This window comes from Sus scrofa, chromosome 2 (assembly GCF_054392235.1).
Source record: "Sus scrofa isolate SSC_HxYL_T2T_F1_AM1 chromosome 2, Sscrofa_HxYL_maternal_Yorkshire_Landrace_v2.0, whole genome shotgun sequence".
Lineage (NCBI taxonomy): Eukaryota > Metazoa > Chordata > Mammalia > Artiodactyla > Suidae > Sus > Sus scrofa.
Window position 1 is genome coordinate 4,795,063 of NC_139384.1, and position 135,335 is coordinate 4,930,397.

The window sequence follows — 135,335 nt, forward strand, 5'->3', positions numbered from 1 at the left end:
TTCTTCCCCAGCACTGTGAAATCCCCTCACAGAAGCCGTTTCCTGTATGCTAGGCCCTGAATTTCCGAAGCAGCCAGGGGAACCTCCTCTAGTCCCAGCTCATGGCCAGTAAAAGAGGATCTGTCATTTTCAAATGTATCCCTACTCCATTTACTTTCAGAAAGGACTGGGGCGGCGGGGTGCGAGCTGAGTGAGGGACCTGGGGTGGTAAACGTGATAAATGGAGCAGGGGGCCCTCGCACCCGCCTCCGCGGGCAAAGGTGCTTCAGTCACAGTCACGGGGCTGCCTCCTGCGCGGGGGCGGGCGGACGGGGCGGCATCCACAAAGCCAGCAGGCCGCAGCACTCACCTTTGGCCAGTGTTCAGGGAGGCTGCGGGGATGCCGCCCCGCTCGCCCCAAGGTTCGAGGCCCCGGCGTCCTCAGCACCACGGACAGGGAAACTGAGGCTGCAGAAGCCGTCACAGGGCTGGGCCGGCTGTGCGGCCTTGAACCAGTCGCCTCTTCTCCCTTTTTGACCTGGGAACAATAATTTCTCAGGCTCCAGCTAGGACAGGGCGTGGTCGCGCCTCCCAGGGAGCTAAACCGGCGCTGTTAAATGTTATAAAAACACACATATGGAGCTGCAGAAGGAGGTGCCTCGCCCCAAGGTCACGCGGAGAGAGAAGCCAGCCTCCTGGCACCAGCTTCCTGCCTGTCCCCCCCCCCCGCCAGGCCCCCGCCTCTGATGTCTTGCAGGTTTCAAGGGGTTCAAGCACAGTTGCAGCCTCCAAAGTCAAGCTCGGGCTCCTCTGAGGCTCAGGGCCACCCCGCCTGCCCGCCCTCGGGGAGCCCCCACACCACGTTAGCTTTCTCCATCCCCGGCACCCCGGGTCCCGCTCCACGCCCCGCCCCCCGCAAGGCCCCGCCTCCCGCGGCCGCCGCACCCGGGTCGGGGTGGGGGCGGGGGCGGTGTGCTGCCGCCGCAGCCAATGGGGAGGCGGCGTGGCGAGGGCGGAGGCGGTTGTGATGCGCTGGGCCGGCGGGCGGCGGCCAATCAGCGGCGAGCCCGAGGGCGGGCTGTGACGCGGCCGGCGGTCCTCGTGCGGCGGCGGTATAGGAGCGAGCGCCACGGCGAGCAGGTCCAGCCGAGAGCTACCGCCGTCCGCCGCTCGCTGCCTCCGCACCGCCGCCGCCCCCGGCCTGCCCGTCAGCAAGCGGGTGAGCGGCCTCCACGCTCGGCCTCCGGGAGGGGGCCGTCCGGCCGGACCCTGAGCCTCGCCCTCTCTCGCTGCGGCCGACCGCGCCTCCTCGGCCGCCTGCCCGGCATGAAGACCAAGTTCTGCAACGGGGGCGAGGCGGAGCCCTCGCCGCTCGGGCTGCTGCTGAGCTGCGGCAGCGGCAGCGCGGCCCCCGCGCCCGGCGTGGGGCAGCAGCGCGACGCCGCCAGTGACCCGGAGCCCAAGCAGCTGGGTGGGCGGCAGCCGCCGCTCGCGCTGCCCCCGCCGCCGCCGCCGCCGCTGCCGCTGCCCCCGCCGCCGCCGCCGCCGGCGGACGAGCAGCCCGAGCCCCGGACGCGGCGCAGGGCCTATCTGTGGTGCAAGGAGTTCCTGCCCGGCGCCTGGCGGGGCCTCCGCGAGGACCAGTTCCACATCAGTGTCATCAGGTCGGTGGCGGCCGCGCGCGGGGCGGGCGGGCGGGCGGGCTGCGCGGCTGCGGTCAGGTGACGCTGGCCGGGGGCGGGGCGGGAGGCCGGGCCGGGCATGGGGGCGCGGGCCGGGCGGGGGGCAGCGCGGCCCTCGAAAGGCACCTTTCCCGAGCCCTTGTGAAATCCGAGCCCAGTCCCGCTCAACGGGCCCCGCGGCCACCAAGACCCTCCGGAAGGCAGGCTGTTGAAAAAATACCGGTTTCGTGGGAAAACGGGTCTCTTTTCAGGAGGACAATACTGATGGATCACAAAGTACTTTTTGTAGAGAGCCTGAAAATATGTGCATCAAGTGTTTTTGCGGTTTAGGGCCCTGAATGAAGGAGGGATGTTGTGGCAGGCTTAAAAAAATATGCCTTGGTAACTTTGACTTCTGGTTGCTCAAGTCCATGATTTGAATTTCTTTTTTTTTTCCCACTGAAAGAGACATTTGTTGGTGGTGAAGGGGTGACCTTCGCTCCTTCCCCACTGACACTGTTCAGACGTGTAGGTGTGTTACTAGCCAAAATTAGGATGTGTGGCTCCAGAAGTTACTAGGAGTAAGGTAGAAAAATCACCCCCCCCCTCGTTTAGGCTTAAAAAATCAATCATAAGTTTAAATTACAAAAAAAAGTAGGTGTGTACATATTCAGATTTCTTAAGGAAAACATAAACTTGATTTTTGTGGTACTGCACCTGTGACATCACCCCTCACCATGTAGGAGCCTTCCTTCCATTCAGCCCTTCAAATATGTGTTGTCTTTTTCTGCTCGTTTTCTTCTAATGGCCTGACCAGGTTGAGTGCAGTGTCGAGGCGCTGGCTGACTGCCACTGATAATCCTCAGATGCTGTTTTAGTCATTTGATTCCTTTTTCTGTGCCCAGCCTTTCTCCGGAGCTGCAACTGCAGCAAAATTAACTGGGCTTCATTTTATTTTTGTGCCTCTGGCCTCTTATAGGTATGCTTAGGAGCAGTGGAGGTCAAAGGTAGAAAGAAAGAAGCCCTCGGTGTTCTGATAATCCCTGAATTGCCTAAGGAAACTTTTTTTTTTTTATGAAATTCTCTCCCAAACTACCGTGTTTAGTTAGGCCTGAAAGTCCTCAGTGACATCATCCATCTGTAAAATAGAAAACCTCGAGGGCAGTGACTTGCCTGCGGTCATTGCTCTGAAAATGTTGAGACGGGAAGTTCCCATTTGGGTGCAGTGGTAACGAATCCGACGAGGAACCATGAGGTTGCGGGTCCGATTCCTGGCCTCGCTCCATGGGTTAAAGATCTGGCGGTGCCGTGAGCTGCGGTGTAGGTCTCAGACGAAACTCGAATCCTGCATTGCTGTGGCTGTGGTGTAGGCCAGCAGGTGTAGCTCCGATTTCAACACCTAGTTTGGGAACCTCCGTATGCCAGGGGTGCGGCCCTAAAAGGCAAAAAGAAAAGAAAAAAGAAAGAAAACGTTGGGACACCCTGGATCCAGTCACGAGATGTTTTTGTGGCCATTTCTGGGGCGTGTCACTTGTCAGATAACCTCTAAGTCTTGCTCAAATCCGACAGCCTAAAAGCACTTTCAGTGAAGAAACTCGTCAGTAGTCACTCCAGGAAAGAAATAGAAGCTTTTATTCAAGCCAGTCTGAGGTGGTAACCAGGAGACAGTGTCCAGAGAGCTCTCGGACTGTTTGGACGCGGTAGAGGAGGCGGTCAGGGTGATGGGAGGCGTGTCTGTGGCCAAGCTCACGTCTGGCCAGGACGTCGCTGCTGGTCACGAGGTACCAACATCTTAGCTGATGGACTTCGTGGCCGAGAGTGGGAAGGTGCAAGAAGCCAGGTTCGTAAAAACTTTCTCCTGAAAATGTCTCCGTGAGGGCCAGTCCCGTCAGTTCTCTGAGGGCACAGAGTGCCCGGCCCTGCTCCTTGCCCCGCAGTCCTTTCAGGTTGTGCTGAGGTCAGCAGCCGCAGAGGCTGATGATGTGGTTGGCCCTCGCAGAACTGGAGGGTGGGCAAGACTCTGTCCTCTCCAGTCCCTTCCCTTCCCGTCTTACTTTCGACCAAGGTTTGGGAGGCACTGGGTGACCAATTGGTCCCCCCCAGGTTAGGGGGGCGTTTGCGGATAGGCCGCTCTGTGCTGTTAGTGGACGAGGCCCTGTTAACAGCAGCCCAGAGCCTCGACTTCCTAGTCTGTTCTGGGCCAGGAGGAGTCCCCCTGGTCGCTTTTCCCCATACCTAGAGCTACCCTGTGAGAGTCGTTGATCTTACGGAACTGTTTATTTGGTTAACGATTCCAAGTTGCCTCATCCTCAGTTTTATTGGAGGCTCAGTCACACGTTTGGTAATACAAGAAACAAATCTTGTGCAGCGGGCGGGGTAGCAGTGATATTAATAAGGCCGTAGGAAGTATTTAAGCCGAGAACTCCCATGAGTTGTGGCCCAGCATTGCCTCAGATTGTCTGGGCCGCTCGCTGTCTCTAAGGGAAATGCTATATTGGCTTTGCATGTAAAGTTCAGCAGAGGTGTTTGCAGGTGCAGGGCGAGGGGTGGGTCGTTAGAATTCCTGACAGGATTGACAAAGGAACATTGTCTGGTAAGGAGTTACATGGCTGGCACCAGAAGAAGAGCAGTTGATCGTGGTTGAGCCGGTATCTGCCCCTGGGGAGGTCTGGTTAACGCACGCGCAGCACAGACGCGCAGGACATACCAGCGGGGAGGCGGGAGGCCAGACGGGGCAGAGGAAGGCTGTGTTTTTCTTGTCTTGCCTTCAACTGTGAATTTTCATTCCATCAAGGATGGTTTCTGTCTTTTCTCCAGGAATTAGTGGTCTTGGGAGACAGAGCTTTCCTTTCGGTTTCGGAGGGCCTTTTCAGACAGTGCTGTGTGGCGTGGTCCCTTGCCTGCCGGTCCTGTGTTCTGGAATAGACTGTAGTTATGGAGTGAGTTTAATAAGAAGAAAAGAGGTGATTTAGGATGTGGGAAGGGGGGTGATGCTTGGTTTAAAAAAAAAGGCAAAAGAGGTAGTTCACAGCGGGGAAAGAGAGAGACTGGCTTGAAATTCCGTGGCCCACCGTAGGCGGGCACGTTAACAGGTGCCACTTGTCACGTGCTGCTGACACTCCCTGATCCGTTGCCCAGCCCCAGCTTTTCTCTGCCTGATCCTGACTGAGACCTCACCGCCTCAGCTTAGTCCGTCCCGTCGGCCCCACGTGGAACCCTTTGGCTCCTCTCCCCCTGGAATAACTCGTCCTGCTTTTTTCTTTGAGTGTGAACAGCCGCCGCCTGGGGCCCCAGGCTTATTTCTCACTCTCTGCGTTCTCTGAGAGCCCCCTCCTCAGCACCCGGGGGCCACGAGCCTGGCCTGCTGTCCTTGCCTAGATCCCCCCGGATGTCCTCGAGCCCCCCCTCCCCCCGAGCCACGGATTTCTCATCCATCGAGACGCCTTTGTTGAAAAGTTTGCCGAGGCTCCTGTAGCTGGAGGATAAGATGTGAACCTGTGTGTGTGCTCATACTTGGGTCCCGGCCGACTCTTTACCAAAGTGGTTCCTTTTTTTTTTGTTATCGTTTTAAAATCACGCCTTCCCCCTAAGCAGCAGCGACTGGCAGTGAGCTGGTTACACTTGACCTTGCGCTTCTCGAATGAGCTTTGTGTTTTCGGTCTCCAGGCCTTTCTTTGCTCCTGCACTCTGCCTGGCAGCCTGGCGTCTGCTTTTAAGATACTCCTTCAAAGCCAGAATTAATCTCTTCCTCATTCAGGTTTCCTCCGTAGCCCTTCACACACGCCTGCCTTTATGTCACAGCATTTTCGGCGCTGGTGTGTGCTTACTCGGTCAGCTCTGGAGACTGAATTCCCGGAGGGCGCGGCAGCTCTAGTCTTTGCGTTCCAGCCCTCGGCGCAGCCACTGGGTTTTAGCTTAAATTGGCTTCTTTGCTCTCCTCCCTACGTGGTGACAGGGGTCTTTGTTAGCAGACGACTGGTTGCCCGAGTCCCTCCAGCTCTGAGTGGTATGGGGAAAGATCAAAATTATCATAAAATGAAAATTGTCACGAGTGACAGTTATAATCATCGTCACTGATAAATGTCACCTGAAAATTTTGTCCAGGCGTAGGCATCACAGCTTAAAACTAGTTTCTCTCTCTAGCCACGGAATCAACATGTGTTATGATCACTCGCATTACAGATTTTTTTTTTTTCTTGCCAAACCCAAAGCATATGGAAGTTCCCAGGCCAGGGATTGAACCTGCACCACAGCAGTGACAATGCCGGATCCTTAACCCGAGGGGCCACCAGGGAACTCCGTCTCATTACAGATGATAAAACAGCCACAAAGAGTTGTCAGATGAACTTTTTTAAGTCTTGCGGGAGGTGCATAAGATCATGAAGTTTGATGACAGAAAGGTTTGAGACTGCAGTTTCACGTCCACCCCCTACCAGACCCACTGCCAGTTGAGAACTGATGGGGTGGATGGTACCTGGGCCCTTCCAATAGGGTCATTTCAACATCAGAATACAGAGAGGCCCTTGAAAAGACTGGCAGAGTCCTCACTTATATTTGCAGAATTACACAGTAAAAGAACAGGAAGAATTGTGCTTGGTGGTGCCATTGTGAAGGTTTTTAGAAAAATTAGGCCAAAACTCCCTACTCGTTTTCCTTTTTTTTTAAATATACATGTCTGCACCCGTGGCGTATGGAAGTTCCCAGGCCAGGGATTGAATCCAAGCCACAGCTGTAACCAGTGCTGCTGCTGTGGCAATACTGGATCTTTTTAACCCACTGCACTGGGCCAGGGGTTGAACCCGTGCCTCCACAGCAACCTGAGCCACTGCAGTCAGATTCTTTTTTTTTTTTTGTCTTTTTGCTATTTCTTGGGCCGCTTCTGCGGCATATGGAGGTTCCCAGGCTAGGGGTCGAATCGGAGCCGTAGCCACCAGCCTACGCCAGAGCCACAGCAACGCGGGATCCACGCTGCGTCTGCAACCTACACCACAGCTCACGGCAACGCCGGATTGTTAACCCACTGAGCAAGGGCAGGGACCGAACCCGCAACCTCGTGGTTCCTAGTCAGATTCGTTAACGACTGCGCCACAGCGGGAACTCCTGCAGTCAGATTCTTAACCCACTGCCCCGTGATGGGAACCCCTTGATGTCTTTTTAAGGTACATCGTTACATATATCACCTCGATTATGTTATGGTTAAAAGCACAATTGTTTCATTTTTCAAGACCAAGTTTCATTTACACTTTGTTTTTACTACTTACTGTGAAAATTTGGTCCCTTAAGTGGCCTTACTTCTTAAAAAAATAAAATTTTTTTAGGGCAGTTTTAGATTCATAGGCAAATTGAGTAGAGAGGAGGGAGAGTTCCCCATCTACCCCCTCCCCAGCCCGCCCCCAGCCTGCCTCACGCCTGCCGTCCTCCTCCGCCCGTGGTGGACTTGTTCCAGTCCACGCACCCGCACTGACACGTCATTGTCCTCCAAAGTCCGCCGTGTGCATTTGGGGTCACGCTTGGTGTACCGTCTGTGGGTTTGGACGACTGTGTAGTGGCGTGTCGTACCCACTGTTGTAGGGTCCCCCAGACCCCCCTGTCCTCCGCCCGTTTAGCCCTCCCTCCCTGCAACCCCTCCTCTGTTTAGTGTCACCATAGTTTTGCCTTTTCTAGAATGTCACGTGGTTGACATTACACCGTGTATAGCCTTTCCAGTTTGCCTTCCTTCGCTGAATAATACGCATTTATTTTCCCTGTGTCTTTTTATGGCCTGATGGCATGTTTTGTTTTAGTGCTGAATAATATAATACTCCATCATTTGGATGGGCCACCGTTTTATTGAACTATTTACCTACTGAAGGGTCTCTTGCTCGCGTCCAGGTTTTGACACTTAGGAATACAGCTGATACAGACATCCGTGTGCAGGTGTTTGTGTGGACGTACGTTTTCAGTTCATTTGGCGGCTGTGAGCTCCGTGTAAAGCAGCCCCCGTCACGCCGCGCACTGTGCCTGGTGCCGATAAGCACGGTTGCTGGGTGGCATGGTAAGAGCGTGCTCAGTTTTGTAGGAAGCTGCCGGACTGTCCTCTGAAGGGACCGCACCCTCTTGCATCCCCGCCAACAGTGAACAAGCGTTCCCGTGGCTCCGCATCCCCGCCAGCATTGGGTGGTGTCAGGGTTCTGGATTTCAGCCGTTCTGGTAGGTGTGTGCTGGTATCTTGGTTTTTCTTTTTCTTTTTCTTTTTTTTTATGGCCTCACCCACAGCACAGGGAAGGTCCCAGGGCAGGGATCAAATCTGAGTCGCAGCTGTGACTTGCGCCACAGCTGTGCCAGTGCTGGGTCCTTAGCCCCCTGTGCCGCAGTGGGAACTCCAGTGTCTTGCTTCCGTTTATGATTCTCTAACATTAGACAAGTGATGCTCAGCATCTTTTCACATGCTTACTTGTCCTTTGTGTATCTTCTTTGGTCCGGAGTTCATTTAGGTTTTTTGCCCGTTTTAATCAGGTTGTTTTCTTGTTGACTTTTAAGAGTTCTTTGAGAATTTGGGATAGTAGTGATGGTGTCTTTTGCAGAGCAGAATTTTTATTTTTTTTAATGGCTGTACCTGTGTCATTCACACTATAGGTCAGGTAGGGAGAATTGACATCCTGACAGTATTGAGTCTTCCTCTTCTCAGGCGTGGACTGTCTGTCCATTGACTTAGTTCTGCTTTGACATCTTTTGACCAGAACTTGGTGGTTTTCCTTGTGTAGACTTTGTACATACTTTGTTTGGTTTATACCTTAATTTAATTTTGGGGGGTGCTAATGTAAATGATATTTTTTTTCTCTGCTTTTTGGGCCACACCCAAGGCATATGAAAGTTCCCAGGCTAGGGGTTGAATTGGAGCTGCAACTGCCGGCCTACACCACAGCCAAAGCAACACCAGATCCGAGCCGCATCTTCAAACCACACCACAGCTCACGGCAAGCGGGATCCTTAACCCAGTGAGTGAGGCCAGGGATAGAGCCTGCAACCTCATGGTTCCTAGTTGGATTTGTTTCCGCTGAGCCGTGACGAGAACTCCCTGCAGTAATATGTTTTTAATCTCAATTTCTTCTTGTTCATTGCTGGTGTATAGGAAAACGCCTGGCTTTTGTACCTTACCCTTGTGTTATATAACCTTGCTGTAATTGCTTATTAATTCCAGGAGTTTCGTTCAGCTCTGACCCTGATGCCCATGTCCTCCTCCCTGGTTTGCCTCTCCGCAGGAGCCCTGGCGGCCAGCCCAGACTCCCTCTGTGATGTGCCCACCCTCTGTCCGCTGGCAGGAATCTGGTTCTGCCCAGGGACAGCCTTCACCTTTAGCTTTTCCAGAAGCCCCTTTTGCACCACAAACCAGCAGTTACGCATCTCACTGGGCCTAGTCCTTTATAGGCTGTCACAGTCCAGGAGCTGGTGGTGGGAGGTCAGTGTGGGCTTAAAGGGATGTGGGCACTTTGAGGAGGAAGTGGGAGCATCCTTGCACTCTGAAAGGTGGAAGGACCTTTCCGGGGGGAGGCGCAGGCAGAGGCCTGCCGTGGTCCGAGGGTGCAAAGGGTGGTGGCTTGAAATGGGTGGTGGTTTTGTTTTTGGGTTTTTTTTTTGTTTTTTTTTTTGCTTTTTGCTTTTTAGGCCCAAACTCATGACATATGGGAGTTCCCAGGCTGCGGGTTGAATCTGAGCTTCAGCTGCCGGCCTACACCACACCCAGAGCAGCTCAGGCTACGAGCTGCGTCTGCGGCCCACAGCACAGGTCATGCCGACGCCAGATCCCTGACCCACTGAAAGAGGCCAGGGATCGAACCTTCATCTTCCTGGATACTAGTCGGATTCGTTTCTGCCGTGCCACAAAGGGAGCTCCGAAATGGGTATTTTAGAAATAGTTTCTGGGGGACATTTGGCAATATCGGGACACTTTTGATTGTCACAATTTGTGGTAGAGGGCAAGGATACTGCCCAGCATCCTGCAACGCACAGGACAAGCCCCCCCTTTCCTCGACCTACACGTCAGCAGTGCGGAGGTCGAGCAGCCTTGGAGCAGGGGTCTGAAGGCCGAGCTTTTCCCCGCCCGCCCACACTCCCTCAGGATTCACCTTGGCTTTGCTCTTGGGGATGATAAGAAGCAACGGACACCACCCCACGTCGTGGTCACAGACCCCAGTAGATACCGTTACACTCTTTTACAGAGTAATCTGCCCAAGGCCGAGCGGCGTCTGCAGAGCCAGCAGCCCACCTGGGGCTGAGCCTGTTCTTTTAAGTCGCCTCCAGGCCTGGTGTTCAGAGAGCTGGGAGCTAAAACATCTCTTCCTGGTTATTGGGTATGGATGCTCTCGTTTCCTGAAGTGTTATGTTGTTGTTTTTCCCTGAGCCAGGGGTGGTTTCAAGCGGAGTTTTCCATGGTAAACAGAAACTTTGCAAAAATATACTTTTTATCTTGTTTATGCTGTAAATTCGTAGTTGTTTTGATATTGTGCTGTCGTCTGTTTTCTGTGTGTACAGCCTTGTGAACTTGAAGAGTAATTTTTTTTGCTAAGATAGTGTTACGGTGTTATTTTTCTCCCAGTCCTCTTGCCTATACACACACACACACACACACACGTTTTTGTCTTTTTAGGGCCGCACCTGCAGCATGTGGAGGTTGCCAGGCTAAGGGTCAAATTGGAGCTATAGCCACCAGCCTACGCCACAGCTCACAGCCACGTGGAATCCGAGCCTCGTCTGCGACCTTCATCACAGCTCGTGATCCTTAACCCACTGAGCAAGGCCAGGAATCGAACCTGCAACTTCATGGTTCCTAGTCGGGTTCGTTAACCACTGAGCCATGACGGAAACTCCCCGCTTGCCTTTCGATGATGCCCTTGCAGCCCTGAGGGCAGCCCCGAGCCTTATGGAGACAGAGTCCTTTGTGTGCTGGGCTCTGGGCTGTTGCTTGTAGCAGTTCTCAGAGGTTTCATGACTTTGGTTTTCTGCAAGACAGCCTGCTAGTTCCAGACTAGAACCTTCCCATCTCAGTTTAGCAGTTGGAAACCTTTATGTTGAAGGTTTCTCATCTCAGTTCGATGTGGCTCCTTTGCCAAATGATTGACAATGTAGAGATGTCTCTGATGGGTTGAATGGATGAGCAGCATGTGCATAGAATGAAATATCATTAGCTTGAAGAAAAAGAAAATTCTGATATGTTATAACGTGGCTGAAGGAGAGGGACGTTATGCTAAGTGAACTAAGCCAGTCATGAAAAAACAAATATTGTCTTGGATGATTCAGAGACAGAGTAGCCTGGGGGTGCCAGGGGCTAGAGGGTGGGGACTGGCAAGTTGGTTTCTGCTTTAAGGGAGTCAGAGCTCTGGAGGTGGTGGCTGCACAGCAGTGTGAATGCACTTAGTGTCACTCAGCTGCACCCTGAAAAAGGTCTGAGATGGCAAATTGTGTGTTATGTGCGTTGTTTCCTAATGCTTATTTTTGGCTGTACTCTTGGCATGTGGAAGTTCTGGGGCCAGGGACCAAACCCATGCCTCAGCAGCAACAACTGGAGCCGTGGCAGAGACAATGCCAAATCCTTAACCCGCTGAGCCAACAGGGAACTCCTATTTTACCTCCGGTTAAAAATTGGAAAAATAGGAGTTCCTGTTGTGGCGCAGTGGTTCACGAATCCGACTAGGAACCATGAGGTTGCGGGTTTGATCCCTGGCCTTGCGCAGTGGGTTAAGGATCCGGCATTGCCGTGAGCTGTGGGGTAGGTCACAGATGCAGCTTGGATCTGGCGTGGCTGTGGCTGTGGTGTAGGCTGGCAGCTACAGTTCCAACTTGACCCCTAGCCTGGGAACTTCCCTTTGCCACAGGAGCAGCCCTAAAAAGAAAAAAAACCCATACACACACACACACACACACACATTTATATCTATGTAACATCTAAATTTTTGGCTTAGGAATGGTGTAGTTGGAGACCTTGGCGCTGCACCAGGCTGTGTAGTGTGAATTTTCCCTGCCTAGAATGCGATAGAGTAAGACACCTCGTCGAGCTCTAGTAGCCTAAAGTAGCATAAAGGATATAGGCCACTTGTAAAGCTCCTTAAATGCATGTTGCTAAAGTAAAAACTGTATTACACAGTAAACAACTGTCTAGTAAAGTGATTTTTCTCCAAAACTTTAAGAAATTGTTTCCATGAGGGAGTTCCCACTGTGGCACAGCAGGTTAAGGATCTGGCGTTGCCACAGCTGTGGCGTAGGTTGCAGCTGCGGCTCAGATTCGATCCCTGGCCCTGGAACATCCATATGCTGTGGGTGCGGCCAAAAAAAAAAAAAAAAAAAATGTTTCCGTGGGACAAAGAGAGTTGACACACTAGCTCTCTTGTCAGCATTTACCTTATCACTTGTAGTTACAATCGCCAGCTCCTTCCTGTCATAAACTGAGTGCTTGAGCTCAGGGTGTGACATTCCCTTGCGCCTGAGAGCTGCACAGTGTAGACCAGCGCCCTGCTGCTGTGTTAAAGTGACTCGCTCAGTGCCTCGAGAAAAGTCACATCCGCCGGGCGCTTGGGCCCTATGCTTGACTCGGACTTGACCTCCTTGGGTACACGGGGTGTACCTTCAGTCCAGGAGAACTTTTTCTTTTTGGTCGCACCAGCGGCACGTGGCTGCTTAACCCCGAGCCGTTCAGAGCAACCAGCCTCGAGGAATGCTTGTCCCAGCCTGTGGGAGGCACTGCGTGTTTTCCGCAGGGTGGGCGAGGCGGCTGGAAGGGTTTGTGCCCGTAAGTGCCCCAGAGCCCGGGGCCGTCCTGCCCCGTGATGAGGGCTGGGCTGGGCTGGGCTGTCCTGCCCTGAGCACTGAACCTGGCCGGCCGTCGGCAGGATGGTTTTCACAGTTGCTGCAGCCACAGCCGCCTGCCCCCGGCTTCCTGACATCCCAGTGGGGCTCTTCTTGCTCCCTGAAAAGCCAAAAAAAAAAAGAGGATCTTGATTAATTTTGTGCCTGACTTTACTAGGTTTGGGGGTTTGCGGGTTTCCCTGGGCACAGCTAACGTGTCAGCTTCCCCGAGGCGTGTTTTGTTCTCACGCACTCGACGTCGGTTGGAAAGGGTTGTGCTGCGGGCTCTGGAGCAGCGGGGCTGATGGAGAGCCGAGGGAGGGAAAAGCGAGTTGGCCAGCTCTAGAACCGTCTGTAAAGTCGACGGTTGTCACGGTCCCCAAGAAGGAAATTAGTCGCTCTCCTCACAGGTTGATATCAGTGAAAAACCCTTCGGCTTTTTAATGGGCTCCATCAGGAAATTCAGGGCTGAAGGTGAGGCCCGGGCTGAGGAGTCCTGACCCGTGCCCGGGGTGTATCTGTTACGTGGCTAGAGGAAGAAAATTAGCAGGAAAGGGGTCAGTTCACTGGAGTCCGATGTAGGAAAAATTTCCCTGTTGTTTTACGAGACAGTGTGAAAATAAGGTGAAGCAAGATGGCTTTGAGAACGAAGGACATACCGGGCATGCCTTGCAAGCGGGTCACGTCCAAGTTCCGCCGGGTGTGGGTCCGTCTGAGCTCCGGGTGCCCTGCCGGGGTGTTTCATGTTCGGAAGCGGGACCCCAGACCAGCGGGGGGCTCAGCTCACGACCAGATACATCCCGTTTGCTGCAGGAACAGAGGAGGGTCCAGAGAGTCTTTCGATTTTTCCGCAAGATGACTTTATTTGTTAACCGCTGAGGACCCTGTCGTGAGGATGCTAGCGCACACCCGCGCGGTGACTGGGCAGTTCAGTCCAGTGGGAAGAAAGAAGGGTGGTTTCTGTTCATCTTGTGGAAAGGCATCTTTGATGAGGTAATCAGTCTGTTGGTTTTAAAATGCAAACATTGCAAGAGGGTGTCTTTCTCCCGCTTCTGGCCCCCAGCGCCTCTCCCTGGAAGCCAGCACTGTTCCCTGTGCTTCAGCACCCTTTCAGAGAGATGTGACACGTACGTGAGTGTGTCTGGGTGTGCTCACTGCTTCAGGCCATGCCGAGAGCCGCGCCGTGCCAGGCCCTGTGCTCGGGGCTCGGAATGCGTACCTTCCCTCCCTCTTCAATACTTAGGACCGGGCAAAAGCAGCACTGTAGCTTAGAGACGGTTTTATATCGGTATTTACTGAGCTGCCTTTTTCTTTGGAAAACCTAGATGGTGTTGTCTTTTAATTGAAATGTCATTTTTCATCTCTTCAGGACAGTTGAAATGCCAGCACTTCTGCTTTCCTAAGTTAATCCCTGTACTAAAAGATTCCATTCAGTAAGTGCCAACTGCTGCCAGGTACTGCATTGGCCGTGCTTTTCTCGGTTAACCTGGGCAGCCAGCCTCTGGGAGGGGTCGTCTTAACCCGGGGGGCCCAGACAGGTTGGAGCTTGCCAGAAGTTCAGGTGGTCATGAGTGGTGACGCCTCTCCAGCTCCAACACAGCGTGGTGGTGATGCCAGCTCTCTGCTCAGGTGTGCGCTTGAGTTTTGGCAGAGATTACGTGCACCTGTCTGTGCTTCTGCCCGGGGTTCTCTACGGCAGCCCCTGTCGCTTGTTAGGTGGCTTGTTAGGTACGGCAGAAGGATGATGTCTGGCAGAGGCTTCAGACGACTGGGAGCGCAGTGCTGAGGTGTCGAGTCCTGTCTTTTAGGGGCGTCATAATGAGGTCCGGGCCAGGAATGCTCCGCCAGCCAGGAGCCTCTGCCACCCGCGTCCTGTCACAGTCCGGGGCCGAGTCACGTGGAGAAGGCAAGGGTCCCCCCAGGTGTCTGACCTCTTCAGGGGCCCTGTTGTACTAGGGAGGGCCGCAAGCAGGCCTGGTTTGCGGATGGTGAGTCAGGATGCTTAGGATCCTGCGGGGTCCGTCCGTTGGCCGGGCATTCCACTCACGCCTGAAGTGATGGTCGGGCACTTTGCTGCTTTGCCCTGCCCGAGGCGGTGGAGAACTTCATTTTGTCCTCATCGGCTCGGGGTTTTCCTGCCTCCCGGCACAGCAGTGGGATGCAGCCTTCGAGCACTTGGAAGCTGCCCGGTACAGAGGTGTTCACAACGACCAGAGCGTAACTTTAAACCTTTGGAACAGTATGGACGTGAGCCAGTCTGTAGGAGGAGTGCAAAGGGCACCAGGCCTTGGCCCACCTTCCCTCCCCTGGCTCTCTTCTGGAATGTTCTTCGTGGCGGTTCTTCCAGCCTGGGTGCCTGGATTGGGGAGGGCGCCTGGAGGGGACGGGTGTGGGCTGCCCGAGAGAGGGAGCGTCCGACTGGCCTCAGCCGGGGGTGGGGGGCGGGAGAGACAGAGTGGAAGCAGGTGCCGGCGGCATCCGGCGCCTCGGAGCAGAGCTACCGGTGGGAGCGGAGGCCCGAAGCCCTGTCACCTTCCTCCTTCCCGAGCCCTGGGGACGCTGCTGCTTCTCCCAGTGCTAGAACCAGATTTTGTGGGCTTGTTTCTTCGCAAGTGTTCGGGGCTTGGGAGCAGCGTTCAGTCAGACGGCGCACTGTCCGCGCGGGGCCGAGGAGGCTGGGCAGACGGGCGAGTCCGCGAAGGGTCCGCTTCGGGCGGGCCGCTGCCTCGGGGGTGGGAAGGGAGAAGGAGCGCGCGCTTGCGGCGTCCCCGAGCGGCCGCTGCTGTCCTCAGGCGGAGACCCGCCGCCGCGGGCGCCCCGTCCTCCTCCCCGGCTCCCGGCCGCCACGCCCGCGCGTCCCCCGCTCTAGGACTTGTGCCTCCGGGACGGTTCGCCCAGGCGTCTCTGCGGGCGGCCGCCTCGTGGGTGGCGCCTGTCCTCCCTCCACGGGGACGCCGCTTGGGTCCGCCCCGCTCGGGGCCGGTGCGGACATCCGCACACAGCGTCCTGGGCACGCACGGCCTCAGCCCTCTTGCGTTTGCGTCGGGCCGTGGACTTGAGTTGCCGAGTCCTGCGGTTACTCGGTGCTCACGTTTTGAGGCTGGTGCTGATCTTCTGAGGCCTGTGCCAGGATCTGCACGGACCCCTGTTGTGTTTGAGGGATGTTGGGGAGGATTAGGGTTGCGCCGACGCATTGTGTCCTTTCACCCGGGCCTTTTTCTGCCTTTGCTGCCAGCGGTCTTGGTTGGTTGGTTTTCTTTTTAGGGCCGCTCGTGCCACACGTGGGCGTCCCAGCCAGGGCCTGCATCGCAGCTGCCGCTGGCCTGTGCCGACTATGTGAGCTGTGCTGCAGCTTGCGGCAGTGCCTGATCCTTACCCCACTGAGCCAGGCCAGAGGTCGAACCTGCATCCTCTGGATGCTAGTTGGGCTCTTAACCGGCTGAGCCACGACGGGAATTCCCCAGCTGAGTTTTGAGGGGTTTATTGTAGCTGATGCTGGTGATTGTACATTAGATGCCGTAAAGTTTTGTGTGAAATAAGACCTTTGTATTTAAAATTGTAAACATTTATAAAGTAGTGAGTAATCAAATTTAAAAGAGAATAAAATAACTTGATTAAACCTGAAGAGTTTGTCAGATTGGCCTCACGTTTCCTCCTTGGCCCAGAGGTGTCTACCATTTTGGTTTTTTGGTTTTTTGGTTTTGTCTTTTTGCCTTTTCCGGGGCTACTTTTGTGGCATATGGAGGTTCCCAGGCTAGGGGTCAAATCAGAGCTGTAGCCACTGGCCTACGCCAGGGCCACAGCAACGCGGGATCCCAGCTGCACCTACAACTTACACCACAGCTCACGACAACGCCGGATCCTTAACCCACTGAACAAGGCCAGGGATCGAACCCGCAACTTCATGGTTCCTAGTTGGATTCGTTAACCACTGCGCCACGACGGGAACTCCCGCTACCATTTTGAAATTGTGTTAAAATTCTCTTGGTTTCCTTCTGAACTAAGATTCTGATTTTTAGAACACAATTTTGAAATCTTTTATAACCTGTGCGTTTGGTGTAAAGGCTGAAGCAGGAGAGCATTTTTTGTGACAGGTGGACTCGTAGTAAGAGCATAGTTCACATATAGAAGGGTTGACAGGACTGTGCGTTTTAGGACATTTTGTTTCGTATTTAACTGTACGGAGCCAGTCATCATCCAGGCTTCTGGTTTAAGAAGGCTTTTCACACCCGGAAGGCCTGATGGTATTTTCTGGTGTAAGGACTTTGAGGGGACGTAGCACAGCCACAGCAACGCAGGAGCTGAGCTGCTTTTGTGACCTACACCACAGCTCACGGCAACGCCAGATCCTTAACCCACTGAGCAAGGACAGGGACCGAACCCGCAACCTCATGGTTCCTAGTCAGATTCCTTAACCACTGCGCCACGACGGGAACTCCTCAAAGGATTCTTAATTGTAAGTTAACCCTTGATAAGCTGTAGAGCAGGAGAAATTGAAATGGTGGTTTTCGTACCTGATGGACAGATAGCTATAAAAGCAGCTCTTTGTTCTGCCTGTCATGTCACTGGTGTTGTTGAGAGACCTGAGGGCTGGCGGTTAGGGGCGCAGACTCAGCAGGGTCCCCAGGGCGCTGCTTAGACTTCCCGCCAACGGTGCCCCCTGCTCTTCTCAGTTTCCTACCTGTCACGTAGGAAGTCAGTGTGCTATTTTCTTTTTTGTTTGCTGTTTTGCTTACGTGAGTCTCTCTTGCCTCCTGGATGTGGTGACTGACGAGTCCGTCTCTTACAAAGCTCTTCTGCCACGTGATACAAAGTTAGAAGCTTCGGATCTCTCCCGAATCTGTGCGTGTTCCTGGGCTCGACTTGACAAATCGTATGGCCATTTGGCTGTTGCATTTCTGCCACCATTTCTGTGGCATATCTTCCCACCGTTTCTTCCTCCGGGTCATAATATTTGGCGCATTAGTAACTGGCTTCTTTTTCCAGGAGGTGTCTCCCATCTGGGGTCATCTGCGACGATGACATTGTTTCATTGATTTTGGTTGTCACTGAAAAGAATCGATGGTTAACTTCCTCTCGAGCGAATTGAGCAAGCGGCTAGCTACAGATAGTACGGGAGGTGCAAGGTTTCCAGGTTGTGGGCTCGTTTCTGGCCACGCTGGCCTGCCTGCCTTCTTTAGGAGGCCGGGGCAAACTTGGGATTGAGTCACGCAGCTTAGAACAGTAGCTCATCTGTGTGCGTCGCTGTGGCCGGAGCTCTCAGGACTGTGTGACAGGAAGGAAAACGAGGGCTTTTAAGTGAGGTCGTGCCAGTCCTGTTGCTTGGTAACGAAAAGCCTGCCCTGGTGATGGCTGGCATGGCAGGGCCCTCCTGATGTGCTGTGCGTGGGAGGCGCTGCCCAGAGCAGAGGAGAAGGCCAGGCCCTGGGGTCCCTCTAGCTCTGTACCTCCCCTGCCTCAAGGCGTCCTTCAGGGGAAACCGAGCCTTGGTCTCCTTGTCTGCCTCTTCTTTTTCTTTTTGTTTTCTCTTTTTGGCTGCGGCATGCAGTGGCTTTATGTGGGATCTCAGTTCCTAGACCAGGGATCGAACCCAGGCCACGGTGGTGAAAGTGCCAAATCCTCACTACTAGACCACCAGGGAGCTCCCTGTCTGTCCTTCCGTAACTGGGGTGACGACCGACTTGCCCTTTGGGAAAAATAGGTCCTTATTCTTGCAGACGGTCCCAGATGCTATGATTGTGTTTCCTTTAAATAAGCTATTTCTTTCTTTTCTTATTTATTTATTTTTGCTTTTTAGGGCCACACCCGTGGCATATGGAGGTTCCTAGGCTAGGGGTCAAATCAGCTGCAGCTGCCAGCCTACGTCACAGCAACGCAAGATCTGAGCTGCATCTGTGACCTACACCACAGCTCACAGCAATGCAGATCCTTAACCCGCTGAGCGAGGCCAGGGATTGAACACACATCCTCATGGATATTAGTCGGCTCTGTTACTGCTGAGCCACAACGGGAACTCCTGAAAACTGTTCTTAAAAATAGCTTTTATGTACATCTGTGACATGTTTTCTGTGGAAGCACATTCAAGTTTAATTGTTTAAGAAAAAAATGGTCGCACAGGAAAAAAGTCATTTTTCTTTTTTCTTTCTTTCTTATTTTTTTTTTTTAAAGAAGAAACCGTGTTTAGGGAGTCGTGGCATAGCAGGTTAAGGCTCTGACATCATTGAGTGGCTCAGGTCATCGCTGTGGCACGGGTTTGATCCCTGGCCCAGGGGTTTCCCTGTGCTGCAGGTGTGACCAAAAAACAAAAATCCAATGCTTTTATTCAGATTCAGTGCACATATCAGATAAGTCACAGATTCCAATGGTAGGAGTGAGTAGGTTTTAGTATGTGGGTGTAACATATCCTCAGGTACCTCTGAAACTAACACCACATTGTAAATCAAAAGAAAAACAAACCCATATCCAGAGACATGTGCAGCCACCACCGCAATCAATTTTAGAACTTTTCATCACCTTGAAAGGGAGCCGTGTCTCCTTCAGCACCCTTCTGCCCGCGCCAAGGCACCCGCTCCATAGAATTCCTCGTTCTGGACATTTAATAGGAATGGAATCATATAATCATATAATAGCTGGTCTTTGGGGCTGGCTTCTCTCGCTGATCATGTTTTTAAGGTTCATCCATGTTACAGCGTGTGTCAGGACTTCACTCCTTTTTTAAAGGCTTTATGCCATGTAAAATGTACATGGCATGAAATTCACCATTTTCACGTGTGCAGCTCAGTGGCGTCACGTCAGCTTGCATTGCTGTCCGACCACCGCAACCATGAATGTTTTCTTCTTCCTAAACTGACCCTCTGTGCCCCTTGGACCCTGACTCCCCATCCCTGCTGGCAGCCCTGTTTGGAGTTCATCAGCTCAGTCCGAATCTGTCTTGGTGATGTTGTGTGTGTTTCCTGGATGAGGTCTGTCCTTTGATGTGCAGCCCTGCCGACACCTTGATTTTAGCCCAATGAGACCTTTTTTCAGACATCTGAACTCCACGACCGTAAGATACTAAATTTGTGTTGTTTTAAGCCGCTAAGTTTGTGGTCATGTGTGAACAGCAGCCGTAGCAACAGAGACGTTTGTTTTACGCAGGTTAGTGCGGGCTGGTCCTGATAGGAGGCTCTGTAACTGCCTGCGGTGCCCCAGCACCCGCTCTGTGCCGGCTGTGGCCCTCGGTGCTCTCCTGTTTTGTCTCTCGTCTCTCTGAGCATCAGAGGAAAAGCAAGACTGGAGCCAGACGCCTGCCTTTGCTCCTGGCTCAGCCCTTCCTTGCTGTGGGCCTCATCTCCTCCTCTCAGATGGAGGCGATACCAGCATCCCCCCTGTAGGTTGTTGGGAGGAAGACGTGATCTAATCCTTGTCCAGTACTCAGAACATTGCAGCCTGATGGCTCCGTGACCCTGCGCTCTTACAGTGACTTGATGAGGTATGGCTGTTTGAGAGGAGTGAGTTTTGGAGGGTCAGAGAGGTTTAGCAGTGGACCCAAGATCACACAGGGATTCGAATCCCTGGCTCTGAAGCCTGTGGTTTTTCTCTTCGCCGATGCCCTCCCCCGGAAGGTGGGACTGTCCGTTGGGAGGCTGCAGTCTAATCAGAGAGCCAAGGCTCACCCACCAGCCTGTTAGAGAAGAGCGCAGGACAGTCAGTTCTCAAATGTAGGCGGGGAGGCTGGAGAAGTGAGCGGGGTGTGCTGCTGGTCGGTGCTACGCTCGGGCTCTCCATTGAGCACCTGCCGTCTGGGGCCTCTGGGCCTTGAGAATTGAAGTCAGACAATAGCCAGGCCTTCAAGGAGCTGGCAGGGAAGGCAGCAAAAGTGTCTTGAGGAGTTGAACTTGGAACTGGGCTTTAAACAGTAGGTAGTTTTTATTTTTATTTTTTTCTTGTATTTTTTCATTTTTGGCTGCCCTAGGGCACATGAAGTTCCAAGGCCAGGGATCAGATCCGAGCCACAGTTGTGACCTAAGCCACATCTGCAGCAATGCCGGGTCCTTAACTCACTGTGCCCAGCCAGGATCCAGTCTGTGTTCCAGAGCTCCCAAGATGCCACAGTGGGAACCCAGCAGGTAGGGGTTTTTTGTTTGTTTGTTTTTTAGTTTTTTGGGTTTTTTTTTTTCTTTTTTAGGGCCGTACCTGCGGCACATAGAAGCTCCCAGGCTAGGGGATGAATCGGAGCTGCAGCTGCCGCACCATGCCACAGCCACAGCCATGCGTGGGATCTGAGCTGCATCTGCCTCCTACACCACAGCTCCTGGCAGTGCCGGATCCTTAACCCACTGAGTGAGGCCAGGGATCGAACGCACATCCTCATGGATACCAGTCGGCTTTGTTACCACTAAGGCACAATGGGAGCTCCTACCAGGAGGTAGTTTTTATTTTTATTTTATTATTATTATTATTTTTGTCTTTTTAGCTATTTCTTGGGCCGCTCCCGCAGCATATGGAGGTTCCCAGGCTAGGGGTCGAATTGGAGCTGTAGCCACCGGCCTACACCAGAGCCACAGCAACTCGGGATCCGAGCCGCATCTGCAACCTACACCACAGCTCACGGCAATGCTGGATCGTTAACCCACTGAGCAAGGGCAGGCACCGAACCTGCAACCTCATGGTTCCTAGTCGGATTCGTTAACCACTGCGCCACGACGGGAACTCCTGGGAGGTAGTTTTTAGACAGTAGGAGGCTGAGGAGTTTGCACACTGGAAGGAGAGGAGTAGGTGGGTGGTGACAGGCCGTATGGGCTAGTATTGGGTTTAGCTGTGTATAACCGCGGGCCCCAGAGCAGCAGTGGCTTAAACAACATGGAAGTGTATTTCCCTCTGGCATCAAAGAGGTTCTGGAACTAGCCATGCCCGGTGGGCCCTGGGCTTCATGGGGGTGCAGGCTCCTTTCAACTCTGCCATTCCTGGGAGGTGACCCTTACTGTCCTGATCTGCAAAGCGGCTGAAGCTCTGGCCGCATGCGCCAGTGGGGATTCCTCAAGAAAATGGACACAACACTGGGTACTTCAGCAGACATAGAGAATTTAATGTAGGGAATTGGGTGAACAGGATGAGAACCGAAGAAGCGAAAAGGGAATGAAAAGGATTAAAATAAGAAATAAGCATGCGGGAAGCAGCTTCTGGAGCCAGGGAGCAAGTTTTGGGGTGATCAGAACCTGGGAACTGAGAGGAAGAGCCCAGAGTCGGGACCCTGACCTCCGATGGGAGGGCTCTGCGTGGCCGGTGCTGGGGCCCCCGCCTCTGAGGTGGTACCCCGGAGGGCACCATGAGGCTGGTGCTGGGGTTGCCCAGAGAAGCGAGGGCTAGAACGGTCGGGTTGCTACTGCATCGTGAGGAACTGTGCCTGCCCCCAGCCTCCTTCCAGAACCAAATGTTGGGGCTGTGTCCGGGCAGAGTCCCCGCCCAGCATGCATACGTGGATGTGGGGCTCAGGCGGTAGCTTCACCCCGACACCCCATTGTCTCGGCTGGGCAGCAGGATGGGGGCTGGGAAGGAGGCAAGCTCATGAGCATGAGTGCGTTGATTTCCCAGAAGTCATGCGCACGCGGCCTTTAAGTTTCATTTGCCGGCTCTTGGTCGCACAGGCCCGGCCCGCTGTCAGGGCGGCTGGTGAAGCTGGCCTTGACACGAGGCCCGTTGCCACCTGAGCACAGCCCAGCCTCTAAGCGAGGAAAGGTGGCGAGTGCGTCTGCTGGGGGCAGGACTCGGACAGTTTCTGTGCCACCGTCAATGCGGCAGCACTAACAGCCTCCAGACAAGAAGTCCTCCCTCTTATCCTCCTTCCCCACACGAGGTGAACTTTCTCTCGGGCTCTGTCTTGGCTGTGCTTGTCACCGCGTGCTCAGAATCCCTGTGTGATTGGCATGTGATGAGATAGTCCAGCCTCACCTTTGGGAGCAGAGCTTCACTGAACTAGACTCTTTGTGTCTGTGGCTGGTGGGGAGTGTCATTCTAGAAAGCTGTGGTCCGGTTTGCTGATAACTTTTCTCCAAGAGCTGCATGTGCCGCGCTCTGATATCGATGCGTCTGCTGGGCACGCGTGGACGTGGGGTTTGCCGAAGCCTCTGGTTCAGACGCTGCCCCGTGACTTTGAATTCTGTCTCGGCTCTCTGTCTGCTTTCTCCGTTGGAGCACACGGTTCACGGTGGCAGCGGCGAGAGCAGGGTTCAGCTTTGTGTCCCCCCAGCTTCCAGCCGGCCTTGCTTGGGTACTGGTTCCTCGGGGCTTACGGACGCGACACGGATAGGACTTGCGGCGTCTGCCGCAGGCGGGCCCTTGTCTGTGATCCCAGCTGAACGGTGTTTGGTGCTCCCTCTTCTGGCTCCGGTCCCTGCGCTCACAGACTCGCCTCTGGACCGCATCATTTCCAACGCAGGCAGGTGGTTTGTCTGCGAGGCTGGGCTTTCCTGTTCCAATGTCCCCTGCAGCTTATTCCTTGACTTTGGCCCAGTGGAAGGCTTAGGGCCTTGACGCCTCCCATTTCCTCTGAAAGCTCCTTTGTGAAGGTTGCAAGTTTTTAAAAGGCTCTCAGTCCAAACTGTCTGAGAAAGGGCGGGTCTTAGAACTGTACTTTACGTGGAAGGCCTAAGTTTTGCCCCAGGGTTTTAACCTGGCAGTGATGGGACTGGAATGGGAATTTGGGTGGAGGCTGAATGTGGGCCGGGGAAGGCAGTAGAGGTTCCGCCACCCCCGGGGCTGAAGGGGGTCCCGCGCTCCCTGTCCTTTCCCGAGGCAGGTGCCACCAGCGGGCAGCACGCGTGCATTCAGAGAAACGCCGCCACGGCTGCGCCGGAGCAGAGTGGGGCTGGCCTGTTTCCGTGGGACTCGGGGCGCTGAGCTGACAGCTGCGGCGTTAATCATTGACGCTGCAGGTGTCCCGCCCGAGCCAGGAAGGGACGGCTCAGACGAGCGCAGTCCTCGTGGGCTGGATGCCGGCTGCGCGTGGCGGCTCTCCGGGAAGTGAGGCCTGCTCCCTGGACCGCACAGAACCTAACCCCGCTCTTGTCTCCCGCAGAGGTGGCCTCAGTAACATGCTGTTCCAGTGCTCCCTACCCGACACTCTGGCCACCGTTGGTGACGAGCCTCGGAAAGTGCTCCTGCGGCTGTACGGGGCGATTTTAAAGATGGTGAGTTCCTGGGCTGCTTGGGGACGGGAGGGACACAGCTCTGCTCCTCTTCCCTGAGTTACCTGGGCGGGGGGATTTCAATGAAAATGTTAGTGGTTTGCGAGAGCTATTGAAGTATGTTGCTGTTATTTTAACTGGGCTGCCCACCATGGGGTTTTGTTTCTATTCTAAGTGAATTCTCTTTACTCATTATTTGTTAGTAAACTAGTACAAATATTCCCAGTTTTATGTCCAGAGAAAGTACAAGGTTGGTTAAATCTTCAATTGTGCTTGATGATGCTTGAGTTTTCCACACTTTGAACTTTTCAACTCAGACTTAGGTTGTAAAATTCTAATGTGGAGAAGCTGTTGTTCTTATAGTATAGTCAGAAAGGACTCACAGAGTAATCCCAGTGGAAAAGTGTGATCTCAATGAAGCTGAATTTATTAACTACCTCCCTTTGAGATTTCTTTAAAACTTTGAATTTGTTAGACTCATAATGTTTCTAAATTTTTATATCACTTAATGAGCAAATCTAACGTCCACTTAAAAGGCCTTATTTGTTGAATTGGCGTAACCCGTTATAGGATATCCCAAATGTCCGGATTAAAAAAAAGCTATTCATACCAGGCATTTATCATTTTACAGCCCCCACATATAAAGGTGTATCTATTTCTATGGTGGAATTGTGATATCCATTTAAATCTTCTTTGGGCCTGTCTTTTATCTGCATGAAATGGAGAATAGTTTTGTTAGTTTTTAAGAAGATGAGTGTTTTTCAGCTCAATCCGAAAAGCAGGCCATGCCAATTCGATGACATGTTTAGAAATGTTAAAGTTAAAGCGGCACTCCGGAGGCCGTCACGCGGCTGAGCCCTTCACTGGCCCTTCCCGGCGGCCCTGCCGAGCCGGGAGGGTGCTCAGGCTCTGAGCGTCAGAGACAAGCCGGGTGTCCGAGGCTGCTTAGTGACGAGGCCCGAGTGTTGCCTGGCAGCCGCCCGACCCCTGGCTGGCAGTGCCCATGCAGAGCAGGGTCTGTGTTGACCATGCAGCTCAGTTTTTGACTTAGTCAGGTTGCCGTTTCAGAGCAGTTCTTGAAGTACCCAATGATTACCCTTTGGGGACTTTGAATGAAATCAGTCTTTAGCCATTTTTTCCCCTGAGGACTTGCTGCAACCCCGAAGTCCCATTTCTGCTCATTTATTTTGTGTGCTTCCATAGAAGCAGCACTTTTGAAATACTTTAATGACCAGCTGCTGGAATTGGTAGAAGACTGTGGCTTCAGTCTGATCTCTGAGCCTCTTGCTTCTGTTCAGAGCCTTCAAGCGTGCACCGTGCCCTCCTCCCGAGCCAGGCCTCGAGCCGCAGCGAGGCGCCAGGGCCGGGGAAAGGCTTTGGTCTGTGCGGTCCAGGATGCCGCTCACCAGCCACGTGTGGCCGACAGATGCTGCAGATGTGGCTAGTGCCCCCGAGGAACGGAGTTTTAAATTTTAATTAATTTAAATGGAAGTAGTTGCATGTTGCTGGCGGCTCCGGCATTGGCCAGCGTGGCTCCAGAACGTGCCGACTACAGCGCGGCCTGCCACGCCAGAGCTTTCTCTCCCCCAGGGCTTACTTACCACCAGCAGTTCGTATTTTGCCCCTTCAGAAACCGTGGCAGTCTAGAATTATTAACCTTACAGTGCTTAAGTGCGATAGAAATGTCCGGAAACAGCATTCGTTTTAACAGTACTCTGTCCCTGTTTTTAAGGGGGGAAGAAGACTCTCGGGTAACTCCCTGGAAAAATGGAAGCCACTTAACGTGGAATTAACTTCTACCAAACTCACAGGCCAGAGTGTGTTTTACACGCAGTGCTCATCTCTGGGGGCACGCTGCATGTCGCTTCTCGATTCTATTTTTACTAAGCTGTTAGTTTCCATTCCTGAAACGACATCTGCTGATGAAGGTGGAAGCTGGGCCTGAAAGCACGTGGGTAGAAAGGGAAACAGGGCGCCCTCGAGGCGGATGATGAGGCAGCGCCCGACTGGCGCGTTGACCTCTTAGCCAGTGAGCTCAGCTCTGCTGGAGAAAGGCGGGCCCTTCGCTTCACGAGGGCTCAGTCTTTTCCACGTCGTGAATGACTCAGTTGAGAGAGTCCCTAGTTCAGGTGCCCCTTTTTGTTCACGTTGGAACTTCCGAAAGCTGAGGAACCATCAGCCCCGAGGAGGTATGGGTCCCGGGTCTTCAGGGTTCAGCAGGGGCCCTGCTGCCACTTAGCATTTCACACGTTACTGGTCCTTGTAAAGTGCTGGCCACTTGCCCGCTTTGCAGCACGAGGACGGGAACAAATGCAGAAACTGTGGCAAAGGGCTTCCTTTTCAGAGAGAAGGAAAGCAAGAGGCTGAGACCGAGGAACGGCAGAGACGCGGGCCAGGCGGCAGCGCCGTGGCTTAAAGCCGAGCTCTCACGATGCCCTGCCGGGGATTCGCCACAAACCCAAGTGCCTCTTCAGATATTTTCCGCTCGGATTTTGAAGTAGCTCTTGTATATTTCGCTGCTGGGACCTGAGTGCAGTCATACTGCTGGTCAGCGCTTTGCCAGGAACCTGGCCTGTGACGGATGAGGGGTATTTCTCATCTCCGAGGGCCTTGAGGGTCCCATCCCGACAGAAAGATGGCCAGAGTTGACAGTAACTTGTCCGGATTTGCACTAAGTGAGAGATGAAGCTGGGCCACTGTGGAGCCCAAATAACTCTCACTACTCTGATCAGTATATGGGGTCAAGATGGAAACATCACACAACTCAGATGTCAGGCTTTCCTTATTTTTTCTCTGCCCCAGAGGAAAGCACACACGCGTCCTCCACACGCATGTGCCTTTGTGCAAGTATAACCGGTGTTTCCTCAGTCAGCCGTCTAACTGCAGTTGTCTCGTCCTTCCAGGTGGGTTAGAATAGGCTCCGTCCCCGAAGCATGTTCACCCGACGACTGCCCAGAACGGTCGGCTCGGGGATACCCCCGGATGTTTAGCCCTTTGGCTTCCCGACTCGATGGAAGGGTTGAGTTTAGTGTGTCCCTTCTTTCCCTTTCTCCTCCTTGTTTTCAGCTTTTGAGTTTTTCGCCTCTGTAAGAGTCAAATATTAAGTAGAAACATTTGATTTACACTCATTTACAAGTAACTTGGTTTAAAATAATCAGAGGCTTCTTGACGTTCCCATTTTTCTTTACCTTGGTGTTGTGAGATGCCTCACTTGCTTTATCCCCACAGCAGCCCTGAGACGCTGCTGCCTGGGGGCAGTCCTCTAAGGGTTAAGTAGCAGGAAGCCGAGGGAGAACCTTCTGGCTGGGTTTAAGGCCCACAGTTCTGTCCCACAAACAGCCATCTCTTTGGGCCCCTGTTTCTATGTAAGACGAGGCGTAAGCAGACTTCCAGCTGTGCCCCGGAGGTTTTGTTGAGGATAATTTGTGATCATTTTAGGGGGCCTCTGAAAAGTCCTGCACTGGACAAGGGGAAGAATGGGTCCTTTTGAGAATAAAATAAAACACAGCTTCGAGAAAACAGCCATACAGTACCATTTTCAGGAAATGATTAAACATAAAAATATCGGTCTGATGTGAAAACATTGCACGTCAGGATAATTCCGTGTCTGTTTCACACAGGCTGCCTTTAACTCGACTGAGGAGGGTGTGTAGACGATGAAACCGAATTCCACTGTGCAGTTATCCGTAACTAGAGTAGGCAGGCTGTCCCGGCGGAAGCCGTGAGAAGTCCTGGTTTAGCCTTTGCCAGTGTGGAAAGAGGTGTAATTGCTAGAAGAGAGCTCGCAACGATAAAGTCAGCGATAAATGTAACTTGGTTTTTTTCCTTTCTGGGACTGGGAAGGAACATGAGCCTGCATCGTGTCCAGTAGCAGCCTTTTCCCAGAAGCAAGTTTGGCTGATTACAAATAACCAGTTTGCTTATTTATCATGAATTGTGGAAGACACAAGTGTCAGTACGTATTGTTCCCTCCGTGTAACCCGTGCCAGCTGGCGGACGTCTCAGGATGCCTTGGCCCTCTTCTGTCAGCGCAGTGACCGTGCTGAGCCAGTCCTTTCTGTGCATGATGGAGAGATGTGGCCTCACCGCGCGCAGCAGCCTCACAGGCACGCGTGTCTATACCACACCCACGACCTCTCGGGTGTTGTCTGGGAAAAACTCGTTTTTGTTCTTGGAGTAATCAAAGGCTAATATTAGTGCTTGCCAGAGTACTAACTGTCATAGAATTGAAGGCATCAAGGCACAGCGCAGATGTGTCCTAGTTACTCAGAGAAGTGCAATCTGGGACACGGTCTTTTGGAATCCAGAGACCCCAATGTCATCTTACCCCCGTTTCATTGAAAATTCAGTCGGTAATCCATGGAGCAGCCCCCAGGTAGCTACGGAGACATTGACGGCTCACGGCACTTCCCCCTGGAGCTGAGCCCTGCTCTGTCCCCGGAGGCTGAGCTCGTGTCCCCGCTAATCGGACACAGTGGGTTCAATATTTTTTTCTCAATGTATTAGGGTCATCCTGAGTTTAAGTTGTTTTGTTTACTCTGCTTAAAAAAAAAAAAAAAAAAAAAACCCTCGTACTTTAAGTCCGGCGTGATCCCATTCATTTCCAAGGCAGTCACAGCCTCCCTCTCAGATGTGACACGTGTTTCCAGTATTATGTGTTCCCACTTGGTCTCATAACCTAGTATTTCTTCAGTGAAAACTCTCCAAAGATAGCTGCCAAATTACTGGCCAGAGCACTGCCATACCTGCTTTGGTGCCTTCTCCTGATAACTAAACAAACCACAGACTCCTGGGCCTAATTTTGACAGATGCAAAATGTCTTTGTCTCGCTGGTCTCAAGTGTTTGGGATGTGTAAGCATGAGGCCAGTCCAGATTTCTGGTCCCTGGAACGCCAGTGCGACCTCAGCCCGCCCTCTTGGGAGGGAATGTCACTGTGTTGGGTGGCGTGAGGGGCGTTGGGGTGATGTGCCACTTTAGTTGTATGTGCATGTGTTCTCTGCTGCAGGCTTGCCCATGCGATCGTGCCTGGAGCACTCTGGTTTCCAGGTGACAGACACGATTCACGGTATAGTATGAGTCCTCTGAAGTCGGCGCATTCTCTACAGCTTTAATTTCTTTCTTTTAGTTCTTGGTTTCCAGAAATGTTTTTTAAAAAGAAAGTTGCAATGCTTTTGTTAAGTCGCACCAGCTACAACTTGTGCCTTTGCCTAAAGAGGCACAGTGATGAAGGTTTCAGAATGTCACGTACTGCATACACGACTCTGGGGATTTTCATGTTCTTAAATTTTTTGGTCCAAGACAAATCAGACCCCTTTCTTCTGTTTCCTCAGTAGAAAATGACACTTAGTCATTTTAGAGGTTTATGGGTCTCAACTTGAAAAGTCACTTGAAATATTTAGCTGCTGCTTTCTTCATCATGGCGAGTCTGGAGTCGCTGGAGACTCAGGTTCCTGGAGAGATGGATGCTTTTCCTTGGCTGGATCTCAGATGCCCTAGAAGGAGGGTGTAGCTAACATTCAGATTATTCTCTCTGAATCACTCATCTATTGATCCCAAAGCACTTTCTTTTTCTTCTTTTGGCCTCGGCAGACAGAGTTCCTGGGCCAGGGATCAGACCCGAGCAGCAGCTGGGACCTATGCCGCAGCTTCGGCAAACGCCAGATCCTTCACCCACTGTGTCAGGCCGGGGACCGAACTGCATCTCAGTGCTCCAGGGACGCCGCTGATCGTGTCACGCTACAGCGGGAACTCCCAGAGCACTTTTAAAAGGCTGCAACTGATTTACTCTTTCATTTTATATTGAGCCTTTAAAGGAGACAATCGCTGAATATCCCACTACCACTTTAGCCTGTTTCCTGCCTCACCATCAATGAAGACATGGATTATAATAAACACCTAAGATTCTCTTGAAAACCAGGCCCAAAATAGGAAGAACAGAGCAAGGAAAATGGGAAGGAGCCAGTGGCAATATTTTTTTTAATCAATGGGTGTCTTTTTTTGTTCTTTATTTTTGTTGCATCGTTGTATTGTACCATTCACTTATTTATTTAACTGTACAATTCAATGATTTTTAGTATATTCGTAGAGCTGGATGTCTTCTTAAGCATATCATGCATTCTGACTTCTTAGGTCTTGAAGTTTAAGTGTTCTATTTTTGAAAAGTTTTGGAGTTCCTGTCATGGCTCAGTGGACACGAATCTGACCAGCATCCATGAGGATGTAGGTTCGATCCCTGGCCTCGCTCAGTGGCTTAAGGATCCTGCGTTTCCGTGAACTGTGGCATAGGTCGCAGACACGGCTCAGATCCCGCGTGGCTGTGGCTCTGGTGTAGGCCGGCAGCTGCAGGTCTGCTGTGACCCCTAGCCTGGGAACCTCCATGTGCCACAGGTGTGGCCCTGAAAAGCCAAAAAGTAAAAAACAATTAAAAAACCAAAGAAAATAAAAAAGTTTTACCGCGCACAGAGACGTGGAGCACAGGAGTGTAATGAACCCGGGGCGCCCAGAGGCCGTCTTTCTCATGTTGACCCTCCTTCCTTCTCCAGGCTGCTTCTGCGGCAGGTTCCAGACATCCTAGGATTTCTTCCGTAAAGATTTCAGTTCGTCCCTGTGTGAGGTGATTAACAAAACACATGACCACAATAATGTTCACATAACAAAATTGAATCATTAGGAGTTCCCACTGTGGCTCAGTGGATTAAGAACCTGTTGTGGTCTCCATGAGGATGTGGGTTTGATCTCTGGCCTCACTCAGTGGGTTAAGGATCCTGTGTTGCCACAAGAAGTGGGCATAGGCCGCAGACCTAGCTCCTATCTGGCTCCTGTGTGGCTGTGGTGTAGGCCTGCAGCTGAGGCTCCAATTCGACCCCTAGCCCGGGAACTTCCGTATGCCACACGTATGGCCGTAAAAAAGAAAAATAATAATGATTTAAAATTAAGTAACTGGGTTAGTGTTGAAATTCCTAATAAATGTTTAAAAAAAGCTTGATTTTTTTTTAACTTATTGAAAGCTAGTTTTTATTACTCTACAAGTTGGTGGTTTCGAAGTCATGTTAAATATTTGTACAGTCCATTTTAATATTGGCTTCAAGTAAATTTGTCTCTGAAATGAAATCCCACAGGTTCCAAGTTATATTTTGCTTCCTTTCCTCCTGGACAGCAAAGTCCTCTGACCTCTTTTTTGGCCATGTGAGTTTCTTGTTGACTTAACCTCTGCAGGAAACCCCGCCTCTCACCTTTTCCTGAATGTTCAGTCGGCTTGGTTTGAGATCTCCCGGTCTTACTGCTCTTACCCACGGGGTTGAGGGAGCTTGAACATTCTGTACTGAGGAAACAGAACCGGGGCCGCCGTGGCAGAAGTCCGCCTTGCCCTCACGACGGTGCTCTTGTGGGATAAGTAGCGAAGCCCCTGGGGCTGGGATGGAGTGGGCAGGGGTGGGGAAATTCGTTATAAAACTTATTTCCACTTGGAAATTTTTTGTAAAATGTATTTGCACCCGATGGTGCTAACACGTTCAGAAGGAACGGCCTTGGGAACGAAGCCAGCGTGACTTGGATGAGGTGACTTGCTTTCGAGAGCACCGTTAGACAAGGGAGAGGGACTTCTGTTGGCTGAATAACCCATCAGCTGTATCTGCCTGAGAAGATACAGTTCAAGCAATAACAGCATAGGAATAACCATTGTCATTTAGGATTTTGTTCAGGTCAAATCCCGTTACAAGAAGTTGCAGTGAGACATCCAAATTCCTTCTTTGTCTTTTCCTACAAAGTATCACTATATAATATATCAGATTATAGGACTTTTTTGGTTCTTAACTCTCTTTGGGGAGAAAAAGCACAAGGACTTAACTATTTGGGGGCATTTCAGCCCCTTTTGGCCTCCTAATCAACATGGTAGCCAGCTCTTCACTCCTGGGAACACGGAGGTGAGTTCGTCCGTAGCTGGTCTCCACCGCCCTGTTGCTCCTTGAGCCAGCCTGCCCTGAGCTCCACGGTGCGGGAGTGTATAATTTAGTCGTGCCGTCTGAAAAGTAGAGTGAGCTCATCGCTTTGGGGGAAGACCAACAATAAATAAATAAATACATAAAAAATAAATGAAAAGCTTCATCAGGAGCTTGTAGGCCACCGAGGAGAGGCCCCAACTAAAGGCCTAAAGTCAGGGTGCCTTCAGGAGCGTAGCTGGGAGTCAAGCAAGGAGGAAAGCTCTCATGGCGCCTAGTTCCTCCTCCCTGGGGTTATCGCGGTGGCTCTCAGGCCATCAGCAAAAGTCTCAAAGTGTTTCTGTGGTATTTTCATTTTTGTAGCTTTCATTGTATCGGGATTTAACCTGTAACATCTTCCATCAGAGAAATGCAGGTTACACAAATGAAAAGGTCGGGTAGCCCCCATTTGTACTCGCTGTACTTTGTACAAAGTGTACTTAACTGTGCGTTAAAGATATTATTGAATAGCTTGTGTACAAGTGCAAGTCTTTTTGCAGACGCTTCACATAAACATGCATATTTATTTTGTTTACTTTCCCATGGAGTCACCCAGAACATGTACTGTTTTCACAGAACATGCGTCAGAATGTCTGTGGAAGGGTAGTTCCGTGTCCTGGATGCGAGCTTTTTGATTGGTGCTAGAGTAGCTGGTGTTGCTTAACGTGGCATTTTCCCCCTGTCCACGCTTTTTTCTACCCTTGGGACAGGCTGTTTTTGATAAAGCTGTGGAATATGGAAAGGTACGTTTTCGTGGGATGTTAAAGAATTTTTGCCTTAAAATTTTTAAAGAGCTTCCTTTATGGACTTCTGTGTCTGACTTAAGCAGATGTAGTTTAATTTTTCTAGGGGTGATATTTGAGAATAAAATTTTGACGTGACATGTAAAATTTGACTTGCTTTTCACTATCCCCTGATTAGAGATACCATGACAGTTTTTAAAGCACTTGGGGTGGGGGGTTGCTTTTAAAAGATAAGCTCGGCCATGAAGAAAGGACGTAGCCAGAGCGGCTTAGGGTGGTTCATGGTCCGGGCGTGTTAGTGGCAGAGTCCTGGTTACCAGTGATGTGCAATTTCATTGAGGAAAGTGATGTAGACGCATCTCTTAATACGTTAACACATGAAATTGGTCGAGGCCGTTATTGCATTTGCTCGGTCCTCTTCTTGGTGGAGGAAGAACCCACAGGGAGCTGGGGGCAGCCTGACGAGCGGGTCCGGCAGTGAGTGCGGCGAGGTGCAGGCTCGGCCATGCAGACCCTGCCCGCCCGGGGGGCGTCCCCTCTCCCACCCGGTGCTGCCCACGGCCTGTGCGCGTGCCCTGCCCTGCAGGAGGAGAGCCTGCCTGGGGCTGCTGCAGCCCCGAGGGCCCCGCCTGGCTCGATTGGCCTGGCCTGGCGTCCTGAGAAGAGCGCTCTGCATCGACTTTCCTCCAACAATGAAATTGTGAAACGGTTCTCGGGATGGTGGCGAGACACACGGCTGCTTGGCCTCATCAGCACAGCCCCTTTCTTGTAAAGAAACGCAGCGCTTCCTCGGGTGTTGGTGCTAGTGCTGGACACTGGTGGTGCCTTTAGATCGTACCGGTGGCATCAGTGGGCTGAGAACCCTCGTTAAAGACCTGTGATGCTTTGTAAGCCCTGACTGTTGTGATGGTTGCAGAGGTGGTGTCTGCTCAGTGTTCCCCATCTCACCGGAAGTGTTTGCTTTTTCTCATCCATAGAGGTCCTGTAATAAGGAGGGATCCGAACAAGCTCAGAAAGAAAATGAATTTCAAGTAAGTAATTCAGTCCATCCTGCACCCCTCTGAGGTTGAAGCTGGGGTTAGCCGACCCCGCCCCCGGCGCCCCTTCCTGCCCCCGTAGAGCCTGGTGTGTCTGGCCCGGAGGACGGGCTCTTGGGCTGTTGGGAGCCACCTCAGTGAGACCCAGCAAGCGACGGGGCTCCCTGTCCTCCCGGGAGTGCAGGGAGTGGACGTCTGGTGCCTCTAGGGCAGTCTAAACAGTGTTTGGGTTGCCAAGAGACAGTGGCTTGCAGTGCCCTTTGTGCATGATAGTCTCGTGTCGCAGTGACCTGGCCTTCCTTCTGCGCCGTGACCGTCACTGCCCACGTGTCCCCTTGGCCGCCCTTCCCCGGGGGCTGGTGGGAGTGATTTTTCCTCTGCAAGGTACCCACGTCCTAAGGGCTTCTTCCTGAACCGTGAGATTGGGGTTTCAGCAGCCCCGCTCTGAAATGCACGGCGTCGGGAGCGCTCGGGGGCCAGAGCGCCTGCTGACCACCTGTCCCCTCGTGGAGGCTCAGTGGTGGGGAGTCTGGAGCGGTGGCCGCCACACGCCAGGCAGCCGAGGCCTCTTCAGACGCAGGCTCACATCTGAGCGGGGAGGGGTGTCGCGCACACACGTATAAACGGAGGCACACACCTAAGTGGAGTGGTTCTACTAAGTGTGTAAGCACGCAGCAGATGTTCGAAAGAGGTGAGGTTAAAAAGAGCATGCTGGCGTTTCTCCTCACGTCGTGAGTGTTGCGCCCTGGCCCTGCCCTGGAGCCCGTGCTCTAGAGCCCCCGGAATTTGCTGTCTGCGTGGCCCTGACGGAGCCCTTGGTGGGAAGTGACTGACCAGCCGTCTTCAGCCCCCCCAGGCGGTTCGTGTGCAGCCCTCGGACATCCTGGCGGTTGAAACTGTTGGGACACCAAATCCATGACATGCGACGTTCCCCAGGACGGGGATCGAATCTGCCGTGACCGCAGCGGGAGCTCCCCCCTGGTCTTCTTTCTAGGCTCATTCTCCGAATGTCCTCAGTACTCGGTGTCCCCACGATTTGGCCCCAGGCTTTATCCCCACCCTCCACCCCCCACCTGGACCAGACCTTGTCCTAGTGTTTCTCCTGGAGGCCAAGCGCTCGCGGTTGTTCCTCCGGCCCACACTCCTGCTTGGGAGAAAGGCCAGCTGCCACCTGTCTCCTGGGGGGGTCTCACCAGGTCCAGGACTCAACCCCCACACCGCCCACCAGCAAGGTCTCACTCTGTCCTCCTTTCCTAACCGGGAAGCCAGGGGTCGTCTCTGACACCCCCACGCCCACACCACAAGTCTGGGGTGGTTTCCTCTGAACCCTGCCTTGGATCGTGTGCTTTCTCTCCACCTGGACTAGCCACCTAGTCTGAGCTGCCACCAGCTCCTCTCCAGGCTCCCGCGTCCACTCTTGTTCCCCACAAACCACTCCCTTCATTGTTGCCAGAGCCATGCTCCCCTGGCCGTGCCAGCCCCCAGTCCTTTGGTGGTGGTCCCTCTGCCTGGGCCCAAGTTAGGTGGGTTCTGTCCTGCTGGATCCCCAGGGCCTGACCCTGCGGAGGCCCCAGCCGCATCTCCCACCATCCTGCCCTAAACTGTGGGGTTCCGTTCCTGCCCCAGGGCCTTTGCACATGCTGCTGCTGCTTCTGGCTGCAGTGCTGCCTTCTTCACCCAGTTCCCACCCCCCACTCCTACTTAGAACTGCCGTCTCAGCTGGGAGGTTCCTGCCGCAGGGAGTCCCGTCCTGCCCTTTGAGCTGGCTTTGCTCTTCAACTCCCTGCCCCTGGCACCCTCTCCTCTTCTCTGCCCGCTCCATGGCTGTCAGTTTTCAGCATTACGTGCTCAGAGTCTGCTGGTCATGGGAGAGTCTTAACTCAGGCGGAGACCTGGCTGCCTCCTGCTGTTCCCCTCCGGCTCTGATGCCTGGAGTAAAGTGGGTGCGGGGTAGGGTCACTGCAGGTGGCTGTTGCTCTGGGATGGCCTGCCCCTTGGTGCTGGGACACACACTCCACGTCCCTTCCTCTCGTGGGTCCAAGACGCCCTCGCCTCAGGTGACATGTGGGTGGCCGCCGGCTGGGGTCCAGCAGTCATAGGCGCTGTCGTCTTGTTTGGGATCCTTTTGGGTCAGAGCGGGGAAGGGGGTTGTCTTCTCTGAGCCTCTTTGAGTGGCTGGTCTCTGTCCCCTCTGGAGGCCTGTGTCCCAGGGCCCCCCTCCCCACAGCCCCCCGGGGGAGATTCTCTCCATCACCCCGGTGCTTCAGGGCCACTGGCGGGTTTGGGGTCTTCCTGCTCCTTCCTCGGTCCTGCTTCCAAACCAGTTCCCCTCTGTTGAAAGGCCCAGTTCCAGCCCCTCACCCCTCCTGGGAGCCCCTGGTTTTGGGTGGGTTCCGAATCTGGCTCACTCCTTGAACGCGGCCGCCTCCTGCCCTCTCTGGGCCTGGGCCCCTGCAGCCCGGCCTCCCAGCCCAGGCCTGGCTCTGCTTCCCTCTGTGGTGCCGAGGGCCTGCGCTCCCCGCGGGGCTCGCCTCCCGGCTTCCCTCCTCTGACTCCCTCCCCACCCTAGATGTGGATGGAACCTCTTTCTTTTTTTTTTTTTTTTTTTAATATTCTGAGGCTTTTATTTAAATTGAAGCGTAGTTGGTTTGCACTGGTGTGTTGCTTTCTGCTGCACAGCATCGTGATTCAGTTACATGTATAGATAACGTTCTTTTTAAAAAAAAAAAAAATACATTCTTTTTTGTTATGGTTTGGAGCCTCATTCTTTGGTGGCTGCTATTTTCTCGTCCCTCGTCCTTCCGCTGCCTGGCCCTCCCCTCACGCTCCAGACTCCAGCTCTTCTCCCTCCCCGGGTGGGTCACTTTCCTCCCTGCCGGCCTCCCCCTTGTTGGCAAGGCTGCCTGAGCACACAGGCTGCGTCCTCACTTGCCAGTCTCTCTTTTTGGAAAAAAGTTTGGAAATACCGGTCAGTACAAGAATAATGTATTACGCACCTTTATTCCCGCCACACAGAATGAGTAACTTATTTTGTCATATTGCTTGCTTTCAGTCTTTTTAGCATGCATTTATTTGTTTTTAACTTTTTTTTGGAAACTAATTATAGACTTAGAGGAAAATTGCCAAAATAGTACAGGCGGTTCCTGTGCACCAGCTTCCCTGGGGGCTGACATATTCCACAGCCGAAGGACGGGGATTGGACCTGGGAGACCAGCTCTGGGGCAGGTGCACCCCACGAGTGTGGATCCCTCACGGTCTCTGCGAGGGGGCGGGCCCTTTCTCCTGTCCCGACCAGGGTTTAGCCAGGACCCAGCATCGCATCGGTGGTGTTTCTCCTTAGCCTTTATCCGTCTGTGCTTTCCCTGTCTCGGTGCTTGTGACCAGCCCTGGGCAGCCATTTGGTCCAACGTCCTCAGAGTCCAGGCTGGCTCATCTTTTCTCATGATTGGAATGAGGTTATGCGTTTTTGGCAAGAGAAATGCAGTTATGTCCTCCTAAGAAGTTCGTAATCTCGGAGTTCCTGTCGTGGTGCAGTGGTTAACGAATCCGACTAGGAACCATGAGGTTGCAGGTTCGATCCCTGGCCTCGCTCAGAGGGTTAAGGATCTGGCGTTGCCGTGAGCTGTGGCATAAGTTGCAGACGCGGCTCGGATCCTGAGTGGCTGTGGCTGTGGTGTAGGCCAGCAGCTGTAGCTCCGATTCAACCCCTAGCCTGGGAACCTCCATGTGCTGCGGGTGTGGCCCTAAAAAGCAAAAAAACCAAAAACCACACAGATGAAGTGAAAAGTCAGTCTAACGCCTTCACACACCTCCCGCTCCCAGTCCCCTCCCCCTCTTCTGCTCGCTCTGCACTGGCCCCAGTCTGACGCCTGTCCCCACTGCTCCCTCAGCCATCCTTGGTTTTGTCACCCCTGACTTCTGTGTTGCTAAATCCAGCGGCCACTTTCCTTCGACCCCTGTTCATCGTCTCCGCAGCCCCTGACACAGGACACGCTCTCCTGTCCTGAGGGCAGGTGTCCTCACCTCCCCTGCCCCTCCTGCTGCCCCCTGGGCATTAGGTGCTTGTGGGTGAGGTGTAAACCTCCGTTGGAGCATCAGATGTCAGCTTTTTGTTGCTTTTTAAAATGAAATAGAGTAGAAAACATTAGAACGCCTTGCACAGTTGTGAGCATGTTAGGTTTTGGGGGTGTGGAGGTGCCCAGGACGTGTGTTTCTCGCCGCAGGCTATAAGTGCTGGGACCTCTCGGGCTCCATGCTGCTTCCTCCCCTTCGGCCAGTTCGTTGGCTTTAACACGGGCCGTGCACTGAGGACTTGGTGTCCAGCTCAGACCTCCTGGGAAGCCCAGGCCCCCAGCAGCCCCACTGGCCTCTCCAGGCTAGTTGGTCCTCTTCCTTGACTGCTCTGCTCTGCACATCGGCGCCCCTAGGCCTTGCTCTGCACCCCTCAGGGCCCGTGTTTCTGCTTGCAGGTGGCCGCCCAGTCATGGAGCCCTTTGCCCCCCCATTCCCGCAGGTGCCCCCATCTGCCCACAGCCCTATTCTGTTCCAGCTGCTTCTCTCCCTGGAACGTGGCTGCCACGCAGGCAGCGGCCGGGTGTGTCTTATTGTTTCCCTGTGGCTCACACGCTGCTGGGCCCAGAGCACACATCTGGTGACTGGGACGTGGGTTATGCGTGGATGCTTCTGAAGCCGACGGAACAGCTTCAGGTTGAGGTTGCTCTTCTCCCCTGAGAAAGCGGGGCGGGCTGAGGCTGGATGGCCAGGCCCGGGCCCCTGCCTCCTGCCCCAGGCTCGCTTTCCTTGGCGCAGAGACCTCTGGCCCCTGCTGTCCTTCGTGACCTCCCCGTCTCTCTCGCGTGTCACTTGGCATTCTCTGTCATTTTCTTCCTCTCCGAATTCTTCGCTCTGCTCACCAGCCCCCCCGAACTGTCACATCCCCGAGGAGCACAGGTGCTTCTTGCTCGCCGTGCTCAGAGCACTGCTGCAGGGCAGGACCAAGTCAAGTCTCTGCCCCTCTCGCCGCCCTCCTAGCGGCGGGCTGACCCAGCGCCCAGGGTCGGGGACAGCGCGGGTTCCGTCCCAGTGCCCGTGACAGTGCCACGGGGGCAGTCAGCGCCCAGCACTGAGTGGACCCTGAAGTCACACAGAGGGCTTTGGGGCTGCGTGTAAAACAGACACTCCCAACTTACGGGGCTGTTGGGGATCAGGTACACGCGTGTGTCTTACATAGTGCCAGCCCCGAGCCCTTCAGCTTAGTCACTGCGTGGAAGTAAGTTGAAAAACCAGGAGTTCTCTTGTGGCACAGTGGGTTAAGGGTCCAGTGTTGTCCACTGCAGCAGCTTGGATTGCTGCTGTGGTGCAGGTTCGATCCCTGACCTGGGAATGTCCACACGCTGTGGGTGCTGCCCCAAAAAGGGTCAAAAAACCAAATTTAAATTCCAACAAAATCCTGGCCACCTGGGACAGAGGGAGTCCTGAACCTGCTCTTCGGGCACGGTCGGGGGTGGCCTGGAAATTTGAGGAGGGAGGCTCTATCCAGGGCAAGGGCTGCCAAGGGCCCTGGCGTGGGCCCGAGCCCAGCGCCCTCTTGTCCACGGTGCCAGCCTCCGCTCGCTCGTGCGGGCGGCAACAGAGTTTGAGAGACACTTTTCAGAGCTTCGGGTTCACTCCCCGGGGTGTCTCTGAGGCTGGACCTGAGGTAAATGGGGCCAGCCCTGACCCTGCCTCCAGCACAGGTTTGCTGTGAGGTCAGGTGAGAGGGTGGAAACATCTCGCCAGCTCAGTAGAGCTGTTAGGGGTTTGCTGTCATTCTCTAAGGGTTTAAGACATAAAACCCGTCTGATGGCAAATCCTCCTCTAAAACCCGTCAGCGCGATAGATCGATGCTGTGTCTGGATGGTTATTATCTTGGTCTGTTCAGGCTGCCAGGAGAATCTCCCCGGGGGCGGGGTGCAGCCAACAGACACTTCTTCCTCACAGCTCTGGAGGCTGGAGGTCCAGGGTCAGGTGCCCACACGCCTGGGGCTTGGGGACGGCCCCCCTTGGCCTGCAGGTGCCGCCGTCCCGTGGTGCCCTCGCACGGCAGAGAAAGGGGGCGAGCGCGCGCACCTGGGCTTGGTGCCTGGCATCGTGGGTACAAAACCGCGAGCTAGGGGGTAGCGGTCGAGCCCCACGCGGTGGTGCCGGTCAGCTGGTAGCGGCGGGGATTACACAGCACGGTGGCTGGTTACCGGCACACCCTTTCTCCCCCCAGATGTAGCAGTGACTGAACGTTTTTTAATGTGGCCCCATATCCTTTGGAAGTGGCTTTTCGTTTTTCTTTTCTGTTTTCTTCTCATGGGCTTTAGAATCTTGTCCCTCGCCGCCTAATGCGTCTGTCCTCTTGAGCCTCCCAGTCCGTTTTTGGTCCCAGGAGTGGGTTTCCAGTGCCCTGTTTTGCTTTGAACAGTGCTTCTCTGAGATCCCGTTCCCCACAGCACCCCCCCCCCCAACAAGGGGTGAACGAGAATCACTTGAAAGCGTCGCCAGACCGTTCCCGCTGCCCTTCTGACTCGTCAGCAGCTCCAGCTGTAGGAGCTCGGGGGGCAGGACCCCTCCCCGTTCCTCCACCCCAGCAGGTGGAGACCTTTAAGCTCTAACTGGCTACTTCAGGGAAGAGGACGAGGGCGTAGATTTGAACTGAGTCGAAAAGATGGGTTTTGAGCAGAATGATCCGGATCCCACAGTAGCCAGAGAGGGAGGGAAGGCACCTTGAGTGCTCTGTGCAGGGTGCACGTTGGAACGAAACCCCGGCCCCAGGTCTGAATCGCTGACCCCTGTGCGCAGTGGCCCCCAGACCAGTTTCATAGCCGAGGGCGCTTTTTTGGCCCGTTTGCTTTCACTGGGCACTGTTGACCGAAGTTGACCGAAAAGCAGCTGAGCCGCCATCGGCATGGCTGGAATTGTTGTGGCCTTTGATGAGACGGCAGGGGTGAGGCTTATGTAAGTTTTAAAATAAATGGAAGCCATCAAATATTGATACTGTTCTATTTTTGGAACCAGTAACCTAAATTCCTCTTGAATTTAAAATCTCATCAATAGAGGGTGATGCTTGCCAGCATGGATCCTGCAAGTTACAAATCTGTTTCTTCGTGTTTGAAGTGGGGACGACGGTGACAGTGACAATGCCTGTCTTAGCGTTGCCGGGGCAGTGGAGGAGGCAGCCCGCGCGGGAGGGCTTTGGCGCCTGGCACAGGGCCACGCTCGGTAAATGTCTGGTGTGCTGCGGTCTGTTTCAGGGCGCCGAGGCCATGGTTCTGGAGAGCGTCATGTTTGCCATCCTGGCAGAGAGGTCGCTGGGGCCGAAGCTCTTTGGCATCTTCCCCCAAGGCCGCCTGGAGCAGTTCATCCCGGTAAGACGAGGGGGAGGCCGGTTGGGTGACGGGCACTGCAGGAGGAGGGCGGAGTCCTTGTCTCGTCCCCGACGAGCCCGAGGTGCTTTGGTCCAAAGCAGTAAATGTGACTTGTGTTACCACAGAAATAAAGAAAAGCACAGGTTCTATTGAATTTGTATCAGCACCTCCGTCTTTCCTGCAAGGATATATTCACCCGCATCAAAAGCACACGCCTCCCCTTGTTTGACCAAGCTTGGCATTCACTGCAGTTCTTACAGATGGGAGGTGTGTGGTGCCCTGCGTGGCCAGGAGACGGTGAGCATTTTTGAGCAGTAAAGTCTGTTTTAATTAAGGTGGGCACGCTGTTGTTTTAGACGTAATGCTATGGCCACTCGATAAGCTGCAGCACAGAGTAGACAACCTTTGTGTGTGCTGGGAAGCCAAAAACAACGACGTGTTTTCATGGTGGCCTGAGCCGGACCCAGACCCTCGCCAGGCCTGCTTGCGAACCTGACACCGCCTCCTGCCCTGAAACCTCCTCTCACCCCTTCCTCTCAGCTCCTGCCTTCGTTACAGCCCCAGCGCTCTGCCGAGTCTCTGGTCTTTGACTTTTGGGGGCCATGGCTGTTCTGTCCCTTGTCTCACGGTCCCCCCCGACTTTAAAGGCTCCCCTGCTCCCGTGTGCCCATCAGGCTCCTCCCAGATGCCAAGGCCCCCACCCCCTCTTTCCAGGAGTCACGCTGCCTTCCCTTCCTGTGGGGCCTTGTTTGCAGTTCTATGTGCATAGCCCCCGCCCAGCAGCCCCTCTAAAGAGCTCCTTGTGGGACCCCTCTGGGCCTGGTGACCCCCTCCTCTGGGTGGAGGCGTTGAGCCTTGCTGGCCTGTGTTTCCGGAAGGGCTCCCCCGCTGACCCCGGGAGCTCCTTGTGGACCAGGGGCTGCTGCCTCATGGGGTGTCTTGGCCACAAGAGGCCTCAGTGTGCAGGGCCACCCCGTGCCGCAGTGCAGGTGGTGTGGAGCTCAAGGACAGCTGGCTGGCGGGTGCTCCGCTTGTCAGGCCTGCCTCCAGCCAGGGCCGGGGGAGGGGTGCCCTCGCCTGGTTCACATGCAGCACCATGTGTGCCAGCTGCCAGCCTGGGGGTGTTTAAACGAATGCGCATTACCTTCCTGTGCTAGAGGGTACTTCCGTCTCCTCCCTGACACCTGGCTGTAGTTTTATTTATAATTTGCCCACTGAAGACAGTAATATCTGCAAGTTCCCACTGTGGCTTGTCTCTGTTGCATTGTCTGATCCCCAGCCTGGTGCAGTGGTTAAGGATCCGGCGTTGCCATGGCTGTGACTCAGCCGCAGATGCGGCTTGGATGCGGCCCTTGGCCTAGGAACTTCCATGTGCTGCTGGAGTGGCTGGAAAGAGGCGGGGGAAAGACAGCTCTCTCTAGCTTGAGACGCAATGAGATAGTAAAGCATTAGAAGGAATTCTTGAAATACGAAACGCTTTATGTGGTTGAAAGGGGCAGCACGGCTCCATTTTGAAGACACAGTCAAACCTAATGGCGGAAGACTGCAGTGGCTTCATACCAGTGTTTTCTCTCTTTTCTTTTTATGGCCGCACCCACAGCATGTGGAAGTTCCTGGGCCAGGGACTGAATCTGAGCCACAGCTGTGGCAGTGCTGGATCCTTAACCCGCTGTGCCTGGCCGGGGACAGAGCCCCCACCTCAGCAGCGACCTGAGACGCTGCAGTCAGATCTTTAGCCCACTGTGCCGCAGCAGGAGCTTCCAACACCATACCATTTCTAGACAGCCAAGGAAAAACACACATTACGGATTGTTTAATAAATAAAGGCACATGTGGTAAAACTTGTCTTTTTAGAGAAGGCAGGGGACCTGCGAAGACAGCTGCGAATAACGGGAGTGTCTCAAGGAGAAACGAAGCTGGCATCAGGACACGCAGGTTGTCGGTCTGTGGAATCGATACTGTTCTGGTTTTAAACTCAGAACTCTGGTTCTGTACTCACATTTACCACATAGTAAGGATTTTTTAAAAGTTCTTTCCAAGTACTAGGTTGAACCATATGAAACTGCCAGCGTTCACCTGTTTTTGCCCCCCAGAAATGGCGATTTTGGAGTTCCTGTCCTGGTGCAGCAGAAACGAATCCAAGTAGGAACCATGAGGTTGCGGGTTCGATCCCTGGCCTCGCTCAGTGGGTTAAGGATCCGGCGTTGCCGTGAGCTGTGGTGTAGGATCCCAGAGACGCAACTCGGATCCCACGCTGCTGTGGCTGTGGCGTAGGCTGGCATCTTTAGCTCCAACTGGACCCCTAGCTTGGGTACCTCCACATGCCGCAGGTGCAGCCCTAAAAAGCAAAAAAGCAAAAAAAAAAAAAAAAAGTGATTTCCTTTGGCTCAGCCTGGTACCGTATGTTCTTTCCAGGTTTATGCTTCACCTCTGCATGGGATGGGCTGAATTCCAGGGTCCCGTGTGAGCGTGTCCCTCAGCGGGCACGGGGAGCAGAGTGGTGTCTCATGGCTCTTTTGCAGGAACAGGAACTTGGATGCCAGGATGTGTTCGCCTTTGAGCATCTTAGCTTTACATTTTCCACGTCGCCCAACTGGTTGTGGCATTTTTTCCAGTGCCAAGTGAAAGCTGTGTGAGCTGCCTTGAGTCCTCCATGTCCCACTGCTAGGTGCCAAGTTCCCCGTCCTCGCTGAGACGCACTCACTGGATACCTGGCAGGGTCCAGGGCTGAGCCTTATGCTTCCAGGGAGCTCTTAGCTTTAGTCACAAGGCCCCTGCCGTTTGTCAAGACTCCCCTGGCTGGGTGCAAGCCTGGGGCCTTCTGCGGCGTCTGCTCTAGTTCCAAGCGCCCTGTCAAGGACTCAAGGTCATGGTTTCCGGTTGTTCAGAATACGGGAAACGCGCAGAGGTATGCGCGTGCCTTGGCCACGTAGGTTTAGAATGAGTGTGCAAGGCAGCCTTTGAGCTGTGGTTTCTCTAGCCTGGGGACACTCACTCCTGACCTCTCTGCTATACCTGTGGGTTTTCAGGAAAATAGGTCTTTGGGTTTCCGTGGGGATGTGGCCATTTGGAAGAGATAATAGGAGCACCCGCGGGGAGCTGAAAGGACAGTCGGGCCAGGTGCGGCCTCAGCTGCGTTCCGGGAGCCGGAGGAGGCCGGCCAGGTGCCCATCCGCTCCAGCCTTGCCTTCAGCTCTGCTGCGCCCGGGCTGGGTGCTGGGGCCGCCCCGAGGGTGGGTGGGAGAGGCGAGCAAGTGGCCTGGGCACCTTGGAAGCCCGCTCTGCACGTCACCCCTGTCCAGGGGGAGTGGCCAGCTGGTCGGTGAGCTGGACGCAGGTCACATTGGAAGCTCTGACCACCCGGCACTTTGAGCCTGGGGCACCGGCCCCCTTTGGGTGTGGGCAGCGTGATCCGAGGGCAGAACCACGGATGGTGGGATCATACGTGAGCAAGACCTTCCACAGGCAAAGGGTGCCAGCGACGTGGGCTTTGAGGAGGCCTGTCCCTCCCTGGGGAGGGCTGTCCCCGGGCACAGTGCCCACTGTGAAGGGATTTTGTGTGCAGACGAGATGTAGATGCCCTGCAGAGACACTTCTGACTCTGGGTTGTGTGCTCTCACTTCGAGGTTCTCTGGAGAAATGGCATTTTCTGACTCCCCTTTTTATTCCAGAGCCGGCGGCTAGAAACCGAGGAGCTGAGTCTGCCGGATATTTCTGCAGAAATAGCCGAGAAAATGGCGCGGTTTCATGGCATGAAGATGCCATTCAATAAGGAACCAAAGTGGCTTTTTGGAACAATGGAAAAGTAAGTGGTCCCGTCACGGCTCTGCCGTGTCCCCGCGGCTCCCGGGCTCCCGAGCTGCTCTCGCCGGCTGCCAGGCCGCCTGCCCCTGGCCTCGGTGCCAGGCCGGCCATCAGCGGGTACGTCTCAGGAGGACACCCTTCCTGCGTGGGAAAGTGACTCCCTGAAGCCGGAGAGGAGACGGCGGCCGCAGGGCGGGTTGGCCGGCCGGGGGGGATGCTGAGCCCGGCCCCTCCCTCCCTCCCCACCCCGTCCGGGCGGGAGGCCTGCGGGTTGCACGAGAGCCCCCAGAACAAGCCTCGGGGAACCAATCGCCGATCCTTTGCGTCTGCCTTTTTCGCAAGGTACCTGAACCAAGTACTGAGGACTAAGTTTCCCGGGGAGTCCAAAGCCAAGCCGCTCCGCAGGCTCCTCAGTTACAATCTGCCATTGGAGCTGGAACGCCTGCGGTGAGTGCTCTGCTCCATGTCCTGACTCAGTGGGGACATCCGTCCCGAAACGCACGTCTGGTCCACGTCACCACGCCTGCCGCTCCCGAACTTGCGACGCTCTGCCGCAGGCCTGGGGTTTTACGTTGGTTTGGGGGGCGAGTTTGAACAGATGGATTCTGGCGTCTGGCTTACCGTTTAGCAGGAACGGCGTCGCCGCTCCTGTGGCCACCCATGACGGCCTCACGGAGGAGGTGCGCTTCCGGGGGGACCAGTGACTGGGGCGGTAGGTTTGGGTTTTTTGGAAGCAAAAACCGGGAACCGCGGGGCAGGCTGGGGAGCGTGAGCGGATGCGGGGCTCGGTGGGGCCCAGGCGCGGGGTGGAGTAGGAAGCTGGGCTGCGGTTTCTGGGTAGAGGCCCCAGCGATGTCTGCACGGGGCGTGGCGGCAGGCTTCTCGAATTCAGAGTTCATCCATCGCCCGGGTGTTGCTGTCTCCAGCTCGAATCACTCGCGTCGTTGAGCGTCTGCTGTGCCGGCTTCGGGATGGCGCTGAGGAGGTGTGGCCAAGATATTCCTCAAGGAGGGTCTCTTGTTAGGAGGGAGAGAACAAGCAAAAAAACATCAAGCTGGGAAGAGAGCTATGAAAAAAAAGGAAAAAAGGTCCCATCATGGCTCAGCAGTAACGAACCCAGCGAGCATCCATGAGGGTGCGGGTTCGATCCCTGGCCTTGCTCAGTGGGTTAAGGATCTGGTGTTGCTGTGAGCTGTGGTGTAGGTTGCAGATGTGGCTCGGATCCTGCGTGACTGTGGCTGTGGTGTAGGCTGGCAGCTGTAGCTCCGATTGGACGCCTAGCCTGGGAACCTCCATAGGCTGCAGGTGCGGCCCTAAAAACAAACAAAAAAAAAAAAGCTCTGAAGGAAACCGGAGGTCAAAACAGACCGACCCGGAGGGCTCTGCCTGGGGTCCGCGGTCAGATGCACCGAGGAGGCCCCGGCGGGGGGAGCGTGCAGAGGTCCTGCCTCGGGAGGAGGCGGGAAGGTCTGGCGAGTAACAAACAGCCTTCCTTTTCCAGGTCCTTACTTGAATCCACTCCATCGCCAGTCGTGTTTTGTCACAACGACTGTCAGGAAGGTAAGGATTGCTGCCCGTCACGCGGACCCTGGGGCTTGTGTGTCGGCTGGGAGGCTGCCTCCCCTCCCGTGTGTGTGGTGAACGCCACGTGCCGTGAGGACGGGGCGGGACGGTGGCCCTGAGGCACCGCCGTGCTGGAAGCGTCGCAGGGCTGTGGGAAAGGACGAGGTCGAGTTTCACGCAGAACCACAGAAACGCCTCCAGGACACGTTCCGAGGAAGAAGTTTTAGGGAAGTGTAGGTTAGCACCCCGTTTCTGAAAGAGAAAATACCTGAGAATATTCGCTAAACCAGGGGCTGGGATAAAGGCAGCCACGCCTTTGTTCAGTGTTTCACAAGTGTGAGCGTGTCCGTCGGAAACAGCGCCAAGGAGCGAGTTGGGTGCGCGCTTCAGCCGCACGTCCGCGAAAACGGATGCAGAGAAACAGCGTGGGCCCTGTCCAAGGAAGACACGCGAATTCATGTAGCGTGGTCATGTTTTTAAGTCTGGATGTGTTTAAAAATAAAAATCCGCCCACGCCGATGCTGTGTGGCGCCGGCTGTGCCTTGTTCTTGCCCGCCCGGCACGGCTGGCTAAGGGCCGCCCTCAGCCCGTTCCAGGCTCTGCAGGTGGTTTTTTCTTTGAGGACAGGCTTGTCATCAACAAGATGTTAAGTTTGAGCCAAAATACCTTTTCCTACTTGACTGACCATCGCTGGGCAGGTCAGGCCAGGCAGGGTGCAGCCAGGTCAGTCGGAGCCTCGTGTGTTCGCAGGTGACGGTGACCTGTGACCGAGATGTGGCGCCTTGGGTGGGGCGGGGGGGGGGGTGGTCTCTGAACCTGCACCTGCAGAGCCAGCCTGGTGGCCAGCGCACTCAGCATCTACCCTTCAGGGACACACGTCGTAGGAACGCTGCTGGTGGGCTCCTGCTTGGGGAGAACCAGCCAAGGGCAAAGCAGTCGGGGGCCGGGGGTGGTGCTCGGAGCCTGTGGTAGCAGAGGACCCAGGACACAGCTGCCCAGCCGCCTCGGGGTGCCGGGGCCAGAGGGCTCCAAGCACCGGACAGGCCTTTGCCTTCCTGCCCCGTGTGAGGAAGGGGGAGCACAGCCCAGACGGCTGGGGTCCTGCTCTCGTTCCCTGCAGCCCAGGGCCTCCTGCTCTTGGGCTGCTGGGAACAGGGGCCTCGGGCCTGGCCGCCTGGGGTAGCGCGGCTCCTGCGCCCTGTCCCCTGCGCCCGCGTTCCGTGACGCGGGGCCATGTAGTCGGGATCCCCGAGAGGGTCAGAACCACCCTCGGCCCTGTGCTCTGAGGACCTGCCCTTTCGAGGACGTCAAGGTCACGTCATCCAAACCCTCTTACAGGCAATATCCTGCTGCTGGAAGGCAGGGAGAACTCCGAGAAGCAGAAACTCATGCTCATCGACTTCGAGTACAGCAGCTACAACTACAGGTAACGCCCAGCGTCCTCTTGGGACTCGGCTGTGGAACCAGGAGGAAACAGGCAACAGGGCCATTCCAGGTTGGAAGGTTCGTCCCTGGAAACCAGTGCTTTGTGTCCCAGTGGCCGCGGTGGCCACGTGGAGTGCACAGCCCGTTCTCAGCCTCGTTAGTGTGGGGCAGGGACGGGAGTCACCAGAATCCAGAATCTGGCCTTTGGTTGGTTTCACAGAAGCCTTGTGACGGTGGGTGGCCCTGAGCAGTGGCTCCAGACAGTGGGTCGGGGCGCTTTGGTGGCCGGTGGCTGCCCAGTTGGCGGTCCGGCTCGGGCCCGTCCTTCGGTGAGCGGGAGCTCGGGCAGGGCTGCGGCCTCATCCTCTGGGCCTCTTCCGCTTTCCCAGGGGATTCGACATTGGGAACCATTTCTGCGAATGGATGTACGACTATAACTACGAGAAGTACCCTTTCTTCAGAGCCAACATGCTGAAGTACCCGTCCAGGAAGCAGCAGGTAGGAGGCCCGCTCAGGCTCGCGGTGCTCCGAGTCGTCACGCGCACGCTCCTCGCGCTTAGGAGTCGGTCACGATGGCACTCTTGAAGGGGCCCCTTGAAAATTGTGGGTGGGAGTTCCCATCGTGGCGCAGCGGAAACGAATCCGACTAGGAACCATGAGGTTGCAGGTTCGATCCCTGGCCTCGCTCGGCGGGTTAAGGATCCGGCGTTGCCGTGAGCTGTGGTGTAGGTCGCAGACGCGGCTTAGATCTGACGTTGCTGTGGCCGTGGCGTAGGCCGGCGGCTTCGGCTCCCGTTCAACCCCTAGCCTGGGAACCTCCACACGCCGCGGGTGTGGCCCTAAGAAAGACACGCACACACAGATTGTGGGGTGGTTAAGCAGAGCCTGTTGCTTTAAACTGTGATTCGGGGGCGAGATGCAGACTAGGAGTTTGAGTCCAGCTTTTGAGTTCCCTGCGCCGGAGGTGACCTCTGTCCGGTCACAGGAGCACAGCCTCCTTGTACTACTTCCTTCTCGGTTTTTCCCCAAAGCCCAAGCTCCCCCTGCTCCCTGGCCTCCTTTTGGGGATCCCTTTCCTCTGTTTCACTCTGTGCAGACAGACGTCGTCTTGTGGGCACCGCAGTTCAGTAGCTGTTGCCGCGTAACACCCGGTTTCCCGCCCTGAGCTGCGGCAGTCTCCCCCGAGGACCCCCTCCAGGCCTTGGGTTGAGGATAAGGAGGCAGCGATGCAGAAGCAGGTGGGGAGGAGGATGCCATCGGGCCCCTCGAACCCGTGCCGGGCAGCAGCTCTTCCCCGGGAAGCCCCGCCTGAGCGGAAGCGCTCTCAGGGGTCTGGTGGAGGACGGGGTGCAGTCAGGTGCTGCTCTGCTCCCTCGGGAGGTGTTCGGGGAGGCCCCACGGGGAGGGTGCCCAGCAGGCGGCCACACGGGCAGCCGTCCAAGCATCGCTGGGCTGGGTTGCGCTGCGCTTTTCAGGCCACATTTGCAGGCTGACCCGATGACCTTGGGTGTGTCCAGAGCAGAGTGACCAGGAAGGTCCTGGACCTCGAGGTTGTGCCGTATGAGCAGGAAGGGAGGGGACGGGGGCTGTCGAGTCTGGGAGGAGAACAGCCAGTAAGGAGGCACCTTTCGTTTGGGGGCAGGCCGGGCTCTGAGCCCCCCAGCACTGCAGCGATGTGAGTTGAAGGAGCTCCCACCCCCACTGCTGAGAGGTTTACGGCGCACACATAGGTATAGGTCTTCACCAGATGCCCTGTCTGCATCTCCTGGGGTGATCTCATGCTCTTCTCTCTCTCGAACCCATTAGTGAGATGTTTTAAAATGTTAAAGCCCTCCCGGAATTCCTGAAATAAGCTGTTTGAATGAGTTAAGTTACTTTGTAAAGCTCTCTTGGACCCAGTTAGGCATTTTCCTGTTTTAGGGGTTTTACGTCTGTGCACATACATGAAACAGGACCTTAATGTTCATTTTAAAAATTATTCAGGGAGTTCCCATTGTGGCTCAGCTGGTTAAGAACCCCACTAGTATCCATGAGGATGTGGGTTCCAACCCTGGCCCTGCTCAGCGGGTTAAGGATCTGGTGTTGCCGTGAGCTGTGGCGTAGGCTGGCAGCTGCAGCTCCGGTTCGACCCCTACTGTGGGAACTTCCATATGCCACAGGTGTGGCCATGAAAAGATTAATTAATTAAGATAATTCATACCTGCTTTGGAATAAAAATTATATTAGTCTTTCAAAATGGGTTGATTGTCCCTTTTTATTTTCTGGAACAAATTTAGATAAACATGATTTCAAAGTTTGGTGGACTGTGCCCATAAAACCACTGGGCCTAGAACTTTTTGGGAGGGAAAATCACAATTACCACCTTCTTAGGGTTTTAGTCTATTCAGACTTCTTATCCTCATCTGCCAACTTCAGCATTTAGTGTTTACAAATGAGCCTGCCTAGGTTTTAAAAATGAACCTGCCTGGAAGTTCTCACTGTGGTGCAGCGGGATTGGTGGTGTCTCTGCAGCACGAGACACAGGTTCATTCCCCAGCCTGGCACAGTGGCTTAAGGATCCGGCATGGCCATAGCTGTGGCGTCACTTGCAACTGTGGCTTGCATCTGATCCCTGGCCCAGGAACTCCATATGCCCTGGACAGCCAAAAAAGAAAACAAAAGACAGGAATTCCCACTGTGGTGCAGTGGAAATGAACCAGACTAGCATCCATGAGGATGCAGGTTCGATCCCTGGCCTCACTCCGGGGGTTAAGGATCCCACATTGCAGTGAGCTGTGGGTGTAGGTTGCAGACGCGGCTCCGAAGCTGTGGCTGTGGTGTAGGTGGCAGCTGTAGCTCAGATTTGAACCCTAACCTGGGAACTTCCCTATGCTTCAGGTGCGGCCCTGAAGAAGAAAAAACAGGAAAAAACTAACCTGCTTAGAATTGCATCCCGGGTCTGCCCCTGCTGCTTGTAACCGCCAGTGTCCTCATCTGCAGAAACTATGTTGTTGTGGGAAGTGAGTTGCTGCGCAGATACGGAAGCTCAGAGTCGTGCCTGTTAGCTGGCATTTAATAGGTGTCAGCAACATGTTTTTTGCACCAGGTTTACTTCAGAGTCTGAGGCCCCCTGGCGAGGACAGTGCTTGAACGCGCATGATGCTTTCTGCTGGTGGAGGGCTGTGGTACCTGGACGCCGATTTTAGAGCCGATTGGGGGGCGGGGGCAGGATGTGTGGGCATTCCAGCCAGGTGACCAGTTCACGAGGGTTCTTGCAGGGAAGAACGGCCGGTGGCTGTTTTCTGTCTATGGACGCAGACAGGCCGTGGTTGGTTGGGTTCTCTCGCCTGTTGGCGTCATTGAAGGAATGAACAAAGCATGTCATGGACCTTTGTTCCCATGCAGACCCGGGCGCAGCCTGGTAGACCCGTGGGGCCAACTGTCCCTCCAAACTAGAACTAGACGTCACCCGTGTATGGACATGGGCGTAGGACCCTTCCCAGCACCTTAGAGGGGGGCGGCCCTTTGCAGTGGCAGGTCCAGCTTCCGGATCCAGGCACCTGGCAGAGCAGCGCGGCGGGCTCCTCCGACCCGGCACGCTGGGCATGTGGGCTTCGTGACGGCGCTGACGTGGTCTGTTTTTCACCATCACTGATCCTAACGGCATTACTTTTCTCTTAAGCTCCATTTTATTTCCAATTACTTGGCCGCATTCCAACACGAGTCTGAAGACCCCAGCGACGAGGAGAGGTCCGCGATCGAAGAAGGCATGTTGCTTGAGGTCAACAGGTGAGTGTTTCTTTTGTTGGTTCCTCACCTCTCTTGAGAGGTACATGGGCTGCCTCCTTGCAGACGGGAGTGTTGTGGGAGCGTCCCCGTGAGCATGCAGCTCGAGGCCCAGACCGTTCGGAGCTCGTCCCCACGGCTGGGTGTGTTCGCACCCTTCAGATGGTGCACCCAGCAGGTAAGGAGACCGGGTCTGTGCCCAGGGTCAGGACGCCTGGGCAGAGCTCGGAACTGTCGTCCACGCCTCGGTCTCTGCTGTCGGGCCGCTGCCACCAGAGCCCCGTGTACTCTGGTCCCTCGTGCTGCTGGGCGCCATTGAATAACGTTTCTCCGAGAAAATCATTAGAAATCGTGTGTATTGCTTCTGAGCCTTGGCTGCTGCTTTTTTTTTTTTTTTTTTTTGGCTTTTTAGGGCCGCACGCACAGCATATGGAAGTTCTAGGGGTCGAATTGGAGCTGCAGCTGCTGGCCTACACCACGGCCACAGCACCTCGAGATGGAGCTGCCGTCTGTGACCTACTTCCGTGCTCACGGCAGTGCCAGATTCCTAACCCACTGAGCGAGGCCAGGGATTAAACCCATGTCCTCGTGGTTACTAGTTGGATTCATTACCACAGAGCCACAACGGGAACTCCTTGAGTCTTGCTCTTAACGGTTTTCTCAACAGCTCTCCAAGGAGGGCTGAGGAGTTTCCGGGGCCGCAGAGCCTGGACCACGGTGTATTCCCACTCACGCATCTCTTTAGTCGGGAGGCCCAAGCCATCCCTGTCCTAGGGGTCTCCTGCGGGATTATTTGGTGACAGGGACTGTGTGCCTGTGGCACCTCCCTCCCACAGGTGCCCTCCTCGTGGTCTTCAGAGGCGTCCACACTGCCCTCTCTGGGCGCGTCCACCCTAGCGGCCCGGAGCTTCCATTCCCGAACATAGAAAGGCAGAGGTGGAGGTGACCCAGACCGGAAGGGTGGCACGGAGATCCAGTGGGTCAGGGGTGGACGAAACCAGGGCTTCATGTGCATTTGCGCGAAGCCGCCCCCTCCTCCCGGCGCCGTCCGTGGAGAGAAGGGGGAAGGGAGGCAGGTGGCCACAGGCCGGCGCTCTGCTCTTCCTGCTGCTGACCGGCTGTGGTCGGGGCCATGAGGCTGGGCTCTGCCTGTGTGGCCCGAGCTGCACCAGCGTGGCCACCGAGCCCTCCGTGCAGGTCCTGCGAAGGTCGCTGGCAGCGGGGGAAGAGGACAGCTGAGAGTCAGCCCGCTGAGCCGGCCGAGGCAGGCGGTGTGCGGATGAGGTTGGAGGTCCGTCTGGCAGGAAGCCACGACCTTGGTCCCCCGCCTGGTCCCCCGCGTCTCACGTGCGTTTCCTGCTTTTGTAATTACAGGTTTGCCCTTGCGTCCCATTTCTTCTGGGGACTTTGGTCCATCGTACAGGCCAAGATTTCATCCATTGAATTTGGGTACATGGTATGTTTGGGGGGTGGTTTTTCTCTTCTACTTCCAGGGAAACCAGAAAACACCTGCTTCCGTGTCTGAATGCTCGGCAGAAGTTCCCCTCCGAGCCCCTGAACTGGGGTCCAGGACAGGGGGCTCTCTGGGAAGCTGAGGAAGAAAGAGGCTGCCAGTCTCAGCCCGTGGTGCTGATGCCGCCTGCCTTAGAAGTGGCCCTCAGACCCCAGGGCCGGCGGCTCCGCCGCCTCTGCTTCTGACAAGTGCTCTGTGGTCCTGGGGCTCCCGAGGGGGATGCAGACACCAGACCCTTGAGGTCCAGCCCTGACCGCGGGCGGGTCCCGGCTGTTAGATGCCGTTTGTTGCAGCAAGCTCGGACCAAACCAGGGTGTCTTTTTACTGTAACCTCAGAACTGTCCTTGACACAGACACTGCATTTAACTTTGGTTACACCCTCTGCTGCTCCATATGGAGTGGGGGGGAGTGTCCCCGGGCGGGGGCACACAGAAGCGTAGCGGGCACCTTGCTTTGGGGCAGAGGTGGGAAGCAAGTGGGTGATTTTACAGCCCCTCCCCGAGTCCTCTGTGAGGACTGCAGCTTCTAGGCAGAAGGCTTGGTAACACACAGACGCTCTTAGGCAAAGGAAGGGGAAATCCGGAATCTTAACGGAGGCTTGGAATCGTGGTCAGAGGTTACTGTAAGACAAAGTAGACTTCAGAGAAGGAGTGCTGGAGTTCCCTGGGGGCCTAGTGGTTGAGGACGCGCTGTTATCACTGCCCCTGGCCTGGGAACTTCCACATGCCGCGGGTGTGGCCAAAAAAGAGCAGAGAGAAAAGTAAAGGAGTCCCACCCAAGGTAAGGAACGGCGTTTCCTCCGAACAAAGGCATCGGGTCACCTGAGGATAAAGCACCCTACGTGTGTGTGCACCTGTCCTGCTTCTAAAGACCGTGGCTCAGCGGTGAACGAACCTGACTAGCATCCATGAGGTTGTGGATTCGATCCCTGGCCTTGCTCAGTGGGTTAAGGATCCGGTGTCACCGCAAGCTGTGGTGTAGGTCGCAGAGGCAGCTCGGATCCTGTGTGGCTGTGGCTCTGGCGTAGGCTGGCTGGTGGCTACAGCTCCCATTGGACCCCTGGCCTGGGAACCTCCTATGTCGCCGGTACAGCCCTCAAAAGACAAAAAGGCACAATAAATAAAGACAGAGCAGAAACTGACGAAGCCAGAAGGCAGGGGCCGTCCACCTGGTAGATTGGCTCACTCCTCTCGGTACCAGATCCTGCAGCAGTGAGGCTGGGAGTCTGAACGGCACCCCGGCCAGCTGAGCTGAGGACCTTCACGGAGCCCCGGCAGCTGCAGGAAAGATAACACTTCAGAGAAGGCAGAGCATCTGTCGGCACGGGCCCTTGTGCTGGGCTGTGAGACAGGCCTCAGACATAAAGGGACCAAAATACTGCAGAGTAAGTTCTCTGGCCACAGTGCCATTTAACTGGAAATCCATTAGCAGCAACAGCAGAAAAATCTAGAGAATTCTCAGTTATTTGGAAACTAAACAGGATACTTGGAAATAAACCCTGGATCAAAGAAGAAATTAAAAGGACAATTAGAAACTGTCTTGCACGTAGTCGTAATGAAAACGCAACACCCCAGGATTTGTGGGGTGCAGTTAGGGCAGCATTTGGAGACGTGTGGTTTAAACCTTCGTATTGGCTAAGAAGAAAGTTCTCAAACCAGACACAAGCTTCTACTTTGAGAAGCTAGAAGGAGAAAAATCAACTAAGCCCGGAGTAAACAGAAGCAGAATAAAGAGTGGAAATGACTGAAGTAGAAAATGGACAAAAATTAGCAAAAATCAGCGATACCGCAAGTATTCCTCAACTGGCTCCTCTGAGCACGAGGAAATGGAGGGGACAGGCATCCCCAAAGCCGGGTGCAGACAGAGGCTGTCACTGCAGCGTCATCAGTGTCGACAGAGAGGCTGGGAGCAGCTTCGGGCCAGCGGATTTGACGACGTGCACGCGATGTGTGAATTTCTTGGAAGATCAGATGACCAAAACTGGCCTAAGAAGTGTACTTAGAAACCAGAGTCGTAGTCAAAAACCTGTAAACTTCCAATCCTGGTGAATCTCCTCAAACATTTAAGGTATCAGCTCTCTCTGGGAACTTTTAGGAAGTGAAGGGGGAGGGGTCCCTTCTCAGCTCCTTTGCTGACTCGAGCCTCTCCCCGACGCCAAAAGCGGACAAGCGTTTCAAGGAAGTGGCTGCTCAGTGCCCTTCATGACCAGCACACACAAACCATCATCAAAACCGCAGAAGGAGTTCCCGTCGTGGCGCAGCAGAAACAAATCCGACTAGGAACCATGAGGCTGCGGGTTCAATCCCTGGCCTTGCTCAGTGGGTTAAGGACCCAGTGTTGCCATGAGCTGTGGTGTAGGTCAGACGCGGCTCGGATCTGGCGTTGCTGTGGCTCTGGCGTAGGCCGTCAGCTGTAGCTCCGATTAGATTCTTAGCCTGGGAACTTCCATATGCCGCGGGTGCAGCCCTGAAAAGCATTTGACAGACTTCAGCCCCCGTTCAGGGTCAAAGGCCTCAGCACACTAGCAAGAGAGGTGAACTTCCTCACTCAGGTCAAGGGCATGTGCAGCCACCAGGACCGTCGATGGGAAAGGACTGAGCGCTCTTCCCACCTCTGCCCTCCACAGGGAAAGATGGGCGGGGCTGCACGCACTTCACCGCCACAGGCCACGGGGCGCCTCGCCAGTGCAGGAAGGCCAGAGGAAGACAAAATGCAAAAACACCCGAAAGGAGGAAGAAAAACCGACATGACGTCATAGGTAACGTGGTCATGTACATGAAAAAACATAAAGGAATCAATACAAAAGCTGTTTAAACTACCGAACGAGGGCATTCCCGTCGTGGCTCAGCAGAAACGAATCCGACTAGGAACCATGAGGTTGTAGGTTTGATTCCTGGCCTTGCTCAGTGGATTAAGGATCTGGCGTTGCCGTGAGCTGTGGTGTAGGGCAGCAGCTGTAGCTTCGATTAGACCCCTAGCCTGGGAACCTCCAGAGCCTCAAGTGTGGCTCTAAAAAGCACACACAAAAAAAATAAAAGTAAAAAATAGACTACTGAATGAGTTCAGGTCACAGGCTGCAAAGTCAAGACACAAAACCCAATCGCATTTCTATGTCCTAGAAATTATTATAAAGGAGAAAAATGTACTCAGGTTTTCGATGGCGTAACAAACGAAGTACTTAGAGATAAAAACGTTTAAATGTGCAGGGTTGCACTGCTGGCTGTGAAACGTTGCTGCAAGAACCCATTAGAGATACTGTGTATGTGGACCTGGAAGACCTGCTGGCAAGATGTCCACTCTCCCAAGCTGACCCACCGTCTCCTCGCCCCTCAGCATCCACACAGGCTTTTGGTAGAAATTAACAAGCTGTTTCTAAGACCCATGTGAAAATGCAGAGACCCTGGAATTAACCAAAACACTGAAACTAACTTGGAACAAAGTTGGAAGACTTAAGACTTGAGCAAGGAATTAAGACCAGGTAGTATTGGTATTAAGATGGACATAAATAGAACAGAACAAAGGGCCGCAAATAGCCTCCTACATACGTAGGCAACTGGTATGCCAGAGAACAGAAAATACAGTACTTATTTGCACTTAATCAAAAGTCAAAACTTTGGTTCTTTGAAAGACACTATTAAGAAAATGAAACGACAAACCACAGACTGGGAGAAAATACTGCAAATTTCTGTCTGACAAAGGACTTGTATTTAACACGTATAAAGAGCTCATAACTTAGCAAAAAACCAAACAACCTACTTTATAAATGGACAGAAATCTGGACACTATGTGGAAGAGAAACATGGCCAGCGAGCTTCTTTTCATCTGCTTGGTGTCATAAGTCATAAAAGAAATGCCAGCCGAAGCCTCCTTGAGATACTCTGTACACCGAGACGACAGCTGAAACTTTAAAAACTTCCAGTACCGGAGTTCCCGTCGTGGCGCAGTGGTTAACGAATCCGACTAGGAACCATGAGGTTGCGGGTTCGGTCCCTGCCCTTGCTCAGTGGGTTAACGATCCGGCGTTGCCGTGAGCTGTGGTGTAGGTTGCAGACGCGGCTCGGATCCCGCGTTGCTGTGGCTCTGGCGTAGGCCGGTGGCTACAGCTCCGATTCGACCCCTAGCCTGGGAACCTCCATATGCCGCGGGAGCGGCCCAAGAAATAGCAACAACAACAACAACAACAAAAGACAAAAAAAAAAAAAAATAAAAATAAAAATAAAAACTTCCAGTACCGAATGTTGGCAAGAACACGGACCCGCCGAGCTCACCTGCCACGCACCCTGCCGGCGGGAATGTGAGGGAGACTCACGTGGCGTGGCGCCCAGCAGTCCCTCTCTGTTACTGACCCGAGAGACGAACGTATGTCCACTCCACGCCTTGTTTTCAGATGCTCACAGCAGCTTTATTTTTCGTAGCCCCGAGCTGGAACCCGTCTCCCTGCCAGCTGGCAGGTGAGTGGACAGCGCACAGCGTGGGAACCCTGCCCCGGGAGATGGCCCCGCAGCCCGACACGCCCACGCAGCGTGGATGTGTCCCAGATGCAAGGCGGACTCGGAGGGGGCGTGTGGGGCCACCGCCTCTGCGTGACAGCGTTCTGGGGCCGTCTGTGGCGGGCCTGACCGCAGAGGCCCCAGAGAGATCGGAGGCCCATGGGCCGCTGCTGGCAACCCGGACGTGTGGGCTTGTGCGCACTGCACATTTAAAATGCGTTCACGTTTGCAGAATGTACACGCTCCGCCACGTTCATTTCTCGTGTGAGTGGCGCTGCCGTCTTGGCGGTAGCGTGGCCCACACCGGAGGCGTCCCTGGGAAATCACGTTCCCCACACTGATGGGGCTTCTTCCCTCCCTTTAGTCTTTAGTCACCGTGCAGCAGGAGACCCCAGAAGACAGGTGGCATTTCTTTCTTTCGTCCTTGCCCCAGGGACCCTGTGCTTTGAAAGAAGAGCCTTTGTCTTGTCCGTCAGTGCCTGTAGGTTCAAGGTGGAGGAGCCGGTGCAGCTTGGCAGGGCCCGCTCTGCAGCAGGAGTCCCGTCTCCCATCTGGGTTGCAGGGCCAGGTGGCCCAGCTGACTGCGTCGGGTTGACCAGGGCACCTGGGCGGGTGGACGGGGCTGGCGGCAGGGCAGGGCTGTCCTTGGAGCAGCGCGGCTCCTGGACGGCCCTGTGCTGGGGAAGGGGGGAGCCCTTGTTGAGGCCGCTGTTCCTTCTGTCTCCTAGGAGTACGCCCAAGCCAGGTTCGAGGCCTATTTCGACCAGAAGAGGAAGCTGGGGGTGTGACCTGGGAGGCCTCGTGCCCCTCCCCCCTGGACTGCGTGGGGGCGGCTGAGCCTGCGGGGTCGCTCTGTGCTCCGACTACTGCACCTGCGGCAAGAAGGCTCGGACGTCTCGCCGCCCACACAGATGTGTGCGCGACCAAGCCTGTATTAAATGAAGTAACAATTATTTCCTGTCTTGTGTGCGGCTTCACTAGGACCCTGGCACGAATCGGGAAGCAGAGTCAGAGCACACTAGTGCAGTAGTGCAACAGCTCAGACTCCTCACCCAGAGGAGGCGCTCCTGGGTCGGGCAGACCTGGCAGACGGCAGGAGCGGAGTCGTGCTGCAGGTGCCTCGTCTGCTTGAGGACCGTTCAAGGACTTGAACGAACGTGCAGGCGAACGCCACTGACCAGGCTCTCCGGGTGTAGACGCCGCTCGCCCCCGCAGGCAGGCGGCGAGGGGCACACAGACTGACGCTGCTCCGCGGCCTTCCGGGGTCCCCCGCAGCTGCTCGCTCTCCTCGGTCGGGGGCGGATGCAGACCGCCGGCGGTGCGGGCGCCACTGCCGCCTGCGCGGGAGGGATGGACGCGGCTCTTCAGCGCTTGTCTCTCTGTTCCGTTATGCGGGCGACTCGCCTCAGCTGGACGCAAGCCCTGCCTGCCCTCCAGCGGGATGTGCTCTATAACCCCGCCTTCGAGGCAGGCAGCGCCCTGGGGCGCGTGGACTCCTGCCCCTGTGCCACCTGCATTCCTTCCGCTTTGTCCTGCTCTCTGCAGCCTCCCCTCCACCTCTGCTCAGCCCGGAGCAGGGGGTCCTGTGACAGCGCTGGCGGCCCGCCCCGGGACATCAGCCCGCCCCAGGGCCCCTCAGAAGCCTCCCGCTGCCCCTGGCGCTGGGGCCCTGGTGTGCCCGGCAGCCCTGGTGGCCAGCTGTCGCTGCCCTCGCCACTCCCTGAGGTCCCGCACGTGGTCATATGGCAAACGGCAGCCTGGATGTGGACTGTGGGGTCTGGGTGGGGGGTAACTGTGAAATCCATGTTCCGTGAATGCTCTCCTTTCCTTTTTTTTACTTATTTGAATTGTTTTCTGTGCATACATTTCTGCTACCACAGACTGTACTATATAAACAATAAAAAAATAAAAGCCCATCCTTGCTGTCACCCTTGGCTGTGTCCTGAATCCAGGGCGGGCTCCAGTTACCTTAAGTGCCCGCGGGGCATCGGGTCGTCTGGGAGGAACCCCGAAGCGCTTCGCCAGTCTCGCCGTCCCAGCGTGAAACTAGCACTAAACGTTCCTGCAGCCTGTGCGAGATCTCGCTCAGAGCTGAGCTCCCTGGAGCCCCCGCTGTGGTGCAGCAGGATTGGCGGCGTCTTGGGAGCACTGGGACTTGGGTTTGGTCTGGCACAGTGGGTTAAGGATCCGGTGTTGCCACAGCTGCGGCCCAGATCTGATCCCTGGCCAGGGAACTCCATGCGCCACAGGGCAGGCAAAAATGGAAAAGAAACAAAAAACAAAAAACTAAGCTTCCAGCCCATAAGGCCGGCGTGTTCACCAGTCCAGCCCTTGCCCTCTGCCACCACCTCCCTCCACCGTCAGCTCAAAGTTGCCACCCAGGCCTTGGTAGACCCCTCCGGCCACAATGGCACCATCCCTGATGCCCCCCTACTCCCCCAGCCACGTCCTTCCTGGCCGTCACCTTCCTTCTCTGGGGAATTCTGGGATTCCGGTCGCTTCATTCAGTTGTCCTGTCCCGGCAAGCTTGCGGGAGCAGGGAGCAGGCCTGGCCTCCCTGCAGGGGACCCCCTAGCCTGTGACTCCTGACCTCCTCCACACCCTAGAGGCACCCCCTTCAGTGCCTTGGGTGATCTGGGCCTTTGGCAGCCCGCCTCTCCAGTGGGGCTGCCAGCCGTGTGTGTCACAGCCGGGGCAGGGCCAGCCAGTGTCTCCCCAGGGCCATACCTGCCTCTCCACATGCCACACTACACCTGCCCAGGGCTCCTGTCACCTGCCCCGTTCTGCGCAGCTCTGCTCCCAGGACGGTACAGCTTGGGGTCCTGGGCTTAGTCCACATCCGTGCGCAGCCCTCCTGAGCATCAGGTGCAGCTCCCTCGGTTCGAACCAGAGGCTGCTGTCCACGTTTCTCAGCCACGTCTGCCAGGCACGCGGGGTTGCTGCCAGGCCCTCGTACCCCAAACATCATAGCTTGATGTCTCAGGGCCCTGAGCAGGGCGGTCCCAGCCCCGAGGGACAGGCTCCCCCAGCAGCTGGCCAGATGAGAGCCGCAGTGATGGGGCCAGGCCCCTGTGCCCACTGCATCTCTCCCTCAAGGCGGCCTTTGTTCCCGGGGCCTCCAGCTGAAAGAACCACTTGGCAGCTCCTCAGTGGGCGAGAGTGAGGCCTCTGGGAAGCTCTGGCCCTGCCTCCCAGCCGGGGGTGGGACCCACGCCAGAGACCCTCAGGCCACCCTCCCCAGTGGCAGGAGGCCGGGCCTGCAGTGCAGCTCAGCCCTTTGCCTGACCCTCGGAGCCCGGGGCAAACCCAGGCTGCCCTGCACAGCCTCGTTCCTTCTCTGCAGGAAGGTGGCCTCGGGTCTGACACTGCCCCATGTGGGGCGCCGGGTCCCAGGCTGCTCTCTGCTCCAGCGCCGCACCCTCCACACCCAGAGTATCCTAGACATCATTCTACAGCCAGTCTGCACACCCCCCAGGATGGGGAGCTCAGCCCCCGGCCCAGCCTGGGAAGACACTTTCATTTTCAGCTAGACTGTTTGGGAAACGTCCTCCTTGGTCCCAGTTGCAGCCCCCCCACGCCAGGAGGCTGGGGTTACTGCAGGTGTGCTCCCGGGTCCTCTTCTTAAAGCCCCAGATCCTAGGCTGGCACCTCCCACCTCCCCACACGCATACCAACTCCAGCTGCAAAGGGAGATGGGCACAGAGGCTGGCATGGTGTCTGGCAGACCAAACAGGCACCCCGGGGCAGGACCAGCCCGCGCCCAGAGCCCAGGCTCCACCACACCCAGCCGCCCCACCACTGGCCTTCCCGACAGGACAAGACACAGTTCCTGGGCCTTCCTCCTCTTTTATTTCCTTCCCGCGCAGCAGGTGAGCGCAGGCTCAGGGGTGCTCTGCATCCTCCACAGCGAAGGTGAAGGGGCTCAGCTTGTAGCCGGTGCCCGCGTAGAACTTGTTCTGGAACTCCACCCTGGGGGTGAGCAGAGAGTGCTGGTGAGAGGAAGCCCCCCCCCCCCCCCGCCCCCCAGGCCGCCGGCACCCCCGGGCGGGCTGCTCACCAATGCAGCCGCAGCGCGTGCAGGAAGGCCGAGAGTCCCTCCATCACCAGCAGGATGGCCACGGTCATCACGGCGAAGGCGGCAAAGATGGGGACCAGCACCACGGCCACCACACCCATCTCGTCACTCAGGCCCAGGCCCACGCGCATCACCATGGCCCACAGCACCTCTGACAGCTCTGCGGGGGTGGGGGGAGGCGGCTGTGGGGACCCGGGCGATGGCCGCCCCACGCAGCCATCTCAGCACCCTGAGGCCCTCCCTTCCCGGGTGCTGGCCGGGGGCCTCCCCCGATGTCACCCCTTTTATAGACAGGGATCCTGAGGCCCAGAGAAGTGACCTGCCCAGGCCACCCATTCAGCAGGTGGGTGGGTGGATGTGTGTGTGTGTCTGTCCATCTGTCTGTCTAGGCAAGACCCAGGACCACGCCTGTGCCCGGCCCGCCCCCCATGCAGGGTCACTCACGGGCGTGGGCCAGGCTCAGGGCCCAGAGGCGCAGGTAGGAGGCCGTGTTGGAGATGCAGCCCAGGCAGAACTCGATGGTGTGTATGGCCTGGTGCATGAACACCTCGGACGCGACAAACTGGGGGGGTAGGTGGCAGTGAGGGGCGGGGCCGGCCGGGCCAGCAGCCACCCCCCACTCAGGAAGGCACCGCCACACCCACCTCAGCCTCCTCGCGGTCCCCCGGGCACTCTGCCTTCTCCTCATCCAAGCCCTGGCTGGACACGGACACAGACGCATCCAGAAGCCCAGTCTTGTCCTCGTCCTGGAGATGGGAACCGCAGCATCAGCAGACCCCTAGCCCCACGTGGGGCTCACAGCCACCCTGCCTCCCGGACAGAGCCCCCCCGCCGCACCCCCCCCCACGGCCCCCCCCCCGACCTCTACCAGCTGTCGCCTCCGCGCGTGACGGCGGTGCTGCTGCCGCAGGAACAGAGGCGTGCCGAGCAGCAGGATGGGCACCATGGCCAGAGCCAGGACCACCAGCACGGACTGCACCACCTCCTGCCAGGAGGGCACGAGAGTCAGGGCACCCCTGCCAGCTGCACGCCAGCTCAGGTCACGTGATTCGCAGGGGCCCAGGAGCCCACAGCCCACTCCTCCCCCAGGGCCCCTCGCTAAGCAGGAGCATCGCCCCACACAGACCCTTCTCTTGGAGAAGGTGCCCCAGGCTTCCAGCAGCCACGGTGTGCCACCCCTGCTGGGAGCCTGACACGGTCCCTCGACTCGGGCCACCGTCCCACTCCCGTCTCAGATGAGGCTCCTGCAGCTGGGGGGCCCAGTGACCGGGGGACCCCGTGGGGGGCATGAGCCTGCATCCCGGCCCCAGCCGACCTGCCCGGAGAAAAGCGGCCTGTTGGTGGCGCTGCGGGAGAAGAGGAACATGTTGATGAAGTGGATGAGGACGCTGGGGGCCGAGGCGGCGTCGGCGGCCGTGAACCGCAGCCACTTGTAGATGATCAGGAAGACGAGGTAGCCGAACAGCGCCAGCAGGAAGACCAGCTCGGGGACGGTCTCCAGCAGCAGCCGGTGCCACTGGCCAAAGTGCCTGCGGCGGGAGCGGGCCGGTCACCAGGCCGCCCTGGCCCCTGCCCCGCCCCGCGCCCCCGGACCCCGGCCCTCACATGTGGTTGAAGACCCCCAGGGCCACCCCGAAGGTCATGTGGGTGACCCCCAGGAGGACAGACATCTTCATCTTGAAGGAGTTGAGGAAGCTCAGGTGGTTGGCGGCCAGGCTCCAGACCTGGGGTTGACGGGAGGAGCAGGTGTCACGAGCGGGCCTCCCCACCCCGCCGCCCTCGCGGGCCTCTCTGCCCACCCCCGCCAAGGCCTCAGCTCCGTCTGTCCCCTGCCCGAGGGGCGGCGGGGGGAACGGTTACAGCACACACTGGTCCAGACAGCCTGGGCCCCAACCCCCGTTCTTCCCGGCAGGGCGACCTTGGGCATGGAACCTCAGCTTCCTCACCCCTAAAATGGGGCCAGTGCTGCTGTGCACCCCATGGAGCTGTCATGAGGACCGGATATAAAATCATTACAACAAGGGCTCAGAACGGTGTCCGGCCCAGAAAGGGCTACAGAATGCTGCCCCTACTAGGACACCCTTCTCTGCTTTTCGAGTGGCTGCCGTGTGGCCTCCGCCAGGCAGACTCCAGTCTATAAGCGCCTGTGCCTCCGGCACCCGGAACTGGGCCTGGCACTGGGGGAGAGCTGGGTAAGCCCTGGACCTGCACCCCCGCCTGCATCACCCCCGGCATCACCCCAGGTGAACGGCGAGGACTCACCGGGTCAATGCCAAAGGGGTAGGGTCCCAGGAAGACGCCAGTGACATTGGGGTCCAGGGTGAGCAGCGGGTGCTCAGCCAGGAAGGTATCGCTGTAACAAGAGCAGGTGGGCTGGTCAGGGGTCTGGAGACTTCGGGACTTGGCAGGGGAGGGGCTGCAGCTGGGCCTCACCTCCAGCCAGACTGGTTGGCCATGGCTGCGACACTCCAGCCCGAAGGGAAGATGGCTGTGGCGCGGCTGAAACACTCATTGTAGATGAAGCCGGTGTAGACAGAGAACAGGCCCATGAGCAGGAGGAGGTAGCGGCCACCAAAGAAGGTCCTCCAGATCTGGGGGCGTAGGCACCGTGAGAGCCGACCTGGCCCCACCCCTGCCAGGCACCTCCCCACCCCAGCCCCCCTCCTCACCTCGTTCTGCGCTGTCTTCACAGCCGGCCGGTTCTCGGCCAGCACCATGGCCAGGGCGAAGAGGAACATAAGCAGCCCGTGGCCCACGTCTCCAAACATGACAGCGAAGAGGAAGGGGAAGGTGATGATGGTGTAGGGTGCTGCGGGCAGAGGAGCCATGGGGTCAGCCAGGACCCCATCCTTGTAGAGGGCACCACAGAGGCCCCCAACCGCCAGGGCTCCAGGACCCCAGGAGATGCAAAGGTGTTGTGTTCACCAGGCAGGGGTACCGGACCCCTCATCTGCATTCAAGAGCCAGCCACTTACTAGCTGTGCAACCTCGGGCTAGTGTCTTAACCTCTCTGAACCTCCATTTCCCCATCTGTAAAAGAGGTAACAATACCACCACTTTATAGGGCAATTATAAATAAAGGAGTTTATCACAGACAGAATCTGGCAGATTATAAACAATATAAACTGAGCAGTTCTAGCTATTGTTATTTACAAGAAGAACTTTAAGCAGAAGCAGAAAGAGCCCAGTGGCCATCCTGGCCCGCACATGGTAAGTTCCAGAAGGCCCAAGTGGGTCACTTAACCTCTGGGGTCTCAGTGTCCCTTTAGTAAAATAGGAAAACTTGGAGTTCCCATCGTGGCTCAGTAGTTAATGAATCCGACTGGGAACCATGAGGTTGCGGGTTTGATTCCTGGCCTCGCTCAGGGGGTTAAGGGTCCGGTGTTGCCCTGAGCTGTGGTGTAGGTCACAGACACAGCTCGGATCCCGCGTTGCTGTGGCTCTGGTATAAGGCAGGCGGCTACACCTCCGATTGGACCCCTAGCCTGGGAACCTCCATATGCCGCAGGTGCAGCCCTAAAAAGACAAAAGAAATAGGAAAACTTTCACAGGTGTTAGGATTCCAACACACATCCCTGCTGTGGGTGGAATTGTAGTCCCCCCCCGCCAAAAAAAAAAATGTATGTGAAAGTCCTGACCCCCAGTACCTTAAAAATGACCTTACTTGGAGATACGATCTCTACAGATGTTGACAGGTGAAAGTGAGCTCATTTTCAATATGACTGGTGTTCTTATAAAAAGGGGAAATCTGGATATAGACGCACACACTGGAAGAAAGCCCCATGAACATGAAGACGGCTGCTGTCTACAAACCAAGGAGAAAGGCCTGGAACAGGTTCTCCCTCCAGCCCTCACTAAGAACCAACACCTTCATCTCAGACGCAGCCTCCGGGACCATGAGACCATAAACGCCTGCTGTTTAAGCCACTGCACCTGTGGTGCTTTGCTGCAGTAGCTCTCATAAACAAAAACCTCCCCCAAACTACTGCCGGGACAGCTGATGCCACATCATCAACCGTGGGTGTCTGGTGATCATGCCTGTTCTACCTGGACAGGCCTCCGCCAATGCAGAGGAACGACGGGAAGATGAAATGCAGCGAGGGCCCACAACCAAACTCTCAGATGCCGGTCCTGAAGAGTCAGCTGGCCTCAGAGGACCAGATTCCATCATGGCCTGCCTGGACCACCTTGGGACCCCAAACCCTGCCTCTCATCCACTGGCTGGGGCAGGATGCCTCCCTGGCCTAGACGATCCCCCGCCCCCCTGCCAAAGGGGCTTCATCATGGTTCACCCCGTACCCATCTTTGGGCTCATACAGAGATGTCCTGCAGCCTCCACCCAGTGACCCTGGGACAGGTACCGGCAAATGGGAGGGGACGGTCACTGCCCAGCTCCAGCCTGTTGTGAATGGGCACCTCGTTGCCAAATCTCTCACTTTTTGCCAAGTCTTGAAAAAAGGCAGATGTTTGCAAAAACACCAACTTTCAACACTGGCACCTGCCACCGTCACTGACGCTCTGCCCAGATGGCCACAGCTCCCTCTGCAGCTCTGTGCACCCCTCTGGCCTGTGCCCTGCTGAGGGGAGCCCCAGTGGGCCTCACCAGGCCAGTGAGCACCCAGGCCGATGTGTCTCGAGCTGTCTCACTGCCCAGCCTCAGGGGCTGGCTGATAACTAAGGGTGTTAGGTTTGGAAGTCCTGCCTTTTAGCCTTGACACAGACACACTGAAAGGGCCCTGATGCTCCAGAGCTCCCCACGGGCTCAGGCTGACGCCAGACTTCGCCCAGGACTGGCTCTGCTCGGCGCTCCCTGCCCTGCCTGCGCCCCCATCCCTCGGGGTCCCTCACTGGTTTCTCCCAAGAGCACCTCCCGCAATAGACCACTTCCAGCAGAGGTCCCATCTCGGGGTCTGCTTCTGGGAGAAATCTGACCTAGGGCTGCACCCATTCAAACCTCTGAAAAAACACAACGTGGCCACACAAAACACATCAGTAGGCTGACTTTGGCCTTGGGGACCTGCCTGTGGTTGGCAACCTTTGGCAATTGTTAACCTTTCCAGCACTGCTCCCATGGGTACCCTTGCCCCCATTTTAGAGATGAGGAAACTGAGGCTCAGAGATGCTAAGAAACTTATCCAGGTGAGTGAGCAGGACCCCCAACCCAGGCCTTTCCTACTGCAAAGCTGCTATTCTCTGCACAGCTCTGCCGGCTCCCTGTTAAAAGGGTGGGGTGGGGGAGCGCTGGGGATGAACACGAAGCCCCCACCCTGGGCCTCCGAGAGCGAGATGGGGAGTGCGTCTCCCATCTCCGGAGGGCGGGACAAGCCCAGTGTGGACACAGCCCTCTCAGGCTTCCACCCAAGGCAGAGTGGGGCCTCTGGTGGCGCTCACCGGGGTTGACTTCCTGGTAGCGGCCCACGCCGTAGGCGTCCACGATGCCCTGGAAGCTGGCCGTGAAGCGGTTGGTACGGACGAGCGTGGGGGGCATGTCCCGGCAGGGGATACGGTGCACGACGGCGCTCACACCCGCCTCGCTCTGGGGCATCCGACCGAAGGACAGAGATAGACAGATGAGACTGAGGGCAGGGGTTTTTCAGGGACCCTCGGAATCCCAGCCAGGGCCACCTGGAGATGAGGAGCACTGTGGAGACTCCCTGGGGGGGCAGCCAGGGGACCCGGGGCAGCCCCTCCTCCCCCTGTGAAACAGGATGACCCACCCCGCCTGCCCCAGCTCAGGGGGATTAAGGGAGAGCCAGAGACTGGAGCCAAGGCCTGGCCTTGATGGTGCCAGGCACGGGCATGTGTTGTGAGGAAACGGAAGTGTGCCACTTCCCAACCAGGTGGCCCAGGAGAGGGAGCCCCATTGCCACAGCTGACCCCCGCAGGCAGGGTCAGCAGGCCCATTTCACAGATGAGCCTGCGGCGCCCTCCAATCAGCCCAAGGTTGCAGGGCCGAGTGCCTGCAGAACCTGGATTTGAACCTGGTTTCTAATCAATGCCCAGTGCAACCTCCAAGGTGTGACAGCCCATCTCAGGGCCTCTGGGAAGTCGGGGCAGGGAGAGGGCATGCTGGGTCTGGGGCCATCATGGTGGACTTCCTGGAGGAGGGTGAGCCCTGGCAAAGGCCTGGCCTTGATGGTGCCAGGCACGGGCATGTGTTGTGAGGAAACCAGCCCCTGCCTGGTAGCAGGGGGGGGCGGAGACCCCCACGCTCACCGAGCTGTCCTGCAATGCCTGCTGCACGGTGGGCAGGTCGCGCGTGGCGCACCAGGCCTCTGCGATGAGGCACTTGTGCGTGGTGCTCACGCTGCATTGGTTGAGGGCCAGGTACACGGCCTTCATCTTGCGGATCTGCACCTGCCAGGGCGGCAGCAGCTTCTGCACCCGGCCCAGCACCTGGCTCAGGAAGCGCTCTGTCTCCCCCAGGACCTGAGGCCAGAGCAGTGGTCAGGAGCAGGGTGGGAGGTGGAGGGGGAATGGGTGGGGGGCGGGGTGTCAGGAGGAGCAGGGTGGCGGGGGGAGGGCCGGGGGGGGGTGTCAGGAGGAGTGGGGTGGGAGGTGGGGGGGGTGTGTCAGGAGGAGCAGGGTGGCGGGGGGGAGGGGTGAGGGCGGGGTGTCAGGAGGAGTGGGGTGGGAGGTCGAGGGGGGAGGGGTGAGGGCGGGGTGTCAGGAGGAGTGGGGTGGGAGGTCGAGGGGGGATGGGTGGGGATGGGGTGTCAGGAGGAGCCGGGTGGCGGAAGGCGGGGGTCCAGCCAGGCCACGTGCCCACCTCCTGCAGCTCATGGCTCTGCTGCTGCAGCTGCTGCAGGGCCCCGAGGCGGGCCTCCTCCTGCTCCGCGAAGGGGAAGACGTGGCAGTGGAAGCTGGTGGGGGGAGGAGGGTGAAGTGAGGTGGCGCGGGGGTGGGGGCGGGGTCCAGGCCCTTCGGAGGCCGAGTCGACAGTGTGGACAGTGTGGCAAAGGGAAAGCTCGGCGGAAGTGACAGGCAGGGCCCGGGGCACGAGGGCAGCAGGGACCGGCCCCCCGCGGGGCTCACCAGTCCGTGATCTTGCGGATCTTCTGCCCGATCTGCTCGCCCCAGTAGGAGATGAGGAAGGTCGTCCAGGTGGCGGGCTCACCCTGCCGGAGTGGGGACCAGCTCAGCCTGCGGTCCTGGCTCCGCCCGGGAGGCGCCCCGGCCTGAGCGCCCCCGCCCCGCTCACCGTCACCGGGTCCTCCAGCTGCTGCTCCGTCTCCCTGAAGCTGGCGATGAGGAAGCCGCGGCAGGCCCTCCAGAGCAGGCGCTCCAGGGCGGCGGCCTTGTGAGGTTCCACGGCACCTGCCACGAAGCTGCGGGGCCAGGCGGGGCTGGACAGGGCTGCCCCCACCTCCTCTGGACACCCCCCCCCCGAGACAGCCCCTCAGCCGGGCCCTGCCCAGGAGGGCCAACCAGGCACACTGCCCCCACCCCCCACAGAGAAGGCAGAAGCCCACCAGGCAGGGCCAGGAGAGGAAGATCCCTCTGAGGGTGAGGTGAGGAAAATGCCAGGCCAGGGTGGGGGCGGGCAAGCACTGGACTAGGAGTCCGAGCTGGGCCTGGCATCACCCCTGTGCTGGCGGGAAGAGAGCGAAGCTCCTGCTCACTTACTTGACCCTCAGGTCCTGGTGTGGCCCCCCGGGGGCCTGGAGCAGGGGGGTCCTTTCCAAGGGCATGTCAGTGTGCGTGGCTGCCAACTAGGAGCCAAGAGGCACCATGAGCCCCGGTCCAGGTGGGGCCGGGCACCCCTCCCTGTGCCCCGCCCCACCGGGGCTGGCACTGACCTGAGGACCATGGCCATGGCCTTGGCTCAGCACGGCCGAGTGGAGCTGCAGCTGGTGCAGCTGGGCCCGCAGGGCTTGCTGGTTGCCCCGCACGTCCCGGAGCTCCTGTGCCAGGCGATCCGACTCTTCTTGGATGCGCAGAAGGTCACGGGGTGGGGGTGCCAGCAGCACCCCCTCAGGCAGAGGCAGCGCCAGACCAGCCCGCCGCACCTCCGCCTGCAGGAAGGCTGCGTGCCGAGGGACAGGTGTCGGGGGAGGCTGCTCAGGGGCCACCACCTGCTCATGGCCACTGTTGGCCAAAGGCTGGCTAAAGCCTAGGGATTCAAAATGCCACCGCAGATTCCACTGGCCACCAGCTAACCGAGACCCCAGAAAAACCTCAGGCTAAACCTCCACCCCTGCAGGTCTGCTCTCCCTTCCGAGCCCCTGGCGCGGGCCCCACAGCGGCCTCTGGCAGGTGGCCCTGGTGCTGCAGGCCCGGAGACAAGAGCTCCCATGGAGACCCACAGACGACCTGCCTGGCTACTTAAAACCCATCAGTCAAGCTAAGCATTAAACAGACATCGTCTATCTTCCCACCTTGCAGGGTCCGCCTGGAAGAAGTTTCCAGAACAGGACCCAGGGGTCCCTCTTGTCCAGGGACAAGAACCTGGCCTCTGCCCACCCCAGTCCATCTGCAGCAGAGAAAGTTCTGCCCACACCTCTCCCCTGCTTAGAAACCTCTGGGTGGCTCCCGGCATCCACAGGACAAAGTCTCAGGCCCTCCCTCGGTATTCAGGGCCTTTTGCAAGCCAGCCCTGGCCTGGGCCCTCTGCTCAGCTCCCCCAAGGCTGCCCCGTTCCCAAGAACACCCCGCAGAGCCCAGCTGCCCTGTCCTGGCTCTGCAGGGCCTGGTCTGGACCTCCCTTCTCTGCCTTCCACCTGGGTGCCCTGGACTCTCCCTTTCAGACCAAGCTCAACTGGCACCTCCTCCAGGAAGCCTGCCTGGGGCACTGGCCCGGGGCCAACTCACTGAAGGTCTTCTCCAGCTCCTCGCAGCGCCGAACATCCACCACAAAGCGTCTCTGGAAGGCACTCACCGAGGCGTTGAGCTGTGGTTGCCGCGCGGAGGGGTCAGCTTCCCAGGCAGGGGGCCAAGGGCCTCCCCCCCACCAAGGGCCCAGGCCTGGCTGCCTTCCCCCAGAGGTGCTGAGCACACTATCCCCTTCCAGAAGCCCAGCTGAAGACAGACCGGACCCCATTGACCCCGGAAGAGCGAGGCAGGGCTCAGGTGGCCTGGCTGATCCCAAGTTGCGGCGGGGGGCGGGGGGTGACCTTGGCCGTGAATAAAGCTGGCCTTCCTGAGACCAGAGGCTGCCAGGACTCAAGCAGGGTGGGGGGCCAGTACGGGGCAGATGGTCCACCACCTGGGACACCCAAGGACGAGGCCTCCTCCCACGCCCAGCCCGGCCCCACTCACATCTCTGAACTCCACGAGGCCCAGCTCGCCGAGCTGGCTCACGCAGGTGTAGGCAGCAGCTGTGGGCAGGAAGAGCTGGACCAGTGCCACCTCCTCACTCCGGAACATGGAGCCCATGGTTCTGAGGGGCGAGCAGGGGCGTGGGGGCTCAGTCGGGGGCAGGTGGCAGGCAGTGCCGCCCGCTGCTAGGAATTCTATGCTCATGCGATCCTGGAAGGTACCGTTACCAAACCCAGCGGACACATGGGGAAACGGGCCTGGGGTGGCTCAGTGGGGTGCTGAGGTCACACGGGAAGTGAGGGCACAGCTGAGAGTGGAGCCTGGCCTGGCTGACCCCACAGCCTGACCCACAGTCCAACGTCAAGCTCCTTCCCAGCTGGCTCTGCCCTGAGACCCCTGCCCCCCAGCCCTGGTGGCTCCTGGAGACAGTGGCTCTTCTCACACCTGGCCTCTGCCCTGGCTGCCCCTCCTCTGAGACCTGCCCTCTCCCGAGATCCTATACATCCCTGGGGCCCCAGGCCAAGGGCCACCTCCAGCACTGGCCTCCTTACTGCAGGACCAGGAGCCCCCCGCCTTTCCTCCCCAGGGAGCAGCCGCGACGAGGAACAGCAGGGCTGAGGTCTGGCCCGTCCCCACAGGCAGCCAGGGCCCTCCTCCCTCCCTGTGGTGTCTGTGTGTGCTGAGGGGGTGGGGGCCTCCGCCAGGAAGGGCAAAGAGAACTGGGGAGGGGGCTGTGAAGGGGGCCCTCCTCCCCGAGGCCCGGCTGCCTGGCAGCCACATTGTGGGTAGGAGGAGGGCCGGCAGGGGCAACGGGAAGAGCCCTCCAGGTGTCGAAACCCAGGAAAGTGAAACTGTGGAAACTGTGAGACCGGCAGGAAGGGCCTGGCCCGGCTGGGCCTTGCTCAAACGCCTAGAGGGGGAGGGCCAGGGTGGCTTCCAACGGGCCCACAGATGCCCAGCCCACAAGCCAGGACTCCATGGCCGCTGTGCCTGGCGCCCAGAGCCAGCCCCTTCCCCTCTGTGGGACTGGGTTTTCTTAGCTCTCAAAATTGAGAGGGGGAGAGGCAGGCACAAGTCAGGGCCCCTCTGAGAGGGTGGGCATTGGGAGGCAAAGTGCCCGCCTGCTGTCTCGCTGGGGCCCGCCTAGCTGGTCCCTTCCTCCCCTGGGCCTGGTTTAGGTGTAAAGAGGAGAAGCAGCCCCCTCCCCAGCCCAGGGCTGAGGAGAGAAGAGAGGGTGCCAAGAGAGAGACGACCGCGGGCTGCAGAAGCACCAGGCCCCGAACAGGGCTGAGTGGGCGAGAGAGCCAGGGACCAAAGCTCCGAGCCCTACCCAAGCCGTGATTGGCTGTGTGACCTTGGGGAGTCTCTCACCCTCTCTGGGCCTCCACTTCCTCTTTGGGTGAATGGGACTTAGCCACCCCAGCACACAGGAGCTGGGGGGGAGATAAAAATAACCGAGGCCCCCGCCCCCCTGTAGGCCCTTCACCCATGTCACCTCATTTGAATCTAACAGCAATCCTTGGGGAAGGGGGCACCACAGCCCTATTTTATAACGGGTCAGCAGGGAGCCAAGCCAGGCAGAGCCGGGCCCTGGGGTTGCAGGTTTGGAAGTCCCAGCTCACAATATATGCTCAAGGGAGGGTATTTCTCTAACCCAGGCAGCCCAAAAGGCTGGGCTGGCCGAATGGGGGTTTTAGGGAGCTGGGTCTGGGGACCCGGCGTTGGGGGGGACCACAGCTGTGACAACTCTGCCCTGGTACCCCTGCTTCGCAGGGCCCTGGGGCGTGGGCACTTCCTCTGGGTGGGACAAGCTGCAGTGCCCACAGGTGTGCAGGCACCTGGTCAGACCCCTCCCCTGGCGTTTCGGGCCGCCGTTGGCTCCTCCCCTCCACCTCATCTTCCCTGGTCCCAATTTGGACCAGGGGTCACCCCAGTGAATGACATTTACAAAGCAAATGAAGGTGCCTCGGTCCTTCAGGGTCCAGACTAGTCACTCTGTGGCCCTCTCCTCCTGCTCCCTTGGGAGGCCGAAGGCTAAGGCCGACTCTTCCAGAAACCCACCAGACTCTCCTCTGAGACCCTGGCCCACCATGATGAGCTGGGCTGGCGGAGAGGGTCTGTGCTTTCCTCTAGCTCTGCCTCTTCCTGGGTGGGTGGGCCTCAGTTTCCTCATCTGTAAAATGGGTCTCTCCCTCCCAGGAAGATGCAGCAGTGAAAGCTCTGAGCGCCACCTGGCCCAGCACAGCTGACCTCCATACTAGTTGTTAGAGGCCATTAACACCTAACTCACCTAACTCACCTTCTCTTTCTTCTGCCAGCTGCCTCTGTGGCCCCCACCAAGGCCTTATACCCAGCGACGGGCCGGCCGGATTGAACAGCCTGTACTGACCCAGCTGGGTGGGGACGCCCTGACTCCCTTCCGGGACAGAGGGAAGCGAGGGCGGCAGGCAGAGCTGGGGGCTCTGCAGCCCCCGGCTCGGGGGACTCACCCCAGGCTTGGCTGCACGCGTCGCGGCTCCGCTCGGCACTCCCGGCTCTGCACTCCCCGCCGCGGCGCCCCCGCAACTCACTTTTCCCGGCAGGCGGGCGGGGCGGGGATGGGGCGGAGCCAGAGAAGCCACGCCCCCGGTCCGCCCCGAGCACCCACACGGAGTCCTGGGAGCTGGAGCCGGAACCTGGGCGGGGGGGCGGGGCTGGGAGGCCTTTCGGAGAAGCCCCGCCCCCGGCCCGCCCCAGCACCCACACGGGGTCCTGGGAGCTGGAGTTGGAGCGGGAGCCGGGCGGAGGGGCGGGGCTGGGAGGCCTTCCGAGCCTCAGGGCGCTTAATCTGGGCGAGGATACCTGGAAACTGGAGCAGAGCCACTAACCAGCGCCGTCTACACGGCGCGGGGGTGGGGAGGTGCCCAGCCCAAGCCCAATTCCGGGCCACAGGATGGGATCCCCACCTAGAGTACTCACTGGGGCCCAAGGCCCACGAGTCCCCACCTCTGGGACCCCTTTGCTTGAGGCCACACTTACACAGGTCCTTATATCTTTCTGCTTCTGAGGACCCAGAACAGGGGCCTGGGCAGTGTCTGTGCCCTGGCGTAGGAGGCTGCTTTCCTCACTGGCAGCAGGACACCGAGGGCCAAGCCATGGGCCCCGCACCCAGCAGGCACTGGGCCGTGCTCTGCCCTGTCACTCCTCCTGCGGCTGGACGTGTCCTGTGACCTTGCTCCTCAGCTCCACGCAGTTTGTCCCATCCCAGCACCAGCCTGGGGCTCAAGACTGTCCAGCTGCCTGCACTCTGGACAGGCCGAGGCTGTACCCACTGGGGACCAGGGTGACAAGGGGCCCCTCCACTCTGGTGATCCTTGAACCCCCACAGGGCAAGGGTCTCTGAGGAGTGGGGAAAGGGGGTTGGAAACCGAGGCACCACCAAGGTTGATGTCTTCAGAAACGTGGGGGACACTTTCTGGGGCACGGGAGGGCTATTTTCAAGGAGGAATCTTGACATGACCAGAGTAGCAGTGGGGGCCTCAGTGCAGGGTAACTGGAACTGCGCGGTCACAAATCGGCTGCACCCTGATCCCTCGTAAGGGAGGGATGGATTCAGGGGCTGGACAGGCTCAGCCGTCACCTCAAAGCACTCTATTTACCCCAGGATGGATCCAGGCTCCAGGTCAAGTGTCAAATATTGGATGTGTCTGGGAAAAGCAAAATTAGAGGTGATTTAAAGCCTGTCTCTTACCGCTGGCCTTGCTGGAGATTTCCGGCAGCCCCCAGGACTCACGGTGCTAGACTCGTGGACACTCCATGGGCTCAAGTCTTCTAATGCCGCACGTCTCACCTCCGCCACTTTGTGGGTTGTAGGGGGCCCCCAAACCTTAGCAAGTGCATCAGATGGCCCAGGCTGGCCTGGTACGTAAGCCCAGGGGTTAGCAGGTGACCTGAGAAAAGGGCCTCCCTGGGGATGAACTGAGCAAAAGCTGGGTTTATTTACTGCAGGCCTTCTCAGAGCCTTGAACTTGCTAACATGCAGGGCCTGTCCCAGAGGGGTGAGGGTGCCTGGGGGCTTTCCTGCACTTACGGGTCCACCCTACGTCTTCCCCCTTCTTTCCAAGAACCTTGGGAGATTGGCATTTTGTAAAAAGCACTGTGGAAAATAGAAAAAGGGACTCAGATCTCCCAGACCTGAATGAGTTTTTTCCTCAGATGTGTGCTGTGTGATCCTCAGCGAGTCACTTCACCCCCCACCCCCTGAGCCAGTTTCCTTGCTGCTGAGAATGATTTGAAATCCTCTCCCGCTCCTCAGCCCCGAGTGAAAGGGGGCTGTTTTGGCAACACTGCTGGCACTGGGTTTGCGTGTGGCCCAGGAGGGCTTTGCTGAGAATGCAAAGCGGGAAGTTCCAAGCAGCAGAAGCCAAGCCAGCAGCCTGGTCTGGAGAACTTGAGGAGGAAAGGGGATGTGGCTTGAGGACAGGCAAAGCCAGCTCACAGGCAGCAGGGCCTGTGTCACCCCCTCGTGACTGTCACCCCCAGAGCAGGGTCCCCTCCTCCAATAAGGCTGTCCTGACCTTTCTGAGTTCCTGTTACTTGATGTATTTTCTGCCTGTGGCCTTGGGAGGCCTCATGTCCTTTTTTTTTTTTTTTGGCCGCACCCCTGGCACATGGAAGTTCTCAGACCAGGGATCGAACCTGAGCTACAGCAGGTTCAGCAATTTGGTGTTGCTGAATCCTTAACTGCTAGGCTGCCAGGGAACTCCCATCTTTGGGGTCTTGTGGTGGGTGGCCCTCAGGAGAGAAGCTAGGCTGCAGCCCCACCCCCTGGACACCCAGGATTAGGGGACAGTGGACCTGAGCTGACCCGCAGCCTGCTGAGCCCTGGGGGATTTGCCCAGGAAGATGTGTGAGCAACAGGCTGCTGTGGGCTGGGACCTGGCCCCGGGGAGGGCCTGGCGGGGCCTGCAATGTCACACGGGATGGTGACTCTGTCCAAGGACCGGGTCCTGTGGAGCAATCCGCAGGCTGCGGTCAAGCTGCAGACGGTCTCGCCCGGACAGCGCACTCATGGTGGAGGCGGTGGGGAGGTCAGAGCTTTTTTGTTTGTTTGTTTGTTTGTTTTGCCTTTTCTAGGGCCGCTCCCGTGGCATATGGAGGTTTCCAGACTAGGGGTCGAATCAGAGCTATAGCCTCCGGCCTACACCAGAGCCACAGCAACGCAGGATCCAAGCCACGTCTGCAACCTGCACTACAGCTCACGGCAACGCTGGATCCTTAACCCACTGAGCGAGGCCAGGGATTGAACCGCAACCTCACGGTTCCCAGTTGGATTTGTTAACCACCGAGCCACAGTGGGAACTCCCAGGTCAGAGCTTTTTTATTGGGCACGAGGGGCTGCGGGCCCGCCGGGCGAGCAAGTCACCGGTAGAGGTAATCGGCCTGGATGTTGGCGGCGATCTCGGCCTCCCACTTGTCCCCGTTGTTAAGAAGCTTCTCCTTGTTGTACAGCAGCTCTTCGTGCGTCTCCGTGGAGAACTCGAAGTTGGGGCCCTGCAATTTGGGGGCGTCAGGCCCCTCCCAGGAGCTTCCTCCCCGGCCTCCCCCACCGCGGGGCCCCGCTCACCTCGACGATGGCGTCCACGGGGCAGGCCTCCTGGCAGAAGCCGCAGTAGATGCACTTGGTCATGTCGATGTCATAGCGCGTGGTCCGGCGGCTGCCGTCGGCCCTCGGCTCGGCCTCGATGGTGATGGCCTGGGGCGGGGGTGGGTGCAGGGGACGGTCACCGGCCGGCCACGCTGGCCCCAACACCGAGTCCACCCCCGCTACTGCTCACCCCCACTCCTGGGGCCCTGGGAGCTCGCCGGTGCCCTTCCTGACTCCTGTCCCAGCACGGCTGTTCGGTCAGCCTCTGAGCGCTGCCCTAGCTGGCTTTCCCCCGTTTGTAAACTGCCAGCATCTCCTGCCTCAGGACCTGAGTCCCACGAGGAGAGGGCTGTGGCCTGCCTTGTTCATCATAGCACCTGCAGCCCCGAGGGGTCCCAACTGTAAAAGATGCCCAAATACTACTGGTTGTCTGTTCAACAGCCTCCCAATTATATCTAGCTATCCCCATTTAGTGGATGAGAAACGTGAGGCTCAGAGAGGTCGAGGGGTTTCCCGAAGCCACACAGTAAGTGAGGGGCAAGGCTCAGACTCAATGACAGGTCCTTAACTCTCAGTTCCTGGGTGCAGCCTCGCACTCGCTGGGGGAAGGGGTGGCCTGGGCCCTTCCACAGCCGAGAGGACCTTCGAAGTGGTGTGGCCAAGGCCACAGATGTCCTCAGGAGTGTAATGAGTGAGACCTCAGACCAGCAGCCACTTCTCTTTGGGCCTCAGTTTCCTTGTCTATAAAAATGGCGATAATAGCCTCAACCTCCTAGACTTGTATAAACCATGAGCTTGGCACAGTGCCTGGTCCGTGGCCGGCTCTCGCTGCCTAGAGGGCATGACTGCTATTATTTTTTGGGGCTCTCCCGGAGCGGAAAGAGCAAGGCCACAGGCTGTGGCCTGGAGGACCTGGGAGTGGCCAGGAGATGAGCCAGGACTTGGACAGGAGCTGTCCTGAGTCAGAGATGTGGCCTCGAGCAGCTGCTGGGAGGGGGCGCTGTGTGGACTGGGGGTACCCCCTGTGCCTGCTGGGCACACCCACCTGTGCCCAGTTGTGTCTTTCTGTTTCTATACTAATAGGCAGTGACTGCAGGCAGTCCCTGTGGGCCCCTCCAGCAGAACCGAACACTCAGGGCTCAAAGGAGCCGCCACTAGGGCAGCGAGGGCCTCAGCTGTGTCACCTGTGTCCTTGGGTCAGGCCCTGTGAAAGGCACACAGGCAGGGCTCTTCAGATCACTGCTGCATGCGGGTAAAAGCAGAGACCCTCAGGTGCCACCTCATGGCTCAAGGCGTGGGTGTCACTCCCTGGACCAAACCTCCAAGGGCGGGACCCACACATGTCACGTGGTCTGTCGGGGGCTGAGAGCTTCACTACACTGAGTCACCGCCTCCGTGGCTCCGACAACCGGGCTCATCATTCCAATTCTTCACGGGGGGGAGTGGCTCAGTGCAGGAAAGGAACTTTCCTGGAGAACACATAGCCAGCAGGGGGGCCAGAGTTCAGGGCCCAGCGCCCCCCACCCCGCTCCCACTTCACTCCCAGTGGAGGCTGAGCTGGGCGGTCAGGCGGGGTCAGGGGCTCACCTGGGCAGGGCAGACGGCCTCGCAAAGCTTGCAGGCGATGCAACGCTCCTCCCCAGATGGGTACCGGCGCAGCGCGTGCTCCCCGCGGAAGCGCGGGCTCAGCGGGCCCTTCTCAAATGGGTAGTTGATGGTGGCCGGCTCCCGGAACAAGTAGCTCAGGGTCATGCCCAGGCCTGGGGGCAGCACAGGCATGGTGGGAAGGGCCTCTCTTCCCTAACACCTCTGTGCCCATCCCCAGCCCACCTCGCCCCTCTGCCCCAGGGCCCACCTCGGACAAGCTCGGTCCACAGCAGGGTCTGGGCTGCCCGGTCAGTCACCGACTTCATGTCCATCGAGGGCTCACGCATGTTCACAAACTCTGCAGGGGAGGCGGGCAGAGCGGCAGTGCCGTAGGGGGTCCTCACACAGGCCCTCCCCCAGGACTCCAGCTCAGGGAGATGAAGCCTGGCCTCCCCCAGGGGCCTGCTCTTTCACCAAACCCTCCCCTGCCGGCCTCTGGCCCTGGGCAGTCCTCCCTGGCTTCTCCCTGCACCTGTGCGGCCATCTAAGCCAGGAGGTGATGGGGGCAGGAGGCAGTTTGGGCACTGCGGTCCCGATGAACAAACAGGCTCCCAGGGCTCACACCTGGCAGCTCCCGACTCAAACCGCACAGGGCAGGGCAGCTCTGAAATAATACTGTGTAGCCACTGGGAAGGGCTGCCCCCCCAACGCCCTGCAATGACGGACTTGGCTCCCATGGACCACATTCAATCTCAATCACCACCCTCCTTTTACGGAGTGGCAACTAAGGCTGGGAGAGGGGGAGCCCTGCCAGGACTACTCACTGTAGGTGGCTGCGACCGCGCTGCTGTGGAGGGTCCGGGCGCTGGGATGTCCTGCAAGGAGAGGGGTTCCGCTGTGCAGCTGCGACCTCATCCTGAGAGGTGGTACCACACCCAACCCCAACCCCAGAAAGGCCCGCGAGTCCTACCTGCATGTGCAGCCTGGGCCTGGGCCAGGGCCCGCAGCAGCATGGGCGTGCTCAGGCAGCGCATCTGTGGGGGTGAAAGGGAGGGAGGTGTAGGTGGGTCCCATACAGGGCCCCCCAGACCCCCGCACTCCAGCACTGCAGGAGCCCTGACCCTTGACCCAGCACGACCACGTCATCTTGTCCCCTACTCAACCCCATTCTGATCAGAGGCACAGGCAGCCTTCCCGTTCCCAGGTGTAGCCCCTCCCAGCCTCCAGATGGACGCAGATAACACTGCCAACAGCCTTTACTGAGAGCTCCCTGTGCCAAGCACATTGCTAGGGGTCACGTGCACTGTCACTTTGTCCTCAGGAGGACTCCCACCCACCCCAGAGGGAGGCACAGATGAGAAGCTACGCTCACTCGTGTGAAGTGACCTGCCCACAGTCACACCTAAGGAGGTGAGACCAGGATGTGAACCCAGACCAGACCCCTCCCTTCACACCTCCAGGCCTCCCCTGCTGGAACCCTTTAAAGGCTCAAATAACCCTCCAGATCAACTCCTTTCCCCAGCATCCAGGCCCTTCTGGAACTGTCTCCCAGCCTGCAGTGACCTTGGGTTTTCTCGTCTGTGAAACGGGAGCTCGACGATGCCAAGGGTTTAGCCCCGGGCCTGGCACTTAGCCTGAGCTCAAAAGTGCCCCTCCCGTGACCTGTGACCTCTACAGGGCCCATTTCTTTGACCGCCGAATTCAGTGACAGGAGCCCAACCCAGCTCCTTCCCCGACCTTCCTCACGACCTCTGACCCCACGGATGCGGGCGGCGCCTGCGCCCTGAGGGTATGGGCCTCTCGATCCGCCCGCTGCACGCTCAAGGGCACGGAGGCTGCGGGTCCTGGGCGGGCCGAGATGAGCCTGGGCGCGGAGCCAGCGGGGCCAGCAGGGGCTCCACACTCGCCCCCGACGCCGCGCTGCCCAGACCTGGCCTTAACAATTGAGCCCCGAACACCCACCTTGAAGCGCTGCCGCTCCTTCCCGTGCGGAGGAGGCCGGTCCACCGAGAGGCGGAGCCTACATTCCTGGGACGCTTCCATTGGGCCGGCTGGCTTTGCCTTTTCCGCGCTGACTCTTCATAGTATGGTCTGATTGGCTGGTGCGGCCAAAAGAGGCGGGATCAAAGACGACCTTTAATCCGATTGGCTAGGGAAGAGCAGGCGCTCGAAGTGCGGTAGAGCGCCGCCGAGCTGGATTCAAGAGGCTAATGAACCGGGACTCCCGGTTCCTTGGAGGCGGGACATCCGAGGCGTGGTTTAGGGAAGCTGCTCCAGTTCTGACTGGGCATCCTGGCCAGAGGTACCCGCCCCCCTCCGCCCCCCCGGCCTCCGCGGGCGGTATGTGATAGCGGGGACGAGAATCTCGGCGCTTGATTACGCGCGGGAGCCGTGCCTGCTCCGGGCTAAAACTTCACCCGAGCGGTTTCATTTAATCCTCACGGAGCCCTGTGTGAAGGAACGATCGTTCTCGCTTTACAGATGGGGAAACTGAGGCACGGGCATGCGTAATTACTTGGTCCAAGCCTTAGAGCTGCTGCGTGTGGCCGCCACAACGGTCTTGGATCTAAACGACTCGGGAGCCCCGTCCCTCAACGGCCACCAAAGCGGTGTTTCCTCCCAGTGACTTGTGCGGCAGAGGGACCCCGGAGGCCGAGAAGATCCCCTAGGTCATCTGGGTCGGAGGGAGTGGAAGGTGGTCAGGGAGGACTTCCTGGAGGAGGTGCCGTCCCAGCAGACAGTAAAGAGGAGTTGGGCAGAACAAGAAGGACCAGAGGATATGCCCAGCGTCAGTGCAGAGGTCTGCCCGAAAAGGAGGACACCTCGAGGGCATTTGAAGAGGACAAGGATAGGCTGGGAGAGGGTGGCACGCATGGGGCCTCCCAGGGACTGTTAAGGGTCCAGACTTGTGGGCCAGAGCACGCCTCTGAAGGGGGTCAGGCTGAGGGCCACGTGGGTACTGCGGAGGAGAAGGGCTGGGTCTGGGCACAGTGATTGCTGTATGGTTCAGGGAAGTTCGGCAGCATTATAGAATCATCTGGAATTGTTCAAAGATGGGATCTGGGAGGTGAGAAGGGAGTATCCAGCAGGAGGCCCAGGAGTTTGGCTCTGGTGGCTGAGTGGAGGGGGACCACGCCAGGGCCTTGGGGCCCAGGAGGATTGGCAGGCAGGGCAGCGTGTGAGTCCAGGCTGGGATGTGCTGTGGGGAAGGCACCCAGGGCCAGCCACTTGGGGGACGGGAGCACATCCAGAGCTCCCAAGAGGCGCGAGCTGAAGGGGAGTCCTGCTGCAGGTGTCTCATCAGCTTGAACTGGAGGGACAGGTGGGGGGAGAGACGACGGGGGCAGCCTCACTGACCCAAGTGAGGAGACAGGACACCTGAAGCTTGGAGTCAGCGATTCAGCTCCGAGATTTAATCCTCACAGTGCTGTCTGGAGGTGCTGTTCGCTACCTCCTCTGTACACAGACAGGGAGACAGGCTCAGAGAGGGCAGGGATGACCCCGGTCACAGCCCGTCCACAGCGTGACATGGGCCAGATGCCAGGGCCCGTTTTGCACCCGCCACAGAAAGGGTGGTGGCCAAGAGGTGCCCACATCTACCCTCCTCTCCGGGGACACAGGTGGCCAGGGTGGGAGGAGGCAGCCAGGTTACTGCACTGGTTCCCATACTCCTGCACCGTGACCCATCCTAGCTGGGGGACATCTTCTCAAAGAGAGAAACCCCAGGAGAGAGGAGGGCAAGCACTGGCCCCGGCCTTTTCCTCCTGTGCCGAGGACCCCAGTCATATCTCCTCCAGCCCCAGGTGGCCGTGGCTGCAGAGGACTCAGGTGAGCTGGAAGGGGTGCTGGATCCTCCGGTGCCTGAAGCCGGCTCACAGCAGGGTGCAGCTGCAGCTGCGGGTCTCCATGGCCGTCAGCAGCACCCTCAGGTTGCGTGGAGAATGGGGTGGGTACCGGATGGCGTAGATCTTCTCCAGCCCAGGACTGCGCAACAGGCAGGCGCGGTGGTGGGAAAAAGTGTCGAAGGAGAACTTGCCATGGTAGTTGCCCATCCCACTGGCGCCTGTCCGGTGGCAGAGAGTGTGGCCGTCAGGCCCCCAGTGGCCAGCCGAGGGGACGTCAGACAGACCTGGGCTCTGCCAGTCCCACCGTATGACCTGGCTGGGCTAATTCACCCCGTCTTGGTTTCCCCTTCTATAAAGGGGGCTAATCATGAGATGCTGTGGGGAAAGGGCTTAGCCCCGAACAAGCAGCCACTCAAATAAATGTTGAGGACACCAGGTGCTGGAGCAAAATGGGTAGACAGTGGTCATGAGTGAGCAAGGGTCGGGGAAGGATGAATTGGGGATTGGGGATGAACAGATACACACTACTATATGTCAGATAGGAGCTCCCTTGTGGCTCAGCGGGTTAAGACTCCGGACTTGTCACTGCTGTGACTCTGTTCGGTTCGATCTCTGGCCCAGGAACGTCCACATGTCACACAGCTCCAGCCAAAAAAAATAAAAAATTTAAAAAATAGGGAAACAAGCCCCCCTGTATAGCACCGGGGACTGTATTTAATATCATGTAATAAGCTGTAATGGAAAAGGAGCTGCAAAAGAATGTATAACTGAATCACTTTGCTGTACACCTGAAACATTGTAAATCAATTATACTTAAAAAAAGCAGGAGGAAAGATGGAAAGTTAAAAAGATTTTTTTTTTTTTTTTGGTATTTTTTGGGCCGCTCCTGCAGCATATGGAGGTTCCCAGGCTAGGGGTCTAATCGGAGCTGTATTCTCCGGCCTGTGCCAGAGCCACAGCAACTCAGGATCCGAGCCGTGTCTGCAACCTACACCACAGCTCACGGCAATCCCGGATCATTAACCCACTGAGCAAGGGCAGGGACCGAACCCGCAACCTCATGGTTCCTAGTCGGATTAGTTAACCACTGCGCCACGACGGGAACTCCTAAAAAGATTTTTAAATGTTTATTCCCACGCAGCTGCATGTGCTGACAGGTGCTGTTGGGGAAGAGCCATGGCAGCACAGTGGACAGTGATCACAGTGACATTAAAAAAAAAACCAACAAAACACCTAAATTGGGAGTTCCCTAGTGGCCTAGAGGTTAAGGATCCAGCATTGTCACTGTTGTGGCTCTGGTCACTGCTAGGGCATAGATTCAATCCCTGGCCTGGGGAACTTCTGCATGTCACGGGTGCAGCCAAAAAGAAAAAAATATATATAAACCAGGAGTTTCTGCTGTGGCTTAGTGAGTTAAGAATCCAACATAGCATCCATGAGGATGCTCGTTCAAACCCTGACCTCACTCAGTGGGTTGAGGATCTGGCATTCCCCCAAACTGTGGTGCAGGTCAGACACGGCTCGAATCCTGCATTGCTGTGACTGTGGTGTAGGCAGCAGCTGCAGCTCTGATTCGAACCCTAGCCTGGGAACTTCCATGTGCTGCAGGTGGGGCCCTAACAAGAAAAAAGAAAAGAAAAAAAAGCCCAAAAATCTAAATTGTGTACCTGCAGGTCCACCTCCATATGTAAATGCAGAGACAGGTGTAGAATGTTCCCTCAGACTCTGGAGGGGAGCCAGTCCCTCAGGTCATGCTTAGAGAAGGCACCTACCCACTCCTCCGAAAGGCAGGCTGCTGAGAGTCATGTGCATGAAGCCGTCATTCCCGCAGAAGCCCCCGCTGCTGGTCTGGGCCAGTACCCGCTTGACCACCTGGGAGAGAAGCAGCAGTCAGGCTGGTGGCGGAGCTGCCGGGGCCCCAGGGGCTCTGCCCAGCCCCCTCAGGGCCCTGGGATCCATGGCAGGGCCTGAGGCCACCGTGTGAGCTGAAGGGGGTGGCTAGGTAGTAACCTGCCACCCACCCCCAGCTGGAGACGTGTTTCTCAAGCATCCTTCACCTGTGACCTGCTCAGGTGGCTGCAGACCCAGCCTCAGGCCTGTGGACATGGAAGGTGCAGGAGCAAGCAGATGTCCCCTGGTGGGGTGTTAACTGCCTGATGAGTCTCAAGGGGGTGGCAGAGGTGAGCAGGAGATCCCTCCCCAGGCAGAATGAGGAGGGCAGGGAAGCAGCGGCGGGGGTGGGGGGTGGGGGGAGCTGTGGGGTGGGCCGCAGAGTGCAGACATTGAGATGTATTTTGGAAACATGACCTTGACCTCTTCAATCTACAGATGTATTTCAAGAAAGAGAGAGAAAAAAAAAGAGTAGCAGACATGAAAGAGCCATTGCACGAAAACTTGGCTGTCTCGCAAACTTGGTGGCAGTTAGAGCCTGTGACCCTCAGGGACAGCGAGGTCAGGGCTTGTCTGCTGGTGGGTGGAGCTGAGTGCCATCAACAGGCTCGTGAGACCCGCGGTCTCAGCAAGAGAAGATGGAGTTGGAGGCATTGGCGCTTGGTAAGGCGGCAGGGCAGGTCGCGTGGGGTGAGACATGGGTCTTCGGTGTGACCGGGTGCCCTGGGAACAGTGCTGGGCAGTTGGAGAAGCTTGAAAGCCACTCTGCTGGATGGTTCCCTCCCCCCACTTCCAAAACACCTGTATAGTGTTTTCTGAGGTTCACATTCTCCAGATAAACCAGGGATTCTTGGCGGAAGGGCTGATTCTAGAGCTAAGCAAGGAAAATACCACCTGAGCCCGAAAGGAAGGAAGGAAGTGGCCAGAAAACGGAAGGATGGGCAGGTGTCAGGGACATGGCTGCCACCGATGCCCCAAGCTGGGACACCTGGAGCGAGGAAACAAGCAAGCTGGTATTGGATTGTGAGCCGGAGGATAAAGCAGGTGACCAGGCATCCATGCCAATATAAAGACTAAATCGGGACCCCTGCCTTCCCTCCAGATGCCGGGTAACACATGTAAATATTCTGTAATCGCAGCGCCTCCCATTGAAGGCGGGCTAGACTGAGTGACTTGCTCCCTAAGAAGGAAAGGGAGATACAGTCTCTCCTTAGTGGAGACGCGTGCCAGACATGACCTTGGCCAGTGATGAAGGTTAACTTCACCAGTGACACGTGGGTCTCATGGACCCCCGGTAAGATGGGCAGGGACTGGCCCAGTGGTATTCTTTCCTGAGAGAAACAGCAGATCACTGAGACGGGACATTGTGCGGGAGAGCTGGCCCACACTCCTCAAGCTGAAAGACGGCCACCAGGGGACCAGAGGAGCGGTGTAACGAAATGTGGCGTGGGAGCCTGGCTGGGGTCCTGGGGCAAAAAGGAAACCTGACAAGCTTCCAATCAAGACTGGAGGCTGGTGAACAATGATTTGCCAGTGTTGGTTTCTCTTTTTCTTTTTCTTTTTCTTTTTTTTAGGGCTGCACCTGCAGCATCTGGAGGTTCCCAGGCTAGGGGATGATTTAGAGCTATAGCTGCCAGCCTATGCCACAGCCACAGCTACACCAGAACCGATCCGTGTCTGTGATCATGGCAATGCCGGATCCTTAACCCACTGAGCGAGGCCAGGGATCGAACCTGTGTCCTCAGGGATGCTAGTCAGATTCGTTTCCGCTGAGCCACGACGGGAACTCTGGTTTCTTAGTTTTAACCAACGTAAGGGCCCTTAGGTGGGGGAAACAGGGGTAGTGGGAACCCCCTGGACTATCTTTGCAGCTTTCCTGTAAATCTAAAATTATTCTGAAATAAAAAGTTTATCTAGGAGTTTCCTGGTGATGCAGTGGGTTAAGGATCTGGCATTGTCACTGCTGTGGCACAGGTTTGATCCCTGGCCTGGGAACTTCCACATGCCACAGAGAGAGCCAAAAAAACCCCAAAACACACTGCCCACTGGGTGAGGGACCATCTCAGGGGTGCTGGGGAGGGGAAGGTGTGTCCTGTGCTGGGGACCCTGCACACGCACCCATGAGCCTCCCAGGCTGCCCCCAGGGGCTCGAGTAGGGCAGGACATCCGGGGAGCGGCAGGAACCAGGGCTTATTCTTGGGCCTCCCCCAGGTGCTCCATCCCAATGTGTGCCTTCCACGAGCCAGGCACAGAGTGGGGACACTGCGGCCACCAGGCTGAGATGATGAAGAATGGAGGCAGGGGCTGATCTGGAGGGGACAGTGGTCCCAAGAGAAGACCCTGGGGAGCCCCCCACTAAAGCCACAACAATGTGACCTAGGTTAGAGGTGGAGGGGGGCCCTTGCTGCTCCCAGAAGAAAGGAAAGGGACAGAGCCAAGAGTGCCACCATCCCAAAGCTCCTGTGACTGCTCCTGAGGGACCAGGACCCCCACCCTCCTGCCAGGCCCCTTGATCCACTCGGGTCCTGGAACCACCTCCCCTTCTGCTGCCGCCCCCGCTGTCCAGCCCCACCTGGCTGTTGTTGGAGAAGGCGTACAGCGCCAGGGGCTTCTCCCGCCGGTTGATGAAGTCGATGGCCTCGTCCAGGCCCCTCACGTTCAGAATGGGCAGGATGGGCCCGAAGATCTCCTCCTGCATCACCGGCTCCGTCTCCTGCACGTCCACCAGCACCGTGGGGGCTGCCCGGGCACAGGGGACGCCTCAGCCCCAGGGCCGGGGCCTCGGGCAGGGCCCAGGCAGCCCGGGCTCCAGGCTCAGGGAGGTTCGAGGGAAGCGAGTCTTCCCACCGCCCCCGAGAAGGGGCCCTGAGGAGCTCCCCAGCAGGACCGGGGCCCGTGGGGCCAGAGAACCACTCAGCCGTGGTCTTACAGAGCCGGGAGTGTGGGGGCCCAGGCCCCAGCCTGCTGGCGGCCGCAGCGTGGCCCTCGGAGCCGTGCGGCCCAGGAGACGGGCTGCTTGGTTCACGGCACAGCACCTGCTCGGGATGGGCCGCGGGAGTTTAGAACCGGGAACCGCGGGCTCAGAGCACCTGGGGTCGCAGCCCTGGGGAGCCACAGATCGAGGGACAGAGCTTGGACTCTGAGCTCTCGGGAGCCCTGGGAGTCTGGGGTCTGAGCTCGGAGAATCCAGAGCCTGAGCCAGAGTGTGGAGTCCAGGGGTCACGGTCTCAGGCCACAGCAGCCTGGAACACGGGTCACAGAGCCATGGACCAGGCTGGGCTCTAGCTGTGGGGTGGCGGGAGCCTCGGGGCCAGAGGTTTCAGGCCCAGCCCGGACTTGGGGCGCGAGTGCGGCTTCCCGCGTGGAGGGGCCTCAGCGGGGTGGGCAGGCGGGGAGGGCCCGACTCACCGATGTAGCGATCGCTGTCGTCACTCTGGCCGCCGATGGCCACGCGGCCGCAGCTCAGCAGGCCCCGCAGCCGCTGGAAATGTTTGTGGTTGATGATGCGGCCCAGGTCGGGGGAGGCCCGGGGGTCGTCGCCATAGAAACGGGTGATGGCGCTTTGCAGGGCGGGCAGCAGCCGTGCCTGCGTTTCTGGGCTGCACAGGATGTAGTCGGGGGCCACGCAGGTCTGGCCGGTGTTGAAATAGCGGAACCAGGCCACGCGGTTGGCCACGGTCTGGGGGTCACAGTTGTCGTCCACGTAACAGGGGTTCTTGCCCCCCAGCTCCAGCGTGACGGGCGTCAGGTGCTTGGCGGCAGCAGTCATGACAATCTTGCCGACTCGAGGGCTCCCTGGGTGGGGAAGGAAACTGGACCTTGGGTGTCGGCCACTAGGACCGGGGGGGGGGGTGGCCTTAGCCTGGGACCAGACCCCTCAAGGGGGTTCCCTCCCTGCCCTGCACCTCCCTAGAGAGGGGGTCGAGTGGGGGCTCACGCTCACATGGCCTTTCTTTGTTGGTTGCTGCACGGACCTTCCTCTGTCCCCTTCGACCAGCCCCATACGATGGCTGGTCCCCAAGTTCTGCAGCCAGGCCCGCCTCCCGATCCTGACCTCCCTGGCTAGAAATCTAGGAGCCCCCACCCTGCCTCCTACCCTGTCTCCCGACTTCTGACCCAGGCTCAGGCCTGCGGGGGGCTCGTTCCAGCATGGGGCCCTGCACCCTCCCCACCTTCCCACCCTCCCCTGAGTCCAGCTTAGCTGGTCAACATTTGCGCCTCTCCTCTCTCGGACCTGGCCACACCCACGGCCTCCCTCCCCTAAGCCCCCACCTCTCCTCTGGGTTGGTCCCCTGAGTCGCAGTCCCCTCCTCCATTCAGCCACCCTCAACCACCCCTGCCAGCCCCCAGGCCTCAAGACACTCCCACCCAGGAGTTCCCCTGTAGCACAGTGGGTTTAGGATCTGCACTGTCACGCCTGGTTGGCTGCTGCCTCCATCCCTGTGGCCTCTGGCAGAACTGGGGACAAGACCCCTGAGGGTGGGGCCGGGCTCAGGCCTCTCACCTCTCCCATCCTGCACTCCCTCCAAAACCGGCCATGCGCAGCCTGCTCCTCACCCGTGAAGAAGATGTGGTCAAACTTGTGCTCCAGCAGCTGCCCCGTCTCCTCGGGGCCACCCAGCACCACGGCAAAGCAGCTCTGCAAGGTAGACAGGCAGAGGGTCCCTCTGGGCGCCCAGCCTGTGAGCCTAGAGGGCAGCCTGCCCCCCCCACCTGGCCTCACCCAGAGGTGCCAGGGCTCCCGGTGGGCTGGTTAGGCGCAGTGTGGGTGTGGGGAGCTCCCCAGGGGTGCTGGGCACAGGCAGTCTCAGCCTAGCAGGTGCGAGATTGGGGCCTGGTGGGGTTGGGGTCAGGGGTGAGGCCAGGCCTGGAAGAGCAGGGCTGACCAGAGACGGACAGGGACCCCCCGGGGACAGTCCCCAGCCCTCTGTTTTAGTCAGAGGGAAACAGACCAAGAGGGTTGATGACCTGGCCAAGGCCGCACAACCCACAGGAGGCAGGATGGAGCACCGAAGGAGCCGTGCCAGGGCCCTCCTCTGCCCCAGCAGAGCTGCTCCGTCTGCACCAGGCCCTGCTCACCTGGTCCAGGTATCGGGGCAGCACCTCGGCCAGGACCTTCTCAGTGCTCTTGCTGATCTCCGAGGGCTTCAGCACCACGCAGTTCCCTGGGGGGCGGGGCAGGGGGAGGGGAAGCTGCAGCAGGTGCAGCCTCTCCCGCCTCCATCAGGTCCTCACACCTGCACAGCAGGTGCCCCCCGCCCCCGCCCCCTTCAGGTGAAGAATACGGCTCGGACCCTGGACCACACAGCCCGGGGGTGGTGGGCAGGTGGGAACCAGCCTTCTTAGCCACTTGGGGCTGGCTCCCCCTCCTCCCTGGCTCTGAGGGTGGCTGTGAGACCTTGAGGCTGGGGGCGGGGGGATGGGCAGGGGGGCAGGAGGTGGAGGCGCCCACTCACCTGCGGCGAGGGCGCCCACCAGGGGCATCAGAGTCAGGTTCACAGGGTAGTTCCAGGGGGCGATGATGAGCACCAGGCCGAAGGGCTCCTTCCGGATGAAGGCCGAGTCCAGCTGTGTGGCCTGGGCCAGGGTGAGGGGGTGGTGAACGGTGGGGAGCTGAGACCCTGGCCCCTGAGTTCCACTCTCCGCCCAGAGGGGCTGTCCGCTGCCCTGCCCCCCGGGGCCCACGCACCAGGTTCTTGGACACTTTCTCATCCTTCATCCAGGCCCGCAGGTTCCTAAGGGCCAAGTTTATCTCGCTCTGGCTGATGCTGATCTCAGACACCTGTGACTCGAAGGTGGACTGCAGGGGAGGGGGAGGCATGGGGTCAGGGCTCGGCCAGGCCAGGGGGCACCCAGGATTGGCAGGTGACCGGAGCCCGGGGGCGGGGGGACAAAGCCTCCCCCAGGCAAGGCCTGTCTTATTCACGCATTCATTCACTCTGTGTTCCCGGAGTGCTCGGGGGGCGGGGGGCGGGGCGCGGGGAGGGCCATTCTCACGGGAATTCAGCGGTGACCGAAACAGACGGAAAACCCGCCCCCAGAGCCCATGTTGTACTGGGACAGTCGACATGTCAGTGGGAACACCGACTGCTACACTAGGAGGTGACGAGTGCCCTGGGAGGATGAAACAGGCTAAGGGGGACAGAGACTGCTGCAGTGGGCATGCGTGTGTGTATGCGTGAGAGTGCATGTGTGCATGCGTGTATTTGCGTGTCTTTGCTCTGTTACACTAAGTGGTCAGTGCCAGCTTCTGGGATGGGGTGATGCTAGAACCGTGAAGAAAGGGACGGAGGGAGGGCGCTCCTGGACCCCTGGAAGCAAACTAGTTCAGGCAGAGGGTGTGGCGTGTGCAAAGGCCCTGGGGCAGGCGCAGGCTTGCTGAGTTCCTGATTAGCAAGGAGGACCGTGGGTGAGGTGATGAGGCCAGATAGCTGGGGTGAGGACTGTTGAGCAAAGCAGGGACAAAGTCTAGCTTAAGATGGAGCAGGGCTTCTGTGTGGCCCTCTGTGGCCTGCCGTGTGGATGGATCTGCCTGCAGGAGACCCTGGCTAAACCTGGCTAAGTGCCATCACTTCCACAGCCCAGGGGCAGATTTCAAGGGCAGGCGTGAGAAAGAGGGAAAAATCAATAGGGACTTTGTCCTGATCTCTGCCTGCTGGCATGCCTGTTCCCCTCCCCTGCCACGAGGGAGGAGAGACCCAGTGTGGAGGCAGCAGGCAGCTGGAGACCCAAGGCCCAGGACAACAGAGCCAGGCTGTCCGATGCTGAGACTCAGCCATGAGAGTGTAAGCATCTCTCCTGCAAGAGGAGAGGCTGATGGGCCCAGGGGTGCCAGAGCTGAGCCTTGGCAGAGAGGGTGAGGGGACCTTGAGGGGAGAAGCCAGGCCCACCAGAACTTCCAGGAGCTGGGCGGGCTTCAGACTGGCCTTCTTCTGCCTGGCAGGGCCTTCTGTGACCTGAGCCAGTGTGGGGCCTGTTCTTGGTTTTGTTTTTTCAGCATGTGAAAGTTCCTGGGCCTGGGATAGAACCTGTGCCCAGCAGCCGTCCTAGACAGAGCAGTGATGAAACTGGATCCTTAGTCTCCTGAGCCACCAGGGAATTCCTTGGACCTGTTTAAAGGATGATCTGGCTCCCTCGCCAGGGAATTTTACATGCCGCAGCCACAAAAAAGTAAAGTCTTCCTGAGACTAAAAAGATTGACAGCTAATGATCCATAATGTATTTATACATTGTACTGTTTGTTGTTGTTGTTGTTTGTTTTTGTCTATTTAGGGCTGGGCCCAAGGCATATGGAAGTTCCCAGGCTAGGGATTGAATCAGAGCTAGAGCTGCCGGTCTACACCGCAGCCACAGCAATGCCAGATCCAAGCCGTGTCTGCAACCTACACCACAGCTCATGGCAACTCCAGATCCTTAACCCACTGAGCAAGGCCAGAGATTGAACGTGCGTCCTCATGGATGCTAGTCAGGTTCATTACTGCTGAGCCATGACGGACACTCCAATTTTGCTGTTATTGGACCTCAGGGTTGGAAAACTTACGACTTCATTTTTTATTTATTTATTTATTTATTTGCTTTTTAGGGCCACACTCGCAGCATATGGAGGTTCCCAGGCTAGGGGTCGAATCGGAACTGTAGCCCCCGGCCTACGCCAGAGCCACAGCAACGCCAGATCCGAGCCGTGTCTGCAACCTACACCACAGCTCACGGCAACGCCTGATCCTTAACCCACGAAGCGAGGCCAGGGATCAAACCTGCAACCTCCTGGTTCTTAGATTCTTTTCCACTGCGCCACGACGGGAACTCCCCTATGACTTTATTCAGTTAGTGTAGCTGTGATATGGTGTCTTCTGCAAATAAAACGAAAAGGATGATCTGGCCCCGTGGACTGGCGTGAATTTGGAAGAGTAGACCGCTCTGAGCCAGGGCTGTGTGTCCTTAGGCAAGAACGTGCCCTCTCTGAGTCTCCGCCAGGGGTGACTGGGGGTGACCGCCCCTACCAGGAAGAGTTGTTGGGGGTTAAATGAGAGGATCCATGCCTGGCAGGCAGGGCAGATGCTGTCTGCTGGGAGGGTGGGGGACAGGGGCCAGATTGGATTTTCCGGACTGCTGCTTCCTTTGTGGGTTGAAGGCAGGAGGTGGCATCTGAGCTGGAGGGAGAAAAGGGACCAGAGAGACCATCGGATCAGGTCTTACAGAGGCAGACAGGCCGGGCCAGCAGGTGGGTGGGGCAGAGGCTCCATGGAGGTGCCCGTCTCTGGGGAGCCCAACAAGCCAGGGTGAGGGGTGCGAACCCCTCTGTCCTGGGCCATGTCCAGTGAATGGCCACTCCCCACAGAGAGGCAAAGCCAGGCCCCTTGGGTGTCAGGGAGCCAAGGAGGGTACGTCTGCCACCCTGGTTTCCTAAATGGGACAATGGATGATTGACGAAAAGCTGGCAAGAGAGGGCAGGTCTCACCCAGCTACAGTCCTGGAGCATGGTGATAAATAGAAAGCTTGAGGACCCTGAGAAAGAGAACAGGTGTCCCCAGAGGCCCCGTCCTCAGGACGAGTCTTTGTGGCCAGCTTGTGCTGTCCCCATGGAAGAGGGGTGCCCCGATCCACGACCCCATATGCCATGAGACACTAGCCTCAAAGTCCACGGCTGCTCTGGAGACAGGGTGGACACCTGGCTGGGTGCCTGCAGGTCAGGCGGGTCCCAGGATGCTGCAGAGGGACTCTCAGGCCCACCAGGGCCAGAGGCTGTCTCACAACCTGGCTGGAGCCAGCAGGCCAGCAGCAGGGCAGGGGAGGGAGGAGGGCAGGCGGGAGGGAGACCCCGGGTTCCAGATAGGGACCCACGCATGGGCTTAGGAGGCTTTGGGGTGCAGATGGACTCATTGCTCAGCACGAGCCTGTGTGGGGCCACTGCAGCCCCCCGGGGACAAGTGGTGACCATGGGGGCTGGCCGGCCTCAGACGTGCTCCGTGGGCATGTCCTGGGTGTTAAGTACCAAACCAGTACTCTACCAACTGGCAAAGAGTCACGGACCCAGCCCTGGAGGGTTCCGGATGGTGCAGGGCCAGTGGGGGGCCAGGGGTGAGTCTGGACACCATGGCTCCGTGCCAAGAACAAGGGACATATTATCCAAAGAGGAAGCCCCTGGACAGATGTCCTGGGGCAGTGACAGCCAAGCAGGTGGCCCCTGTTGGCTGAGAGGGTGGAAGGCTGCCTACAGGCAAATGTATTCCTTCGGGTCCTGCCGTGGCTGCTGCTCCCAGTGGGAGGGGCTGAGCCCCCTGCCTCCAGGGTTTGGAGAGAGGCCATGATGCCCAAAGTACCTCGTGAGGCCGTTGTCCTCCACGCACCTATGGCCCCAGTGGTGGGTGAGGCCCACCTCCCTGGACCTCATCTTTTGCCTGGCTCTGCCTCTTCCACCCCCTGCAGCCATGCCAGCCACCTTGCTGCTCCTCAAGCCCAAGCGGACCAAGCATCCCCCTGCCTCAGGGCCTTTGCACATGCCACGCTGTCTGCCGTTTCCCCCGCCATCTGTGTGGGTCCTCCCAGCTCCTCCTCACGTCTCTGCACAAAGGCCACCGTCTCAGAGAAACCTTCCCCGACCCCTACACATAAGTTAGCACCCCAATCCTGGGCTTCTCTCCCCTACCCTGCACGCTGGGAATGTCTCTCCATGGCATTAATACCAGTCAGCCTGCTCGGTAAGTGTTTATTTACTGTTGTATTGTGTCTTTCCCCAGAAGGCCCGTTCCCTGGGCACAGGGACTTTATTTGTTGTATCCCCAGAGCCTAGAATGGTACCTGGCACATGGTAGCTGCTCAATAAATAGTTGTGGAGGGAATAAAGCAATGAACGCAGGAGTGACTGCAGGAGGGAGGCCGTGGCACGGGAGAGGAGGTGGCGCTTGATGGGCTTTTCGTTCCTTCATGGAGGATGTAGTTGTCCCCATGTCCCTTGTCCCACTCTCTTCCCTCCTCCTCCCACCCCACCCATCCTGTCACTCACCCACCTTGTGCAAGTCCTGTGCCAGCGCCTCCTGCAGAAGCTGAATGTTCTCTTGCAGGAAGCGGCCCAGGCCCTTCAACTGGGTGGCCCGGAACTCAGCCGGCCGCGTGCGCCCCGAGCTGAAGGTCTCCCGCAGCCGCTGCAGTGTGTCCGCGAAGGGGTCCATCCTGCCAGGCAGGGGGGAGAGAGGCAGCGTGGGCCAGGGTGCCCCCACCTCCCCGGGCCCCCTCCACTGCCCCTGCTGGCACCCACGTGGGTCCACAGACACCCCGACAGGGACTCACACATAACCCCAGGAACTAGGGCTGCCCCCCACAACACACACAGTTAGATGCCCCGACAGTTATAGACCACGCCTCTGGGCCAGTGAGCAGGAGGGCCCTGGACCCCAAGGCATCTGCGGGACTGGGTGTGGGCTTGGGGACAGCCATTCCACAGCCCCTAAGCATGAGCAGGCAGCCCTGCCGCAGGGCGATGAGCCCTAAGCCACAGCCCCACACTTCTCTGGCGCCCCTCCTGGAGGTGGACAGCCCTTACCCTGGCAGGCCGAGCCGAGGAACCAGGAGCAGCTTGCTAAGCAGACAGTCCACCAACCACCACTGCAGCCACCACTCTGGGACATTCCAGACACAGAATGCTCTGTCTCCCTCTGTCCCCAGCCTGGGGGCCCTGCCCGGGCCGGCTGGTGGTGGCTCAGACGGCTGGGTACCAGCCAGGGGCTGGCTCTGCCTGTGCCCCAGCTCCCCAGCAAGGTGGGGAAGAAGAGCCGGGCCTCCCCACGGCCCTGCTGGCCACCCTGCCCCGCCAGCCACAGTGTTGGAGGAGCAGGGAACAGTGGCGGGTGAGGGGTAAGGGGCGGTCGCCTCCACACCATTATCAGCCTGGGCTGGCAGGCAGGGTAGGGGCCCTAACGGTCCCCGGGGCCCCTCCCTGTTTACTTGAAGCTCATCAGAGGAGCGCGCTGACGCACTCAGCCCTTGGCCCGGTGCCGGTGCCAAGGACTCGTGGGGGTCCTTTCCTCCTCCTCCCTCCTCCTCCCCTCCCTTCAGGTCTCTGCTTGGCCAATGCCTCCTTCAGGCAGCCCACCAGGATTGTTCCCTTACACCTGCTCACAGTGGCCCCTAGGCTCCTCTCCCCACCACACAGTGTCATACCTTGTGATAAGCACCTAGTTTCATTCTGTCCCCCTCCCCGGCCCTCCCCCTTCTCTCTCTCCCCCTGGACTGGGAAGCACGGCCCCTATTTGCCTATCTAACTCATCATCGGGGTCTTGTTTCTATTTTTATTTTTGTCTTTTGTCTTTTTAGGGCCGCATCCACTGCATATGGAGGTTCCCAGGCTAGGGGTTGAATTGGAGCTGCAGCTGCGGGCCTTCACCACCCCCAAAGCAACACAGGGTCCGAGCGGCATCTGTGACCTACACCATAGCTCACAGCAACACTGGATCCTTAACCTGCTGAGTGAGGCCAGGGGATGGAACCCGTGTCCTCATGGATCCTAGTCGGGTTCGTTTACCACTGAGCCACGGCAGGAACTCCCATCATGTGGGTCTTAATGCCCCAATCGCCTCCTCTGTTAGGGTCCCCCTTCCACCTACCAGTTGACAGAGTATTTATCAAGGATGAGCCCATGCTGGCCAGTTCTGAGCCCAGGGCCTGCATTCGTGCCCCCAAGGCTGCCAACTTTATTTATTTATTTTGTTTGGCTGCACCCGAGACATGTAAAATTTCCTGGGCCAGGGATTGAACCCACACCATTGCAGAGACCCAAGCTGCTGCAGTGACCACAATGGATCCTTAACCCGCTGCACCACAAGGGAGTTCCTGCCAGCTATTTTTTCCCTTTTCTTCCTTCTCTTCCTTCTTTCCTCTCCCTCCCTCTTTCTTTCTTTCTTTCTTTTTCTTCCTTCCCTCCCTCCCCCCTTTCTTTCTTTCTCTCTTTCTTTCTCTCTCTCTCTCTCTCTCTCTCTCTCTCTATCTCTCTCTCTTTCTTTCTTTCTTTCTTTCTTTCTTTCTTTCTTTCTTTCTTTCTTTTTCTTTCTTCCTTTCTTTCTTTCCTCTTTCTTTCAGGGCCTCACCCACAGCATATAGAGGTTCCCAAGCTAGAGGCTGAATCAGAGCTGCAGCTGCCGACCTACACCATAGCTTGCAGCAACGCCGGATCCTTAACCCACTGATGGGGGCTAGGGATCAAGCCCATGCCGTTATTTTTAAGTGGCTAATGCCATCATGGCCCTACATTTTCTGGAAGGCTCCATGGCCCTGAGGCTCAAGCCGTTCCAACCAATAGGACGGCTTGGCCTGTGGGTACTCTGTGCCGAGAGCCTGGCTAGAGTCCTACGCTGACCCCATAGGTGTGTTGGCAGGACCAAACTGACGCCACAGGCCTCCTGCTCCCTGGGCAGTTGTCTTGGGCTCAGGGCAGGCACCATGTTCCCCAGACAGGATGACAGCAGCAGGGGGACATCCTCGGAGCCCCTCTCGGCCCCAGGCTCGCCCTCCACTCCAGCCCTCCGGCCGAGGAGAAGGCATACCGGCCAGGGTCAAAGCCAGGATCCAAGAGCCCCGGCCGACCCCTAGCACCGTCATCCGAGCTCGCACCTCTTCTGGCTGCATGACCCTGAGCAAGTCACTCGCCTTCTCTCTGCCTCAGTCTCCTCGTCTGCCACGTGGGGACGCTGACAGCACTTGCTACCGTCCCGAGGATGAAATGACGCAACACCGCGTGGAGCCTTTGCCAGGGCGCACAGAGGAAGAGCTCACGAGCAGTCCGCTGTGGTTATTTTTCCCAAGGACTCGACAAACACTCATCCCTCTTCCCTCCCGGATCCTCTCTCACCTTCGGACGTTTGCTGATGGATCTGAGCGCGAGCCACGCCCGCCCTCCCCTCCTGCCAGGGCCCTCTGCCCTTTCCTAAGCGCCTCTGCAGAGCCCACAAAAATGCAAGGCACGTAACTTGAACGGTGCCTCTCTGGGTAAGCACGGGGTGGGGAGCTCTGCGGGGGTGGAGGTCTGGTTGGAACATTCCAGCAGCCTCTCCCGGCAACACTGAGGCCAACTCATACAACACGTCCCCCTGTGGTTTGGTCACTCTGGACCGAGGCCCCCAGGGGTGCCCGCTGGGGGGCAGGGAGTTGGATCCAACCCAGGGAAGCAGAGGGAGGAGCTGAGGCCACATCTGCCTGGGACCTGGGGGGACCCTGGGCCTGGGACCTCGCAAGGACACACAAGCGAGGGGGTTCCTGCATCTGGTGGCCTGGGGGCCCTGAGCCACCTCACTGGGAGTTGCTAAGTCACTTGATATGACAAGGGACAGGTCTGTTTCCCCTGGGCCCCGAGGACCAGCCACCTTCCCTCAAGGCCATGAGTCGGGGATTCTCTTATTATAATAATAATGACCGAGCGCTGACTGTGCCAGGCACTGTGCCAGCGTGGGTGCCCAAGGTAGGTGCAGCATGGCATTCTGATGGTTCCCCCTGAAGGAAGCTGAGGTCCAGGTCGTGTGGCATTGAGGAGGTGACAGACAGGGTGGGCACTCAGATGAACCGGCTCCAAACATCATTGGGTATCGGGGCCCGAGCCCCACCCCTGCTCCCTGGCCAGTCCCACTGATGAGCTATCTAAAGGCACTGGCCCCGGCTCTTCTCCCAGCCCCCGCCCTGCCCGCTCTCTCGGTGTCTCAGCCTCGGTCTCCCCACTTATACCACAGGCCTGCCAAGCGCACACTCCCTGTCTCAAGTGTCAGGGGTCGCAGGACCTGGCGCCGAATCCTAGCAACTCTGTTTATTAGCCAAGAGGCCTTGGGCAGGTTGCCTGGCCTCTCTGTGGCTCACTTTTCCCGGTGGGGCCGCGGGGATGGTGTCTACCGCGCGGTGCCATGGGGAGAAGACACGGTGGCAGGGCTTGGTGAACGGCTCTGAGTGATGGGTATTCAGACAGGACAGCTGAGCCCAGGGGGCCCCAGGGAGGAGGGCCTGGGGTGGGAACACCAGGAGGTCTTGACCCGGGGTGGACACCAGGAGGCAAGGACCTCAACCTGAGACCCAGGTGGGGACAGGGATGCAGAGCTGGCCAAAGCGACAGATGAGAATGCGGTGGTCTGAGGGTCCAGGGGACCCCGCCCCCCACCGCCGCCACCAGGCCGTCAGAAGGGGAGGTCACAGGTGCCAATACCCAAGGGCCTCTAATTGATCTCCCTCCCTGTAGCCTTAACCTGGATTTTCACAAGGTCTCCCGAACTCTGGGCAGCAGCGCCCTCCCTTCCACTGTGGGGAGCTGGATGGAGGTGAGGTCCCGAGGTGAGCCAGCCCCGGCCCCACCGCAGAGAGGCTGCACCGGAGCTCCTCTGGTATCCATCAGGCCCTCCGCAAGGCGGGGCGGGCCGGCTAGTCCCTCCCTCCCTCCCGGACCCTGGCAGAGTCCATTCCCAGGAACGGGATCTCTCGGAATCCCTTGCCGCTTAACCCCACCCACACAGCGGGCACGCGGGGCGAGTGTCCAGGAGATAAGCGTCACCAAACAGATGATTGAGCCCCCAGGGCAGCGGAGGCCAGAGCTGGGGCCCCCGGCTCCCTTACAGGATGTGCTTAACCAGAGGGAGAAGAGGGAGGGCAGCCCAGCTCAGACAAAACAAGGGTGCTGGCAGGCCGAAGGGACTCCGGGGCCTCTCCCCTGCGCCTCCTTCCTCTGCTGGGGCAAAGGGAAGTCCTCCCTCTTTCCCCTTTCTCTCCGGGGGGCAGAGAATCTCCGAGAAGACAAAGCTAGTCTCTGTACACAGCTGTGAGTGGCCAGGCCGGCCAGGACTGACAGCAGCCCAGAGTCCCCGAGCCAACAGGTCCCTGACTGCTCCTTGCTACCTCCCCAGCCTCCGCAGAACACCGTACCTGAGTACCTGCCAGGCTGCCCTTCCTCCTGCTTGGCCCTGCTCTGCCCAGCTGCCCTTCCGTTATGAAATGTCTGTGGCTGGGCCAACCCCTGGGCGGGGCTGCCCTGGCCTCGTGCCTGACTTTGACTCTGGGCTGGCTGGAGCCTACGGGCTGAGATTTCACCACCACTTCTCTTAGGGGCCTCTTTCCTGGACCACAGAGAAGGAGTCAGGGCCCAGAGAGGGCCAGCACCAGGTCTTCAGGGAATGCAGAGCTGAGGGGTCCACCCCGAGGCCTCATGGGAAGGGTCCCAGGCCCAGCCAGAGGTGGAGGAGAGCCCAGGGCAGTGGCCTGGGTATTATGATGTGGCTGGGGACAGTGGCCTGGGTTTTATGATGTGGGCTGGGAGCAGTGGCCTGCAGTAGCAGGGAAAGCCCTGCTCCCCAAAACGCCCAGTCCTCCGAGCCTCGGCTTCCCATCTACAAAAAGAAGAGGTCAGATGCAAAGATGGCTGGAGGAGTTCCCTCTGTGGTGCAGTGGCTTAAGAACCTGACTGCAAGAGTTCCCGTTGTGGCTCAGCAGATTAAGAGCCCTGCTAGTATCCACGAGGATGCAAGTTTGATCCCTGGCCTCGCTCAGTGGGTTAAGGATCCCGCGTTGCTGAGGCTATTGTGTATAGGCGGCAGCTGCAGCTCGGTTTCGACCCCTAGCCCGGGAACTTCCATAAGTTGCAGGTGTGGCCCTAAAAGAAAAAGAAAAAAAAAAAAAAAAAAAAGAATCCGACTGCAGCGCCTTGGGTCACTACGGAAGTGCGGGTTCAATGTCCAGCCCAGCGCAGTGGGTTAAAGACCTGGCATTTGCTGGAGCTGTAGCATAGGTTGCAGCTGTGGCTCGGATTGAATCCCTGGCTCGGAAACTTTCATGTGCTGCGGGTGTGACCATAAAACTTTTTAAAAAACAAACCCAAGAAAAATAAAGGCAGCTGGAGTCCAGAGGTATAATCTTAGGGCCAGGCCGCCGCAGGCTTCGTCCCCTGCCCTCTGCGTGGCTGTGTCCATCAGCACTGCCTCATCTAGCATGAGTCGCAGTGCCTGTCAGCCCTGCAACCTGACGTCTTACAGCGAGCAAACAGAGGTCCGGAGAGAGAACAGCACTTGATCACACAGGGCATGAGCAGCAGGCTGGGACCCGCATGGGAAGGCTGTCACTCAGGGTGGGGGCTGTGTGCATCCCCAGATGTCCCCTCCCACCTCCTGGGGACGAGCTCCGCCCTCTGTCTTCTAGGTCAGCTGTTGTGATAAGTGTCGCCATGGAGGTTCCTGTGTGTCTGATCCTCTGCCTCCCTGGCCCCAGCCTGGGCACACCTGTCAGAGCACAAAAGGGGGATGATCCCTGGGCAGGTGCTGGTGTCAGACAGGCAGGCGATTAGGTTACAGGTGTGAGGACAGGCCTATCCTTTGTGCCAGCGCTGCGTGCCTGGTGCCCTGGGCCGCCCTTCCACCTTGGTGCCCCGAGTCTCCTCTGGGCCAGCCGGGCACCTGGGAGATGCTCCTTGCTGCCCCCGCCCTCCCCGCTGCCCTCGCCTACCTGGGAGGGCAGGAGAGCCCTCCTGGCCCACACCTGCTCCGGTAGCCCCTGGAGATGTCAGCCAGTTGGGACAGGGGTGAGGGGCTGCAGAGGCCCCGTCCTCTGTGTGGGATGGAGCCCCCAGCCGCCTTCTGTCACGTGGCCTGACATGTGACAGCCCTGCCCTGCTCTCTGGAGCTGAGCCAGGCAGAGGCAGAGCTGGCGTCAGGCGGGGCTGGGCTGGAGCTGAGCCTGGCAGCTGTCAACCAACAACCGGGCCCAGAGAGGGGCAGCTGCTGACCTAAGGCCACACAGCAAAGCCGAGGTCCTGGTGGGTGGGAGGGGTATTGCAGGATCCTGAGGGGCCCCTTTCTGACTGGGGATCCCTCTTGGAAGATTTATCTCTGGACTTGCCACAAATTCAGGAACAGCCTGGGAAGCCCCCAAAGAGGCCTGTCCTCCTGGCACAGGGGTCCTACCCTGGCCTGGGAGTGAAGCTCCCCCAGCCTGAGGGGGCTCTGCCCTTGGGGGGGAATAGGGGCCTGCTCTCCCCTCTCTGGTCCTCATAGCTCAGGGACCTGGGGTTCTATCCTGTCCCAGAGAGCTCGGGAAGTGTGGAGATACTCTTACACTGGCTGTGGGGGTGCCAGGCACTGCTGAGGACCCAGGTGGGGCGGTGGGGCCTGTGTTGGGCAGAGAGCAGGGGTTAGAGGAGGGGGCACGTTTGCCCAGCCAGGCCCTGCCCTTCTGCGGCCCCTCTGGGTTTTAGCCTGGAGAAATCAATAAAAAGATCCTCAATATTCTCACCTTTGGAGTTCCTGCTGCGGCTCAGCGGTAGGAGAGCTGACTAGTATCCGTGAGGACATGGGTTCGATCCCTGGCCTTGCTCAGTGGGTTAAGGATCCAGCATTGCTGTGAGCTGTGGTGTTCTTTACAGACGTGGCTCCGATCTGCTGTGGCTCTGGAGGTGGTGCAGGCTGGCAGCTACAGCTCTGATTTGACCCCCAGCCTGGGAACTTCTGTATGTCACACATGTGGCCCTAAAAAGTGAAAACCGAAAAAAAAAAGATTTTAAACTTTGGCCTCCCTCTTCCAGCAGAGAGGTGGGGGAGGGAGGGCTGGTCGGATCTACAGCTTTATCTGTCCGTCTGTCCATCCATCCATCCATCCATCCCCTCCCTCACCTGGTGAGCCTGGCTCCCAGGGCCTCAGACCCGCCCAAGGGCATCTTACCACGTCACCTGCTGATATAGACTCAAACCAGGCTCCTTAACCCTCCTGCCAGGTGACACTGAGCCAGTCACGGTCCCTCTCTGGGCCCATGTTCCCCCCCCGCATTGGTGTTGACCTACTTCCAGCAGCCCTGTGAGGTGACCTAAGAGCACATCTGGAAGCACCTGGTATGCAGTAGGCACTCAGTAGGTACGAAGGCGTTTCTCCCCCTTCCCCTGCCCTCCCAAGGGAGTGGCCATCCCAGGCCTTGTTCCTGGGCTGCCCCACCTTCCTTGACCCTCTCAGCCATGAAGACAGGACCACCTGTCTCCACCCAGCAGCCACCCTCATGCCAGTGTGACCCTGGGGTGCGGTCAGAGGCCACCGGGGCACAATGCCCGGACACAGTCGGCATTCATTCATGTGCTCACTTAGCAAAGCTTTACGAAGCACCTATTGCATACAGAGCACTGTGAGAAGCACTTGACACAAATTTGCATGAAATTATGGTCCGAGTTTAATAGAGGAGACAAGAGGCTCAGAGAGGGGCAGTGGCCGAGCCAGGGCCACACAGCAGAGAGACAGATGAGGGATTCTAGCCCAGAGAGACCCGAGTCCGCAGCCTGCAGCGTTTCCGAGGTGCCCCAAGCCCTGACTTAGGAGTTGGGTAGGGGTTGCGTGTCTCAGCCGAAAGCAGCATCTGCCGTCCCCTGGACACCTGCTGTGCCAGGCGCTGGGCAGGGTCTTTGGCACAGCCCAGCTCAGAGACCGCCTGCCCCCCACCCGACCACAGCTAGTGCGGATTATCATCCTGCCGTTTTCAGTTTCGAAAATGGTAACGATTTCGGGTGATCCCGGCGCGGCGCAGCGGAAACGAATCTGACTAGTATCCATGAGGACTCAGGTTCAATCCCTGGCCTCGCCCAGTGGGTTCAGGATCCGGCGTTGCCGTGAGCTGTGGGCATGGCTCGGATCCCGCGTTGCTGTGGCTCTGGTGCAGGCCGGTGGCTACCGCTCCGATTCGACCCCTAGCCTGGGAACCTCCATGTGCTGCAGGTGCGGCCCTGAAAAGACAAAACAAAACAAAAAAAGGTAACGATTTGCCTCAAGCCCAGGGAGCCGGTGAATGAGCTGTTCACCCCGTGTGCTGTTTTGGACGCGCTGCGGGGATGACCCTTCACAATGTCCCCAGAGCTGTTTCAGTGCGTTCGAGTCATGAGCAGTATCTCTCTCCCGTCGGCTTTTCTGCAAGAAACATCTAATCTTCTCATAGTGAGAAAAAAGAATGGATCCTATGGTAGAGAAGCTCATTTGACAGTAGTGAGGAGGGTGTGACCGTGGGGGCTTTTGCAGCCAGGATGGAGCAGGAGGCGGCGCTGGCCTTGCTCGGTTCTCAGCCGTGCAGGGCACCTGGGCCGCGTCTGCCTGGGTCTCCGCTGGGCCAGCCTCACAGGCAGTCTCAAGGCTCCCTGAGACTGGTTAAGTCACCAAAACCCCCTTCTGGAAACAAGGAGATGTATCAGCCAGGGTTTAGTGTGAGAGCAGAACCGATCTATGTCTTTTGAGTAAAGGATATTTAGCACGGGGAATTGGGATGGTGAGGGAGCCTGCGGAGAGTCAAAGGCAGGACATGGTATCACCAATTCCCAGAGGGGCAGGGTCAGCCCGGGCTGCTCTGTGGATGCTGGGACCCTGGGGGAGCCAAGCCACTGCCCACATGCTCCCTTACCCTCACCCCAAATACACCCTGGCTTCTCTCCTCCTGCCCTGGCACCTCCCATGGGTCCAATCTAATCAGGGAGCCTGTTGCTCAAGGATTTGTGTCTCCAGGAACAGTTTGCCAGTCACATCCAAACCCCTTGTCTGGACGGATCCAAGGATTTTTTTTTTTTTTAATTTTTTTGGCTGCGCCTGTGACATGTGGAAGTTCCCAAGCCAGGGATCAAACCTGTGCTACAGCAGCCACCCCAGCTGCACTGACACCACCAGATCCTTAACCCACTGCACCACAAGGGAACTCCTGGGAGATGTTTTTCTTGCTAATCAAGAGAGTTCCTAAACATCGGAGATTTTAAGAGCCCTGGGGCTGAAGAACAAGACAAAATTACGCCTTACTCACTTGGGACATTTGTATTTGCATTCTTTGTGTCTGTATTTTAATAGATTTTTTTTTAATTTAGATGCTATAAATATATTTCCTTTTCCCTTCCTTTTTTTTTTTTCTTTTTCCTTTTTGGCTGCCCCGGGGCACAGGGACGTCTCAGGCCAGGGATCAGACCTCAGCCACAGTTGTGACCTCTGCGGCAGCAAAGTAGAATCCTACTGGGTCAGGCCAGGGATCGAACCTGCGTCCTGGCACTGCAGAGAAGCCGACGATCCTGTTGCACCACAGCAGGAACTCTTCCTTTTTCACTTTTAATAGGGTTACAATAGCATCATTAAGCGCTAAGGGCCATAATGTCAGGTTTGGAAATAATCCACCAGAACCCCGCCTCCCCAAATGTTCTGAAATGAATCAATGTTAGTAAAGCAATGTGCTGGACTTCCCGTCGTGGCGCAGTGGCAACGAATCCGACTAGGAACCATGAGGTTGCTGGTTCGATCCCTGGCCTTGCTCGGTGTGTTGAGGATCCAGCGCTGCCATGAGCTGTGGTGTAGGTCGAGACGTAATTGACATTTAATGTCATGTACCTTTTTTTTTTTTTTTGTCTTTTTGTTGTTGTTGTTGTTGCTATTTCTTGGGCCGCTCCCGCAGCATATGGAGGTTCCCAGGCTAGGGGTCAAATCGGAGCCATAGCCACCGGCCTACGCCAGAGCCACAGCAACGCGGGATCCGAGCCGCGTCTGCCACCTCCACCACAGCTCACGGCAACGCCGGATCGTTAACCCGCTGAGCAAGGGCAGGGACCGAACCCGCAACCTCATGGTTCCTAGTCGGATTCGTTAACCACTGCGCCACGACGGGAACTCCTCATGTACCTTTAAGATGAACCACCTATCAGCTTGATACTTTTATATTGCAATACGATTTCCATTGTAGACTCAGCTAACACCTGTCGCGATACAGAATTATCATTTCTCCTGGTGGTGGAACAAGGGAATCTAATCTCTTGGCAGTTTTAGTATTTTTTTTTTTTTTTTTTTTTTGTCTTTTTGCGATTTCTTGGCCGCAGCATATGGAGGTTCCCAGGCTAGGGGTCGAATCGGAGCTGTAGCCACCAGCCTACGCCAGAGCCACAGCCAGAGCCACAGCAACGCAGGATCCAAGCTGTGTCTGCAACCTACACCACAGCCCACGGCAACGCCAGATCCTTTAACCCACTGAGCAAGGCCAGGGATCGAACCCGCAACCTCATGGTTCCTAGTTGGATTCGTTAACCACTGTGCCACGACGGGAACTCCAGTTTTAGTATTTTTTTGTTTTGTTTTGTTCTTTAGGGCTGTACCCACGGCATGTGGAGGTCCCCAGGCTAGAAGTTGTATCGGAGCTGCAGCTGCTGGTCTACACCACAGCCACAGCAATGCGAGATCCGAACCACGTCTGTGACCTACGCTACAGCTCAAAGCAACGCCAGGTCCTTAATCTACTGAGCAAGGCCAGGGATCGAACCTGCAACCTCATGGTTCCTAGTCGGATTTGTTTCTGCTGTACCACGATAGGAACTCCCAGCTTCAATGTTTCTAACAGCTTTGTGGGCTGTAGTCCCTGTGCTGCGCGATAGGTCTTCGGGATTTATGCATCTGTTAACTGTAAGCATGTTCCCCCTTGTTTTGTTTTTGTCTCGTTAGGGGTAAGGACCACACCCACAGCATATGGAAGTTCCCAGGCTAGGGGTGGAATCAGAGCTGCAGCCGCTGGCCTACTCTCCGGCCACAGCAACGCCAGGTCCAAGCCACGTCTGTGATCTACACCGAAGCCCATGGCAACACCGGATTCTTAACCCTCTGAGCGAGTCCAGGGATTGAACCAGCATCTTCACGGATACTAGTCAGGTTCGTTATCCCTGAGCCACAGTGGGAACTCCTGAAAGTCTGTTCCCTTGCATATCTCTCCCGTTGCCCATCCTCCAGCCCCTGCTAATCGGTAATCCATGCTTTTTTTTCCCCAAGTTTCTTTTTTTTAAATTTAATTTTGGAGTTCCCATCGTGGCGTAGAGGAAACAAATCCAACTGGGAACCATGAGGTTGCCAGCAGCTGTAGCTCCAATTAGACCCCTAGAACCTCCATGTGCCTCAGGTGCGGCCGTAAAAAGGCAAAAAAAAAAAAATTAATTTTATTGGAATACAGTTGGTGTATAATGTTGTATTAGTTTCAGGTGTACAGCAAAATGAATCAGCCATACATACAAATAAATCTATTTTTTCCCCTATAGGTTATTACAAGCTTTTTTTTTTTTTTTTTTTTTTTGTCTTTTCTAGGACTGCACCCAAGACATATGGAGGTCCCCAGACTAGGGGTCTAATCAGAGCTGTAGCCGCCGGCCTACACCACAGCCACAGCAACGTGGGATCCGAGCCGCATCTGCGACCTACACGACAGCTCATGGCAACGCTGGAGCCTTAACCCACTGAGAAAGGCCAGGGATCGAACCCGTGACCTCATGGTTCCTGATCAGATTCGTTAACCACTGAGCCACATCGGGAACTCCCTATTACAAACTATTGAGTAGATTTTCCTGTGCTCACAGCAGGTTCTGGTTACTCACCTGCTTTGTACAGTGGTGTAGAGATGTTACCCCCTCCCAGCTCGTCCCTCCCTCCACCAGTTTCACCTGTGCTAACCGTAAGCTTGGTCTTGAGATCTGCGAAGTTTGTTTGCTTTTTTTAGCTGTCCACATATTTGTCTTTCTCCGACTTACCTCACTCAGTGTAATGGCCTCAGGATTCATCCGTGTTGTCACATGTGGCAGGATTCCCCTTTTTCTCATGGCTGAATCGAATTCCATCACAGGGATCTACTGCTTCCTTATCCACACACTGCATCTTGGCGATTGTGAATAATGCTGCGATAAATGCAAGGACAGGTATCTCTTCAATATTCTGATTCTGTTTCTTTTGGATAAGTATCCAGAAGTGGGATTGTTGGGTCATATGGTGGTTCTCTTTTTTTTTTTTTTTTTGGCTGCACCAGTGGCATGCAGGATGGCATGCAGAAGTTCCCGGGCCACAGCAGCGACAACACTGAATCCTTAACCGCTCAGCTACCAAGGAGGTCCAGTGGTTCTATTTTTAATTTCTTGAGGAAGCTCTGTACTGTTCCCCATAGTGGTTGGACCAGTTTACATTCCCATCAACAGTGCATAGGGGTTTCCTTTTCTTGACATCCTTGCCAGCACTAGTTATCTCTAATCGCCTTGGTATTTCTTGAAGAGGTGAGGTGACACCTTATTGTGGTTTTGATTTGTTGAGGAGTTAACTGAAAAAAAAAAAAAAAAAAGGCACACTGCAAATGTGGAAAATGAGGGAGTTCCTGTCGTGACTCAGCGCAAACAAATCCGACTAGGAACCATGAGGTTGCAGGTTCAATCCCCGGCCTCGCTCAGTGGGTTAAGGATCCGGCGTTGCCGTGAGCTGTGGTCTAGTTCACAGATGCGGCTTGGATCTGATGTTGCTATGACTCTGGCATAGGTTGGCAGCTACAGCTCTGATTAGACCCCTAGCCTGGGAACCTCCACATGCCGTGGGTGAGGCCCTAAAGAGACAAAAGACCAAAAAAAAAAAAAAAAGATGTGGAAAAATGATGTTTTATTCCATGGACTTGCTGAGATCTTAAGCCCGGGCGGCATCTTTCCAGATAGCTCTAAGGAAATTTTCTGGAGAGGTTAGGGAGGAGCCAGGATATGTAGGAGTTTCTGCAACAAAAACCCGGGAGTGGGAACATCAAAATATTACTAAGAAAAACAGACATTGCAAGTTTTTTTTTTTTTTTTTTGTCTTTTTGCCATTTCTTGGGCCGCTCCCTCAGCATATGGAGGTTCCCAGGCTAGGGGTTAAATCGGAGCTGTAGCCACCGGCCTACGCCAGAGCCACAGCAACACAGGATCCAAGCTGCGTCTGCCACCTACACCACAGCTCACGACAACGCCAGATCCTTAACCCACTGAGCGAGGCGAGGGACCAAACCCGAAACCTCATGGTTCCTAGTCAGATCCGTTAGCCACTGAGCCATGACGGGAACTCCCAGACATCGCAAGTTAATTTAGCGCTTCTCTGTGTATGGAAAATGCCAAAGTCTGGGCTCATGGAAACAATTCCTTTGATAAGCACCTGAACTATGCAGGGCCAGTGTCCTGCTTTTCTCCATCCTGAGTCCCCTCAAGCTGCACAGTTGCGGCAGCTGCAGTGGCTGAGGGCTTGTTGGCAGCAACATCCTTTGCTTTCTGATAGGGCAGGTGACATTCTTCATCTACTTTTTCATGTACCTGTTGGCCATTGGGTGTCTTCTTTGGGGAAAAAAGTCTATTTTGTTCCTCTGTCCATTTATTTATTTATTTACTTATTTATTTAGCTTTTTAGGGCCACACCCACGGCATATGGAAGTTCCCGGGCTAGGGGTCAAATTGGAGATGCAGCTGCCAGCCTACGCCACAGCCACAGCAATGCAGGATCCGAGCCGTGTCTTCGACCTACACCACAGCTCAGTGCCAAGCCGGATCCTTAACCACTGAGTGAGGCCAGGGATCAAACCTGTGTCCTCGTGGATACCAGTCGGGTTCATTTCCGCTGCACCACAAGGGGATCCGCTCTGTCCATTTTCTAAGTCAGATTGTTGTTGTTGTTGAATTGTGTGAGTTCTTTATAAATTTTGGATTTTAACCCCTTATCAGATACATGGGTTGTACATATTCTCTCCTATTCTATAGGTTGCCTTTTTATCTTTTTTGTTTCTTTCGCAGTTTCTCACTGACGAACTTTGATGTAGTGCTTCTGACGTCATATCCAAGACATCGCTGCCAAGACCATGCTGGGGAATACCTATGGTTTCTTCGAGGTGTTTTCTGTTATTAGCTCTTACTCTTTTTCTTTTTTTTCTTTTTTTCTTTTTAGGGCCGCCCCCACGGCATATGAAAGTTCCCAGGCTAGGGGTTGAATCGGAGCTACAGCTGCCAGCCTACACCACAGCCACAGCAACGCGGGATCCAAGCCGTGTCTGCGACCTACCCCACAGCTTATGGCAGTGCCGGATCCCTGACCCACTGAGCCAGACTGGGATCGAACCACATCCTCATGGATACTAGTCAAGTTCATTTCTGCTGCGCCACAATGGGAACTCCCAGGTCTTACATGTAAGTCTTTGATCCATTTCGAATTAATTTCTGTGAGTACAGTTAAGACAGAGATCCAATTTTGTTTGGGCATGTGGTTATCCATTTTTCCCAAAATCATTTGTTGAGGAGACTATTCTGGGAACTGAACATTTTAAAAAGCTTCCCGTGGAGTTCCCATTGTGGCTCAGAGGGTTGAGGACCTGACACAGTCTCCGTGAGGATGCAGGTTTAGATCCCTGGCCTTACTCGGTTGGTTAAAAATCCGGCGTTGCCACAAGCTGAGGCAGGTGCAGCTTGGAGTCACTTGCCATGGCTGTGGTGTAGGCCTGCAGCTGCAGGTCTGATTCAACCCCTAGCCTGGGAACATCCATATGCCATGGGTACGGCCCTAAAAACAAAATAAAATAAAACAAAACAAAATGCTTCCCAGGTATTTCTTTTCTTTTCTTTTTTCTCTTTTTGTCTTTTCTAGGGCTGCACCCGCAGCATATGGAGATTCCCAGGCTAAGGGTCCAGTCAGAGCTGTAGTCGCCAGCCTATGTCACAGCCACAGCAGCACCAGATGTCTGCGACCTACACCACAGCTCATGGCAATGCTGGATCCTTAACCCACTGAGCAAGGCCAGGGATCAAACCCGCATCCTCATGGATCTCATTCGGGTTTGTTAACTGCTGAGCCATGACGGGAACTCCACTTCCCAGGTATTTCTACCCAGGACAACAAGTAGAGCTGAGGCATGTTGGCTCCAGTAAATTGGGAAGCAAGGCGGAAATTTTTTCGGCTCTTCCTGCAGCCTGCATCCAGTGCCCAGCCAGGCATGGTCGGGGGGCTTTGAAGCCTGCTGTATGGTGGTGGCGGGTCACCCCATTGCAGTCAGCAGCCCCTACAATCTCAGCCCCTCCAGAGCTCACAGATGCCAAAAAAGTTCAGGGTGAGTGAGAGGTGGGCACGTGTTGCCAAGCCCTGGGTTGGGAGCCTACTCTGGGGTTGCTCTGGGGGCTCTTCGCTGACTTGCAAACACACCAAATGGAGCCTTGGGGGTGGGGTAGGGATGACGGTGGTAAGGCTGACAAGAACTTAATATGGGTCTGGCACTTTCCTATGGCTTTGCATTAAGTAATAATCCCGAAATAGCCCTTGGAAGTAGTGTTGAGTATCCCTGGTTTACAGATGAGGAAACTGAGGCACAGAAAAGTGACGTTAATCCCAAGTCACAACCAAGAAGTGGCTGACTGGGGATTCGAACTCGCACCTCGCATCCCCGCGGCCGCAGAGAGACATGGGGTGGGGGGGATCGCGCGCGCGCACAAGCACGCGCTGGGCACGCCCCCGGAGGAGGTGGCCCGCGGGGCGGGGCAGGTCCCAGCACCCCGAGGAAGTGCCGGGTCGCTGCAGGGACTCCGGCCGAGTGCTCCTGCGAGTCCGGCCATGGAGGCGGAGCCGCCGCTCTACCCGGTGGCGGGAGCCGCGGGTCCGCAGGGCGACGAGGACCGGCTCGGGGTCCCCGACGGGCCCGAGGCCCCGGTGAGCGGGGACGGCGACGGCGACGGCGTGGGGGCGCGGGGGCCGGGATCTCCCCCGCGGGAGGGGATGCGTCCCCGGGCTGGGGTGCTGGGGACCGCCGGGCGCCGTGGGCGAGTGTGAGCGCCCCGCGTGCCCCGCAGCTGGACGAGCTGGTGGGCGCGTACCCCAACTACAACGAGGAGGAGGAGGAGCGCCGCTACTACCGCCGCAAGCGGCTCGGGGTGCTGAAGAACGTGCTGGCGGCCAGCGTGGGCGGCATGCTCACCTACGGCGTCTACCTGGGTAGGTGGCCCGCCGCGGGCCCCGCCGGCCACGCGGCTCGGTCCTGGGTCAGGCGCGGGGCACGGCCGGGCGGGCTCTGCGCTGGGACCCAGGGCTCTTACCCGCCCCCCGCCGCGCCTCCCGCCCAGACCCGAGATTTCTCTGGGAAAGAGAAACCTTGGGGCCAGTGGCCTCCGTTCCTCTTTCACTTCCCCGTCTGCGCCCTCGCGGACGCAGCTGCGCCCTCCCCACCTGGGGGGATTGAGCGTGTGGGTCGGTGGCTGGGAGCCTTGGACAGATCTGCCGCCTTTGGCGTCAGTGGCGCTGAGGTCCGGGAATCCGGACCATTGATGCCAGGGGGAGAGGTGGGGAGGGGTCAGGATCCAAGTCGCTGTTGCTGCCAGTGGCACGCAGGACGCTTGACCCAGCTTGGGCTTCCTCTCTGGCCTCGTGGCCTTGGAATCGCGGATCCCTTTGGGGCCAGGAGCTCCCTTGCGTTCCAGCCCCTGCTCGGTTGCCCCCAGAGCCAGGCCGCCCCCTCCATGCCTGCTGCCTGTCCCCAGGCCTCCTGCAGATGCAGCTGATCCTGCACTACGACGAGACCTACCGCGAGGTGAAGTACGGCAACATGGGGCTGCCGGACATCGACAGCAAAATGCTGATGGGCATCAACGTGACACCGGTCGCCGCGCTGCTCTACACACCTGTGCTCATCAGGTTCGCCGCTGCGCCCCCCTGAGGGCTGGGCTTGCCCGGGGGCCTAATGGGGTGGGTGCAAGGGCTGTTGGACGTGGGGTCTCCAGCTGCCCTGGTGTTCTTGGGGGTGGGGGTGGGGAGAGGCCTTGCCGACCAGGACGGTGAGAGAGAAGGGGTGAAGCCCAGGTTTGGGGAAGAGAGAGCTTTGTCCCAGGGTACCTTGGGTTTCAAGGGACAGAAATTCACTCAGGCTCCTTCGCTCAGCTTGCTGGTACCCCACATGGCATTGTCCTCATGCCCTCTTCCATGGCCCGGAGCCACAGTGACCTTTGGGGGTCAGGCCTGTGGAGTTTCTGGAGGGAGTCAATCAACCGGCACGGCCCCAGGCCCCCACCCTGGGCCCGATTAGCTGTGGCAGTGTTAAGGCACATTTCACATTGAAAAGGGCCGGGCTGGGCAGGTGCCTCAGAAGACCTGCTCTAGACCTGAGCCTTAGAGGCATCTGGTCCAGCCTCCAGGCTGGTGCGAAAATGCCCTGCCTAAGTACCAACCCGCAGGTGGTAGGTCTATGTTCAGATGGGACGGTGGGCACCTTGGAGAGTTTTAGTTCACCTGTCTGTCCAAAACAAAAACAACCCTAACTCCTTTATCACAATTGCACAGACAGCATTAGAACTGTAACTGAAATCAGAATCAGAAAAAAAGAAAATGCCTCCGAAGCCCTCGAGGCAATCTGCTAAGTCTGTTGTCCTGCTGGCATGCCTGGATAACATTTCTGTCCTTGTCAATTGTAATGTGTGTGTGTGTGTGTGTGTGTGTGTGTGTGTGTGTGTGTGTGTGTGTGTGTGTGTGTGTGTGTGTGTGTGTGTGTGTGTGTGTGTGTGTGCAGTGTCACTTTTGCTTTTTTTTCACTGCCCTGGGTCTACTGCACAGACTGCAGTGAGGACTTTTGTCATGTTGGCATCTTCTGCCAAGACGGGGCCACTGAACTGTGTGGCTCAGAGTTGGACGTTGCAATGCCCCTCTCGTTTTTTTTGCATGTTTGCTTTGTGCTTCTGGCTGTCTCCTTTTCTTAAAATTAAGAAAACGACAAAAAACCTCCTAGGATAAATTCTCAGCACTGACCTTACTAGGTTAGAAGAATATAAAAGGCTTTATGGCCCTTAAAACCTATCACCGTCATTAACGGCTAACTCCTGTGTCGTCTCCTCTGTGCTGAGTGCTTTACAAGCCTTCTCTCATTTCCTGCAATCCAAGTGGGTGCTCCAGCCTTAGATGTGGAGAAGCCGAAAGCTTGAACCCATTCCCACAGGCAGCAACTGGCAGAATCAAGGTTTGAACCCAGGCAAAGTGACCCCATGCTGGTCCCTCTACCCAGACTAGCAGGCTCACTTTCCAAAGGGCTGTGCTATCTGCATGACCACTGGCTGTATGTGTCATTTTGTTTTCTCTTTTTTGGCCACATCTGTGGCACGTGGAAATTCTGGGCAGAGATCAAACCCGCACCACAGCAGTGACCCAAGCCACTGCAGTGACAATGCCTGATCCTTAATTTCTGAGCAAATATACGTCTTCTTCTTTTTTTTTTTTTTTTTTTTTTTTTTCCTTCTTAGGGCGGCACCTGTGGCATATGGAAGTTCCCAGGCTAGGGGTTGAATTGGAGCTACAGCTGCCAGCTTACGCCATAGCCACAGCAACTGGGGATCTGAGCCCCATCTGAGACTTACACCATAGCTCGTTGTAATGCCAGATCCTTAACCCACTGAGCAAGGTGAGGGATTGAACTGGCATCCTAATGGTTATGAGTCAGGTTCTTAACCTGCTGAGCCACAACAGGAACTCCCAAGTATGTGTTGTTTTTACCATAGCGTCACTAACAATGAGTGCTAGTTTTTTTGTTTGTTCGTTTTGTTTTTTGGCTGTGCCTAAGGCATGTGGAAGTTCCCAGGCCAAGGACTGAACCTGCACCAGAGAGGTGACAATGCCAGGCCACCAGGGAACTCCGAGTACTAGTTCTTTTTGCTCTTTTGCTCCATCAAAATGTCCAGTGCATTTTGCCTCTCCTCCCCCAGACAGATCAGAGGGGGCTGGCTATCTATTTATTATATGTAAAAAGAGGATAATTCAAGAACTAGGACTCTGGGGTAGAAGAGAAAGTAATTGTATCAGAAAACTAATGCCGGAGTTCCCATCGTGGCACAGCAGAAACGAATCCGACTAGGAACCATGAGGTTGCGGGTTCGATACCTGGCCTTGCTCAATGGGTTAAGGATCTGGTGTTGCCGGGAGCTGTGGAGTAGGTTGCAGACTCAGCTTGGATCCTGCATTTCTGTGGCTGTGGCGTAGGCTGGCAGCTACAGGTCTGATGTGACCCCTAGACTGGGGACCTCCATATGCTGCGGGTGCAGCCCTAAAAAGACAAAAAAACAAATGGCTTTGAACTTGGAAAAACTTTGAACTTCTTGGAAACTAACACAAAGAAAGGAAATGATGAGCACAAATACTCAAAACAAACAAACAACAAAACAAAACCACCCCCAAAATCACAGTTGTGGTTTTCAGCTGGACCAGCCTCCATGCTCTGAACGAGCCCTTTTGACTCTGTCACTTGTCAACCCCCTTCTAACACGGTGTGACATTTTCTCAGAGCCAGTGAGGCTGTGGTTCTAGGAGCCAGTGAAGAGGAAATTTCTCAATTGACCACAGAGCATGGCAAGGGCAAACTGCACCGGGGCAGGGGCTCGAGGGTGCCTGGCTGTTCACCTGTTTGCCTGCCCCCGCTTGGGACAAGTCCCTTGAATGTTCTCTGGGCCCTGCAGTCACAGCACATGAGTAACGAAGGGGGGCTGGCGAGTCAGCCTAGAACAGAAACGAGGCCGCTCGTTACATGGCCCCCAGACTCCTGACACCCTCTCCCTGCTCTGTTCCTCTATGCTCGCCGTGGCCGGGAGAGGCTTGTGGTTTGGGCTCTGAGCGCACATGACAGCCAGGAAAACTGAGGTGTGCAGACACAGTAGCTCACCGAGGCCACCAGCAAGTCCCTATCACTGAGATGTACCTTAGGGCCCTCAACGCCAAGGCCAGGGGTCTGTCCCCACCTCGCACAGCTTCCTGAGCTGGGCCACGGCCTTCTGGGTAGCCCATGGTGCCCGCATCCCTCCTACTCCGGCAGGTTTTTTGGCACCAAGTGGATGATGTTCCTGGCTGTGGGCATCTATGCCCTCTTTGTCTCCACCAACTACTGGGAGCGCTACTACACGCTCGTGCCCTCAGCCGTGGCCCTGGGCATGGCCATTGTGCCTCTTTGGGCCTCCATGGGCAACTACATCACCAGGTGAGCTGGTGGGCAGCTGGGTGGGAGACGGTGGACCTGGTAGAGCCTCTGCTGCATGGCCCACCTCTGTAGGGGACCTTGGACCAGGCCCATCTGCTCTCTGGGCCTCAGTCTCCCCATCTGTGAGACAAGGGCTGGCCAGCCCATTACCCTGGGGGCGGGAAGTGGAGGCACCTGGCCAAGGCTGGGCTGAGGCAAATCTTCTCTCCTTTGTGGTCCAGGATGGCCCAGAAATATTACGAGTACTCCCATTACAAGGAGCAGGATGAGCAAGGCCCCCAGAAGCGCCCACCTCGGGGTTCCCATGCGCCCTATCTCCTGGTCTTCCAAGCCATCTTCTACAGCTTCTTCCACGTGAGTGCCACGTATGGGGACCTGAAGGTGGGCTAGGGTTCCAGACCCAGAATCCCAGGCTGGAGCCCATTCCACAATCTTTTCAGCTTTCTAGTTCCACTGCTCTTTCTTGAGCCAACCGCTGCTTGCCTACCTCTAGTGACTGAGACCTCACTCCCTCCCTGTCCACAGTGCTAACCAGGAGGAAGTCCTCCTGCAGTGGGCAACCCCCCCCCATGATCAGACCACCCCCCAGAGGTAGGAGACCCCTGTCCCTCCAAGGCTGTGCCCAGACCTCTTCCAGATCATGCCCGTGCCTCCTGCCTGGTTTCATGCCCCAAGCCTGATCCGAGCTGCCCTCCTGCCCGCAGCTGAGCTTCGCCTGCGCCCAGCTGCCCATGATCTACTTCCTGAACCACTACCTATACGATCTGAATCACACGCTGTGCAACGTGCAGAACTGCGGTTAGTCCTCATGGGGGTGGGGTCCCCGAGGTCTGCTCACCTCCCCCATTGAGGTGACACTGGGTCCTCAAGGGCAGAGACGATGCCCTTGCTCACAGAATTCAGGGCTGAGAGCCTGGCGCGCTACGGCTCTGGTGACCAAGGCACAGGGCTTTGTGCTTAGGACATGTGACTCAGCTTGGGGTGGCAGGGGAGGGGGGTTGCATCAGGGAAGGCTGCCAGGAGGAGGTGTCATCTGGGCTGAGGCTGCCTGTGGGCTCTCTCAGGGCCAAGTATACCCTCAGTGCTAGTGAATGCATGGAGACTGGAGGTGGATTGGCTCCTGTGCAGCCTGGGGGCAATAGGGCAGGGAGGGGCAGGGGAGGTGCTCTTCTCCTTGGGGTGCTTTCAGCCCCAGTGGCCTTCACCTCCAAAATGCTTGGCCAAAGAACACTGCCTTCCTCCCACCACCTTCGCCCAGCCCCTCTAACCCTCCCCTCTTACCCGCTGCTTTGGGGCACTTCATGGTGGCTGAGTTGACCGTGTACCCCACTCCCTGCCTCACGATGCCCCCCCACTCACCTTTCTCAGGCACTAACAGCCAGGGCATCCTCAGCGGCTTCAACAAGACGGTCCTACGGACGCTGCCGCGGAGCCGAAACCTCATCGTGGTGGAGAGCGTGCTCATGGCCATGGCCTTCCTGGCTATGCTGCTGGTGGGGGCCGGGATGGGGGTGTGGCGGAGGCAGGTCTGGGTACCATGGCGGGTAGAGAGGAGTGCGGTATGGGCGTCTGGATGGCGGCCTGGGGGCTTGGTCTGAATCCGAGTCAGAGCTGAGTCCTGGGGCGGGAGCCTGAGCCTAGGAGCTGGGCTAGAGGCTCGGAAGCTGGCCTGGCGCCTGTGGACTGAGAGAGGATTTGGAATCCTAGAGGCCAGTGAGAGGCGGCCCAGGCCTGGGCTGAGGTCAAGCTGGAGACAGGGTCCTAGGGTCGAGGGTCCGAAGGTGTGGCTCAAACCTGGGGGCGGGACTTCAGCCTGGAGGCGGGGCTGGGAGGCAAGGTCCCGCCCATGGCTCTGCCTAGGTGCTGGGCCTGTGCGGCGCCGCCTACCGGCCCACGGAGGAGATCGACCTGCGCAGCGTGGGCTGGGGCAACATCTTCCAGCTGCCCTTCAAGCATGTGCGTGACTTCCGCCTGCGCCACCTCGTGCCCTTCTTTATCTACAGCGGCTTCGAGGTGCTCTTTGCCTGCACTGGCATCGCCCTGGTAAGCACAGCCTGCAGAGGATCGCCAGACATCCGGTTAAATCTGAATTTCAGACAATGACTAAGTTGTGAATATAAGTATGTACTGGAGTTCCCGTGGCACAGTGGTTAACGAATCCGACTAGGAAGCATGAGGTTGCGGGTTTGATCCCAGGCCTTGCTCAGTGGGTTAAGGATCTGGCCTTACCATGAGCTGTGGTGTAGGTCTCAGACGTGGCTCACATCCCGCGTTGCTGTGGCTCTGGCGTAGGCCGGTGTCTACAGCTCTGATTAGACCCTAACCTGGGAACCTCCATATGCTGTGGGAAGTGGCCCTAGAAAAGGCAAAAAGACAATAACAAAAAAAAAGTGTAAGTATGTATTATCCCACTCTACATAAGGGACTTGAGCATCTGCAGAGTTTGGTATCTGCAGGGAGTACTGGAACCAGTCTCCCGCGGATACCAGGGGACGGCTGTAAGCCCAGATGCCTCCCTCCCTCTTCTTTCTTTTCCCCCTCTCCCGCCTTTCCTCCTCTACCTTGGGAGTTACTTTAACCTAAGTCTGCTGCCTCATCTGTGAAGTGTCTAATAATGATGCTCACAGCCCCAAAGGTGTAATGCGAGGTGTTTGGTTCCATGTGGGTTTCAGCCTTAGTGTCCCAGGACACTGTCCAAGCATCTTCCCACTGTCCCTGAGAAGCCGTCCCACAAGCCTAGGAGGGAGATGGCCTCGAGAGGGCAGGATGTGGCCTGAAGTGAGACCTCGTGGGGAGGGCCAGAGCCTGGGCCAACTGGCCTCCCACTCACCCCTCTCTCCCCAGGGCTATGGCGTGTGCTCTGTGGGGCTGGAACGCCTGGCATACCTGCTGGTGGCTTATAGCCTGGGTGCCTCAGCCTCCTCCATCCTGGGCCTGCTGGGGCTGTGGCTGCCACGCCCGGTGCCGCTGGTGGCCGGGGCTGGACTGCACCTGCTGCTCACGCTCATCCTCTTTTTCTGGGCCCCCGCTCCTCGGGTCCTGCAACACCTCTGGATCCTCTATGCAGCAGCTGCCCTCTGGGGTGTGGGCAGTGCCCTCAACAAGACCGGGCTCAGCAGTGAGTACAGCCGTGGGCCCTGGGATGGCTCGCCAGGGGATCTGGGGCTACCTCGGGGTGGTTGAGGGGAACACAGACAGGGGCAGACATGGGTCGATGGCCACACTGAAGGTCTGGCAGGAGCCCTGTGGCCTTGCTGTGGGTAGGTGGGGATGCCAGTGGACACTCTAGGGGGTGGCAGGGACAGATGAGAAGGGCTTGGACACTCTCAAGGCAGGTGTAGGAGGGACATGCCATGGACACCCTGAGGACTCCCTAGGGTGGGCTTGGGAGTCAGTGTGAGATCTTGCAGCTCCATGGGCTGGGTATGGGGCTCTGTGGACACCTCTTAGGGACAATGTGAAAAACACACTGGGGAGTCCTCATTCTCATACCAGGGAACCATGGCAGTTTCCACGACACTGGGAGCAGATGTCAGGGTCTGTGTCCCAGGAAGCATGAGAAGCAGCAAGTGGCTCTGGCCACATTCCAGGGGTAGGTGCAGATATGGCCCTTTTATGGAGAGGAGCTGGGAACAGGCCATAAAACCCCAACAGCAATCTGCAGAGCAGCAGAGTCCAGGCCCCAAGGCTGGGGCGGGGGCCCTGCTTGCAGAAACGAGAGGGTGGGACAGAGTTCGTCTGCGTGATGCTCTCTGCCCACAAGTGAGCATATGCCAGTGACACGCAGCTGGTACACATGGGCACAGCCATCTGGGCTTCCGCATCGGCCGGTGCTAACAGTTTTGAACACCCCCCATGTGCACAGGGGAGGTCATGCCTGCTGCGGACGGGGAAGATGTGCACTCGGGCAACCCCAGCACCCACCATCCCAGAGTCAGGCATGTGCATCTGCTATAGGGGATGGTGCCCACACCCTGGGCCACACTGACCTGGCTGCTTTGCCTCTGGACTTGAGCCCATGATGTCTGGACTTGGGCCAGGCCCCAGACTCCTCTTCCGCCGCTCTGCTTCCTGCCTCCTCATGTGGCCCCTGGGGTTGGGGTGGTGGCTCTATGTCCCTTCACAGCAACCCAGGGTGCACAGTCACACGGCAGGATCTCAGCATGAGAGTGTTAACGTCCTGAGTAGCTGGCGAGGGTACAATTTGCCAGGCTCTATGCCTTCTCCCATTGAGACCGCACAACGCAGCCTATATGTGTCATGTCATTGTACAGATGAGGAAAGTGGCTCTGGGGAGTTAATTTGCCCCGAGCCACCCACAGAGCCAACACGTGAATCCACATCTCTGCCAACTCTCCCCACCTTTCAGTCCTGAGAGTGGAATCTCCTGACTCCCTGCCTGATGCCCTTCCTGCCCACGGGGCGGGGGGTGTGTACGGCTGGGTGGATGCTTTCGGAAACAAATTCCTCCCCTTCAACTTCAACTTCTTCTTGGGCTTGCAGAAAGCTTGTTGCTACAGCGTTTTAGCCTCCTTGAGCCCTGGGAGGAGAAACAGCCCCTGCGATGTGACTGCCATAGAGTTTTCACTTTTGAGGTCACGTGTGTTTCCCACAGCTGGACTCCCGCCCCCCCAGCCCCATGCATCCCAGCAGAGGGCCCACTGCTCCTACCTCTGCGAAGCTCCCAGGCAGCGTGAGAACCAGGATGTCCATTAGGGGGCAGGCCAGGACTGGTGTACAGTGGCTTTGGGGCGCTCCAGCCAAGGCCTGGGACCAGCACAGGGCATGCGAGGGTCCTTGGTTGGAGAGAGCAGCAGCCCTGGGCCTCAGCTGACACCTCTCCTGCCTCTGCCCTGTCCTGCCCGCCTGCAGCACTCCTGGGAATCCTGTATGAGGACAAAGAGAGGCAAGACTTCATCTTCACCATCTACCACTGGTGGCAGGCAGTGGCCATCTTCACCGTCTACTTGGGCTCAAGCCTGCCCATGAAGGTAAGGCTGGGTGGGGGCCAGGGGCAAGGCGCCCCTGTCACACACCAGCCCCGAGACAACACATGCTTTCTGGGTGCCTGCCCGCCCGGGCCTCACAGCCCCTGGAAGGACCCCACTCCCCAAGGGCCAGGCCCTGGGCCAAGCCCCCTGGGTGGCCCCACACCCAGCACTGACTTGTGACAGCTTCACCTCCTGCCAGCCTCAGTTTACCTGTCTCTAAAAGGGTTCACTGTTTGCTCCTTCCTTGTGGGCACATCCTAGCCGCCTCATGGGTAGTTGGGACATCTGTTCGCTAGATACTGGGCTCTGAGCTGGATGTCGAGGGTCTGTCTCCCTCCTTGGCCCTTAGGGGTCCTGAGGTCTGCTCTCACCCACTGGTGGGCCAGTTTAGCAGGCCCAACCAATTTTTTAAAAAATGAAAAATAGAATAGGAACTAGCAAAGGAGTGCGTGTGTACTGAGTTATGATGCAACATTATTTCTGTGTGTTCTAGTCAAAATCTCTAAGAAGCACTACTTATGACCCCTACGTGTAAGGGACAGAGCAGTCTAAGCCCCGGTCAGGGAGCGCCAGCCCTGTGTCCACCTGTCACATCTTCCATCTACCCTGTGAGACAAAGGCATGATCATTACAGTTAGGGAAACTGAGGCCCGGAGAGGTAGGGTGACCTAAGGGACAGAGCTGGGGTTTGAGCCTTGTCAGCAGGAGGGTGCTCAGGAAGCCTGGGTGGCAGGCGGCTCCCAGGAGTGGGGAAGGCCCTCAGAGGAGCTGCGGGTGCGAGTTCCAGAAGGGAGTGGGCCTATCCGGGAGCTGGGATGAGTCGGGAGGGCGTGAGGCCAGCGGCCGGCAGGTCCCCTGGATCCCTCCTTGTGCGCCTAGGTGAAGCTGGCGGTGCTGCTGGTGACGCTGGTGGTGGCCACGGCCTCGTACCTGTGGATGGAGCAGAAGCTGCGGCGGGGCGTGGTCCCGCGCCAGCCCCGCATCCCGCGGCCCCAGCACAAGGTGCGCGGCTACCGCTACCTGGAGGAGGACAACTCGGACGAGAGCGACGCGGAGGACGAGCGCGGTGGCGGCGGCGGCGGTCGGGGGGACGGCGTGGAGGAGGAGGTGCCTCCCGTGGGGCCGAAATCCGGCCCCGAACCAGCCGGCCTCTGCCGCCGGCCCTGCCCCTTCGAACAGGCACAGGGAGGCGATGGGCCGGAGGAGCAGTGAGGGGCCCGGTTTAACGCGGCTAAGGTCTGATTCTGCGCCAACTTCTGCAAGGACCCTCTGCGCGCCCCGTGGCGTGTGCAGGATCCGCCCCGCAGCCCCCTGCAAGGCGGGGTAAGGCCATGGGACCTTTTGGCAAGGCCCGGGGTTCAAGAGACCGCACGGCTGAAATCCCCTTTCCGCCCCTGGGGCGGCTCTCCATCACCCTCTCCCCGGCTCCAGCCCCCGGACAGGGACCCCCCACAGTACCGCCAAACTGGGCTACAGGCCTGGGCCGAGCGTGTCGCGAGCTTTGCACATTCCTACGGCGCGACTGTTTGCAATAAAGAAATTTTGTATTGTCCTCATTGGGATGGCTCCTGCGGAGAGGGGACAGAGAGCTCCGGGGGTGTGTGCACGGCTGACCCACCCGATTGGGCACTGCGGTGGTGGCTGCCTTGAACTGCGGTTGAGGAGGGAGGGTCCCCTAGGCCCCGCCCACCACCAATGGCGCTCCTGGAGGCCCCGCCCCTCCCCACCCCCGCCTGCTTTGGCCCGTCCCACCCCATCCACTCAGGAGAGAAACGCCTGGGCGGGGTGGGGCCGGGTGGGGCGGGGGAGCCTGTAGGAACCTCAGCGGAGGGGATGAAGCGGCCGCCAGTCCCTCATGGGCCTGGAGGGTGGGTTCTGGCTCCAGAATTTCTGCATTCCACGAGCACTGTCAGAAATAAAATACAATAATTCACAAAAATAAAATACAATAAGTCTCAAATAGAACTGTTAGATATTTCTTTTCGCCTGGGAACACCATGAAATTACGGAGATGCCGAGAATGTCATGAACAGAGGACGTCTGGGCTGGCACAGAGTGAGCTCTTCACGAACATCAGCTTTTTTTTTTTTTAAGGGCTGCACCCGCGGCATATGGAGATTCCCAGGATAGGGGGTCTAATTGGAGCTGTTCCTGCCGGCCTACACCACAGTTCACAGCTCAGGGCAAGGCGGAATCCTGAACCCACTGAGCAAGGTCAGGGATCGAACCTGCATCCTCATGGAAGCTAGTCAGATTCGTTAACCACTGAGCCATGATGGGGACTCCACAAACATCAGCTATTCACATTAGGTACACGCAATGGGTCCTTCCTTGGGCTCCCCTCCCCTTGTCCTGAGAACTGGTGGCATCCTTTCAGGACCCAGCCTAGGGAAGGCGATTAAACCTGTGATCTGGGGCCCTTGGGAAGGGACTTTCCCACCTCCCTGCAGGGTCTGCCATGAACCAACATAAACTCGTCATCAAGTGGATTTTGACAGACCCGGGGTCCTGCACTCCTGGGGTCAGCAAGGGCTACAGCTACAGTGAGGGCCAGCCCCCTCCCATCCCAGGTGGCCTCTACGTTCAGACAGGGGCCAGAAATTCATACACAGACTTTCAGTGACAAGCAGGTCCAGGCTGGCCACCGGGCGGGACCAGTGGGCTGGGTGAAGCTCCTTCACCCTGTCCTTCCCTTTTGCTTTCCATCAGCATCTGGCACAGAAGGGGAAATTCTCCAATGGCAGATGTGGCAACATCCTCTTGGCACGATCCCAGCTAAATTCCAGTTGGAGTGGGGCAACTAGTTGCTTGGTCTGGGTTTCATCTGCAAGAGCGGGGAGCCCCTGGGTGTGCCAGGCATGGGAGGTGGACAGATAAGCATGGGTCTACAGTTGGTCCCGGGTCAGAGTCATTTCTAACATCTCGATACTGGACAAAGACTCTGGTGACAAGCAGAGGAAAACGGGGCCCAGGAGTGAGGGAGGAGCACGGCTTCCGATCGCACACCTCGCACCAGGGTGAGTTCCCCAGCAGAAGAGCCCTTGCTGCTCCTGGCACATGGACAAGACGCCCCCACCCCCCACGACACACACACACCCAGACACACGTAAAGGGACACACCCAGGACAGGGCAACTGTTGTGGCGGCAAGCCTCAGCAGGCCGGCTCTTTGTGGGGGCAGCTGAACAGGCCTCACATGCGAATGTCCCACCCCTTGGCAGCTCCAGGGTTGGTTGTAAAGTAGGACATTGATGTTGATGGCATCTCCCCTTGTCACTGTCTCCTCTGGATACGATAACTGGTGGCAGCCTAGACTCCAGTGTGGATGATCAGAGTCTGTGCCGGGGCCTCAGCTTCTGCGATTCTGTCCATCTGCCCCAGATCTTTAAAAAACTATATGATTCCGGGAGTTCCCGTGGTGGCGCAGTGGTTAACGAATCCGACTAGGAACCATGAGGTTGCAGGTTCGGTCCCTGCCCTTGCTCAGTGGGTTAACGATCTGGCGTTGCCGTGAGCTGTGGTGTAGGTTGCAGACGCGGCTCGGATCCCATGTTGCTGTGGCTCTGGCCTAGGTCGGCAGCTACGGCTCCGATTGGACCCCTAGCCTGGGAACCTCCATATGCCGTGGGAGCGGCCCAGGAAATAGCAAAAAGACAAAAACCAAAAAAACTATATGATTCCAAGACTCTACCCTGTAAGAGTGTAATGGCCTTTAACTTTTCAACAACAGGCAAGAGAGCATAACGAGTCTCCTAGAAACACCTAGAGATGCTGAATCAGACACAAACTTATTTTCAAACACACAGCTGAGTGCTCAAGAAAATAAGCAAAGTCCCCCAGCGGAAGGGGCTGGGCTCCGAGACCAAAAGAGGGTGCGTTGAGTATTTCAGACCGGAGCAGGATCCCCCATGCATGGAGCTGTCCTAGACTCAGGACATGCTGAAGGAAGAGCCAGCACGCTGAGCAGTGGCCTTCTTGTGCAGTGGCAATGGTTTCAAGTCAAAGGGCCTGGAAGGCCTTGGAATAGGCATTGTTTGGGGACCTTGCTTTAATAGCTGCATATTTAGGGAGTTCCGTTATGCTTCAGTGGGTTACAAACCCTACTAGAATCCATGAGGATGCAGGTTTGATGCCTGGCCTTGCTCGGTGGGTTAAGGATCTGGTGTTGCTGTGAGCTGTGGTGTAGGTGGCAGACGTGGCTCGGACCCCGCATTGCTGGGGCTATGGCTGGGGCTGTGGCCAGCAACTGCAGCTCTGATTTGCCTCCTAGCCTGGGAACTTCCATATGCTGCAGGTGGGACCCAAAAAGAAGAAAAAAAAACAAATCTGCATATTTAGGAGGACATGGGAGCATCTCCTACTGGCAGACCACCTTTTTTTTGTTTTTGTTTTTTAAGGGCCCCACTCGAAGCATATGGAAGTTCCCAAGCTAGGGATCAAATTGGAGCTGAAGCTGGCAGCCTACACCATAGCCACACCAACACCAGATTCAATCCGAGTCTGCGACCTACACCACAGCTCATGGCAATGCTGTATCCTTAACCCACTAAGCAAGGCCAGGGATCGAACCTGCGTCCTCATGGATACTAGTTGGGCCTGTTACTGCTGAGCCATGACAGGAACTCCCCCCCCCCTTTTTTTTGAGCCCTCACCTGCAGCATCTGGAACTCCCCGTGCGCCAATTTTAAGTCTCCCCTGTCCTGTGAGAATTTCTCATTAGAATTATCCACTGTGCATTTTCTATTTTTGAATAAATTCTGCACCTTGGGTAGGTCTACACTGCAGGACAATACAAGTAAAGATGGCACCCTCTTAGGATTTCTATTTAGAGGGTCGTGTTCAACCACACCCTTCTTTTGCCTCAGTCTGATCTCCATCCCTTACAGGACAGGAGCACATTTGCAAACGTGGTCAGTTTCCTGAGTGTCTGGTTCGGGAGACGAGCCTCTCATGAGAAGGTGAGATCTTATGATAATCGTCGTTAAAGATGGAACATTTGCCCAGACGGCATCATTGTGTGTTGTGTATTACGGGTTGTGAGGCAATACCTGTTGTAAATTTGCTTTCATTTAAAAAAAGTTTTAGGCGATCCCGTCATGGCACAGTGGAAATGAATCTGACTAGGAACCATGAGGTTGCAGGTTTGATCCCTGGCCTTGCTCAGTGGGTTAAGGATCCGGCATCACCGTGAGCTGTGGTGTAGGTCGCAGCTGCGGCTCAGATCCTGAGTTGCTGTGGTTCTGGCGTAGGCAGGTGGCGACAGCTCCGATTCGACCCCTAGCCTGGGAATCTCCATATGCTTCGGGAGTGGCCTAAGAAATGGCAAAATACAAAAAAAAAAAAAAAAAAAAAAAAGTTTTAGGAGTTCCTATCATGGCGCAGCAGAAATGCATCTGACTAGGAACCATGAGGTTTCAGGTTTGATCCCTGGCCTCGCTCAGTGGGTTAACGATCCGGCGTTGCCGTGAGCTGTGGTGTAGGTCGCAGACATGGCTCAGATCCTGTGTTGCTGTGGCTGTGGCTGTGGCTGTGGCGTAGGCCAGCAGCTGTAGCTCCCATTAGACCCCTAGCCTGGGAACCTCCATATGCCATGGGTGCAGCCCTAAAAAGACAAAAGACAAAATAAATAATAAATAAATTTTTAAAAATTGTAGTAGTTTTTATGGCCACACCTGCAGCACATGGAAGGGAATTGAATCTGAGCCACAGTTATGACCTACTGCAGCTGCAGCAATGCTGGATCCTTTAACCCACTGTGCTGGGCCTTGATGGAACCTGAGCCTCTGCAGTGACCTGAGCTGCTGCAGTCGGATTAAGCCACTGTCCCACAGCAGGAACTCTGTAGTTTTGCTTTTATAGATGGCCAACCCCCAGCATAGCCCAGGAGTCAGGTCACAACCAGTGAGCTCAGTCTCCAGTAAGGCCCCCACCCGAGGCCAGCAACTGTTCTCGTGGAGCTTGTGGGGTGAATCAGGCAGTTTTGGTACCAGAAGTCCATGGGCAGCTGGTGGCCCTCCTGAGCTGTTCAGTGGCTCTTGGAGACACAAGCAAGGGTGGCTGGAGCCTCATCTAGAAAGGATTTTCCTGGGGGCATCAGGAAGGGCCAGCTGTACCCAGGCACACCTTGCTTTATTGCCATTCACAGGTGATACGTTTTTCACAAATTGAAAATTTGTGGCAACCCTGCCTGGAGGAAGGCAGTTGGCAACTCTTTCCAACACCATTTTTTTCCTTCGTGTTTCGGTCATCACAATATTTCAAAATTTTTCATTATTATTATTATTATTTTTGTCTTTTTGCTATTTCTTTGGGCCGCTCCCGTGGCATATGGAGGTTCCCAGGCTAGGGGTCGAATCGGAACTGTAGCCCCCGGCCTATGCCAGAGCCACAGCAATGCGGGATCTGAGCTGTGTCTGCAACCTACACCACAGCTCACGGCAACGCCGGATCCTTAACCCACTGAGCAAGGGCAGGGACCGAACCCGCAACCTCATGGTTCCTAGTCAGATTCGTTAACCACTGCGCCACAACGGGAACGCCTTCACTATTATTACATTTGTTACGGCGATGTGTGATTTAGTAACATTTATGTTCCTATTGCAAAAAGATTATGACTGGCTCAAGGCTCAAATGATGGTTATCTTTTTTTCGCAAGAAAGTTGTGTTTGTTTGTATTTTGCTTTTTAGGGCTGCACCTGCGGCACACGGAAGTTCCCAGGCTAGGGGTTGAGTCGGAGCTGTAGCCACCAGCGTATGCCACAGCCACAGCAACGTGGGATCTGAGCTGTGTCTGCGACCTACACCACAGCTCATGCAACACCGGATCCTTAACCCACTGAGCAAGGCCAGGGATCAAACCCGCAACCTCATGGTTCCTAGTCGGATTCGTTTCTGCTGCACCACAACAGGAACTCCTTCACTTCATTTTTGTAACCACAGAATGATTTTTAAACTAGGATTGAACCCTAGTCTTCATGGATCCTGGTTGGGTTTCTTACCATTGAGCCATGATGGGAACTCCAATTTCTTTCTTTTTTGGCTCTACCTGCAGCATATGGAACTTCCCAGGGCCAGGGATTGAATCCAAGCCACAGCTGTGACCTATCTATGCCATAGCTGTGGCAACACCGGATCTTTAACCACTGTGCCTCTGCAGGAACTCCCAATATCCATTTATGATTTAAAATAAACACAACAATATTTTCATTAAGCTAGATAAAGGAATTTTCTTCACCTGGTAAAGAAATCTTCCAAAAATTTATAGCAAACATTATACTTACTTAAAGGTGAAATGTTAGCCACAATCCCATTAAGAACACGAACTAGACAATCATTCCCACTGTCTTTGCTTCAACATGTGTTAGAGGTCCCAGCCTACACAGTAAAAAAGGAAGAACAAAATAGGGTGTAAAAATTGAAAAGGAGGAAGCAAAACCATCAATTGCCACGGATTTCAACTTCGCTCACATGAAAACCTCATTATTATTAGAATTAGTTCTGAAAATAAGACTAATTCAAGAAGTAAATTGCATTCTCCTACTCCACCTGTACACTTCTGGAAAGTGCAGTTTTTAGAATAGCAATAAAAACAAGCTACTTAGGTATGCCTCTAACCTAAGATGTGTAGTAGGAAAAAAAAAATAAAGGGGAGAGGAGTTTCCTGGTGGCTCAGAGGGTTAAGGATCTAGCATTGTTGCTGCTGTGACTCGGGTTACTGCTGTGGCATGGGTATGATCCCTGGCCGCAGGAAATTCTGCATGCCTGGGGCATGGCCCAAAAAACCCCACAAAAGATGTATAATGGAAAAAATTACAGTATTGTATTGAAAGACATTCACAAAGAGCTAAATCAGTGGAAAAATATGCCATGTTCATGAATGGGAAGATTCATAAAGATGTCAGAGTCACCAAAAATGACCTATTAAATTTAAATACTTCCAATCAAGACTCTAATAGAAAATTTCATGGAACACGATGAGCTGATTCTGTCTATGGAAGACAAATGGGCCAAGAATAAGCCAAGATAATTTGGCTTCTTTTTTTTTTTTTTTTTTTGGCTGCGTCCCCTGAATGTGAAAATTCTAAGACCAGCGATCAAACCCATGCTACAGCTGCAACCCGAGCCACAGCACAACACTGGATCCTTAACCCACTGTGCCACAAGGGAACTCCCAGTCAAAATAATTTGGAAGAAAAGCAACATAGGGAGACTTGCCCCACCAGACTTCAAGACTCCTTATTAAACAATAGTATTTAAGACAGTATAGTACTGATACAAAGACAAAGAAATAAATACATCTATGGAACAGAGGAGAGAGCTCAGAAACAGACTTGTACAGATAATTTGGCAGCTATAGATGCTAGCAATTGGTTTTCTTGATTGGAAAAAAATTAAATTGGATCTCTACCTCATACCATTTACATACAAAGTGTATACATTCTAGTCGAACTTAAAACGAGGCTCAGCGGAAATGAATCTGACTAGTATCTATGAGAATGCAAGTTTGAACCCTGACCTTGCTCAGTGGGTTAATGATCTGGCATTGCTGTGGCTGTGGTGTGGCCAGCAGCTACAGCTCTAATTTGATTCCTAGCCTGGGAATCTCCCTATGCTGCAGGTGCAGCCCTAAAAAGACAAAACCACCACCAACAAAAATGCTGGTGCCAGGGTCCACCGCAGACCTGCCAGGACAGAAGCACGGAGTAGGGTCCTGGAATCTTCGGATCCCAGGGGAGGTTTGAAGGTCCCTGAATTAACCTGTTCAGTCCCATTGGGGGACCTGGAGTCCTGGGCACCACTGCTTTCTCTCCCCAAGAAGGACCTCCCCACCCCCCACAGGGCACCCAGCATCTACCAGAGGGGCCAGAGGGTCCCCTTTCCCAGGCCCCACCCACCAGGTGGAGACTCACACTAGGTCCCTTCTTAGTCAGCCTGGGCTGTTGGAACAAAGCACCACAGACATTTATTTTTTGCAGTCCTGGAGGCCGGAAGTCCAAGGCCAAGGCACCAGCTGGTCGGTTTCTCAGGAGGGCTCTTCTCCCAGCTCGCAGTCGGCTGTCTTCTCCCTGCTTCCTCACACAGCAGAGAGCGAGCCAGCAAGCTCTCTGAGGGCCCATCCTGTAAGGGCACTGATGCCACCACGGGAGCCCCACCCCCACGCCCTCGTCTAACCCTAATCATCTCCCAAAGGCTCGCCTCCAAACACCACCCACTGGGGATTAGAGCATCAACACGTGAACTTGAGGAGACATCATTTAGGCCGCAGGAGTCCGTCAGGGCTCGCTGGGAGGTCCTGGCCCAGACCAAGGTCTGCTGCTCTGTGCTGGGATTTGTCACTGCCCATCCCTCTCCACCCCCCACCCCATCGTCCCTCATTCTCCCACCTCCAGCTCTGCACATTCCCGCCCCACACCCCATGAGCCACCCCCTCTGACATCCCCACCGAGGGCTCCCCGCCAGGATCACCCTCCCCACCCCCGCAGCACCCGGTGCACCCCCGGACCTCCCCCCTCAACCCCGCCCTGCCCCTCAGTCACCACCCCCCGCCCCGCAGTCACCCCCCCCCACGCCCCGCAGTCACCCCCCCACCCCCGCTTCCCTGGAGCAGAAGAACTTCAAAGAATCATCCAGGACTGTGGCTCTCAGTGGGGGCGGGGGGGACGATGACGTTCCCCTGGGGACACTTGGCAGTGACTAGAGACAGTTTGGGTTGTCACAACAGGGGAGGTGCCAGCAGCCCGGAGTGGGTAGAGACGAGCGGGGGGGGCTGCTAAACACCCTACAAAGCACAGGACTGCCCCCCACAACTTAGGCTGCTGCTGCGAGCAGGGCCGAGCCGCCCCGAGTGCTCCCGGAAACCCAGAGCATGCTGGGAACTCGTGATTTCCGGCCCCGCCCAGACCTAGCGAATCCGGGGAGCCAGGCTTTCCTCGTTCTGCTCCTCCGGGGTCTGCGGCGACCAATCTGCTTTCCTTCTGGTCCACCCTCTTTCAGCTGTGGCTTCTCTCCCATGTCTCAACTTCAACGACGTTTGCCCAGGCGTGGCGAGGGGTTCCTTTTTGTCCTGTCCTACTGTGTCCCTGGCTGCCCCTTTGCTCTCCCCCCGTCCTATAGACTGCCATTCCTCGTAACTCCTTTCTTCCCAGACACACGAGTGACCTCTCCCAGTCCCATGTCCCTGAAGGTGACCCTTGGAGACGATGGATCCCACATTCATGCATCAGCCGGCCCTGACCCTGAGCCCGCGACTCCTGTCCCTGCCCGCCTCAGCCTGGCTCCTCCCTGACCTTCTTCTCAGGAAATGGCAGGTGCCCATCCAGCCACCCTTTGCTTCAGCTGAAACCTGCACGGCCCCCTTATTCCGTCCTCTCCTGCTCCCCGGTCCAATCCCTGAACCCAGCGGAAGGCCTCCAAGTGCTGCAGGCAGAGCTCATCCCCCCGCCCCCACATGGACCCCCTCGCCCAAGCTCAGTGCTTTAGCCTGGACGACCCTTGTGGGCTCCAGCTGTCTCCCTGCCCCTCTTCCCTCCCAAAGGCGGCAGTTTAAGGGTACCACCTGCTGGAACCCTCCGTGGGTGGGTGCTTGTGGCCCGACCCCTGCCTCCCCTTCGCCCCACCCTGGCCCTGACCATCGTCTTCTTCTGCAACTGGATCTTTGCCTCCGTGTCTGACCACCGCATGGCTGCAGGTGTCTGGTCATCTGTCCCCCAGGACTCAGCTCAGAGGCGCCCCCGCCCGCCACAGCCTTGCTCTGCTCAGCATTTCGGCAGCCTCTGGAGTGTTTGGCCGCTGGTGTAGCATTCCTCCCTCAGGACCTGCCTCAGGGCTGGTTCTCAGCCAGGTCCCGCCTCTCAGCTGAGCAGTGCATTTTTCTTGACAATTTGAGTTCATTTTTCTGGGAGTCATGGTCCAAGGTCACCAGGGGTGACAAAGCAAGTGGCTTTTGCTCCCCATGGTATGCTGATAATGGCTCCCCAAAATACGTCCACCCCCCCCAACCTTCTGTGAATGAGGTCTTCTTAAGAAAAAGCGTCTTGGAGTTCCCACTGTGACTCAACGGGTTAAGAACCCAACATAGTCTCCATGAGGATGCAGGTTCGATCCCTGGCCTTGCTTAGTGGGTTAAGGATCTGGCATTGCTGTGGCTGTGGCATAGGCCAGCAGCTACGGCTCCGATTCCACCCCTAGCCCGAGGAACTTCCATGTGCTGCAGGTGCAGCTGTCAAAAGAAAAGAAAGAAAAAGGGCATTCACAGATGTGAGTAAGTGAAGGATTTTGAGGTGAAGAAATTATCTTGTCTTATCCACTGGGCCCCAAATCCAGTCACAAGTGTCACAATAAGAGACATGGTGAAGGCCAGAGGAGGACACAGGCAGAGAGGGGAGGACTGCGGCAGGAGCCAGTGAGTGCCAGCAGCCACAGATGCTGAAGAGGCCTGGCCATCCTCCTCCAGGGCCTCCAGGGCCGGGGCCACAGCCTGCTGGCACCTGGGTGTTGGACTTCTGTCCCCCAAGATCATGAGACAGTCACTCTCTGATGTCTGCGGCTACCACGGTTGTGGTCGTTTGTTAGGGCAGCCCCCTGATCCAATGGGTTTGCTGAGTATCTTACAAAAGTTTTTTTGGTACTTTATTTTTAGGGCTGCACTTGAAACATATGGAAGTTTCCAGGCTAGGGGTCAAATCAAAGCTGCAGCTGCTGGCCTGCACCACAGCCATAGCCATGCCGGATCCAAGCCGTGTCTTTGACCTACACCGCAGCTCACAGCAACACCGGATCCTTAACCCACTGCGTGAGGCCAGGGATCGAATCGAACCCGCATCCTCATGGATACTGGTCAGATTCATTACCGCTGCGCTATGACGGGAACTCCTTCTTTTGCATTTTTCAGTTGCCGTAGAGGTTCAGCACATTTTCACCTGCTCATGGGCTCTTCAGGCTTCTTGCTGGTCCATTTAGTTTGAACAGCTCTGCTGAAATATAACTCGCCCATCTGAAGTATAAACCCACGGTTCCTGGGAGGTGGCTCCTTCAGCTGCCTCGCCCCACCCCCTGCTCTTAGGCTGGTCTCGCCAGACTTGAGTTCCCTTCTGGTGTCTTATGTGGCTCCTGCTGTCCTGTTTCCAGTCTCAACCACAGATGACCTCAGATGCCTTCCGCCCAGGGCGGAATCAGATTCCTTCACGCTGCCTGGAACCGCTCTCCACAGCCTTCAGCGGTGGGTGATCTTGGTCCCTGGGGACAGATCTGGGGGGGAGGGACGGGGCCAGAGCACACATGCGAGATGGCGGTGGGGCCTTGGCTCATTCTTTTGCTTCCCAGAATCTAGCAGGTGCTTGAGAAATACTCATGGGAGGATTCATAGCCAACATTTGGGAGCCCTGACTCTGTGTCAGGAGCTTGATCTGTCTCGTCTGTTCTTGCATCATCCTGCGGGATCTTTTCAAGAACCATGACAATTACGTGCAATAGTTTGTTACCTCAGGGAGGCTCAGGGAGGTTAAGTAACTTGCCCAGGGTCACACAGTAAATAAAGTAAAAGAGGAACGGAGCACTGCCCTGCAGCCATGGTGCCCCAGCCCATCCAGGCTCTCTCTGCAGCCGCCAGGGCCCCTTCCTCTGCTCGGAGGATGCCAATGGGGCACTTCAGGAGGGTGCAAACGAAGGAGGCCTGCGGGGTGGGGCTGGCGGGGGTGGGGCAGACGTAAGGATTCGGTGCAAGGACCCAGATAGAGGCGGCCAGGGCCCCACTGATACTTTCTTCTTGTAAACTTGTTTTGTCGCTCATCAGATAACTTTCTGCCAGCCCTTCCCAGGAAGTAAGGTGCAACCTGGAAGTTGCCGGACCTGTTCCTCGGGCCAGCTGTGCGAGGGTGGGTGAGGCAAGAGAGGCATCAGGCCAGCTGGAGAGTTGGGTCACTCCTGGTGTCACTCCACTGCCAGCGTGGGCACCGGGCATCTGGTGGGGGCCAGCAGCTGCTCAGGCCCCCGGGAGGCTTGGCAGCCTGAGAGGCTGCGGAGAGACTTGGGCCAGGACCATAGTCGGAATATCTGGACGCAGAATGTCAGGCAAAGGGGGCAAAGGCTCTGCACAGGATCCAGGGTCGGAGCCCACACTGGGGTATGTGGGGCCCGGGGCAAGGACCAGGGGCATGGGGTTGGGCGGCGCGGGGGGTGGGGGCCGGGGGCCTGGCTCAGAGCAGAGCAGAGAGATGGCTCTGTCCTGCCCTGGCTGCACTGCCTGGTCTCCGGCCAGTTATCCTGTGTGAGCCTCGTGGCCCGCTTCCTCCTGTACCCCAACCCCACCCATGTGCTGGCCGGGCCCCCGGCGGGGTGAGTGGAGGCTTCCCAGGCTGGGGGAGGAGGCCTTGTGTAGACAGACAGGAACCAGCCAGGGGTCATCCATGCTGTGATGGTGGTTGGGATGGAGGGGAGCTGGGACCCGGGAAGAGGCGGGCTTCTTGGCAGGTGAAGCCAGAGCTGGATCTCTGGGTTTAGGTTGTAGAAGCAGCACCTGCTGTTCATTTCTGGTTCTGGAAGTATCACATTCTCACTGCAGAACATCTGAAAGGTACAGAAAGATGCTGAGACGTCGGTAAAAGGCACAGGGCGCACATGGGTGCTGGGGGGGGAGGGGCCACGGGGACCAAGATGACAGCCGCCACACAGCAGCTGCGAGGAGGACAAGTCCAGCTGTCCTTCGGAGCCTCGGTGTCCGCATCCTTATCACCAGGTCATAAAAAGTCCTTTGAGGAATTCCTGTGGTGGCGCAGCAGAAATGAACCTGACTAGTATCCACGAGGACAAGGGTTCGATCCCTGACCCTGCTCAGTGGGTTAAGGATCCGGCGTTGCCGTGAGCTCTGCTGTAGGTCACAGTCGGATCTGGTGTTGCTGTGGCTGTGGTATAGGCCGGCAGCTGCAGTTCCAATTTGACCCCTAGCCTGGGACCTTCCATAAGCCTCGGGCATGGCTCTTAAAAAAAAAAAAGACCTTTGAGGTCTGAAGGAGACAATGCCCACTGAGCATGTGGCCCCAGGTGCCAGCTCTGCTTCCCCTCCAGCCTGGGTTCTGTGTTGTGCCGCTGCCCGTGCTCTAGCTCCCAACTCCCCATGCAAAGGTCCTGTCAGGCCCCAACCTGCCTGGCTGCATCTTATTTCTCACAGTCTGGCCCCCGCCCCAGGCCTCGGCATGTGCTGGCCCCTCATCCCGACACATGCCTCTGCCCCTGCCCCTTACAGGCAGAGCTGCCGGTGGGATCTGCCGCCAGCCTCTCACAAAGCCTGCGGCACCAATTCCTGATTGTAATGACATTGTCAGCGTCATTATTGTCAATGTCATTATTGTTCCACGTCTAGACTGTGAGTTCCAGGCTCGCCTGGTCGGCAGCCAGGGGTCCCTGGTCAGCCCCACCTCAACCGGACCTGGGTCCCCGCGGCCCTGCAGCGGGCAGGCCAGGCAAGGAAGCCCCTGGGATGGGGAGCAGGAGCCCGCGGGCCAGCTCCATCCCTCCCTGAGGATGCTGCTGATCTCAGCGCTCATCCAGCCGTCCACTCCCTCGCTGATGGGTGGAGACGAGGCCTGGGGATTTGTCCTCAAATAAACTCAGCCCCAGGCTGTCCCCAGGCTATCCAGGTGTGCACTGTGAGGACAGTGACGTTGAGAAAGGCAGGGAATCCCTGCCCTGCTTGCCTCACCTGGGGAAGTTGTGATGGAGCTGGGACCAGGGTCCCAGGACAGACCCCAGGACACATGGGTGCCAGAGCCCACCTCCACTCCGGACCTTGACTCAGGGCGGACGTTCAGCCCTAGAGCGGCTCTAAGGGATGAAGTTAGAGCAGGGCTGGCAGCACCTGCAGCCCTTGAACCCCAGGCAGGGACGCTGGGTGAGGCAGGAGAGGCTGGCACTGCAGGCAGAGCTTTGGGGCAGCCTGGGACTGGAAGGGGCTCTGGGCAGCCCTGCACTGAGGGTGGACAGTGCTGGTGGGCAGAGCTGGGCCCAGAGCAACCCCAACCAGGATGCACTCAGGCAGAAACGGTCCTTGGCCCCTGCAATGTGGGGCAGGGGTCTAGGTGGGACCACCCCCAGGCCTGGCTGTGGGAGGGCACAGCTTGGGTCCCCTTCCAGCCCAAGATGAGGGCCGGACATGGCGGAAACACTTTCTGCAGCCGCGTCCTCCCCAGGCGGTGGCATACCTGGGGGCGAAAAGGACAGGGCCGGGAATGGCGGCCTCCCCGGCACGGGACCAAGGGTGTGTCTGCAGGTGCTCCCTGGGAACGTGCCCAGCCCCTGTCCTGGCTGCCCATATTTCTCAGCTGGGGTGGCCCCCTGAGCCGTGTCACTGCTGCAGCCAAGGTCTGTTGAGGGTCGGATGGCTCAACGGGTGCTGTGCCCACCTTCCAGATGAGGAGGCTAAGGCTCGGAGAAGAGTGACCTGCCCAGTCCCCCAGAGCAGAGGAGTTGCTGGTGGGGCCCTGGCCTGCGGGGTGCCCCATGCCCAGTCTCACTCCATGGCCAACACTCTGGGGCAGAGGTCAGGGTCAGGCCTGTGAGATGCTGCCGAAGGCTGAGGATGGCCCATGTACACACACAGAGACAGAGACACAGAGAAACACAGAGACAGAGGCACACAGAGACAGACACACAGAGAGACAGAGACACACAGAGACAGAGACACACAGAGAGGCAGAGACACACACACATAAAGAGACATAGAGACACACAGAAACACAGAGAGAGAGACACACACACAAAGACACACAGAGAGATAGAGACAGTGACAGAGACACAAGGAGGTGACACGTACGGTCCTGTGGCCCTCGTTGGGGCACTCAGACCCCTTTCTACAGGCAGTCCTCTCCCCTAGAAGCCCTGCTGGTTCTTTCTCTCTCCCAGGCCCCACACCTCTTGGCCCCACTGGGGTTCCCTTGGGTGGCAGGCTGAAGCCCAGCTAGCTTCCAGGCCCCGGACCGTCAGCTGCACCGCCAGCCTCTTCACCCCGCCA

At 56.9% G+C, this 135,335-nt stretch overlaps 6 protein-coding genes and 1 long non-coding RNA gene across 37 annotated transcripts in view; 3 read left to right on the top strand and 4 right to left on the bottom strand.

The window, feature by feature from the left end:
* Nucleotides 1-1,093: 1,093 nt before the first annotated feature.
* Nucleotides 1,094-59,259, top strand: CHKA (choline kinase alpha). 10 transcript variants are annotated; one of them, XR_002341423.2, is made up of 13 exons: nt 1,094-1,643; nt 23,515-23,626; nt 33,321-33,374; nt 40,658-40,771; nt 44,443-44,576; nt 44,918-45,022; nt 46,077-46,135; nt 47,477-47,564; nt 47,953-48,061; nt 48,660-48,801; nt 51,225-51,331; nt 52,703-52,784; nt 58,060-59,259. XR_002341423.2 is itself a non-coding variant. In XM_005660610.4 (12 exons), exons 1-12 carry the CDS (start codon nt 1,306-1,308, stop codon nt 58,117-58,119), a joined length of 1,362 nt encoding a protein of 453 aa, XP_005660667.2. In that variant the 5' UTR covers nt 1,094-1,305; the 3' UTR covers nt 58,120-59,259. The 10 variants fall into 10 exon arrangements, 8 of the variants coding, with proteins under 8 accessions (XP_005660667.2, XP_005660668.2, XP_005660669.2 ...); XR_014836763.1 differs by lacking the exon at nt 33,321-33,374; XM_005660610.4 differs by lacking the exon at nt 48,660-48,801.
* A 1,898-nt stretch (nt 59,260-61,157) lies between these two features.
* Nucleotides 61,158-73,239, bottom strand: TCIRG1 (T cell immune regulator 1, ATPase H+ transporting V0 subunit a3). 6 transcript variants are annotated; one of them, XM_003122433.5, is made up of 20 exons: nt 73,154-73,239; nt 70,665-70,785; nt 70,218-70,296; nt 69,206-69,432; nt 69,033-69,118; nt 68,608-68,734; nt 68,442-68,524; nt 68,176-68,269; nt 67,623-67,835; nt 66,798-66,942; nt 64,076-64,215; nt 63,840-63,997; nt 63,669-63,759; nt 63,012-63,130; nt 62,722-62,935; nt 62,275-62,391; nt 62,051-62,152; nt 61,851-61,968; nt 61,389-61,566; nt 61,158-61,300 (listed from the first exon to the last, which is right to left on the bottom strand). In XM_003122433.5, exons 2-20 carry the CDS (start codon nt 70,779-70,781, stop codon nt 61,213-61,215), a joined length of 2,496 nt encoding a protein of 831 aa, XP_003122481.3. In that variant the 5' UTR covers nt 70,782-70,785; nt 73,154-73,239; the 3' UTR covers nt 61,158-61,212. The 6 variants fall into 6 exon arrangements, with proteins under 6 accessions (XP_003122481.3, XP_005660670.3, XP_084866693.1 ...); XM_005660613.4 differs by having other exon boundaries at nt 62,269-62,391; XM_085010567.1 differs by having other exon boundaries at nt 72,964-73,239.
* A 2,766-nt stretch (nt 73,240-76,005) lies between these two features.
* NDUFS8 (NADH:ubiquinone oxidoreductase core subunit S8) lies at nt 76,006-79,882 on the bottom strand. 4 transcript variants are annotated; one of them, XM_003122434.4, is made up of 7 exons: nt 79,840-79,882; nt 78,848-78,911; nt 78,702-78,752; nt 78,146-78,235; nt 77,878-78,050; nt 76,270-76,398; nt 76,006-76,196 (listed from the first exon to the last, which is right to left on the bottom strand). In XM_003122434.4, the coding sequence occupies exons 2-7, from the start codon at nt 78,909-78,911 to the stop codon at nt 76,065-76,067; spliced, it is 639 nt and encodes a 212-aa protein (XP_003122482.2). In that variant the 5' UTR covers nt 79,840-79,882; the 3' UTR covers nt 76,006-76,064. The 4 variants fall into 4 exon arrangements, with proteins under 4 accessions (XP_003122482.2, XP_003122483.3, XP_005660672.1 ...); XM_003122435.5 differs by having other exon boundaries at nt 79,615-79,882; XM_005660615.3 differs by lacking the exon at nt 79,840-79,882 and adding an exon at nt 79,441-79,630.
* A 1,380-nt stretch (nt 79,883-81,262) lies between these two features.
* On the bottom strand, nt 81,263-100,212 carry ALDH3B1 (aldehyde dehydrogenase 3 family member B1). 11 transcript variants are annotated; one of them, XM_021080126.2, is made up of 10 exons: nt 100,068-100,212; nt 93,620-93,782; nt 89,302-89,412; nt 89,069-89,189; nt 88,692-88,777; nt 88,170-88,251; nt 87,021-87,407; nt 86,185-86,351; nt 83,495-83,594; nt 81,263-81,940 (listed from the first exon to the last, which is right to left on the bottom strand). In XM_021080126.2, the coding sequence occupies exons 2-10, from the start codon at nt 93,779-93,781 to the stop codon at nt 81,750-81,752; spliced, it is 1,407 nt and encodes a 468-aa protein (XP_020935785.2). In that variant the 5' UTR covers nt 93,782; nt 100,068-100,212; the 3' UTR covers nt 81,263-81,749.
* Nucleotides 100,213-109,920: 9,708 nt separating this feature from the next.
* UNC93B1 (unc-93 homolog B1, TLR signaling regulator) lies at nt 109,921-121,293 on the top strand. The gene is made up of 11 exons (XM_003122436.7): nt 109,921-110,051; nt 110,192-110,333; nt 110,876-111,029; nt 114,181-114,342; nt 114,564-114,696; nt 115,047-115,140; nt 115,711-115,835; nt 116,203-116,385; nt 117,187-117,460; nt 119,215-119,333; nt 120,213-121,293. The coding sequence occupies exons 1-11, from the start codon at nt 109,956-109,958 to the stop codon at nt 120,543-120,545; spliced, it is 1,815 nt and encodes a 604-aa protein (XP_003122484.5). The 5' UTR covers nt 109,921-109,955; the 3' UTR covers nt 120,546-121,293.
* Nucleotides 113,449-121,239, bottom strand: LOC102164445 (uncharacterized). The gene is given in 10 exon segments (NR_201461.1): nt 113,449-113,867; nt 115,702-116,025; nt 116,230-116,396; nt 116,572-116,698; nt 117,229-117,507; nt 117,835-118,044; nt 118,332-118,530; nt 118,705-118,882; nt 119,014-120,263; nt 120,354-121,239. It is a non-coding gene; the product is annotated as an uncharacterized LOC102164445 (long non-coding RNA).
* A 7,245-nt stretch (nt 121,294-128,538) lies between the features above and the next one.
* Nucleotides 128,539-135,335, top strand: part of ALDH3B2 (aldehyde dehydrogenase 3 family member B2) — an 11,470-nt gene continuing 4,673 nt past the window's right edge. The window contains exons 1-2 of one of the 4 annotated variants that reach the window (XM_085010577.1): nt 128,539-128,639; nt 131,459-131,549. Coding sequence is in view for 1 of the 4 variants with exons in the window: in XM_013994017.3 (XP_013849471.3) it covers nt 132,394-132,452 (59 nt within the window). In the remaining 3 variants the exon portion in view is untranslated. Of the gene's footprint in view, nt 128,640-131,411; nt 132,453-132,834; nt 132,903-135,335 lie in introns of those variants that run through there. The other 3 variants (XM_013994017.3, XM_021082735.2, XM_021082738.2) reach the window with 3 other exon arrangements.

Excerpts from the sequence above, each read along its gene's own strand:
- UNC93B1 (XM_003122436.7), top strand. The coding sequence starts at position 109,956 with ATGGAGGCGGAGCCGCCGCTCTACCCGGTGGCGGGAGCCGCGGGTCCG. Across the intron at positions 115,836-116,202 it reads CCTTCCTGGCTATGCTGCTG|GTGCTGGGCCTGTGCGGCGC; the intron begins GTGGGGGCCGGG and ends GGCTCTGCCTAG. Across the intron at positions 116,386-117,186 it reads CCTGCACTGGCATCGCCCTG|GGCTATGGCGTGTGCTCTGT; the intron begins GTAAGCACAGCC and ends CTCTCTCCCCAG.
- ALDH3B1 (XM_021080126.2), bottom strand. The coding sequence starts at position 93,781 with ATGGACCCCTTCGCGGACACACTGCAGCGGCTGCGGGAGACCTTCAGC. Across the intron at positions 88,252-88,691 it reads TGCCCCGATACCTGGACCAG|AGCTGCTTTGCCGTGGTGCT; the intron begins GTGAGCAGGGCC and ends TCTACCTTGCAG. Across the intron at positions 87,408-88,169 it reads TGACCACATCTTCTTCACGG|GGAGCCCTCGAGTCGGCAAG; the intron begins GTGAGGAGCAGG and ends TTCCCCACCCAG.
- CHKA (XM_005660610.4), top strand. The coding sequence starts at position 1,306 with ATGAAGACCAAGTTCTGCAACGGGGGCGAGGCGGAGCCCTCGCCGCTC. Across the intron at positions 23,627-33,320 it reads ACGGGGCGATTTTAAAGATG|AGGTCCTGTAATAAGGAGGG; the intron begins GTGAGTTCCTGG and ends TCTCATCCATAG. Across the intron at positions 47,565-47,952 it reads TACAGCAGCTACAACTACAG|GGGATTCGACATTGGGAACC; the intron begins GTAACGCCCAGC and ends CCGCTTTCCCAG.
- TCIRG1 (XM_005660613.4), bottom strand. The coding sequence starts at position 70,781 with ATGGGCTCCATGTTCCGGAGTGAGGAGGTGGCACTGGTCCAGCTCTTC. Across the intron at positions 69,433-70,217 it reads GGAGCTGGAGAAGACCTTCA|CCTTCCTGCAGGCGGAGGTG; the intron begins GTGAGTTGGCCC and ends CTCGGCACGCAG. Across the intron at positions 62,153-62,268 it reads GGAGGCGACAGCTGGTAGAG|GACGAGGACAAGACTGGGCT; the intron begins GTCGGGGGGGGG and ends TCCCATCTCCAG.
- NDUFS8 (XM_003122434.4), bottom strand. The coding sequence starts at position 78,911 with ATGCGCTGCCTGAGCACGCCCATGCTGCTGCGGGCCCTGGCCCAGGCC. Across the intron at positions 78,051-78,145 it reads GTGGACCGAGCTTGTCCGAG|GCCTGGGCATGACCCTGAGC; the intron begins GTGGGCCCTGGG and ends TGCTGCCCCCAG. Across the intron at positions 76,197-76,269 it reads CCGTGGACGCCATCGTCGAG|GGCCCCAACTTCGAGTTCTC; the intron begins GTGAGCGGGGCC and ends CCCAAATTGCAG.